Source organism: Falco rusticolus, chromosome 2, assembly GCF_015220075.1.
Source record: "Falco rusticolus isolate bFalRus1 chromosome 2, bFalRus1.pri, whole genome shotgun sequence".
NCBI classification, from domain to species: domain Eukaryota; kingdom Metazoa; phylum Chordata; class Aves; order Falconiformes; family Falconidae; genus Falco; species Falco rusticolus.
The window spans coordinates 51,143,884-51,288,062 of NC_051188.1; positions in this window are offsets into that span (position 1 = coordinate 51,143,884).

Here is a 144,179-nt window from a genome sequence, read left to right on the forward strand (position 1 = left end):
AAATTACAAAATGACAAAATGACCTGCCACTGTTATAGATAAGATTGTTTTAAGATAAGGTGTTGTGATTGTTTTAAGATAAGGTGTTGTAAGACAACTTTTGACAACATTTAATCAAAGAGGTAAGTGATACTAAAGATGATTAGAGAGACATCCAGCAGAGAAAAACTCCTAATTGTTTCTGGGAAACCTTTTATTGAGGCTAAGAAAGTCATAGAAGTGATGGCTGTAGATACACACAAATGTTTTAACAGTAGTTGAGCTTCATTTTTATCTTCATTGTTCCATCAGGATGGTATAATAACTGACAAACAGTCACATTCATATTCTTAATTTCAGCTTTTACATTGCAACTGTCCCAAATACCTAATGGACAGTGCCTTGCATGACATTTTCATGGTCATTAAAAAATAAAATAAAATAATCTGTAGATCCATTTTGCAATGGATCTCCAAAAGCCCACTAGTCCTACCTCCTCAAAGAAGTTCTAATCAGATGAGGTTGTTCAGGAACTTGTTTGAGTCCTGAATACCTCTGAGGATGGAGATCTTACAGCCTCTTTGAGTAGCTTGTTCCAGTGTTTGACTTCCTCATGTTTTTAGGGGTTTGTTTTTATTTTTTTTTTTTCATCTAAATAGTCCACTTAGTTTAGAATTCCATGGATGCATCTACCATTAGATGAGGTTCATAAGAAAGAAAGTTACCCTGAAGTGTGAGCATCTTCCATTTCTTGGGATTTATTTCTTGTTTGATTCAGATCAGAAATAATGTACATAAACCAACCACAAAATTTCACACAGCATAAACCCTAATTTTCAGACAACTTTACAGAGAATATATCACAGGAAGGACACTTATTATTGTTCAGTAAAATACAATATATTTTTGTATGATAAGAATTTTATGATAATTTTCCTTTTTTTTTTTTTTGTGTCAGGAAATCACACTTCAGAAAACTTTTATCATTCTTACTGGTAAATATGCTAATTCATATACAGAAAGTGAAAGATAGTATCTTGTACTTAATAATCTGTGAAAGATAGTATCTTGTACCTAATAATCTAGGTATTTATGACTGCACAAAGAAAGGAACTAAAAGTAATAATTTAGGATTACCTGGTTTGAATCTGATCAACCTTTTTGTCTGTTTCAGTGCCTACCCTGTGGATTAACATGGCAGTTATGTTTTAATGCTCTTGCCAACCACAAAATTTTTTAAGCAATGACAAACATCCTCTGTAATACTGTACAGATGATTCTGCCACAGGCAGCGTTATTGCACAATTCTTTGTATAAACTAATTAACCCTGTATGAAAACTGGCTGTTTCTGGCCCCAGTTAACACAACTGAAAGGCTGAAGCAGGACTGCACTTCAGTGAGTGTTACACCTCAGAGCTTTCATCTACATTTGAAATTGCAGTGGGTGCAGGTGTGCAAGTGGGCTGCAGATGTGGCCCCTGTGATGAGAGACCAGGGCTGCCCCACGTTCAGACACCAGCAACCACAGGGCCACTCATCATCTGGGCCTACCTCTACTACTCCCACTACACATGGGGACCCAGGTGACCTGGGGACCCTGGAATATGGGAGACCCACAGCACTCCCATGACCTATGGGGATCCAGGCATCCAAGTGTCAAGCCTATTTTTCCCGTGATGGCAATCGGTAAGTGATGTCTCTGTATTTGTCTCGATCCATGAGCTTTTCCACCTTATTTTGCCCCTCCTCTTCCTGTTGGGGAGGAAGAGTGAAGGAGCTGTTAGGTGGGCATCTGGCTGAAGTCAACTCACCATAGTCCTTTGTGGCTGGCTATTTCTTGTCCCACTTAACACAACTGAAAGGTAAATGCAAGACGTTACTGGTGTTTACCTTACTAATGTATTTATGGACAGCAGTCTTACCCAGTCTTTGTTTTGTTAGACTGAACATATAAAACTCCTAGAAAACAAGGAGTAGTAGAAATGTGCACACAATTTAAAAGGGTAATACAATAAAAGAACAAACATTTTGGATGTAGTCTTCTAATAGAAGAACAAAAGATACTCCAACCATACTAAAATATGCATGTAAGCAAACAGAAATCAGCTGCTTGCAACACCAAAACCCACCTTCAAAATAAGCAGGTAGTTTAAGTGCATATTGGCTGTCTCTTTATTTACATTCGTTTGAATGTGGGCATTTCACTCCTACAAATAAATTTTATTCATGTCAAGTTTCTTTTATTCCCAAGATAAGTAAATTATATACACTGGAACCATAAATTAAGTTTTTAGGACTTTGGCTTTTAAAATATATTGAATTTACTCTACAATTTTGCTTCCTTCCTGGTTTTGTGTAAATCTATTATTGTGTTCTAACTTTTATGAAAGTATTTTTGTATAATTATATGATCTTTTATAAAAATTAAATGTTGGAGGAAAGAAAGATTTTTAAGCAGGCTTCACAGAAAGCAAATCAAGATCAAAATTTGTCAGGACCCTAAGCCCACTCCCGTCTTTCACAAGTTTGTTGGCTGACTCTAAACTTTGTTGTTTTGGTGAGAAAAGATTTTATTAAGAAATTCAGAAGCTGCCTGAGTAACAGCTGTTCCTTCTTTGGGGAATTGCTTTTAAGCCAGGGATCTTCCCTTTGATACCCACCTGAGCTGCAGTGTCACAGCAATGCTTATGTCTGGCCACGGACCCTGTTGGTCTGGACATGGACCCTGGCAGAGACCTCTGAGCCAATGCCCCAACCCATCCTTGGTGTGTCCTCTGGGAGGGCTGGGACGATGGGACAGGCCTTGGCCACACAGCCCTGCCATTATGGCCCCAATGGGGAATCCCCACTGCTTCTGGCCTTCAACCCCAGGGAGCTGCTGACAGTTGCAGAGCCCTGATAAAAATTTACTGTTTGCTTCATCAGAAAACTAGACTGATATTCTATAGAGAAGTGGATCATCAAAGAAATAATAACAGACTAGCTGACTATATTGACACAGGGTAGAAAGAGTATGAATTGCAGAAGTTCCTAAGATTTTATGTTTTGATTTCATTCTAATGTGCTGTTAACCTTTGGGTTTTTACTATTATTTCCACCTTCTTTAATTTGTAAATTATCCCTTAATTCTCCCTCTCTCCAGAAATAAACTCAGTGTTTGATGTTCTTTTTGAGTTGTGTGAGTTTTGTGCTTTGTTTTGCTTTAAATTTTTATTTTTATTTTAGCTTTTGTCTTTAGTTTATTAGTTGTTGGTTGTTCTAAAACGCAGATCTGAATATTGTGTCAAATATAAGGGAAAAGGCAATGCTTCATTTTTTACAGCTACCCATTTACAGCATTCCACTGTGAGTCAGGAGCAGTAATAATTCTGATAATAGCATGTCTAAAGTCATGTAAAACTCAAATGTGACAGTGAGATACCCACAGGAAAATTAATCTTTCAGTCCTTAGCTTCTCACTTAAGACTCCCTCCTTCCTCCTGTAAAACTACTCTGACACAAATCCCAAGATGAATGTCTAGCTGTAAGTACATGTTGTCTTGAAGAAGTGAGCAAAGGGAAAGGCAAGAAGTGATTTAGTAGGTTGTCTTCATGCCAGTACTATGACCTCTGTCATGAAGCTGGTTTAAAAGAAAAATTGCAGCTTGGCTTTCCCCTTGCTCACTTCTCCATGAGAGCATGCAGTCAGTCATAAGCAACACTCATTCTTGAAGTACTCACCCTAGTGCTCTCTTAATACTCAGTACAAGAATAAATTAAGTCAAGAAACCTGATAAAATATAGAACATTTACCAGGTTTTAATATTAGAGGGTTAAGAGGAATGCTATCAATTAATTTAGTAGCTAAGGAGTTATTTTAGAAAAAAATAGACAAACAATGAAAGTAGAAGAGCTTTGTCAAAAGAAATGCAGTAGCAGAACCACCTTCATATGTAATGGGACAAAGACTGTTTATTTATACTGTACAATTTTGACTAATACAATATGTACTATAAATTCAAATGTTTTATCTATAAATGTATAAATAAAATTTGCTAAAGACTTAATGTGCATTTTCTAAATGTCCATAACAAAAAAAGCTCCTAGTAAACAGTCATACTAGACCATACAAAATCTAAACAGAGGGAGTAAACAAGTCAAGTCATATGTATCAGGAGAATGCATTCAGCAATTTTTTCAGAAAGTTTAAATATACCGTGAAAAAATGCTTCATTTAACACAATAAGTTACCATGAAAATGTAATAGATATTCCTTATAGATAACATAATAATGAATATATTGCCCTATACAGTAAATCCATAGCTTAAATAACATTAACATTTAACCTGTAATAGGGATGTATTACTATTTGCTTAAAATTTTGTGGAATAAGCATGTCTTTAAGATTTTGTGTAAATGGGACTTTGCTGAACTGCAATCTATGACATGATTTTTCATGCTGGTTTGTTTTTAATAAGGAAAATAAGCAAAATGAAACACGTTAAATTAAATCTAATTAATGTTGCAGAAAATCCAGAATCTTTGTTGTCTTAGTTCTGACTACTCAATTTTGTTGCGTTAATACTGAACTGCGGCATCTATGTTGATATAAGTAATGTAAACCTGCAGGTCCCTCTGTGTGTTTATATCTACTACATGACATACTACTAATACATTTGCTGGAGTGTTCCACAAAATGAGCTCCTGATCCTTTTATACATATTGATATTAACTACTCAGGACAAAAGTTTTCTAGGATCATTGTGGGGAAAAAAGCTCCTAATACAGAATTTTAATTTATGGCCTACAAGGATTTGAAAACTGGTCTGGAAAGTTAAAAAGTGACTAGCACACCTTCTTTCCCTGGCCAGTTTAGGTTTTAAATGTCTTTAACATAGGTTCTTTGATTGAGCAACTTGAATCAGAAAGCTCAAACTTGGGTGTATGGGTGGTACCAACTGGCAGTGGTAGGTGCCTGCAAAGAGTACTTCTGGCTATCCAGAAGTCCTAGGTGCCCAGTAGTGCAATTCAGTGCCCTTGCAAGAGTAATGTAGGAAGTAGGAGACTGAAAACCACAAGCATATGCAGTGGGAGGATGGATCTGGAGAGCAGGTGTTTCCGTCTCCAATTCAGGACAATGGGCAGTCTCCAGAGGGCAGAGACAAATGCTGTACTTTAAATAGTATCTCTTACTTAGTGTACTCCTTCAAGCAGCAGAGACTTGTCTTCAAGCCTTCTTCAGCTTGGAGGGGAATTGCACATGAACTTATTTTCCAGAAAAGGACCATAATCAGAAAGCTCTAGCATAAAGCCAGATTCCCTCCTTCTTATAGCAGCTCTTCAAAGTAACTGCAAAGGAGTTTAACTTAACAGGAGATTTAAGTGAAAAGCATTTTCATTTTATGGTTTCACATTGAGATTTGAAATGTTTATTGCAAGGATTATGCACATATCCATAATCGGAGTATATTGAACAGAATATAAACAAATTATGTTTTTGAAATGTGGTATCATATTTAGACATAGAAAAAGATGCCAGCCACTGTAATGAAGACTACATGAATTAACAAAACAACAAAGCATGCCAGCTATGCTTATGAAGGAGAGCCACCTGATCCTGTGTTCATTCCTTGAGAGTTTACCGGTTCTTTAAACTATATTCATATAAAATTGAAAGGAAAATCATGCTGCGTTGATGTCATTACTAGAAGTCTGAATTAACTCAGTGGGCCTCAGAGTTGCCCCTCAGGTACTATTCTAGTAGAAAAAGTATCTACTATAACTGTGGCTGGTTACTAACCTGTGTTACTAAGATTAATAAAGCTTGAAAACATACTTTTATCTACCTGAGATTCAAACGCTTACCTGATTTGTAATACAATAGTCCTTTTTAATATTCAAGGAGCTGTTTGGTTTTCATATAGCGTATTTATAGTTAAATAATGTATATAGTTTTTAAAAATATTTATATTTCAGAATAGTATTTGCAACTGTGGTATGATTCTAACTTCAAGAAGAATCTTTGATAACTTCTTGCATTTTAATAGAGCAGGTATTTCCTAATTACTACAGTTGCAAAATGTGTTGAGATATAAATAAAATTCAATTAATCTTTGGAACTACTGGATTATTTTTCTGCATAAAAAGCAGCATTTCATTATGGAAAAAACAATTGGATTCTTTAAAGATCTGTATTCCCCTGAGATTAATGCTTAATTTTTGTGGTGTATATGTTTATGTACGTCAATTTATCCCACAAAAATATTGAAATTATTTACATGAAGCTTTTCCTATTACCAGTAAACCATTTTTAAAGGCTTTTTTGTTTTTCTTTTCTGTAATTGCACAGCATTTTTAGTTTAAACCCTGCCCAAAAGACGAACATGGAGAGAATGCTTCTGATGATTGATTTTTCAAAGCTTTGCCACATGCATCAGACAGAAAGTAAGGAAAATGTTTTCTTAAATAAGGCAGTTTTATTTTTTTTTTCTCTCTAATCATCCTGAAATGACATGTAGACATCAAATTTTAATCAGTCCCTAATGAAAAGTGTCTTCCTCAGCAAAACAGCATCATTAGAGATAATTCATCTGTTTGAGTCTCAGTTCAGCAAATACATATATTCTTTCTTCATTTTAGTTATTCAGAATTCTAAGATTAAGAAGTATCCTGTATGCTTGAGAAATAGGAGTATTGGTTGAATTACTGAAATCTCTCAGAATGTCTTAGAAGTAGCTCAGAAAATGATACCATTTTCATTCTCTGTGATCTTCTAGTCACCTGTGGGACAATCAATGTCATTCTCCCTCTTGATAGTTTGGAGTTTCTTGGTTTCCTTATGTTGTGGTTTAACCCTGGCCGGCAACCAAGCACCGTGCAGCCGCTTGCTCACTCTGCCTCACCCCGAGGGATGGGGAGGAGGATCAGAAAGGAATGTAAAACTCAAGGGTTGAGATAAGAACAATTTAATAGGTAAAGCAAAAGCCACACACACAAGAAAAGCAAAGCAAGGAATTCATTCACCACTTCCCATCAGCAAGAAGGTGTTCATCCATCCCCAGCGAAGCAGGGCTGCATCATGTGTTATGGTTACTTTAGGAAGATAAATGCCATAATGCCAGATGTCCCCACCTTCCTTCTTCCCTCAGTTTATATACTCAGCATGACATCATATGGTATGAAATATCCTTTTGGCTAGTTGGGGTCATCTGTCCTGGCTGTGTCCCCTCCCAGTTTCCCATGCTCCTCCAGCCCTCTTGCTGGCAGGGCCCAAGAAACCAAAAAGTCTTTGACTTAGTGTAAACATTACCCAGCAAAAAAATAAAAATGTCAGTGTCCTATCAACATTGTTGTCACACCAAATCCAAAACACAGCACTGTACTAACTACAAAGAAGAAAACTTACTCTATCCCAGTGGAAACCAGGACAGCTTATTCTTTAAAATTCTCTGATTCCTTCTTCTGTGCTGTTAAGAGGGTTATGCACGTTTCTTCTCTATGTTCTGTGTTTCTTTTCATCAGTCAGTTGTCTCACTTCTCAAACTTCACTTGCAAGTAATCGAACAAGGACAGCTTCAGTGTCAAGCTAACAATACTTGAGTCCTAAACCTTGTAGATAACTTCAGCTATAACCACATTCTCATTTTAAAGCATTTCATAAAAGTAATTTCTGTAAATTACTTTAGCATTCATAAGCATTTCCTAAATGATTATGTTTTAAAGACTCAAAATAAAGGCTTCTATTAAGAAACTGACATTTGGGGAAATTTATTTTTCCTTTCCCACCATTTTGAACATTTTGTACCATAGATGGCAAGCAATAGGCATTAGAAAATTCCACATTGAGGATGAATATCCTCCTTGGTTGCATTTGGACTGTGTGTTTTATATAGATATTACAGACAGGTTTGGAAGACATATATCTGTTTGTATAGACACATGTCTATGTCTATAGACATGTTTGGAAGGTAGTCAACAGAACTTTCAGAGAAAATGTATTAAATGCTATCGTAGTAACCTCTGGGAACCATAACTTTCTTGGTCTTTTTGGTGAACCACTGGTTTTAAAATAAGGAAAAAATGGCTTATTCTTACTTTCCTTACTGACTAACCAAAATTTAGTGTTGTCATTTAAGATAATTTATTCCTGTACCCTTCTAGGTAGCAATCTACAATTGACATGTTCGTGACATGTACAAATGTTATTACTTCTACTACCAGCTCTCTGTTTTATAGATTAACAAATAAAGGTGTTTCAGCATATTTTTCATTCATTTTCATTGTACTTCCCTAGTTTATAAAGTCTCCTTGACAGGTAGCACCAGTCTAAGTACCACTCCCATTGCAACCTTTCTAATACAATGTAGAGAGAAAGCATTATTGTGTGTACCTTCATGTTCTACATTTTGGCCTAATTAATGTTAAATATTCTCTATGTCACTTGGTAAGAATTTTCAGAACAAAAAAGGGAAGTTTCTTAAGCTGTCCTTACGTACAGGTCTGTGCTGTGATTAAAACTGGCTTAAATATCTAGAGATGAAGACCAGAAAAAAACAAAATGCTTGGAATTCAATTGATCTAGCTAAATTTGAAGCTTTCCAAACAGCAATTAAAGCAGTTTTGTGGCACAAGTATCAGAAGTAAGATTTAATGTTTTAAACATGACAATAAGATGCAGCTAGTTCTGAATTGTATAATAAAATAAAAAGGAATCACTATTGTGTAAAAAGGAAGTACAAAATCATAGCCTAAGGAGAGAGGTTGATCTCTGATTGTGGTTTGACAAGAAACAGGTAACAACTCTGATGCTCGCCAAACTGCCTGAGCTAATGAAAACCTATGCAAAAGTTTTGGTAAAAAACTGAGGTTTGCATCTCTGATTGATGATCCCATCAGTCACAAAAATGTTGCAAAAAGAGCCAACATAACTACTGGAGTATTACTGCTGACTTTTTGCAAGAGTATGGTACTACGTTACTCATGTGTCCGTGCGCTAACTGTAACACAGAGATCCTTTTCTAAAAGCAGCTGGCTAGTGTACTGTTCCTCATTCTTTATCTGCATATCTCATTATTTCTAAACGTAGTGCTTATTTGTCATATGATAATTTTTTAAAAAGTCAATTAACTTCTGTCCATTTTATTTTCCACAATTTTAAAAAATTACAGGTAAAAAGAAAGGCCTGTTGCACCCATAAAGTTGAAACAATAATGATATTTAATATTTTATTGTTTTGAATCAAAAAATAGCCATACTAATATAACTACATGAGCATTTTTGTATTCGCTAGTCTAGTAAGATAGTATTAACTTTTTATAGTAACCAGCCACAGCCCTTTTGCTAACTGCACCTTATATGTCTTTTATACACTCCCATCAAAGTGATCTCTAACTTCCTAACTGGTGTGCGTTCAGCTGCAAAAACCAAAATGGATGAAACATAAAGGCTAGAAAACCTTGAAGAGGTTTTCATGATTACTTCACTAAAGGCAATGGGTATAGGACTCAAGGAACCAAAGAACTCAATTCATGCACACAACTTCTACATAATATTCAGTGTCCTATTCTCTTCTTCTAAATCACTTCCTTTAGTCATCCAGTCTTTTATGCAGGAAAACAGACTATTTGTTGTCTTATAATTTGTCTTGTTATAAGAAACAAGGAGAGAAACTGGTGAGTCTATGAAGGTCTAATATTCCTTATTTATAATGATATTGTCCTTTAGTCACCCCATCCCCCAAGGCCAAATAGCTCTTAAGTTATAAAGCTAGCAGGAAAATAACAAAAGACAGCATCAAAAGACAACTCTACTTTATGGGCTGTTCACAGAATAACAAAATAAGCAAAGTGGAAAGAATTGCAAGAAAGGCTAAAGGGAAATTTGAATCTTGTTCCACCATCTGGGAAAGATACTTAAGTGGAGTTGACTAAAACCATAGTCTATATTAAATGTCAAAACTTTACATTTATGTTTCATGAAGTTTTTATCCCACCAAATGTCTATTGCAAAATGGCTAAATATCTGTTGAGTGTATAAAGAACTTAAATTTGTTTATAATTGTCATTTTTTTTTTTTTTTTTAACTAGACATTTTTGTGCAATTCTGATGGACCTTCAGGAATCTGTCTCTTAGCAACTGGTCATTATTTTGCTACAGTATAAAATCTAAATGAAATCAAAGCCTTAAAGCAAAAGTTAAAGTAGAATATCACAAAAAAATTAGCAAAAGCAAAATTAGGTTTTTCTTCTGTGGGAAAATTACTTTGCGGGGGAATGAAAGAAAACTGGGATCTAACAGAGGCAAAGTATTACAGAAAGCTTTTTAGGGTAAAATATCTATCTATTGCTTTCAGGACAGTTGGCATGCAGGGAATCTACTTTACCATGGCTCGCTAAGCAACATATTCTGCCATCTCAACACATGTAGGAGTAATGGAGCGTGGAGCAGAGTGGAGACACTGCAGCCAGGCTGTGTTGTTCTCCCTGCAGGAATAGGAACTTTATGGTATTACACAGTTGATAAGCTGCATAGCAGTTGTCAAATGAATCTATGAGGAGACCTCTGCTGCTGAGCCAATCATTGTGGTGATATTACTCTCCTCAGATGAAATAATGTCATTGTAATATTAATGCACACCTCCATCCCAAAGTTACTTGCCTCTAAGGTACTACTACACTTCACTGGGCACGTGATACCAGTCACTAACAACCACATGTATGACTACAGTCACTCAAGCTTCACCTAAATGTAAGGAAAATGGACTGGTCCTGGACTGAAATAGGTCCAAAGGTGGGGGGGGATTATGAAATTAACGAATTACCACACTCTGATTCAGTGTTTAACAATGTTAAAACTTGTGCACAAAATTAGTGTAAGCTCCACTCTCTAAAGCTGTTATGAATGGAAGACTTCTAATCAAGAGAGTCAGCCTCATGAAGGATGAGAAACAAACAACAGAGAGCAAAAAGAACACCGTTAAGTTACACAGAAAGAAACCTTTGAGTAAAATTCTGACTGTAAGAGGAGACAGGCTGATAGAGTGTTGCAGTTCACTGACATCAACAGAAAATTAGTTGAAAATAGGACAAAGATAATTGTGGCAGTGGGAGATAGTGACCTCCCACTCAAATAGCCCCCCTGAAAGAGGGCAAAACCCTGCTTGAGGAGCACGCATAGTAAAGAACTTCAGTACCCCTATTTGAGGATGTGTACTAATTTGCAATAGAAGCAAGCAACTTGTAACAAATCCTGTGTATGATAATGAATGAGAAGTTAGGGGAGACTTCATAGTAACTTCTGAGATCAATTGATGAGCTGAACCTGTCTTCTCCCCTACATGGACGCCTACCAGGTAAGAACTTTATTCTACAGCTAGCTCATGCTAGCTGTTATTTAGTGTATTGTTTTAAGCTTGTTTTGCAGTCAGTGTATTATCACTGGCAATCTTCAAACCTGATCCTGTCACAAACTTACATTTTGTATAATAAACATTTTCAGCTGAAGTTAATTTTGTGTAAGTCTCTGGAGATTTGAGTAGTTGTTTTAAGGGTTTAGACTGAGTCATGCTGCCAGCAGAGGTCCCTGAATAGGCCAGTGAAATCACCCTCCAATACAGTGAGCCGTCAGAACACAGGTAGCGGGCAGGCTGGTCAGATGGAAGGGTCTTGTCTTTCTTGGGAAACTGACAGGCTGATCAAATGTAAAGGGCTTGAAGAAACCCCCCTTATTAATGTGACAGCTCTCCATCTTATCAATTCTTTTGATCATTTAGTTTTACTGTAAAATAATAGGGAGAAGGGAAGGACACAGTGTTCAGAAAATTATTCAAATGAAACCAAACACTTCTTTTATCATTATTGATTAAACCTACAGCCAAATGGAAGGTATTTTATTACATTCATATATAAAATACAGGTATGTCTATATGGACATATGGAACACAGTTAAGAAGATAAAAATTAAATCTGCAAAGCCAAAATTGCAGCATTAATTTCGGTGGTGTGAGAGGGATCTTCCAAACATAATAGCTTCATATGCTACAGAAATGCAGGCTTCACAATTCCTTGGGGCAATAAGGTAGCCCTTGGGTCACTGAGGAGCTATGTGTCATACTCCCAACAAACATTCCATATCTCAGATAACTAGCACCCTCTGAAAGTTTTGGTACTTACAATTTATTTAAATGAACCAGATAATCTGCTGTAGAAGCTGGAGTAATCAGAGACAGGAGAATTGCTAAGATAAAGGGGAATGGATGTGGCAGATCAGCACTGCAGGAGATACTGTGAAGAATACTACATTCCTGTTATTTCCCACATCCCATAGTAACCTTCTTTTCTACTTTCTATTCTTCTACATGCTTACAGGTAGTCCACAGACAGGACTGAACATTAAATATTTTGGGAGCTCCATATCAGAGGGATTCATATTTTGGTTATTTAGAAATCTCATTTTTTTTTCCCCAGAACATTAATTTATAGTTTTAAACAATAATTAAAAGAAAATTCAAAGTGAGGAAAAAAGGGAAGAAATATAAAATTGAGCAACTCTATACTGAGGAAAAAAAACACCAAACCAAAACACTAAAAAACCCAATGAAAACCCTTTATAAAATTCACCCACACCACAGACAACCATGAAGAAAATAATTGTGGGAGCTATATGTATAATTTCATTTGCCTGTACCATGTCTAATATGGATAAATAACAGCAAAGCAAAAAAATTCACGACATATGCCTGACAGATTTGTGTGTCTTGAGCATCGGTTGTCTTGTTGTTATGACTTCACATGCTCTAAATTAATCTAACTGTCAGATTTGGGGTCAAGAAAGAATTATGACTTCTGGGCAGATTGGCAGGGACTGTTAGGTTTTAGGTTTGTTTTGATTTTATTATTTTAATTCACAATATAGAAGTAATAGATGTCTAAGAAAATATTGGCATTTTCATGCAATTTCCAGGACCAGTAATACTATCAGTCTTTGTTCTTTCGTACTTCATTGCTGGGGCATATTATTAAGGGTTTTTTTGTTGGATTCTTTTTCAATTGCATTTTTTGGTGCCTTTTTTTTTTTTCTTTCTTTTAATATAAATCTTCAGTTTATTAAAGGCAATTTAGGAAAAAAAAATCATTGCTTAAGAAGTATAATAACATTTAGATGTTTTATAGACTTTTTTGAAAGAGATCCTTATTATATTAACTTACTGCAAGGGACTTCAGCGTGTCTCTGTCTTGGCAGAGTTAGAAAACAGACCAAAAATCATTTGTCCAATACAGAACACTGTGAAGAACACTAGAAAAGGTAAATGTTAACCTCTTGAAAGACATGTAAGAAGAAACAAAAAAAGTAAAATATATTGGCTAATTATGGATTCTTCTCTAATAGTAACATTCCCTTGCAAAAAGAAAACTAAATACATGATAATTATCTCTTATTTTCAAATATTTCATATGTTACTAGAACAAATATCTGTTTTTATCAGAAACCCGGGACCCCATGAATAACAGTTGTTTTGTCCTAGAAAGACTCAGCTCCCATGAGTATTTTTATTTCTCTGCAGGCTTTCTTTCAACAGTTATTTCTACAGAACATTACTGTAGACCAAATCAGTCATTTGCCACTTATCACCTATAACTAAATATGTTGACCGTGTTGGAGACAGTAAGATGAGGCATCTGATCTTGGATCAGTAATAGGACCTTTAGTTGCTGTTACTAGAGTTTGAAAGAAACCCAAATCTCCAGCCATTCTAGAGCTCTGTTACTGATACGTTACACTGTCACACTAAATTTAATTGGAATTGGAGAATACAAAATCCTTTCTGAACTAAATCTTTTATACTTACTTTCTCTGTAAGCAGAATACCAAGATTTGTCATCAGGCAGAATAAGCTCCCTACTGAGTCTAAGTCAGAACAGTAATTTTAGTTTTCTTTAGAAAAAAAATCAGTTTTGCTTTTCAGGATGGGTGTAAAGTTAACCAGGTCTAGAGGCTGCCAGGACCATGGATGAGTCTACATCCATCTTATCTGACAGTTCTATTATTTACTAAGTAATCCTCTGTTTACATCCTTATCCATCTACCTAAAATATAATCATACATTTGGGTAAATAAAAGATCAAATACAAATAAAAAATCACAATATAGAATTACTTTAACTAGGCCACACTAAAAATATGATCTTAATGCTGAAACCAGTCTAAGTTAATTAAGGTAAAATTGAAAGAAAAGAAAAAAAAAAAATATTGAAGTGTCTGGTCCATTCCCTCCAGACATTTCCCGTTGATACTAAGGAAACATCCCAGGTCTCTGTCACTAGGACACCCAATCTGTCACCTCACAGTGTTCCTTCCCCCAGTATGAAGTAGAGCACCTCAGCTCGTCTGACTGTAAAAGTCAGGCTCATGTATGGTCAGAAAAAAAAGGTTTATTGCCCTGTTGTGCTGTTTTGATCAGACTGCTCAACAGGTGACTCCCAGATCACATGATCTGCTAGCACTCATACATTTTTTTGCTGCTAGTTCTGCTAAATCAGACTTAGCTCCTCCAAATGTCAGTCCAAGTCTGTTTTCTAAGGATGTGAATTTTGTAAAGGAATAAAAAAATATTATTTTTTTTAGTTTATGGCTCATTGAATTGCAAAATTATTTACGTATTTTTTTGAAGACAGTATTTAATGTGAGCTTGCACTTGCAATTTATATTGCTATTGAGCCATATTTGTGGAACCAGAAAAGATTTGACCATTACATAAACCTTGTTGCTACGGGCCCAATTGTGCATACAATTTTACAAGTTAAGGAAATGCACCATGCTTAGTTTCTGCTGTTTTATAATATATTTAACTGAGTGTTTGATTAACAGTGCAATGCTTTAATACAGGAAACAGATGTATGTTATATATAGATTAAAAATATTTTGGTATCTCAAAATATGTATTTGAAGTCTTCATCCTCTGGGACTGCAGAACACTTACACAGTCCATCCCACTTCTATAGATACAAAGTGTGCTGTGCTGGCTAGGTGATAGACTGGCATGTGAAATATGTTTGGGCAGGTCTGACATTCCTGACAAAACAGGAGGGTGACAGCGTTAAAAGCCTATACAATGGAAATAACTTTCAAGCGTGATGCAGAAACATGTTTCCTTAAGATCCGCAGCTTTGCCAAATGTTTATGAAGAAAAGTCCTTGCTTCTAGCTAGTTAGATTAATTATTTCAGACTGGAGCCATTTTTGAAGAATGTGTCTCTGAAGACATACACAATTTATTTGCAATTTATCTGGCTCCTTTCTGTAAAGAAGTCTGTTGTTAAACTACGTGTTTCAACTTTTTGTTTTTGTTATAGTAGTCAGTAGTTGAAATTTGTCATCAACAAAAGAGAAGTTGTTAAAAAAAAGGGATAAAACAGTTGAATTATAATACAAAGTCTGTTTGAATGTAAAAAATATAGAGAGCAGGTTAAAAGTGACAGCTTTTACTCTGAGGATAATCTGAAGGCAAAACTTTCAATTTTTATCTTTATGAGCTGTGTGTTTCTGAAGAAAAAAATCCTATTCTTCCCCACTAGCTATGCCTTAGTTCAGACCACAGTGTGATCCTGGAGTACATTAATTAGATTCCTTTCAGATGAAACCAAGGCAGAAGACATGCTGGAATGGAGCCTTCAGGGCACTCCAACCACTTCAGCTCCCAAAACCCGATGCCAGCCTCAGCAGAACATGTATTGTGACAATGTCATTTCCCCTGCGCTGACTGCTTTACATTCCACATCTACTCCTCCTGCGCTATCTGTCAATGTAGACAGTGTGGGTGAATAGTATTTTAGCACAGCTACAGTGATATGTTCTTGTGCATGTTACACTTGAAATATACCATAATTAATTTTATTTCATTGTAACTTTATGTTTTGTATTGGGAGTTGCCATATTAGTATGCAAGTATCAGATTCAACATAATGTATAAATACTTTTAACTCGGTAGCTTCAAAGCTATATGAAGAATTTAGGGGAGGAGTATCTAAGCAAAACTTCATGTAAAACTTTACCTCAAAAATACTGGATTACCTTGCAGAGAGAGAAGTCTGAGTGCTCTTCTGTATTTTTTTATAAACAAGTTTTATATACAAGTTTTCTCTTGTATATCAGTACTTTTAATTTTAGTGACTCTAGCACCTTGTTAGAAGGTGCTATATTATTATAAGTCATATAATTGCTTGAGTTACAGCTTGATTTTCAAACCAAAATGATCCAAAAAGTTCAAACAAATATTTTTTTTTTTTTAAGGATTGCAAAAGTTTGGTGTCTAATAGCCAAACTAGGAAACACAAGAAGCCTAGCTGACAGGGTCTGTCAGCAATGACAAGCCATGGTTTATTTTGCAGATTGTCATCAGTTTTGTTAAATGAAATAGTGAGGGGTCTCTCAAAGGCACAATACCTTGGAGAAGGGCTTTAGATGGGTCAGATGTAATTGAGTAAATAATTATGTTAGAAATTTAGGGTGAATTTTTGTAGCACTGCTACAGACAAAAGTACAGTCATAGGCTATTTATCAGTCGTGAACTCTCTGAAGGGTACTGAAATTGGCTGCCCATGTGCAATTCCCAGATTTTATTACTGCCATGAGAACAAAGTAAATGTAGTATATGCTTGGGTTTGTTATTTTCTAGTAGAGACTTAATCAGGAAAGTCAGCAAACTGTCCCTACATAAAATTTATGGAATATTTACAGCACAGCTTCACATATACTTCCTGTCTGATATGTACTTTTCCAACAAGGAAGCCAATTTTATAACTATTTGAAATGTTTTGGGTTTTTTTTTGTTGGTTTTTTTGTTGTTGTTGGGTTCTTTTGTTTTGTTTTTTTTTGTTGTTGTTGTGGTTTTTTTTTTAATTGAAAAAGAAAGTTTTAAATTAATGATGTGCACTGATCCCCAGATTCAAGTCATAAAATCTGATACTTAAGAGTCGTTACGAAGTTGTCTCCTTTAGACATCACAGGAGAGTAGATCAAATCTTTGGTGGATTGAATCATTATGCAGAATTCTTCCTCACTCCCCATTAACTGTGTGGGATGTGTATAGAAATGTTGTTCCTCCTTTTACAGAAAATGAAGAAATGTATGAAAAATGTAGAGGGAGTAGATCCCCAAATTTTTCCAACTGGCTTTCACAATAAAAAGTATATACACTGAGAAAAAGTAATTAATAAATGTTTCTCTATAAATTCTAAACCTCATAAATGTCATTGAATTGTGCTAGAATGGCCATATGGCAATTTCAGTATTTTATTTTCCAGACTTCTCCATTTTAACAATCATGATATATCATAATGGGTTTTTTACATTTTTAAATTAACATCATAAGCCATTTCAGAAATGATGTTATGCATAAAAAATCAGCGATTTCCAGAAACATCATATAAGCCTTTTAAGTGAAGAGACTCCACTGATATTTCTTAACAGGTTATGAATTATATTTTCAATTCCAAAACAAACAGAAATCCACCACATTTTTTTTTTTAAAGTAAAATTTCAAGCATTTACTTAAATGATGATTTTTTTAAAGACACAATGGAAAATAAAGTGTGTTATTTTATTCTTATACATGAAAAACAATGACTGGTTTCAGAATGTCTGTATTTTTTATGTAAGCAAAATATTTAGGTTTTTTGTTCGTTTGTATTTGGGGTTTTTTTTAAAGTATGGTATAAATAACTTCAAAAAATTAAGCTGAGACTGTTTGTGGAACTTACTGTATGGGTAGACTTATTGTTATAAACTCCACACCTACACTCCATTTCCAGGCAGATACATAACTAATGTTTTTAGGATTAATTTCTAATATGCTTTAATATACAGTTAAAAAGAAAGATATTAGGGGAAAAGAAGTCTAGTGATAAGTAAAATTCTTAATAAGTTGCATATTATTCTGAAATACAAATGAGTTTAGATTTAAATAATTCATTAAACACCTGGAATTAAGATATACCCATGCAAGATATCAGTGACAGCGCAATTTACAGTGAATAATCCAGACCTTTCATGTATATAACATGGACACTGTAATTTAGCATTATACAGCACAATTTATCATTGAAAAACAAAGCTTTTATTCATAACAAACTGAAATAAGAATGGATTAATAGGAATATGTTTCCAATTCATGAAACAAAGAAAAGTGAGTAGGTGAAACAATACAATTCACAGTTAAAAGTGTTACTTTTTCTTTTTAAATTGGTTTACTACATTTTCGTATAATGCAAAAAAGTGCTGTGCAATGCCAAACTTCTAATTCAATAGGCAGATGACTTAAAAAAAACCCTCTGAAAATTGTTTTTTTGGTGCATTTCTTGCTATATGTTTTGATATTTTCCTGTTGGCATTTGCTTGTATAAACATATTATTTTTATATCTAACTTTATTAAAATAAATACACAAAACACAACGACCACTTTCTTCATAAACTCACATGACAGAAGTGCTTTGAGTCACAAAGACAATGGTGGATCTTGTAGCATTCCAACATCAATTCATCTGAAACGCAAAAACAAAACAGTCTAAATTAGAATTAAATTTAATGACTGTTATTGTTTTATGGAAAAATAAATCATGGTGGTAAGAATGTATGTCAGCTTGTTGATAACTTAGCTTCAAATTCAACCTCTTTAAAGTTGACTGTTAAAAAGCGAGCCAGTGTGTGAGGCCGCACCACACGCTGCCTGCCGCAGCACTCGCTCCCCCGGCCCTAGCCGTGTGGCCGCCCCCGGCAGCGGTGCCCAGCCCTGGGCAAACAGCCACCCGCCACCAGGCACTGCACAGGGGATGCGCCCAGGCACCCAAGGCCGCCTCGGCCTGCTGAGGCAGGGCGCATGCGCGGGCAGGTGGTAGGCACCATCGCCCGGGAAACAGGCTCCCTCCATGTGGTCAGGCCGTGGGGGGCATGATCTGGAACCCCCTGGCACCGACAGGCAGGGGAACCCTGGGGCCGTGGGACACTGCTGGGCCCGCGGTGGTGACTGTCCCTCCCAACTCTATCCTGACTGCTCCCCAGTTTGCTTTCTTTTCTATCCCTTCTTGCATTTCCTATCTCTGTTTTCTTATGAACAGGCTGTTCTAATAAACTTTCCTGACTGGAGGCATTTGACCTTGTTTGCATCTGCATCTCACTCTGGGTGTAACATCAAATCTCCCCGGCTCAGGCTCTCCCAGACCAGAACAGCCTGAAAACTCTTAACGTTACCTGGCCCCGATGTTCAAGTGAATGTGCATCTGGAGATGCTGGGCTGTCCAGCCAGCTCTTGTGCTTCAAAGTTTTGTCAAAGAATTTTTATCTCCCAATCTATCAGGTATGCCAAAAGCTGGAGATTTAATCCAAGATATCCAGTCTTAAAAGACTAGTGTCACCCCACCCAACCATATTTTATTTCCATTCCAAGAAGGTTTATACTACTGGATGACCAGTACTTTTACAAAAATAACATAATTTTTGTCTGGACACATAAAAACTGAGATACTGTTAATATTATGTCCAAAACAATCAGTACAGATTTGATGTTTTCGTCTGTGCACATGATTTTTATATTTAAGTAAGACAATGTCATGTGACAGATTTATATAATGGATATCAGAATACAATAGATTTCATTCCTGATGAATACAAAAATATAAAAAAATAGTTTTAAAACCCTATATATTTTATATATAAACAAATAGGGGTGTGTGTGTGTGGGGGTATAAATAAAAAGATGTCTCTTTGCTTTAACTAAAGGAAGCAGAGAGGGGGAAATTCTGATATACTCTTATAGCACAATTTGTAGCTTCATTGTAAAGCAAGTTAGTGTGTCACAGTAGACTGCACAATATATTCTACCTTGATATGGCAACATTATATTCCTAAATGATGTTGTGAAGCTGCCTGTCTAAAAGCCTATGGTCATGCCAAATTATTCCAAATGACAATCCTTCCACCCTCAGATGCCAAAAGGTCAACCACAAAGCAGAGAGAAAAAAACCAATAAGAATATATAAGATGTTAAGTAAAAAAATATATTAAGCAGCTCCTTTGCTGGTAAAAAAAAGTATTTTAAATGGGAAAAATGGATATCTGATAATGTCTCTCATTCTGTAACACCTTGAAAATTCCCTTATAGGGGTATAAAGGAAAAACCTTTGCACAACATAATGCACACAAGAGTTAGGTGATGTCTTTAAAGAATCTTGATTCACCCTAGTCACTTCTCCAAGATGTTGTCAATTACTTGGTCACGTCTATTGTAATTTTAGTGGAAAAAACCCCCATTGTCTTGGGATTCTGAAAAATCATTCTCAAATAGAAGCATTGTCAAGAAGCTATAGCACTATGAACAAAAAGAATTTTTATTACACATATGTTGATATTAATTCACTGTATTTTGTCCCATAGATCTGGGTTTATAAAGTCAAAAAATAAAGAGAAGACATGATAACGTAACAGAATGGGATGAGAATAATGTGGCAAAAACAGAAAACAAAAGGCAGAAAAATCTTAAATTACATTGAAAGTAAATATTTGCATTGAAGTAAAAAAAAAAATAATGGCTAGTTAGAAACGATTGTGTAAACATTAAGTAATAAAAGCTGTGACAGTCCTTGTGTCTCTGTTGATTAAAAAGTGTAAAAGTAGGATTCAGCTCCAGATTCAGGCTAGAAATGTTGGTGTCAGTTACAGCACTAGATGTCTAGGCTCCCTTTAAAGCCAGGTGAGGTCTTGTAAATGTAGTTACTGAGGCCTGGACAGCTGTTTAGAGCATTGTGAAAGAAATCCTTAATTTAGACAGCTAGGTCACTCTTTAAGGTTTGATGACTGTATTGAATAGAGCATAACTCAGTTGCCCATTCATAAATGTCTATTTGAGGAGCCATACAGCACTGGAGACATCTGCATGAGGTTGCAGGTATGAGACCAAACCTGTGAGAAACCTAATCCCTCTTGGGCTGACTTCTGGAGGCCATGGAGGAAATGTGGCACCTCAGGCAGCACCCAGTACTTAATTCTGCACACCCTAACCCAGAGGTCCTGAAACTATGGCCTGTGGGCCGGATACGGCCCCCCAGGGTCCTCAATCCAGCCCCGGTATTTACAGGACCCCCACCCCCCCACCCCCCCACCCCCTGCTGGGTGTTGGGGGGGGGAAATCAAGCAGCTGCAGATGACTGCCTGCCACTTAATCCACGCACCGGCCCCCTGTTTAAAAAGTTTGAGGACCCCTGCCCTAACCAAATCCTGTCTCTTTTCACTCAGAGGGGAATTTAAACAGCTAAGCAAACAATTGCACCACTGAAATACACCTAGAAATCTTTGTCTTGATTAAAGGTAAATGTAAAAAAGTTTTCCACTGCTTGTATTGTTTCCTTAGCAAATTAGCCCTCAAATGGGGAATGAAAGTCTTAAAACAACACTCTTACTGCTCTTTCATTACATCCCCAGTCAGTTCAAACTGTTGCTGGAGGGATACAGTTTGTAATGCATTTCTCTTATGGCTCTAAACTGTTATGCAGTCAGCTGCTTCAGTAACATTTCCTGATCATCAATCACATCATCAGTATGGCCTGAAATCTTAGAATATCCATACTCGTCATGGCCATGTCTGCACAATATACACTGTTGTGTCACTGAACCTTCAGGATATAAAAACAGAAGCCTGAACCTATTCCTTTGTCAGAATTACTGATAAAGAGAATGGAGGAGACAGGGATGAAAGATAAATTGTGGAACTTGCTGAAAAAAAAAAATATCTCAGAACTGTAACCAGAGCAATTAAATTACTATTCTTTCTTCATCTGCGCTTTAGGTTTCACATTAGGGACTGGATTTGCATGACTAAATGTATATGCTTAGTTCAGTTGCCCACTCCCAAGGGTCTAGTATCATTGCAATATTATAAGATACCCCACGTGACTTCTAGCTGCCACTTTGGGAGGTCTTGCGTGTCTTTTAACTCCTGCATCCTATATATTATCCCCACCTGGATCTCTTAGATGTTTTATAACATCTCAGATAAAACCTATGTGGGAAAATTAAGCAAATCTTACATGTTCACATCCAAGTCTAGGAAGACTAGGTTTCTTTCTAGTCAGAAAGAGAGCACCCCATTTGGGGTACAATTTATGTCATGTCATCACAGAGTAAATTTCCTAAGTTGGCCAGATCAGTTGTGTACTATAGCTGCTTATCTTCACTTTATTGTCTGTAAAGGAAATTACTGCATTTAGGTCCCTTGAAAATTGAAGTATGGGAATTTTTCTAAAGCATTCATAGGTGATATGCTTGAAAATGCTGGATGCTTTCTCAAGTAACAGAGTATTTGTAATTTGATTTAAACAGAAGAATATTGTATATAAATAATTTTGCTCTGTCTAGCAGGAAAAGGCTTGACACCAAGAAAATTAAGCAATGGCAGTAACAAAATGTTTGAAATCTCTGTCCTATCACACCGACACCCACAGACACACACCACCTTGAAATGGTCAAGCTGTAAGTTTCTTTCCTTGAACAGAAAAGGATACCTTGGGAAAAATAATTGGATTCAACTAACCAAGCAAAACAAAGCAAGATGAAAGCATGAATAGATTGAATCAGGTGAAAACTTAAAACTTACAAATAAATTTCAATTGACATCTCAGAAATACTCTCTCTTGAATTGTGTAAAAACAATAAAGCTGAGACATTTTCAAATTCATTTTATCCTCTAGATAAGGTAATATCAATAAAAATGATCATGTTGATAAAAAAGGCAGATAGCAGGAAGCAAATATGAAGCAGAGACAACTGCAAGTGTTAGAAGCACTATTATGTAAGTAAATATGAAGTGCTTAAGAAGTACAGCAAATCATTTGAATGTCTTGATGATATAAGGGAAGAAAATAAACATGAATGAATCTGATAACAAATCATTGTGAGAAAGTGAAGTTTGATGGTACTAAATGAAGGAGTTTCAAAGAAAGAATATAATCAGAAGACTTACAGCGACCTGTTATTAAATTAAGAACAAATGAGCTGGTAAGTTTAATTTTCCTTTATACACAGCCTCCTCAGGGGTGATAGAGACAGACAGCTGCAATACCATGACTCACTCTTCCTTACCATCTCTTTCAGTGAAAACTGAGGGCTGATATTGTCATTATTGCTGCTATCAAAGGAATTATAAAGTGTAAAAGATTAATATGACTACTCCATCTTTGGAAGAATACTGAAAAAAACTTCTACAATTTCTTTACAACAAAAGGTGTATTAATATCATTGTCCATGTTTAGATGTCATTTAGCATCATAACAAATTAGTATCTTATATCAGGATGGTATTTATACTGCTAAGACCCTAAGGCTCTTAAGCTTCTTTGGTGAATTTAATATATTTTAGGATGTAAAAACACTGGTTTTTTTAATATCTTCTGGAAAATACAATATGATGAGGTTTGGAAAATTAGTATCTTCTTGTAGGTAATGCATGTTGCTGCACGGAGGATCTTGAGACAGTTTCACATTCACAAAGATCTATTAGTGGGGTGCGTAGCTGGTGGCATACATGCGATTCTAGTGATTTCTTAATTAAATTTAATTGGGAAAAAGTGAAAAACAAAAAAAAGAAGGCACGAGGGGGAGATGAAGAGAGTGAGGAGGGAGAAAGGAAGCAAAAAGGGAAAGGGAAAGGGAAAATTCTTTCTAGTAACCAGCCTGAAAGAGTAAAGATGGGTCCCAGGTGGGTCTCTCAGCATTCTCCTCTGGAGGGTCTCTACAGTGCAACAGTGGTGAGGAAGAAGATTATATCTTCTAATATGTCTGTATTAGAATATATTTCAGAAGGAGGCCCTAAGTTGTTAGTCACAATAAGACAAAAATCTTTCAGCGTAGACATGCCTAGAGTATGCTATTGTATTGAATGCAGAGGACTCTGAGTGAATTCTGGGCTGTGGGAACAAGTCTATACAATACAACACAGCAAAAGACATCTGCATGGCAGTTGTATGTATTTATCAGCTTGGGCACAATGCCACACTTGTATAACTAAACCGAGGATGCCCCAACAGCAAGTTATCCTCAGTTTTATCTCAGCCACCTCTAGTATTTAGACATCAGCATCACAGAGCTCTTTCATGTTTCCCAGACAATACAGTTTTCAACATTTATTGTAGATAGTTTGTGTGTAAACTGGTGCACGAACTAACCTCTTTTACAAACATTCTCCTTATTACTGTAAAATTCTTCTAAAAAATAATCAGTATCTGTTACACTGAATGTTACATCTGTTAAACTTGATGTTGAAACTTTTAATATAACAAACTTCACCAAGAGTACATTAATTCTTGAGGTATTGGCTCAAGTAAATTCTGTTCAGGATGACTGATTTTGATGGGATTACTTTGCATATACACAGACATAGCTGACATCCAAATTTTCTCGTTGCAATGAAATTCTGTGTTTTTTTACAGAAAAGAAATTAACTGTTTTAAAAGTCTATTGAACCTTACTGTGAGACCAGCTAGCCCTTGGGAAGCCTTATGCAAGTGACCTATAATTGTATTATGGATTTTTCTTTATTAACTAGAATTTCAAAAGGCACAGACATGTCAACTGAATTATAAAAATTTTGATTTTACTCTCAAGGGTTATTGTTAACTTGTGATGGGTTATTTTAAACTGTGATGCTTATTTAATTTTTTTTTTTTTTTTAATTAAGAAGTACCTTGTCCTCATTTTTGCTGTTGTGGTCTAATGGACCCTTAAGGTTTATTAAGCTTTTGAATGAAAAGATTATATTTTATACAATATGTCTGATAATATGTGTTTACATTTTTAGCATAAGCACTTTGGGCAATATGAAAAGTGTATACACATTTCTTGTTTGCTCACATTATGTATACCTCTTTTTCTTTTCCTTTCTTTCTTTTTTCTAAAATGCTTGCTCTTCTGGAATTTCCCATACCTCCTTCTTGTGGGTCATTCCCCCTGCCCCTACTGTATAGTTATCCTCTTTTTCTATGTGGTTCTAAAATTGATTTATCTTGTCTGACCTGGTCTATGGCAGACTTCAGCATCATAATATTCCACTTTCTTAAGTCTTAATAAAACACAATTAATTCAGTTCTAGAGAGAGAGGAACAGAGTAACATGCAGTGCCACAGCAGTGAAGAAAAATGCTTTGTGTGCATGTATATGACTACTTAAATGTTTTTATACTGAGAAGTGAAAAGCAATAAAGTCAGTGAGATCCATAAATTTGGTAGGAAAATAAGTATAAAAATTTAGGGCCAAGACAACAGATCCTAATATTGTATGAGACTGCTCCTTTAAGGATTTGATTTCTTCCCTAGTAGCCATTTAAAGAATTTACATATACAGAACAGAAATCCCTAATCACACTCCAGACTCACACCCACGCACCATATCAGAGTAGAATTCATATAAAGTGTAACTGTCAATAATTTATATAAAGTGGCCATTATTCTATAAGCATATATTTAAATTAAATCCAAACATGACAAAAAAAAAAGAAATTACATTAAGCATATCTAAACAAATGTGAATTTATTCTGTAGTCATTTTATGAAGAAAGAAAGGAAATGGGAATATATATTAACCTTATTTGATTTTAAAAATCAGGGTAGTCTAATTTTTAGCAGTACATTATGCATTTGAATAGGCTAGACTTGACTGATGCGTAGTCATGGATGTCATATTTATCACATATTTTGCATTCCAGAATCTGTTTTTTCCTAACAATGTTTTTCTTTTCTGTAGGTCTCAGGAGTGCTAAATTAATTTTGAAAATTCAGTGCAGTGCAATGGATGGATCTTGCTGAACCTCCTTCAGTAGATATTGGACAAACGCAGAAGATAACTGCTTAAGTATCAGCACTGTTAACTTTCATATCACTAAAAGAACGAAGAAAGGAAAGGGATTTATTCAAATAATTGTACAGGCAATGTGTTTGTGACTGCTTACCTTCATTCAGAAGTGTCTTGCATATGTGCCATTTTCTATGCAGAGTGTGCACTTAGGACGTGCTGAGCTAGCACTCAAAACAAGAGTCCTCACACTTTATGCATTATCCAGAATTAAGTTGTTCATAGGGTTATCTCTGATCATATTATGTAGACATTAATGTCAGACAAGCAACATCTGCTTTGTCCCATTTCTCATAGTTAAAGTGTTTTAGATGGTGCTTTTTCCTGTATTTTCTCCATTCTTTGAAGTGCGTGATCCACGTAGGCATTGGCAAACATGCTTACAAACAGTGCAGCCATGTAACAACTGAATCCATGTCAACTTTTTTTTTTTTCAGGATTTTGAATTCTGATGTGTTATTATGTACTCAATCTGTCCTCTCCTTTTTTTACAAAATTAACATGACAAATTCATAGGTGTTTAGAAAGAGCAGTGGAGAAGAAAGTGAATTGTTAATACTAACGCTACTCACCATTGGGAACCTATGCTGAACTGTTTTGGAAGAGCAGATTAAGAAAAACCTTGTAGAAAAAGGAACAAAAAAGCTGTATAATGCCATATGAGCTGTGTAACAAGGAATGAAAATATGAGAAGATCCAGCACATATTTGGTTATCATGGTTTAACCCAGCCAGAAGCTAAGTACCACACAGCCACTCACTCACTATCCGTCTGCCCCACCCCAGAAGGATGGGGAGGAGAATTGGAAGGGAATGTAAAATTTGAGGGCTGGGGTAAGAACAATGTAATAATTAAAATAGGAGGGAAAAATCCCCTGAGCAATGATAATAACAACAACAACAATAATAAAACCACAACAATTATAATGAAAAGGAAGGATAAAGGGAGAGAAATAAAATCCAAAGGGAAGGGACAAAAAACAAGTGATGCACAATACAATTGTTCACCACCCACTGTCGGATGCCCAGCCAGTCCTTGAGCAGTGATCAACCGGCCCCAGACACCTCCCCCAGTTTATAGACTCAGCACGACGTTCTTCATTATGGAATATCCCTTTAGCAAGTTTGGATCAGCTGTCCTGGCTGTGTCCCCTCCCAGTTTCTTGTGCCTCTCCAACCTTTTCACAGGCAAAACCTGAGAAACTGGAAAGTCCTTGACTCAGTATAAACATCACCCAGCAACAATTAGAAACATCAGTGTGCTATCAACATTGTTCCACAGCACTGCAACAGCTACTAAGAATCATGTGCAGAGCACTTCACACTCCCCACCTAAGCTTTGAGGTGACAATAATTAAATAGAAGGCTACTGCTGAGCTGAGGCTTTAGGATCATTATTGGCTCCTTGGCTGGAAGGTTGCAGGATGGGTTAGGTTGGTGCATAGCTGCCTGCAAATGAACTTATGGTGATATCCATATTATTCTCATTGTTTTGTTTGTTGACCTTCTCCTTACTTCAAACATCTGCTGAAAACTTCGCACTTGCAAAATATTTATTTCAATGAGAGCAGCTGCCTTTAGGTATTACCACAGAACACTGGATACAAAACCAAAAATTTAACAAGGAAAAAAATAAAAGCTTTTGAGGCTAACCTCTACAGCAGCCTGTGAGTCTGTGTGGGAAGCGAGCAGCTAGCGAGTGTTTTGGTTTTGTTTAGTAGGGGTTTTATGCAAACCTTCTTTATACAAATGATCTTTTGATCCCTGCCATCTCACATGCTTGAAGACAAAGAAGAGGTAATAGTCATCTAGGTAGCTGTTCTGAAGATGAATTTTTGCATATGTAGTGACATTATTTGATCACAGAAAAAGACATTGGAATGGGCCACTGGTTTTGGTGGTGAATAAAATTTGATGTTGCATAGAAATAATATTTAGGTGTTCCATAAAGTTAAGGAACACATCCTTTTCCTGTGAAGCTTTCAATTCTAGTCACATAAGCAGTCAGTAAAAATGTCCTCTATTTTCCAGCCAGTAAGGTTGTTGCTAGAAATGACAGGCTTGTAACTCCCTCTCCTTTGTCTGTCTCCCCTACCGCTATATTAGTGTGGGTGGGTGGGTGGACTGCAAACTGACTGCAAAACCTTACATTGATCTTTCTTTTCTTGCAAATTTGTATTTCATTAATTGCTATACTTCGGAGCCTTATCCTTGTTACATTACTGGTCTAGTTTCAGCAAAGACAGACTTACTGTTTATTTAATACATACAGGATCAAAACAAAGTAATGCATTGCAAAATATTTCAAACTACTTAAACACTTCTGTTCTTATTTAATTGAACTTTCAGTGTGTGTTCTGAGGTACTATGCACCAGGCTGGCAAATACTGTGTATCACAAAGACTTAATCAAGGCAACTAGAAGTAAAGGAGACTGTGTAAGGACAACAGGATGACAACTTTAAGTAGGAACAGATTTGAGCAGCTTCGAGCAGCAATTAGGGAAGGAAGAAAAGGTTGTTCATAGCTGAGATCAAAATTTTATGGTTTGTTTGTTTGTTTGGGTGGGTGGGTGTGGGTTTTTTTTTGTTTTGTTTTGTTTTGGTTTGGTTTGGTTTGTTTGTTTGTTTGTTTTTTTAATACAGGAAGCAGATATACCTGGCCAGACCAAAGAGCAAATGGAAATCTAGTATAAAGGGTCCAGCTTCATGTATTGATATTGTTTTTGTATTCAGGCTACCTACAAATGTCATCTGCCTCTGCCCTGTGAAGCACCACTGATAGTCTAGAAGGAGAATCTTGCAGAGGGGGACTTCAGTTCCATCTGTCTACAGTGGAGGTGATTTAACCTGACACTTTATCCTTGTATGCACTGCATAGCTGCAATAGAGATCCCATTTGTTATCCTTCAGATATCTGGATGGAAACACTGCAAGATTAAGGCACTTTCCCAGTGGCTCAAAAATCCTTATAGGTCAGGGATTACTGGTTGTAATTAGTTGTATTAAATATCATTTAATGTAAGACAGATGAAGGTAAAATGGAAATAATGATATAACCTCCTAGTCCTCAATATATACATACACTAAAGATATATCAGAAGGTATCCTCCCTCGTCCAGTTGGTTTTCTGCTATTTATTCAACAAATAGGATTTTAGGCTTTGACCATGACTGTTCAATGGGCTGCATGTTCTGAGACCTTGCTTTTAGGGACATATCTGCAGCATTTTCCAACAGTGGCTTCCAACAGTGAATACCTCCAGAAGGATGCAATAGAGTGCTACTCCAGAGACATTACCATTTCAGAACACACTGGCAAAACATGCTAATCACATAGTAATATTTTTTCTTTCTGGGCCTTTTAATGCTTTTTGTTGTTTTAGTTAGGTTTTCATCTTACTAAACTCCATTAATTAATAGCAGAGTTTAAGAAAGAGTATCAAAAAGGTAGGACATATTTGGTTTTTAAGCAATGATTTACAAAAAACAGTGTCTTTCATCTTTTTGATCAAAACTGCTAAAATCATTCCTTTAATAAGAAAGCCCTTAGTACCACAAGGGGTATCACAGTCCTAGTGAAAACCTTTTGTTTGTTTGTTTGTTTGTTTTTGGGGTTTATTTGTTTGTTTGTTTTAAGAATATTCTATTTTGTAAAATTCTGAAAACTCAAGGGCTTTTTGATTTTGGGGCAAGATTTTTTTTTTCTAGAAAACTTGATTTTATTCTCTAGTTTAATAAACCATAGTGGTGCTGTAGAATTATTCTAGCTGCAGAGACTGCTGGTTCATTTTTTCATCCATACACATGTGAAAAGAACTGGATGCTCAAAATATTAATTAAGTTTCTACTTGAATCTAAGCTAGCTACATCCAGATATCCTAGGGGACAGCAAAAACAGTCACAGCGGGGGAACTTAGTTCTCAAGCACTTGTAGCTGAAGGGCTTCGCCTCCTGTTATACAACAGAGGCGTTGAGGGTTTATTAGATAAAAGCAACAACATCATGCTGCTAACAGTAGGAGTAAGCAGTTGACAAGTGAACAAATTACAGGCTTTCTTGCATTTAGATCTTCTTTTCTTTTTCTTTCTTTTTTTTTTTTTTTTTTAATCCTTCTTTTCTTTTGCTGTACAATCACAGTAAGAACATCTCAACATGTTAAAATGTTTCCCTTGTATAATACATAGTTCTCTCCTTAAAATAAGTAAGCTGAAGTTCTATTGGTTCCAGGAACTTGTGCTTTCCAATTAGAAGACTGCTTCCATTATCAGTTTAGACTTCTGAATTCAATATTATTTCCATAACTGAAAATAAGACTGTTTTTCAATATATGGGCAACTGCTAAGAGCATGAATAGCATTTCTGTGCAGGAAAAGGTATGTCAAGGGCCTCACAACATTATCGGTTGGCAGTCAAAAAAATAGACCCTTTTGAAGGTTTTATTTTTTGAAGATAAATATCAGCTGATTAGTCAGCATTTTAGGGTGCTAATTTATACCATGGAATAGCGTAAGTGTCTGAAAGAAAAGGAAGACGATAGTTGAGATGGTGGCCACAAGAAAATATTCTTATGGAAAATATTTGAAATCCTCTCATATTTAATAAAATTGCAAGTCACATGCAGTACAGATTAGTAATTATAATTAATTTCTGTAACAGCAGCACAGCTGAAATTTACTGTTAATTTAAGATACTTAACTCTTCCAAATTGTAGGTACTCTTAGCATATTGAATTTCACATAACATTGAAATAAGTAATAGCTTTCCTTTCAATGAAGTGACATAAAGTAATAAATTAAATGAACATACTAATTGAGTAATTGAATGAGGAAATTAAGTTGGGCTATTGTTATAAATAAGCTAATGCTAAGTTTATCAATGTTGTGAAAAATACCTGATGGCAAGAAAATGTGAACTTGCATCAACATAGTTAAACAACAGCTGTCAAATAAGGGTATGTTTCATTTATCTGTAATGCAAATATTATGAAGAAAAAAGGTTTCAGTGCATTGGTGTGTTCTTCAGTCTGGCCTTTTGTGACTAGGCCTTCTGTTAATTAAAATGACATTAGGTTTCTCTATTGTGTATTTTCTATATAGCTAAAACTAATCAGGGAAAGATCAGTTCCTTAATAGCTTCAGAAAAATGAGGTCGAATGAACACTATAATACATAGTCTCAATCTGCAACAACTCTACGTTAGCAAAGAGCTTCCTGAGCTAATTTGTGAGGGGTTGTTCTCTTTGGTCATTATCTTAACATCTATATACCTTTAGACCTCTTTGAATGAATACTCCCTAGCACTTATGCAAATATGTGGCACTTGATTTTCTTTTGATTTAGTGAATCTTAGGCTAATACAACTGTTGAACTTTATTTCTCTGCAATATTAACTCATAAGATTTGGTTAGTTCTCCATAAACAACAGTAATTGGTTTTACTTTCACTTTTCTTTTGACAGCACCATCTCTACTGTTCTTTCATCATGACAGAGAACATTTCCATGATTACTGCTCCATGCTGACTGATTTTGTTACTTGACTTGATTATAGCAACAGATACAACATTATTGCCTTCATTGTTCTGTTCCTTCTGGAAGATATTTTATGTCTTCTCAACCTACTTCTGTTTATTCAGATGGCCAGATATATTCATTAACTGCAAGCAAAGACTTTTTTTTCCCAGTTATTTTGTTCATTTTTCCTTGTATGCTGATGTCCATTTTATATTCATTGACCCAAACATCAATCTACTACTTTTTAGTATCCAGGTTCCAAATTATGAGTCATCACATGATCCACTAGTAAATGGAAACAAAATAAAACCAGAACTGTAGGGATATTATTTTTTTTTCTTCTTTTGCAATTAAGGGATTAGACCGGGACACTATAAGAGCTGCTGAACAAGTCAAAATACAAACATCAAGGTACAGCAGAAGGTACTACTTATATGGCTAAACAGCTAAGAAAATATATTGTCAGTTTCATAAGAAACAAATATTTGAAAAGTAGATTAGTTCTTTTATTTAAGTATTATTATTCATAGCTGTTGCTACAGAAAATATTTCTGCACTTGGGAGAGCATTTTTAAGACAAGGCAGCAAACAGTGGGCAAGTATGTATTTTGGAGGTGAGGTGGGGTAAGAGTTTTGTGGGACTGAAGGTGTGAGTTGAACGAATAATGAAAGTCACAGTGACTGGCGTATCATCTACCAGGGAGAAGATTAATTCCTGAAATTCAGATCTTTAATTGCTTGTCAATTTTTTTATTTGATTGTTCTTCTATTTGGTTACTGTGTATTTTGACATATTGATCAATTGGGAACTCCACCAAACAGTAATTCCTTATAATATTACACAAATTTATTTTCAATGTTATTAGTTTACTGGTTCATGTGTAGCCCTAAAGAAAAGTTACTGGAAGAAGCAGATAGACATTATTGATACGTGTATGGCTAGCAAAGGTTGGTAACCTCTATCTACAGTGGAAGTGAGCCTACAAAAAGGGAAAGAGAAGAAACCATAAAAAGATCTCTCTCTATGTGACTTGTATTACTCTATGGATGATATTTTTTTTTTTTGCTAGAGTTGGCTAAGATTTGTAGTCTTGTTAAAAAAGAATCTGGGGGAACATAGGTCACCAAAATATTTGTGTCTTCCCAATATGCTATCTTTAGCAAGAATTATTTCAGAGAAAATAATCATTCCTCTGAGCAGTCATATATTAAAGATATTTTTATTTGCTTTCATTTTTTTCCTTCCCTGTAATTATTATGGTAAGTTATTCAAATTAAATCAAGGTCACCACTTTTTTCAGAGTCATCTAATGATTTGTATTGGTAAGATGATTTAATTTTTATTCTGGACTACTTTTTTTTGCTTGTATTGTTCCGTTATTGATCCATTCATTAACAACTTTTCTGGAAAAAAGAAGTAACTGCAGCCCTCTAGGAATCACCTGTCAAGCACCTTTTGCTAGAAACATATCCAGCTTTTAATATCCGATGTCAACTCCCTGCCTCTAGTTAATTTACAAGGGAGATTGGAGAAGATTATGGTTAATGTTGCTGTGTACATCCACTCTACATAGTTTCCCTTGACTTTATTCAGTCATTACAAGATTAATATTGCAAATGGAATTGAAAGATAAATGCACTTCCTTGCTAGCAAAAATTTTGGCAAAGGAACAAACGAGAGGGAAATTTTGATTTAAATAAAACAAATGTTGAGTGATTCTTGCCAGTTATAATATTAGGGTAGTTTACCGAAAGGCCAAATGATGAAGACTGGAAATCAAATACATACATAAATATATACAGAAAGATATAAAACAGTTCTATTCTCTATAAATTAGTATTTATAGTAATTTAAAACATACATGAAAAAACATACATGAAAAAAGCTTCATGAGTATTGTTATCATTATTAACATTATGATCAGTGCTACTAGTTTTCTGATTAGAAAATTTACTAGTACAAGGAAGAAAGTTGGCAGGACAGAAGCAACCAACCTGCAGGTAGAGAACAGGCTTATATTCCTTGCCTAATCAAAAGCCAAACCCACAGGAGAAATGTCAGTAATATTGAAACAGTATGTCAAGGTGATGTGGTTGGATAGCTTACATGACTGCAGCGCTGTGATGGGTGGATGGATACAGGCTCATTAGGAAGAGCTGGCAGCATGGCAAAGAGCTTATGGGTCAGGATTAACAGGAAGACCAACATGGGTGACATTGTAGCAGCAGTCTGCTTAGACTGCAGGAACAAGCAGATGAAACTCTCATTGGGTAACTGGAAGAATCCTCACATTCACAGGTCCTCATCCTTACGGGGGCTTGAGTCACCCCAATGTCTCCATGAAAGGGCAACAAACCAGGGCACAAACAACCCATGAGACTTGTGCAGTGCACCCTCAGCAAGTTTACAGACAATATAAAACTGGGATGAGTAGCTAATACACCAGATTGGTGTTCTGCCATTCAGAAGCACTGATTATTGACTAGAGAAATGGGTCAACAGGAATCTCATTAAATTCAGCAAGGGGAAATGCAAAATCCTGCCCTTGGAGAAGAATAACCCCATGCCCTATGACAGGCTGGGGGTCAACCAGTTGCAGAGCAGCCTGTCAGGAAAGGACATGGAGGTTGTGGTGGACAACACATTGAAAATGAGCCTTCAATGCAGGAAAGAAGGCCAACAGCACCCTGGGCAACATTAGGAAAAGTGCTTCCAGCAGGCTGATAGGGGTGATCCTTCCTTTCTACTCACCACTAGTGAAATGACATCTGGAGTACTGGGCCCAGTTCTGGGGTCCCCAATAGAAGACAGAAACGGAGATGCTGGAGAGAAGGCTACAAAGCAGATTAAGGGATTAGGAAAGGCTGAGCGACCTGGGTTTGTTCAGCCTGGAGAAAAGAATGCTCAGGATGATCATACCAATATATATATTGACACCTGCTGGGCAGGGCGGAAAGGGAAGAAGCTAGAGTGAGATTCTTCTTGGTGGTGCCCAGTGAGGATCCAAGAGGCATTGGCACAAACTAAAACATAGGAAATAACATTTAAACATAGTATTTTTTAAAAAAATATTATTTTATTTTATTTTTATGTGAGTGACTGATCACTGGAACAAGTTGACAAGTGCAGTTGTGAAGAATCCATGCTTGGAAATATTGAAAATCTGACTGGACATGTTCCTGGGAAATCTAAGCAAGCTGAACCAGATGTCCCCAAAGCTGCAATTCTGTGTAGGAGTCCAGGAGTCCAGTTGTCATGGTTTAACCCTGGCCAACAACTAAGCATCACACAGCCACTCGCTCACTCCCCCTACATCAGGATCTCAAGTTATGTAATAAGTAAATCTCTCTCACACAGGTAAGTTGAAAAGAGACACAGATTCATTCAGCATTTCCCAGGTTGTGTGTGTTCATTTATATGTGCTAGCTGTTTTTACTTCCAGACAACAAAATTCTTTTAAAATAAAAATGGAAATAAAAAGGGGTTAATTCCCATTTACACCAATTATCTATTAAACTGTTTTGACAATACTGAGGGGGCAGGATGTGGGTGTAGATGGCAATTCTATTACTGTTATATTTATGTAAACTTAAAGATGCCTTCATGCTGCCAAGGCAAGTTAATGAGTCCTTAGCGTAAAAGGGAATTGGCCCATTAGATATATTCCACCTACATAATTGCTATTATCCCATATTATAGAGACAAGAATACATTTATGCTGGACAGGTAGGATGATGATACTTCACAATGGAAGAAAATATAGCCCCTGAAAGAACTTTGTATTGTGTTTAATAAACTTTGCATTAATATTTGATTAATCCATTTTAAATTCTTAAATGAAGACTCAGTTCAAGTGAACTTCATTTAAAATTGCTTTATTCATTCTCATGATGAATGCTATTTATGTGAAAATTTAAAGTCTCTCCTGAGGAGTTTTATCATCAGATAGAATTAGACCTGAAATATGCATTTGAAAAATCTAGATTTAATAACATAAAGTTAGTTTTTAAGGTGTACGTGCCCACAGACAGACTTCAGGGACACTTTAGGAGCAACAACTTTTTTCTGCTTCCACAGCTATACAAGATTGAGTAGAGTCATTAACAAAATAGTGGCCTACGGAAAACTACAGAAGACTGAAGTTCTATGACTATTCTTAAATTGCAAATAAACAAGAAAAATGACCTAAACAACGTGGAAGGGAGAGAGAGAAAAGAGGAAAAAAAGGGTCACAGTCACTGGCATAGTGTCTTCAGATATTCCCTTCTTGAGATACAGACTGTGTCTGGGAGGATGCTTGTCAAATCCAGACCAGTAAATTTGAAAGCTCATGTAGAACTTTAGCCAATTTAATTCATTAATGGATAAATTTTCAGTGTAATTAAAAACTAAATACTAAAAGGCCAAAGCATTTAAACACTTTTACACACAGAGAATTTGAAAACAGGCTTTTCATGCTTGTGGGTTGTTTACACATATATCTCTTCCTGCAAAATGCAGGCTGTATTTAATACTGAGTTAATTCAACTGATATTCTGTCTATGTGGAAAGCTTCAGGAAGACCTTATAGTCTTAATGAACATTATGAATTCAATGTTTTAAATGTTGTAAGACAAACCAGATTAGAACTCAATAGTAAACCACATTGATATTTTTGGTACTCTGATTCTATAGACAGTGCATGATATAGTGTTACATACATATGAGTGCTGCTTTTATTTTTCCAAAAAAATACAGATTCACAAAATTTTCCATTTTATGTGAGATTTTACCTTTTTTTTCCACCTTAGGCTGGTCCAACTTTTTTTGATTTCAGAAACTCTTCCAGTTCTTGCTCTGCTTACATGTACCTCAAATGTTGCAGATATGGGACTGGAATAAGTGATGAAGCTTTTGCATAAAACATGGGAACAGGGCAGTTTGAGATTGTGAAATAAGTGTATTTTATTGATGACCTGGGAATAAGAACATTAACAGTTTTATTTTCAAGTAGTCTTTCTGCCAGAATTATTAGATTGTGCCTTTCCCTGCTCCAGATAAAGGAAACCAGTTTTAGTATCACTGGTTCATGAAGTAACATGTTTAGATACCTTGAACTTGCATAACATAACTGAGAGTGCTTGTTGATCTACACATTAACACTGTTGCAGGAAAAATTGCATATCACCATACATACAGTGGTGAGTTTTGCATGTGGGATGTATTTTAAAAAAATAGCCCTCAATACTTAGTTAAAAAACTTGCTCATGCCACACTGCACAGGAATAGTTTATCAATTACACCTGTATAAAAAAAGATAGCACAAATCATCATGCATATTTTATTATGTATTTTATATTTATATGTATACATATATATGTATCTATGTCCTGGTTTCAGCTGGGATAGAGTTAATTTTCTTCCTAGCAGCTGGTACAGTGCTGTGTTTTGGATTTTGTATAAGAATATTGTTGATAACAGTGATGTTTAGTTTTTGCTGAGTAGTCCTTACCCTAAGTCAAGGATTTTTCAGTTTCCCATGTTTCTCCCAACTTGAACCACCCAAAGGGATATTCCATACCACAGAATGTCATGCTCAGTATATAATCAGGGGAATTGGCCAGGAGGTGCCAATTGCTGCTTAGGGACTGGCTGGGCATCAGTCAGCAGATGATGAGCAATTGTGCATCACTTGTTTTTCTTAGGTTATATTCTTCTCTCTCTTTTTGCTATCATGTCCCTTTTCATCACCATTATTACTATTAGTATTATGTAATATATTTAACCTTATTTAAGTTATTAAACTGTTCTTATCTCAGCCTGTGGTTTTTACCTTTTTCTGATTTTTCTCTCAACCCACTGGAGCTGGGGAGAGTGAATGTGCAGCTGCATGGTACTTTAGTTGCCAGATGGGGTTAAACCATGACAACGTATATTATCACATTTATGCATCACTTCAATCCTATATTGTTTTGTGCTTTGAATTGAAAAAAAAACAAAACCAAAACCCACCACAAAACTGAAATGTAACATAACTGAATTTGAGTTTTGGCATTTTAATATTTCCTTTTAAATTTTAGTTTGATAGTTCCTCGTTCTATCCCCCCACTCCCACGAACAGGGCAGTACAATCACAAAAACTGTCTCCTTTCCTGATTAATATAAGTCAATGCTCCAGTGAATAGAAAACTAGACTGAGTTTTAGGATGTCCAGATTGTGCTTCCAGAGTTCTCAGCCTCCACCCTGGGGAGACTGGTTACACCCACAGCACTTGGCAGAAATGTTCTGCACCATGCCCTGCAACTCTGCTATCGGGTCAAACAGCACTGGGAAATATGGTCCCCTTCTCCTTGTGTGTCTAGGAATCTTGAAGGAAACCAGAACATCTGTGGGGATGCTGAATACTCAGATGCTGACATTCTGACAATCAGTGTTTTGACAATATGCTCCTCCAGAGACGTGCAGCCAAATGTTCTTATCTCAAATTGTGGAAAAGTCCATTGAGGACAACCTTTACTGCTATTTCTGATTTGTTTGTGGAAACAAACCCACTCAAAGGTTTGTTTCAAGATAGAAAAAAAATGATGAATTCAGAGGGGCAAACTTTAGGGAAATACTGTTTAGGTACAATGATTTGATTGAAATGCTCTAAGATTTAAATATGGACAAAACAGGAATTATTTTAAGTCAAATATGAAAAAACCCACTGGGATCAGCTGTCCTGGCTGTGTGCCCTCCCATCCTCTTGGGCACCCTTAGCCTACTCATTGTTGGGGTGGTGGAGAAACAGAAAAGGCCCTGGCTCTGTGTAAGCACTGTTTCAGCAATAACAAAAACGTCCATGTATTATCAACACTGTTTCCAGCACAAATCCAAAACATAGCCCCATATTAGCTGCGATGAAGAAAACTAACTCTATCACAGGCAAAACTGACATATTCTCCACTCCTTATTCTATACTGATTACGTCACACTCAGGTCCCACACTGTCCAATACATCCTTCTTAATGCTTCCCCCCACTTCCCATCCTTTGATATAATAATATACAGGTATCATTCTCTTAGTCTACGAGCCAGCCCTGTGAAGTGTCCATAAAATGTCCACTGAATGCATTTAGTCCATGACTTTGGGCATCATCTGTTATGGTGGTCACTGAGTACAGGAGAGGTTGTGTGTGGCATGGGGTTATTGGGCATAAAAGACAGCTCAGGCTGGGTCACTGCTTGTAAGGCTTGTCCTGCAATGGTTCAGGTGGTTGCTGCTATAGACGTTCCTATAACATGTAACTCAAATTATGGGTTAAAACAATGTAAAGGTTTTTCCATTACAGTCTCCACCCCTAGTCCCTTTGGTCCAGACTGTAGGGTTTAAAATTGCAATGAACTCCTCCCCTTACTCCTAGCCTGGATAGCAAAAAGGGATTCCTGTTGCAGTAATTCCCACAAGACGCAACTCAAATCCTGGGTTACAACAATTGAAAGGTATTTCCCTTACAATTTCCACCCCTGGCCCCTTTGGGCCAGACTCTAGGGTTTAACACTGCCATGAACTTCTTCCCTTGCCCCTGCTCTGGCTTGGACTTATCCACAGACTGCAGCACCTTAGGGGTGTTCCTGCTCCAAGTGGAGCCTCACCTATGAGCCACAGTCTTTCCAGGGGTGTACCTGCTGCAGCACAGTCACTGTGACATGCACCTATTCCAGCATGGCCTTCTCCATGGGCCACAACGCCTTCAGAGATATATCTGCTCCAATATGGCCTTACCCACAGCCACAGTCCCTTCAGGAGTGACCCTGCTCCAACATGACCTTACTCTAGGTCTGTACCTGCTCTGTTATGGGCTTATCCACAGCCACAGCCACTTCAAGATGTACCTGCTTCAGTGTGGACTTATCCACAGACACTTTGGGGTGTCCCACTCCCACGTGGACTCATCCACAGGTCACAGTCCCTTTGACTGTTCACACTGGCGTTCCAGCCTGTCCAGTACAGCAGCATAAAAAACAGAAGCGATGCCCTGGCCATCTGCCAGCCCAGGCGCATCACCATGGCTGTTATCAGAATTTTCCCAGGCACAGCACAGTAAAATGATAAAGTATTCAAAATTTTAAGTCTAGATTAAAATGCACTTGTCTAGATTTAAAATATATATAGTTTTAAAATGCACTGATAGCTTTTCTGATGGAAGTTCAGTTTAATCAATAAAATGTATCATATATGAGGTGCACAAAAAATGTAAATCTTTCATTGCAGGGAAACTGGCACCTTCAGTTAATCTCCACCCAAAGTAATGAAATAATAGGCAATTGAATTTCAAGCCTGTTAGAAGTTCAGACTTCAAATTAATTGTCAGTTGGGGTGACAATGATGAATAAAGAATAGTGAACATTGTATGTATATTCAGGAAATGGGAAAAAGAGCTGGCTAAATAGCTCAGTAGTTTAAGTCAATAGCCTACAGTGTAGTAATAGATTTAGAAGAAAAGACTAGCCAAGGGTAGGGTAGCAATATGAGTATAATGATTTTTATTGAAAGAGGAGCCATAAGGACTAAGAGACTGTTCTAATCCTGGGAAGTATTTTAATGTGGTAGGCTTGAAGCTTTAGGAAATGTCTTTATGGAATTTTGAGGTGACATGACAGTTTGGAGTACTGACAGTATTGAGAAGACATAGATTATCATAGATAAAGAATTAACTGACACTGAGAAGACTTTGTCTATTTCTGATCTAAAATAAAAAAAAGAAAACAAAAATCAAAAAGAAAAAAAAAGGAATTTCATGTCAGATGAATGCCAAGGGTGGCTACCAATAAAGCCAGAGGAAGAGATTATGTATTTTTTTGAGGGTAGATTAAAGAGTTTTACTGATTTATCCATGAAAAAAAAAAAAAAATGATTGGGAGAGGGAATATTATTATGCTTAGGATGAAGTTACAGTTAACTTGAAGAATTTTTTCACCTGGTTTTTTTTCGGTCAGTGCTTTGAAAGTTATGTTATTAAATGCATGAAGTATCCAGAGATGAATCCTAGAAGAGATGAAATAGAAACTTCTATGATCAGTACTTATGAGTGCTTCCCTGCACAAGGTTATACAGAATTAGGGCTTCCCTTTGCTATTATTTATTTGCAAGTGTTGCCAGTTATACTTCCCAGATTGTTTGGCAGGATTTCTGGCCTATTTGCTGTTGCTCTTTTTTATATTATTCTTTGTCCTTATGCTTGAATTTTCTGTTACCCAGGTCAATGTTTACATGTTGTCTGTTGCCTGCTAAATGCAACTGTAATCTTCACACCTTTTGTTGCCACACTACTCACACACTTACATATAAAGCTCATTCATTGTGTTTGGTTATACAATCACAGTGTGGTAAGATACATATTGTTGTTGGCAACACTATTTTAGGTCACCTGTGTTTGATTTTGAGGCAAGCTCATGTTGATCACGTTCTGTTTGTTACACTTAATATTTATAGGCAATAAGAGCCTCTACTTTAATAATACTGTGAAGACTTGCATTGGTAGCAATGGACTACTGACATCTTGACTCTAGAACTAATTTCACTTTAAAAAGGTATGCATTAACTATCCTGTTCTACTGTAGGTTTGCAATGTGGTATGGAGCAAATCTGATGACCACTATTTGAACTACTATTTTTTCTTCTATAAAATAGGTTAACTTCTTACTTCTGCAATAGAAGATGAGAAATCATGATATAATTTATGCTTGAAAGGAACCTTAGAGCTCTTCTAATTCAACCCTTTGCTCAAAGCAGGGATAATTTCTGAGTTAGAGTAGGTTGCTCAGAGCCTTGTCTAGTCATTTTGAATATCATGTCTCCAAGAACACAAGTTTGGCAGCCTCTCTGGACGTTTCATTTCAGTAGAGAGCCACTGTTTAAAAATTGGGGTTTTACTTGCATTCAGACAAAAATTCTCTAGCAGCAACTCTTGTCAGAAGCTTTTTGTCCTTTTGTTGGGCACCTCTGAGAAGATGATGCTCATTTTCTGTATAACCATGCCATTTGGTAGTTGAAGACAGCACTTAGATCTCCCCTTAGTGTTCTTTCTACAGGTAAGACAAATTCAACTTCCATGGACTTTCCTCAGTGGCACATGCCTGAGACCACTAAACACCTTAAAAGATCTTCTGTTAACTCGTCACTAGATAAAGGAGCCCTTAAGCACCTACATAGATCTTTCCCAACTTTTGTGTCAAACTATTTGAGGTAGATATGGACAGATATTCATAGGATCACCAACTGCCATGTCTTCAGCAACTAGCTCTCCTGGTTGCAGCTTAATTTTGGCCTTTAAGTTCCCTTAAAAATGCACCCTATGGTCAGCTAAAATAAAAATAAAAAAATCAATCAGTCAATCAATCAATCAAACCAACTGCCAGAGCTGCCATCACTTGGCTACTTAACTTTAAAAACAGTGCCTGTGGTCCCCAGAAGACATCCTCTTATTTGAAAGTGTTCCCCCAGTTTCACAAAAGATGTAAGGTTGGTTAGTTGGTTGGTTTGTAATGCAGAGGTGGCTAAGAAAATTTCTGGAATGAAAACTTTTGATTCATTAAAGTGAAAACTAATATGGCCTCAAAAATGTTTCTGTTGGAAAATGTTAATTACATACAGGAGAGGGCTAGAGAGAAAAAAAAAGGGTTGAAAAAACAACAGTTAATTTTTCAGTTTCTACAAAACTCAAACTTGGAAACTGTCAAACAAGAATCTCAACAGGAAATGCCAAACCTATTTAATTTGCTGAGAACTATAAATTAGTATTGAAGGCATTTCAGTTCATACTGAATCAGTAGAGTTTTGCTGAGTTTTCTTTTATGTCCATAGAGGAAATAATTACACACAAGTAGCAGTCTAATATCAGTACAGAAGTATGTAACAGACTGTGTCAATGAGAACCACCATCGCCACAGCAAATATTTATCTTGATGTTGTTATGGCAGGAAGCAAATTGTTGTTGGGCAAATAAAGTTCCTTGGCTCTTGACTCCGTTTGAGTCTTAATTCTGTTCCCAAGAATACAAGCAGAACCTCGCTCTAGTCTTGGACTGGCATGTGACAAAGTAGAACTCCTGTTTGATTTCTTTAAACACATTATACCTACGTCTGAGTTAATTTCTGAAATTTGTAGTATTGTGTATAATTAGAAAAGATTAAGAACTGATTACTATCATGAAGTGTTCTGTCAATTTACTAAAATATCACTTCAAATTTAACACTGGACTGATTTACACTCCTATCTCAGTAATCTTTAATTTCCTGATACCGAATTGATATTCAATATGTACACATTCAGTTCTAACACTAGTGAAGATCACTTACAACACTTAACAGCAAAACACATAATTAACATACCAATGTATGATGTTATATATTCATGCATGACACATTGATATTTTTTTCTTGTAAACTTCAAGATTCACAGTCTAAATCTCACAAGGTCTTACTTGTTGGAGTTACCAGTTTTCAGGGCAAAACCACAGACTAGAATAAGTAATTTAATTTTGAATTAACAGGGAAGTATGATGTTTCAAAATAAGATTCACAGCATACAATGTTACTGAGGAGCCACCAAAACTACATAGTAGTAAATATTACTATGCTCTGATGTAGGCCAATTATCTTCTATTATTTATATGCCTGATTCTGACCTCTGGAATGTTATCACCCCTTTTCCCTCTACTTGAATTTTAGTTAAACCTGTTCTTTTTTTTTGTCAACAATTGACAAAATTAGCCTGGAAAACCAAAACTGTAATAGCTTTGTGGCTAGAGCATTCCCCAGGCAATGAAAAGCCCAGCTACAGGTGTTGCTTCTGACGGGAAATCTGAAACCTTTATTTCCACCAAAAAAAATTACTTAAATCCTTAATACAAAACCACCCACTATCAGAGGAATACTCTAATGAGAGACTCTGAAGTTCACTCTAAAAAGGAAAAAAAAAAAAATATTCATTCAGAAGAGGGTGTGAAATTTCCTAGGTACAACTACATTGCCAAATGGAAAGAAAATTCTTTCAAAAAGGTAAGACACAACTTTTAGTGTTGGAATGTCACCCTTACAACCAAAGATCTTAACTCTTTCATAATTATTACAGTATCTTAGGTTCAACTTAGCTGTTCGGTGTGCAACAGTCACTTACTTCATTGGTATCCTTCCCAAGGAGTGCCCATACTTGACATACTAAGGATGGGGAACATTCACCCAGGAAAAATGTAGTATGTGGCATCAGAGCCAGGTGGCCTGATTTTCTATGTTTCATTTCTATTTTACAAGTGTTAGTTTATCAGCTATAAAGCTATTTAGGCCTTCACCTTTCAGAGAAAGTTATTGTTCCAGACTTGTAATTATTGTGTAGAAGTTTGGGCATAAGAAAAACACTCTTCCTGGACCCTGGCAGTTTTTGGTATGAATAGGAACAAATATGTAGACTTTGAGGATTTTACTGGAAGAAATTGAAGTATCTTATCTACCTCCAGGGTTAGGCAGCAGGTGAACAGTTTTCCACAGTTACATTGTGAATTAAGTTCTTAGTGCCAGGTACATAACAGTACATGGTTACCTAACCTCTAAATGGTTATACAAGACACAAAGTCAGTGATCCTCTGCTGTGGATGTAGCCTTAAGACCTCAGAATAAGAACTAATAGTAATAAGATAAAACATTTTTCTTCAGACACTTTTCCTTTAGCTGCTACTTTTATTAACATCCTAAGTGTAATTTGCCTTCTGCTTCTTCCAAGTATTTTTTCAAATTATGAAAAGAAGGAAGTCAATGTCTAAGACAGTTATGTTACATTTAGTCTTTATTTTTACCTGATTTTTTTTAAAATGTAATGACAAAATGAATGTTCCAGTCTTCATATTTGGTAATATAATATATGCACATAACTGCACTTGGAAACTCTAAGGTTTTGTTCTGCTAAATTTGTATGTGAGCAATAACACTAGTCATGCTGAGTGGTATTTATGTACAATGGAAAGGAATAAAACTTTTTTAGGGCAAGTTTATTTTATGTGTGATTCAACAATCTGGACATGGCCATTTTAGGAACTGTGAGATATCCCATACAGTCTCCAGCTCCATTCCAGACTGTGTATCTCAGAGGTCCCTTTTCATATCTACCAGTCTCATCCAGATACCTTGCCTGCCTAAAGCTGTCTGAAATGACACTAGAATCTGTTTAGGTGACAGAATTATCAAATTCTACTTACTACTCTCTATTGACTCTACAAGAAGCTGAGAGAACTAAGTATGATGTACATACTGACACTCTAAATGCTTGAATTGGGTGAAATTAATTTTACCATGTAGAGACCGTCAAATACGTGTTTCCTACAGACTGCAAGAAAAAACCAATACACATATTTTATCCTGGATGTAGTCAAAATATTCTAAGTAAGAATATGTAGCCTAACTCAGAACTAGATGGGTGTCACAGATGACATAAGGACTAGTAAAAATCATAGATACCTTCATTTTGTGAATCAAATTCCATCCTAAATTCTAGATCTGAGCTACTAAGTCTGAAACCCTCTTGTTTCCAAATGAAAGAGGCATAACACATGTGTAATTCACCTGTTAAGGGTTATTATAAAACAAAGCAGAACTGCGCTATCAAAGTATGTATATCTGTGAAGTCATTCTAAGAAAGCTAGCTCAGGCTTAGACATCTAGGATGTAATTATATGAAAATTCTTTCCAAATCCACTGTTTTCACAGCTATAATTGTGTTATTTTGATATAAAACATAATAATTATAGTAAAAGTAATAAACCTGAATAAGCTGAAATATAACTTGTGTGACTTTTCTGTCTTAAGAGACAATTATCTTACATGTGAAAAGGCTTTAGAACCTTATCTGATAAGAACATTATGTTTTCTCATGTACAAAATCCCCAAATTATTTCTCTATGACCTGACAGGCAGTTCATCAGTGAATGCTATTGAGTGATTCATTGTAAGTTTAATTGGTGATTACTGTTGTTTTTTTGTTCTGTGTTGTTTTTGTGGTTTGTTTTTTTTTCCTAGGGAGTCTAAATGGCCTTGTTTTGGACTTGTGCAAAGCATTTGACCCTGCCCACATGACATCCTTGTCTCTAAATTGAGGACACATGGATGTGATGACTAGAACACTCAGTGGATAAGGAATTGGCTGGATGATTGCACTCAAAGAGTTGCAGTCAACAGCTCAATGTCCAAGTGGAAACCAGTGATGAGTGGCATTCCTCAGGGGTCAGTACTGGGACTGGTGCTCTTTAATGTCTTTGTCAGCAACATGGACAGTTGGCACCCTCAGTAAGTTTTTGGATGACACCAAGTTGTGTGATGCAGTTAACATGCTGGAGGGAAGTGACGCCATCCAGTGAGACCTTGACCGTCTTGAGACGTGGGCCCATGCAAACCTTCAACAAAGCCAAGTGCAAGGTTCTTCATATAGGACAGTGCAATGCCAAGCATAGATACCGGCTGGGCAGAGAATGGATTGAGAGCATCCTTGAGAAGAAAGACTTGGGTGTGTTAGTGGAGAAGCAGCTCAACATGACCCAGCGATGTGCACTTGTAGCCCAGAAAGCCAATCATATCTTGGCTGCATCAAAAGAAGTGTGACCAGCAGGTCAAAGGAGGTCATTATCTCCCTCTGCTCCACTCTTGTGAAACCCCTGTGTTCATCTCTGGGGTCCCCAACATAAGAAGGACATAGACATGTTGGAGTGAGTCCAGAGGAGGGCCACAAAGATGATCAGAGGGCTGGAGCACCTCTCCTATGAAGTCAGGCTGAGAGAGTTGGGGTTGTTCAGCCTGGAGAAGGGAAGGCTCCAGGGAGACCTTACAGCAGACTTCCAGACTCTAAAGGGGGCCTACAAGAAAGCTGGAGAGGGACTTGTTACAAGGGCCGGTAGTGATAGGACAGGGGATAATGGATTAAGCTAAAAGAGGGTAGATTTGAATTAGATATTAGGAAGAAATAATTTACTGTGAGAATGGTGAGACACTGGAACAGGTTGCCTAGAGAAGCTGTGGATACTCCATTCCTGGGAGAGTTGAACGCCAGGTTGGATGGGGCTTTGAGCAACCTGGTCTAGTGGAAGGTGTACTTACCCATGGGAGGGGAGGTTGGAATTAAAATATCTTTAAAGCACCATCCTATAATTCTATGATTCTATGTTTTATTTTAAACAAGTGAATTCTTCCAGCTGTGAATTTGCCACAGAACTTACCATGAGTTTTGTCTCTCATTAGAGATTATTAGGCTCTTGAGAGATGCTAACATCTCACAGAGTGTAAACAATCCCTTTTCAAACTTGATTGCAGCTTTTGTATTCCCTGATTAGTTTGTGCACTGAGATAGATTAAGAATACAAAAAAGGAGTAAAACATTTGAAAAACGTGGTCTTGATCAACAAATTCTTTCTGAATGTCTTGTGGATATCAATGAGCAAAAAATCTTTCTTTCTTTCTTTTCAGTTAAAAGTAAGTAAATCTCTGAACAACCCTCACTGACAGATAACACGAAAAAGTTAACTTTTAAAAAATAACATTTTGTAATAAAATTTGTACACAAGGTTGAAATATGCTAGCATAGAACTTTAGCTCCAAACATGGTATACATTTTGAACTGGCAGGGGATCCTGAACATTTCTTTGACATTCATAATTTTTATGTTACTCATCTTACTCCATTGAAGGGGTTTAGCTTGGATCAGTTTTCTGCCTCTACCAGAACAAAACACCATCATTCTTTCAATATAACAGAAGAACTGGAGATTACATAAACAAGACAAACTCTCTAATGGTCCTACTGTGTTATAGCTGTAGGGAACATTTCAACATATTGCTGGATGGTAGATGGTCTCTGGAGACAAGAGCTTCAGCTTAAAAGATAATCACATTTATGAAGGCACCAAGCTGGAGTACTATACTCATTGTAACAGTAGGGTATACTTTTTCCAAAGCATGACAAAAAGATTCTGATGGCTTCATTGAATGTTGAAAAATGTGTGTTGTGTTTGTGTTACTGTGCCCTCAGGTAATGTAAAGGGATTTGCCAACCCATCTGCACAGCCTGAAGCTGGCCTCCAGCATAAGCTGTTAGAACTGTGACCTCTGTATGGCAGGCTATCCCACAGGCAAAATCGGTGAGTGAAGGCAAGAGAAAGGGGAGCAGGTGGAGTAAAGCTAATATTACAGATTATTTTAAAATATTCTGCTTAAGTATGTAAACAGACCATATTATGGAAAAGACATGAACTAGCTAAGACCTCAGTGAAAGAAATAGGCTTTTAAACTGACTGCCAAGGTGAAAGTAATTAATACTCATGAGGAAAGATAGCACAGAAAAAGATGAGTTGTAATTGTCAAAGATATAAATCTAGTTTTCATCACAATACAGCAGAGGGTGAGTGGGCTAGAAACAAAGAGAGGGAGGAATTCTAAAATGTAGTAAAAAATTCCTAATGACTAGACAGAATGTTTTGGACATTAGAATACTTTGAGACAGAAATGTATCAGAGCAGATAAAAATATTTCTTGAATTCTCTAAAAATATAGACTTCTACTACACATTATGAAACAGAAAAAAAAAATGTGCTTTTTAATTTCCTAAAAATATAGTTCCCTGTTTTAGAAATCACCTGATATCGTATCCTTAGTGCTTTTTCCAATCCATCAAACCTTTGCCTCACCTGGTGCTGAACTTTCAGCTGTTGCTTTTCATCCAGATACCTATTCCCTGCAGACAGCATAGGAGTTGCATTTGCTAGGTAAGCATAAAGAGCTGAAGAATTATATTAAGCTTATATCAGCAATCGTATCTGTACATTGAATATAATAGGATATCTGTGAGAGGATTGTTTCTGTAGTACCCCAAACGGATGCTGTGAGGATGTTATCCACTCACAATCTTCCTTTGTGATCTCACTAAGAGAAAAATAAGGCAATTGAGTAGCATATCTCTGCACTCTCCCCATGCAAAATATGATGAGATGGATGGTAGATGGTGACAACAGCTTTCAACAGGTCTCACAAAACTAATATAGACAACTGGAGACAGAATGTTGCCTAGCATACATTACCATTCCTCCACTGCAGTCTATTGACCACTGACATTTACACAATTTGAGGTTTTGCTCATTCAGTCTTAAGCTGAATGTGTGCTCCTGTTTATATCTTTAATAATAAATTAACCTTAATATAATACATTTTATCTGAAATGCGAATTAGATTTCAAATGTTTATTACTCATTACCATCAATTTAACTACCTTATGCTTTATTGACCATAAACATTAAAAACACTTAATATACAGACTATTTTTTTCTTTCATTTATCATTCTTTGTCCTCTCTGTTGATTTTCTAAATCTTTTTTGTGGAGAAATTTCTTTAGAAATGCAGCACAGTGAGGTGCCATATCCAATTAGCTTGAAAAAGAAAATCTGTGTAAAATCCCCTTATTTAGAAAAACACAATAAAAAATTTGATTTTTGAATTAAATATCACATTCTCACTATCTATTTTAAAGTAACAGAAGTGTTATACAATCATAGAATCATTCTGGTTGGAAAAGACCTTTAAGATCATAGAGCCCAACCATAAAACTAACACTGCCAAGTCCAGCACTAAACCTTGTCCCTAAGTGCCACATCTACATGTCTTTTAATTACCTCCAGGGATGGTGACTTCCCTGGGCAATGAATGCATCAGAAAGACAGCTTCTAGCATGTTCTCACTGCACAGTTCATATCACTACTGATCCAGACACTCCCTGAGCTAGGCTAATCACCAATTTGTTTCAGAAATGTTTTATGTCTGTTGTATATCATTTACTAACAAGGGAAGGATGATGCAAAAAACCTAAAGCCAACAGAGACTGGACAGACAACAGTGCAAAAAGAAATAAATGTGATGATATTTGTCACAGTACATCACAATTTTCATGGTAATGATCAGAACTAAGTCAGTTCTACAGCAAAATTGTTCTCTGCTTCTGCTTTCTTTACTTAAAACATCTGATGTCTCACAGAAACCTTTGGAAAGCCACTCAGCTTTTCAGCTATCATGCTTCTTCCATCTTCCACTCTCCTCCCTTTTTTCAGGGAGGAAAATTAGAGCTTTTCTATCTGGGGATAGCTTAACCAGATCATACAACTTATTTAAGTTTTATTCTTTTCCCTTGCCTTCACACCCAGCTGACTAGCAACTAGATATCTCACCAGTGAGACAAGCTGAGCAACAACTGAAAAGTGGTAGCAAACTGTAGGGAGAGTAACAGGGCAGGGCTAGGAAAGCCACTGTGCCCTGGGCTCAAGGAGGGCTCAAAGGGGACCCCAAAATTATCATAGAATCATTTAGGGTGGAAAAGAACTTTGAGATCATCAAGGCCAACCGTTAACCATGTTTGTCACTAAACCATGTTCCTAAACGCCACATCTATGTGTTTTTTAAACACTCCAGGGATGGTGTTTCTACCACCTCCCTGGGCAGCTTGTTCCAGTGCTTGAAATATGTCTTCATATTGTGTTCCTTTGCAGTTATAAAATGAACAATTGAGATCCGAGTACTCATTTTATTTCATGAGGTTTGCCATAGAAAATATAACATGTTAATACCATTTAAAAGTGAATAGAGAAGTAATTACATATCTGAAAATCACAGCTGCAGTATTCTAATCTTTCCTAAAAATAGTAAAGACATAAAGAACCAGTCTCAGTCCTCAATGATTATCCTTCCATTGTTTCATTTATGGATATTTGCCCAAAATTTTACATGTTTCAGAAAGCTACCATATACGATATGTTTATGATTCATAAGCTTGGCTTTGATCAGCTAATTTAGGAGTTTAACTTAGTCTGAATTAGCTAATTTAGGAGCTAATTTAGCTTAAATACATTTCAGTGTTAATGGAAAGACAGACACCTCTAGACAGTGACTCAGAACTGCAGCATTACTTCAGCTCTAAATTACCTGTCTCTTATCAATGATTGCATTCATAGCTTAGCTCCCATTTTCTACTTCCTACTCCTTAGTTTAGGCATTTCAGGTAATGTCTAGTCAGAGACATTAGTGGTATAGTTTATAACTGTTGTGCCCTTTAATGCATCTGGGTTTCCTATGGAATTTTCCTATGGAAATCAAAATACGGGATGCAACTGAGACTGGGAAGTCTCACTTAATATGGAGGTAGGACCTATTCCGTCCCTGAAACTGGAGTGTTTCTGAGAAATGTTTGAATATCAGTAATATTAGCAACTTAATTTCTGGGGCTTCGAATGTTCCTAAATGTGCTTACGAATATTCATAAAGAATTGAAAATATGACCATCATATATATCATCATGGTATATATAGACAGCTACAAACTTTTACATTAGAAATATATCTTGGTCTACCTCCAACAGCAAGTATTTTTAAGATTATGACAGTTGTCCAGTACTGTTTTATGAAATTTATAGAAACATTGAGCTCCAAGTAATACTGTAGGGAAAGAATCAGGCAGTATACTAAAATCTCTAAGGACAAAATAATTGCTTCCCAAAGGAAAGAACGGACTGTTAGGAGGTTCTTTAAGGATCTCTCTGTCCTTTTCTGTTAGAATACAATAAAACTGAAAAGGACTATTGATCTTTAGTTTGAAGAGGAAAGACCTCTGGTTTTTTGAGCAAGCAGTGCAGAGGGAAGAAGAGCCATGGATTATTAACAACAACAACAAACCCCCCCCCCCCCCCAACCCAAAAAAGAGGGTGCATACACTCAAGGCAATTAAAACAGGATTTTAAATGCATGGTTCTGAATTAATGGGTCAGTTCCACTTAAACAGGCTTAGTATTTTAGTGTGTATAATGCCATTCTGTAATTTAGGGCCATTTAATACAGATTTTCTTTTAAGCAAGACAGATTCTTAAAATATGTGAATGGATTATATTTTGCAGTTGCATTTAATTGGAAGCTGAGAAAAAGATATTACTGCCTTGAACAGCAACTGAAATGTTCATATACCTTCTTCCATATTATCACACTACAGAATAACAATAGCCAAAAAATTTGCAATTATCAATCTATTTTATTATATTTTGGGAATAGAAGTATGAAAGATCCTTTTCTTGTCAAATATGGTCTGAAATCAAATAATTTAGTTTTCTGGCTGCAAAATAAGTCCAGAAAAGAAAATCGGCATATTGGCAATGTTGTTTAGTCAGTATTCTACAGAATATAATTATTTATGACCAACTTTTAGCCAACAAGACTAATAATTTAATTTTTGAGTGTATCTCTGTATTTCACACTGCTATTACACCTTTGGAAGCTGCCAGATATATTCAACCAAATTTGTCTATGGGGAAGATATCTTAAGACAGAAAAGCTGTGATAAACTGCAAATGTATCTCTAATTTCATCTTGATTTTACTTACTGTTGTCATATTGGAATATTCCTGGATTCTTTCTGCCCTGTTGTATTGCAAACTACCAGTGCATAGATAGGCTACAGTCTTACAGGCAATGTGGAGTGCCTGGCAACTTATGTACAGCATCACAAGTTCACTCACCATTCTCCAAAAGTATCCTGTTGTACCCACAGACTTTATGCTTCCTCAGGCCACATATCAGCACCTATCTGATTTTTTTTTATTTTATTTTTTCCTGTGACAAGTAACACTTAACACGGCTGGAAATTAACTTTTTAGCTCTGAAGTCCCCATGCTGGTTTATTTCGTGACAACGGGGTGCTATAGAAAAAGTCAGAAGACAGAGAAAACTACTCTGAACAGAACAGAGATTATTTGAACAGGTACAAAACATCTGTGGTGAGAGGAAAACTGGGCAAAAAAGTGCAAAATAAAAGTATAAACCTGTTGCACTGTAAGGTTTCTCTGTGTTTGTAAATTACTTGCCTATTTCAGTTTAACCCCCTGAACAATGAGAGAGCTGGCAGAATTGCTCACCAAGCCACTTTCAAAAACGTATCAGCAGTCCTGGCTAACAGGAGAGGTCCCAGTTGACTCAAGGTTAGCAAATGTGATGCTTATCTGCAAGAAGGGCAAGGAAGATCCAGAAAACTATAATTCTGTAAGTCTGACCTTGGTGGCAGGGAAGATTATGGAGCGGATCATGCTCAGCGCCATCATGTGGCATGTGCAGGGCAACCAGGGATCAGGCCTGGCCAGCATGGTTTATGAAAGGCAGGTCCTGCTTGATGAACCTGATCTCTTTCTATGACAAGATGACACACACGCGCGCACACACACACCCAGTGGATGAGGGATAGGCTGTGGATGTTGTCTTCCTGGACCTTAGTAAAGCCTTTGACACTATCTCTCACAGCATTCTCCTGGACAAACTGGCTATTCATGGTTTAGATGGGTGTACTTTTTGCTGGGTGAAAAATTGTCTGGACAGCCAAGCCCAAAGAGCGGTGGTGAATGGAGTTGCATCCAGCTGGCACCAGTCACAAGTGGTGTTCCCCAGGGCTCAGTATTGGATCAAGTTCTATTTAAGATCTCTATTAATGATACGGAGGAGAGGATTGGGTGCACCCTCAGTAAGTTTGAAGCTGACACCAAATTGGAAGGGGAGTGTTGATCTGCTTGAGGGTAGGAAGGCTCTGCAGAGGCATCTGGACAGGCTGGATTGATGAACTGAGGCCAGTTGTATGAGGTTCAAGAAGAAGTGCCAGGTCCTGCACTTGGCTCACAACAAGCCCATGCAACTTGGGGCAGTGTCTGGAAAGCTACCTGGTGGAAGAGGACCTGGGGATGTTGGCTGACAGCCAGCTAGGCATGAGGTAGCAGTGAGTCCAGGTGGCCAAGAAGACCAATAGCATCCTGGCTTGTATCAGAAACAGTGTATCCAGCAGGACAAGAGAAGTGATTGTCCCCCTGCACTTGGCAGTGATGAGGCTGCACCTTGAATATTGTGTTCAGTTTTGGGCCTCTTGCTACAAGAAAGACATTGAATTGCTGAGGCATGTCCAGAGAAGGACAATGAAGCTGGTGAAGGGTCCCAGCTGGCCCCATAGACCTGTGTGTGTCTAAGTGGAGCAGAAGGTCACTAACCATTTCCTCCTCAGCTATGGGGACTTCATTCAGCTCCTCATCCCTGTCTTCCAGCTTAGGGGGCTGAATACGTGGACAACAACTGGTCTTATTATTAAAGACTGAGGCAAAGGTGACACTAAGTACCTTTTCCCCATCCATTGTGGCAAAGTTCGCCCCCTGCATCCAATGAAGATTGGAGATTCTCATTAGCTCTCCTTTTGTTGTTAATGTATTTATAGGAACATTCTTTACTGTCTTTTGAGGCAGTAGCCAGATTAAGTTCTAGTTGGGCTTTGGCCCTTGTAATTTTCTCCCTGTGTGACCTCATGACATCATTGCAGTCCTCCTGAGTCTGCCTGCCCTTTGTTCCAAAGATTATAAACTCACCTTTTTTCCCTGAGTTCCAGCCGAAAAAATACTCTCTGTTCAGCCAAGCTGTTTGTCTTCCTTGCCAGCTCTCCTTTCAGCCTGAGAGAGCCTGCTCCTATACCTTTAAGAGTTCCTTCTTGAAGAATGTCCAGCCTTCCTGAACCCCTTGGCCCTTCAGGACTGTCTCCCGAGGGACTTTACTACAATTTCCTGCCACAACACACCCCTCAGCAGAGTACCCATGTCTGTGGACTAGGGAACATTGGGGATATGTAAGTATTTAGTTGTCTGGGTGTTTTTTTTGTTGTTGTTGTTGGTTGTTTGTTTTACTTTGCTTTGCTTTTTATTATCTGGATTTAAAATACCTCTTTACTATTTCTTTGACTTATTCTAATGCACTTGCCAGGAAAAGATGTCTGAAATAATGGTGAGATTTTATGCTAAAAACCTCAGTTCAAACCTATGATTTTTTGTATACCCAGTATTAAAGTGACCATATGAATTATGATTTTAAACTTTGTACAATTTCCATCCAATACAACTTGGTAATTCCTAAATTAGAGTAAGAAGTAACCTCTTCTTGCATGGCACTGCTACTGTTATATGTGGCTGTGCTGGAACATACAGTCCTTGCCTCTGCAAAACAGAAACGTGAAAAATGTATTTGAAAGTGTGAAGCAGCTGTAGATCCACTGATGAGTAAAAGAACAGGATCTTGCTTTATTTTAATGCTTGGAATTTTTAATGATATCATTGATGTACCAGAAATCTCTGATAAATCAGTCTGATATATCTGAAATGTATTTGTAAGGCATGGACCAACATGATGCTTCATCCCCCTGGGACCTTTAAAATGCTAGGTTACATTTAAGAAAAGCTCGCTACAGTCTTTATTGCTTCAAATTTTATTTACTTTTACTGTAAGAGTGTGATTTTATTAATAGTTTAAATTTTTCCTGCTTCAGCTTCTAGCCATTGAATCTTGCTGTATCTTGCTGTTTAGAGTGTAGAATCTCCTACAGTTTTGGTTCCTTTAGTAAGTATTTATACATGATAACCAAATTCTGTAAATATTCTGAAAAATACAGAAACTGAAGTTCTGGAGTCTTTAGGATATTTTCCCAAATGTTTTCATTATATTAATAGCTGTTCCGTAAATATTTTTCCATTTCTTCAACATCCTAAAGTGCAGACAACAGTTAATTACATAGGCATATTTTCTTCATTAAAGACTATCACATTATGACATAAATAGGGAAATACATTAAATTTGCATACTGGACAAGGTTGTAATATGTGGGACAATCTCTCTAAAGAAGAAGGAGTATGTTAAAGGCTTGTATGGCCTGAGGCAGGGATCTGTAGGAGCAGACAGAAATGTCTCCTGAGTTACCCTAAATAGAGCTGCCCTGAAGAATGCTAATTCTACTTTTGCTTCCTCCAGGCTGCAAGAAAAATATCACACATGAAAAAAAAAAGTCAAAGTTTATGCCATATATTTTGGATTATCAACTTGATTATGATCTGTGGTCTGGTCTTGTGGTCTGATTTGCAGAAATGCTGGATTCTTGTACCATCAGTTGATGCTGTCTAAGTTCTATCCTCTTTCTCCCTAGATCCTGCCTAAATGCCTAAATACATGCTGCTGTCCTTGTCTTTGCTTTTATCATTTTTCCTTCTTTCAAGAGATTTTGGCCTTTGTTTTACCTGTGCCCTACTTTCACTCCTGATTTTCTGTTTCCATTCCCTGTTTTCCCCATCCTCACTTTCTCAATGCCAGTTCTTGGCCTCCATAGGTTTTTTCTTTACTCTGTGTTAGAACTTTCCACAGCCTTTCTCTCTCCACCTTTCAGGAACATTTTACTCTCCATTTGCCTGGGAAATAGCAAGAAAATAGTGATAATCATTACACTGTCTTACTCAGTGGAGTAGTTATTTCAAAGTAAACCTTATGGACCATTGTCAGAACTGAAATTAAACCTATTCCAATAATTTAAATATTTATTTTTGTGGGAGTTACCACTGAGCCCTTAAAAATATTTACAGATCATCTAATTCACAGCCTCAGGAAGACAAATCATACGGGTAGCAATCTGACAGGCATAAGAAAAAATTGTTTGAGAATCCAGATTGCCATAGTGCATGAGATAATCAGTGATTTGAAGTATTCTAAAAATATGAGTCATCAATTCTTTCCTGTCTATTTTCCTTATAGTGTTTAAGTAGAACGAAACTACATCTATTCTTGTCACTATGAAAGTCACTGCAGTCCACTATACCCTATTGTCTAAATAGAAATATTTGGGAACTGGAAACTCAGTTATGATGCTATCGTAAGTATAAAGAAATATCATTCCACTTCTAAATTTTTTTCAATATTTCTGAAAAGAAAAAACCCCACATTTATTCTGTGTTTTAGGGGTAGCCTTGATATTTCCCCACAAATAATGCAAATATATTTTCAAAGAGTACTTCACCATAAAGTGAAATTGCCAGAGGAAAAAAAAAAACCACAAAACAATGTTTCATCAGTCTACTGAGAGGTTATTTTGGTATCAACTTATTTTTCAACAAAGGGGAAAAAAACCCAAAATCCAAGGTTAAGAACATTCTCTTTTACTGAATACACTGAATTTCAAAGAATGTCTAACATTCACCCCCAATTTTACTTGAAAAGTTTAATGCTTACCTTCTGCTTTTTAACAGGTATTCCACCACCCAATGGAACTGTAGACACATAAGCATAAACAGGTACACAAAGAAAGCCTGCCTCTCACTCCACATCCCAGTATCTGTTTTAAATATAAATTTTGAATAAGATTCAATTAACCTATGTTAAATTCAAATGCCATGTTTGCAACATTTCTAAAAGAGAAAAAATCCAGATTGTTTTACAATAAATGTGCAAAAGTACCACTGATGTCCACTGAGTTCTTTCTTTCCCCTTTTGTCTTATTTGTCATTCTTTTAACCCTTATCTCTTTTCCAAACCTTTCAATATTGTTTTTGCATTCTGTAGTTTTTATTGTTAGCAATATGAAATACCCAATGGTTCACTTAGACACCTTATTCATCACAAATTTTCAGCTCAGAGAGTGATGGCTCTTGGCTTCTTTATAACATGCACTCAAGTGCCTTTTTTATTGTCTCCATCCATTCACGAAAGAGAAAATTCTCTTCTCACTTCTTCATTAGCAATAATTTGCAGCAGGCAAGCAGAATTATTAGGAAAGAGATAAATGCACACATGGACATATGGAGGTTCCTCAGAATACAATTTCATATGCCAAGACTATAGAGCTCATTACATAGAACCCAAAGCTCCCTTTCCCCTCCCTCTTCCCCAAAATAAGAATATTGTTAACAAAGAAACAGACCCATTACCTTTACTTTTTTATTTCTCTTCTGGTTATGTAGTCTGAAGGGTTTCACAGTTCACACTGCAGTTTAAGTGCAAGATATTTGTAGATGAGCTAATCTTCCTAAGATTCTCAAGGAAACTCCAGAAACTGGGGATTTAGACAAAGGACAAAATATCATGAACTCGGCTCCAATAATCTCTTCACATGTCATATTTTAAAACTCTGCATCATACTAAACCTGATCACCTATGAAAAGCAAATAATTTTAACAATCTGTCTATGTTAACTCATTGTTGAATAATTCCCTTTTCTTTCAGGTTCCCTTGCCTTGCCTTGCCTTGCCTTGCCTTGCCTTGCCTTGCCTTGCCTTGCCTTCCCTTCTCTTCCTTTCTTTTTAAATGTTGTATGTGCACTTCCAAGCCATGCCCAAAGCTGTCTACCCAAATGTGAAGCAGAATCTATATACATTTGAATTTTTTCCCTAAACCCAGACCTAAATGACTCTAAAAGTCCAAATTAATTCAAAATTATGGACATTAGATCACCCCTGTGGGATTCTGATTTCAACAGCTTCTTAGACACTGGTGCTAAGATTGAAGCTGGGTTACTGCTTCATAGTACCTGTCCAACAGGAAATTACTGTACTTGTAATGTTATATTTATTCAGTCTGTTTTAAGAAAACAAACAAAAAAAATTGAAGCCCTTATTTAGTATCTGGTATAAACAAAAACTAACATGTGTGAGTTTTGGCTTCTCTGTTTGTTAATCATGCTGGTCTATTAATAATTAAGTGCTGATTTTATAATATATCTTTCTATACCAAGACTTTATTCAACTTATATTTTAGCATCCATATTCACTGTGTCATTCTGAAACAGTCGAAGAAAAAAGTCAGTCATTATAGTGTAGTTTTTTTATTAATCTGACAAACATAGATGAATTCCTTAACGTTCTCAAATACAATCATATGAAGTTCTTTGCAAACTATAATTACATAGGGTGCATATAATTTGATCTAGTAGAAAGTTTGCTAGTGAAGTTTTATTTTATGATTTTTTAGCATAGAATTTAACGGTGAAAACCTTTGTACCTTCTTTTCTATTTATGGTGCCATTTTGCTTTTCTCTTTCTTGTGTGTCTGTGTTGCTTTAACAGCTTAATTCATGCTTTTGTTTGATATTTCTCTTTTGCATATGGTATTGAAATTCTAACAGTATGTCAGGAATAGAGACTGGGCTTGAATTTGCATAATTATATGTTTTACCTTGAATACGACAAATTTTAGAAGAAACCAAAATTATCAGTGCTATATTTTTCTTCAATTCAACAACTTCATCTCCATTTCAGCAATAATTTCAGTATTTGTCTCAAGTATATATACTTCTAAATAGTTTTTAAAGTGCAAAGAGAAATCTAGACCCATAGTAAAGTCAACAGAAATTCAAAAGACCTCAAGATTTCATCTCAGACCATCAGGGACGTCAGTTCCCAACCTTTGTTTTGAAGATGGTACCCAAAGGGCAAAAACATTTAAGTGCTAAGAAATAAAGCGTATTGGCATAGGCTCCATGACACACTAATGGGGCTGCATAAGTTTCTGGTTGATTTGGAACACGGGCAAAGGAATTCTGCATCTGGTCTGAGCACATCAGGATGCAGCATGTTAATATATGCTTAGAAATAGAAGCTGCAAGAAACAAATCCTTAAAGATCCAAGGCAGAAATATATTGAATAAGCTGTAAATTAGTTATTAATTATACCCTTTAAATATCTTTGTTTTCTTCCAGTATTACTTTTTCTTTCTTTGTGTGCCTGGCAGAATGTACATGTATGCAGGCCTATATATATCTGTGTAACATGGAAAGATAAAGGTGAAAGGTGGGATTTGGCTCTCCTAGTTTATACATCAGGGAGTTAGACTTAAATCAGAATTAGCCTGGACTTCTTTGTGGTTGATAGAAATGAACATCTCCAGAGGACGATTTATCAAGAATCCTAGATACTTATTTAAGAATTTCTTCAGTAATTCAAAATTTATTAAATGGTTCTTTGTACCCCACAACATGTGAAGATAAATCACAATTAAACAAAACATTTTCTTTATATTATTCTAATATTCTGTAAAGCTGTATACACTATCAATGAAAAGAAATATATATATGTGTGTGTGTGTGTGTGTATATGTCCTTATACACTTTTTCTGGTTTGGTGTTTGGAGACCAAACATCTTGCTCTACCTGTGTAAAAGCAGTTATATCATGGTGAAGTAATCAGCACAATTGGAGCTTTGAATTTTTGGGTGTAGAGAGCTAAGGGAACTTAAAAAAAGTGTCTGTACTTCAGTACAACGTAGATGCAGTAGCCATTAAAAAAGGACACTATTCTAGTTTGAAATTAAATTAATTTAAATAAATGAAAATAAGATATCTCTCTGTTGGAACATTGTCACCTCAGAGACATAGCTGCTGAAGTCCTGACAGGATCAGAAATTTTAAGCAATTCAGAATTGTAGCTAAGCAGTCATGAAAGAGCTGGAGTTAAATCTGGAAATGGGTTTCATTCTGGAAAAACATGGCACAGCTGTCATTCTTCACAGGGAAGTAGTTTACCCTATCTAGGTGAAAACACTCTAAGTTTGCTCCTGCACGTGTAGATGACCATTATTTGCACTGCTCAGCTCAGTGAAGAGTGCATCCCTCCGCATTCAAAAAAGCAGGAGAGAAATCTGGCATGAGAAGGAAGGAGAAGAAGCAAAAGGTGATTGAGTAGAAAGCTGAAATAGACTTGAATGCAGGCTACTTAGTGATCCTGAACCATGAAATGCATGATTGATCCTGGTCCAAGAACTTTATCCATAACATATCTCAACATCTTTATAAATACCAACATTAATAAAAAACACTGGAAAATCCTTTGTGCATCCTATCTGCTGCTCCTTTTGAATTATTTGGGAACTTTGGAGCCATTTATTCAATAGGTTTTCCAGAAAACCTTTAAATTCATCCCCAGGAACATCCTTCTTATCCCAGGACATGCCCAGATGAGAAGAGGACTCACTATCATGTTCACAAACTCTGGTGTGACCTTGGGTTTGGAGACACAGTTGTTCTTATTCCTACTCAGCATGCCAGGAGATTTATTCCAGGCAAAGGGATCAGCTATGGCTTTTTTTTTTTTTTTTTTTTTGTGTTGGCAAGCTGAAAGTTTAACAGTAATGTGAAAATGATATAATTTTTGGACTTTGGAGAGGTAGAAATGTGCCATTACTATTCTTTGTTGGTGGGGCTAGACTGTCCTGTTAGTGCATTCTTTGTCTACCTCTTCCAAATATACTAATAATCACTTTTCCTGTCTGTTCAGGGGTCTACAGGACTGACGAGGGATAGATGTGATTCTTTTCTGTCTCCTAGTTGCTTACAGCTTGGTGGCTAGTGAGGGTCTCTAGCAACAGTTCAGTGGTGGAGTCAGAAAATGCTAAGAGAAGTAAGACTGTCTTAAAACAACATCAAGCAAATCACAGTTACATCAGCTGGGGATGAAACCCCAACATGCCTCACTCTCGCTCTCCTCAGTTATGTTTGTCCAAGGAGAAGAAAGTCCAAGATTATTTATTTTTTTAATAGGAAATTTTGTAATTAATAACTAAAGTTGAACTCAAATTAACAATTTCTTAAGTTTCTGATAAACCACATATCATTCCAGGAGTATGATACATTTGCCTTCCTAGCATATGAGATTCAAAAAGATGTAAAAGGAAAAAAAAACAAAAAACAACCATACCAGAAAATAACACGTAAGCAATTTTGGATTAGAAAATATTTCAGCATCTTTCACAGTTTTGGAAAGATGATCTGTGATCTGTAATGGTTAATTAGTACCCAAGTTTTTCCAGTACAATAGACTTGTTTTATTTTTATTGTAACTCAGTGAGTTGTTTCAGAACCAAACAAATATAAATTTATTATTAAATTCTGTATAATCAGCATAAGACAAAGCCTTGATTTTGCCTGGGGTGATACATAGATAGAATACTAGTTTCATACATTACTGTCAGCGAAGATCTTGCAGGTATTAAAAAAAAAAAAAAAAAAAAAAAAAAAGGCTTTAAAAATTTCAGCCAGGTCTGGTGCCAAATTTTCATGGATAATACAAAATCAAGCAGCATATGAAATAGGGTCTGATTCCCTGTTATAAACACCTTTGATCTCAAGTCTTTCTATTCCAAATTTTATAAGGGCTACTATAATTTTTACTATTTTATTTCATCTTTTTTTGTTGTTTATTTATGTATTGCTTGTCTTATTAGCTGCAAGAACAGATTATTGTAACTCCGTTACAGTCTGCTGAGTAGTTATCTCCAGATTACAGCATGTGCAAAACTCAGCTCGTCTTTTAGCCTTCAGTGTTAAAGAGACAGCCTATTAGTACCATCTTCAAAGATTTATAGTGGCTTTCTGTTTCAACTAGCATTATCTGCAAAATATTAATTCTGTTTGTTGAGTCATTAAATGAACTTAAATTCTCATCTCTGAGCTTCGGGCAAGCATATACCATGCTGGGATCATTACTCCTCTGATCAATGTCCTGCGAACTATATGTCTTTCAAATGGAAAGTCTATGACTAGAATTTGCTCATCTCTTTTTCGTTTTTCTCTGTTATATTACAGGTGGTTTTTTTTTGGGGGGTGTGTGATGTTTTTTGTGTGGGTTTTTTTTGTTGTTGTTTTTGTTTGGGGTTTTTTTTACATTTGTCTGTCTTCTATCTAGAATTCAGATGTACTGGATAAACTTAAGACAGCTTCATATTTTCCTTTTTATTTACATTTTCTGGTCTTTTTATATTAAAAAGTAAAATAAATGGACAGAAAAGATGAAGCTGTGAGCCGCATTACTTATAGAGTTTCCATTAAAATACTATGCCAGACCAAAATATCCCACTGTGTTCAGAAATGTCTTAATTCTTACTTCTCTTTACTAGTTTTCAAAGATCTTTGAGATTTTATGTACATACCTGAAAGGGACACCAGACTCTCCTCGTTGCATATTATCCACCAAACAACTATTCAATGATTTTTTATTTTTTTTCTGATTTGAAACTAATAAATTCCTCTTTAAACTGATGTTAAAATAACTCTCTTCTGAAGTGAATGGAGAATGCTGCTTGAAAATTTAGGCCACAATGTAATACATGAATTTATTTAAATATATTAATGCTATTGTATTTTGCATAATGCCATAAACTTCAGAAGAATTTGATTGAATGAACTTTTTTATTAACTTAACTAAGAAATAGAGTTTATAGAAGCTTAGGCTCAAAACAGCTCTGAATAGTTTAATAGTCAGTTTACTAAATGTATAGATGGACAATAGAAAAAAACCTTGATTTGCCCAATGTAATTTAAGCAGCTTGTTTTTGCTAAGGAAAAAAATAAACCAGAGTTTCAGAGTTCCTTACATATTGTTTATTGAGTCAAATATTTTAAGTCTGTCTAAATGAATTAGGAGGGAGGATAGTACTTACTATTTTTGGAATATTAGTACATTGTCTGATTAGCTAAATCACTATTTCTTTACACTCTTAGCACTTCTATACTAGTAACATTAACAGGATCACAAAGACCTTAAATATACTCCATCAACTTCCTTTACTGCTCCAGTAATTTTCCTAATTTCTTAGTTTATCTTTGGTGTTAAAGCAGTCTACTCTCAAAATTTTCTTGTCAAGTAATAGTATAACATATTTATGCATCACAAGACTTTTATTACCTGCTATACTTCTGTGTCAAATACAAATCACTTCCACTTCTGCTTTGCCATTCCACATAATTTCCAGTCAGCTAGGCCTGTCAAAAGTCTTATTCCTTCAAACTTTCACCACTATGAGCACTAAAAAAACTTTTTCATGGTTTCATGGAATATGTTGAGTGCCATTTAACTATGCGATGCACACTTTTTCATTGGGTTTTAAATTTGTTTTCCATATTAATCTAACTAATCAAAGCCCAGTATACTAGATTTTAAACATTTTATATTACATTATTTTTGGGCTTTTCTTTTCAGATTATCTCAGCCACTTTCCCTGTCCTAGCCTTACAGAAACCAAACATGACTGTAGAAGAGATTAAGCTTTCTGTAAATGTTTTACTATACTGTACTTTAACCATAGCTGCTTCTTTAGTCTTTGAAGATATGACTGCTTTAAATCAATTTTATGCTTTTCCTCTGAACTGGAAGTACTATTGAATTCATTAGGATTTCAGGTTTGATGATACACTTGCCAATGACTTCATCAATAGTTCCACTGGTTGAGAATGATTAAATCCCTGTTTTCACTTTACACTCAATTTATCTGTCATTAAACCTTAATGGCTTAATGTATATCTATTGCTTGCAGTATAGTTTCCACAGGAAATCAGTGACAGGAGGAACCTTCTGGTTAGGTTATTACTATGCCCTGGATAGACTATTCACAGCTTCCATGAATGTGGCAAAACCAAAGCCAGGTATGAAGGAGCTTTCTACGTATCTCTGTTCCCAATACATTTTTGCAACTACTATAGTCCTCTATATCATGTTCAATGAGGTCTCACAGCAAAGTTTGTATAAAAGATCTCTAACAGTATTTGTCTATGGAAAGCTGGAGTCAATCAGGGGAGGCTACTGCTGAAAAATCACAAGACAATTTACAGAACTTCAATCTTTAAGGAGAGGAGGGGAAGAAAGGAAAGATAGAGAATTTTTAATATTTTAACCAATTCTAATTTTAAAGAACATTTATAATTCCACATGATCACAAGATAATGAAATTAATGAGCATTAGAAATTCAGTAATGTTATAATAATTTTCTCAATGGCAGAAGGAACTGTACAGCTGAAGACAGATGAATCAGTTGTCTACAGCCAGATAGGAAAATCACAAACTTCACAGGACAGGTGGTTGAAAAAGTAATTGCAAAGGTTGCAGGTGGAATTTGGTTTAGCTTTTAGCATATTCACCATTTTTTATTTTGATTTATAATTTAGTTGGCAAGCAAAAATCAATTAACACGGAATCCCGGCCCCTTACTTGGACAGCTTACCTGTTGTTTGGTTTTTTTGTTTGGTTGTTTTGTTTTGTTTTGTTTTGTTTTGTTTTTTTCAGAAAAGAAAGATTGAGTTTGACTGAAGAAAGCATGTAAGTTTTCAGCAGAATGAGCAGAGAAAAATGAAGTCTGCAAAGAGTGAGCCATTCTGCCCAGGTCAGACACTACACTATCCATTAGCTGTATAAGAAGCCCAGGCTGCATTTCCCCCTTCCAGCTTCCACATCTGCATTTATTCCTGCTGGAAGTCAAACCTCAGGAGGAAATGAGAAAAGGGAAGAGGAAGGGAAGGGGAGCTAGTCAAGTGATGCTGGTGAACATTTAATTCTCATCTAGGAGCTTGCAAGGCATGTTACCAGACCTAGGAAATGCCATTCAGTTCTGACATTTCAATAAAACTGAATGCAATCTGCAAGGAATTGTCTAGTCCGTATCTCTTTGTGGAGAGTATAAGACATCTTTACTATCCTCATTCTCTCATGATACAGTCAAATTTGCCATCAGTAATGTCTCAGCTTCAACAAAAGAGAGAGATCATAGGATATAAATTTGCTGATTTGTCAGGATGCTCACCAAAGAGACAAGCTCAGCTTTTAAACGATAGAGTGGAATGTAAAGTGTAGACTTCTATTTCTTGGTTTAATTTCCATTTTCGATTGAAAACATAGGAATTATCAGCACTGCCACAGTGATGATTCAGGATTAATATCATGAACAAATCAAATATTTTCACTTCTTGGGTGATTTAAGTGCATTCACCACCATCTCCAGAGAACTTTATGCAATCATCAGTTTCCCAGAACATTTCTACTATCCGGACAGAAGAAGCTGAATGGCCAGGAAATTCACAGTCTACAGCAAATACTTCCCATAGTTAGACAATTCTGCACAGCAACCAACCGAGCAGATGGATTTTAAGGTAAATGTTCTCCCTTAGTGAGATTTATGTGTAATGCAACTAACCTCAAAATATTAAAGCAGAAAAAATTATAAATGGAGTAAAATAGTAAAGGCAAATAAGCAGAAGAAGAGAGGAAAATCCTGATTCATTATACATCATACCAAGTCCATTTTACTGTCACTCTAGGTGGTCAATACATTTTATGGAAATTTATAAAATTATCTGTTCAAGTGAGATTATAGAAACTAAAAACCACATCCAGTCCTTGCTGATTTGAAGAAGTTGATTTCCATTTGTCCTATGGCAGACAATTTTGAACTTAGCATTAAATACCTCTTTTGATAGAAAAAGGCTTATGTGCATTCAGACTGAGACTGAAATAATATATACTACATCATTGTCAAGGAATTAACATCTGTTTCTTTTTAATATTATTTTAATTATTTTAATATTATTCAAATTAAGGAAAATTATTAGTTCTGTATAATGATATACTGGTTGTACAATTATTAGATAATTGTAACCATCACTACACAAGAACAGATTGGTAATATTGCTTTATATTAAAATATAACAAATCAAGAAGCTAATAATTTAATTAATACAAACACATCAATTAAGAAATAAAATTCTGCCAGTACTCTGTACTACACAGTAGGTCAGTCGCTATTAAGGTGATCTGTAAAAGTAAAATTCTGTTTCAGGAAGCATGTGCAGATTTTGTAATTTATTGTCACACACATGCAAATGAAACTGGACTCTCAAAATGTAACACAGAATGTCTAGCACTGTTAGGTCCATTTTAAACAAATATTCTGTCCAGTGGTCTGTTAAGCCATAGTTTATTAATCTAATTTAATTTATGTAATATTTTATTGCTTTCCCTTGTAGGTATTAGAAAAGAGTAAGTACCTCTCAGGACCTTATTATGATTTTTTGACTAGAGAGGAGCCTAGAATGAAAAGATAGATTTAGACATACAAATTTGAAGCTGTGAAACAAGGATGAAGGAATTCCACTCATCAACTTGTAATTTTAATTAATTAAATACAAGAGAAAATATACACATTATGTCCAAATTGCTAAAGCGCACAGCTCTGGTCTCTATCTGCAGCACTGGACATGCTGATCTGAACCCTTGCTCAAACAGGATGTCACAGAGACCTGATAATACACCTTTATCATCTGAAATGACTATTGACTGTTCCAGAGGGCTGTTTTTTCCTTCCATCTCTTCAAGTAAATAAATACATAAATCCTGTGTGTAAACAACATATTTTTCAAAAACAAATCCCTCCCAAACTGAACAGTCAGGCAGAGGTTTTAGTAGCCAGCACTGGCGGAACTGGGCAAGCTGTTCTTTACACTATTTCAATATCCTTTCTAATGCAACTTGCAAGAACTGTACTAAATCACATTCTGACATTAGGTGCTTCTGACTTTAGGTGCTTGAAATAAACTGAAAAGAGGACATTTGAATTAACATGACTTAATTAATCAATTAACTCATTAAAAAAGAACAGTTACTCCCAACCTTCACTTAGGCTGAATTTGGTCATTCTTTTTTTTCACACAGTGGGTCATTTCTCTCCAGCCATAGTATTTGCTCTAAAAATACATTAGCACTCTCTATAAACACCTTTTCAAAATACAGCTTCACTTAGTTAACAACAAAAAAGTACATAGAAAGCAAGAAACAAATGAAAATCAGAATATAAAAATTCTCTTTCTTTCATGTTTATCTAGTCCTTTCAATAGTGACATTTTAGGAAAAGATACCCTGAGTTTTGTCTGTTTTCCATTGCCTCTTAAACATTTCCTAGACTTGTAAGGCTTGTCCTTCATTTTTTCAGCTGGTTCCTGCTATAGTAATTCTTATAACTTGCAACTCAAATCCCAGGTTCCAACAATTTAAAGGCATTTCCAACAATTTAAAGTTAAATCTCCACCCCGGTCTCTTTGGGCCAGCCTCTGGGGTTTAACATTGCCAGGAACTCCTCTCCTTGCCCCTGCTCTGGCTTGGATTTATCCACAGACTGCAGCGCCTTAGGGGTGTTCCTGCTCCAAGTGGAGCCTCACCTATGAGCCATAGTCTCTCCAGGGGTGTACCTGCTGCAGCAGAGGCTTACACACAGCTTTGAGATGCACCTGTTCCAGCATGGCCTTCTCCATAGGCTGCAATGCCTTCAGAGATATATCTGCTCCAGTGTGGCTTTACCCACAGCCACAGTCCCTTCAGGAGTGACCCTGAGCCAGCGTGGCCTTACCATGGCTGCAGTCCCTCCAGGGCTGTACCTGCTCTGTTATGGGCTTATCCACGGCCACATCCTTTGAGGTGCTCCATCATGACCTCATGCACAGCCTCTGATACTTCAACGTGTGCCTGCTACAGCATGGACTTACCCACAGCCACATATGCTTCAAGGTGTGCATTCTCCAGCACGGACAAATCCTTGGGCTACAATCCCTTCAGAGGTATACCTGCTGTGGCACAGACTTAACCACAGCCAGATGCTTCCAGATGTACATACTCCAGCATGGGCTTATCTGCAGCCACAGACACTTTGGGGTGTCCCATTCCTACATGGACTCATCCACAGGTCACAGTCCCTTCCATTCGAGTTCACACTGGAGTTCCAGCCTGTCCAGTACAGCAGCACAGAAACAGCAGTGATGCCCTGGCCATCTGCCAGCCCAGGCGCATTGCCATTGCTGTTACCAGAATGTTCCCAAGCACAGCACAGTGAGATGATGAACAGTACAGCAAGCAGTGAAAGCAAAAAGCAGCAACAAACTAGCACGATTCTAATACGCAATAAGGCAGGCAAACAGCATGGCAACCACAGGAGGTTGCCAATTCATAACTAAACAGCAATAACATTTATAAATCAGATCTAGCACATACCGATCAAATCCTTTGAGCTCCACGTTGGGCACTAAAAAGGTCTGTAATGATTTAGGCTTGGTCAGCAATTAGCACCACACAGCTGCTCCCTCACTTCACCTTGCTGGGTTGCAGGGGACAATTGGAAGAGTAAAAGTGAGAAAACTTGTGGATTGAGATAAACACAGTTTCAGAAGTAAATCAAAAGCCACACATGCAAGCAAAGCAAAGCAAGGAATTCATTCACCACTTCCCATGGGCAGGCAGGTGTTCAGCCATGTCCAGGAAAGCAGGGCTCCAGCACGCCTAACAGTTACTTGGGAAGACAAATGCCATAATGGCAAATGTCCCCCCGTTCCTTCTTTTTCCCCCAGCCTTCTGTTGCTGAGCATGATGTCATATGGTATGGAATATGCCTTTGTCCAGTTGGGGCCAGCTGTCCCAGCTGTATCCCCTTCCAACCTCTTGTGCACCACCAGCTTGCTCACTGGCGAGGTGGTGTGAGAAGCAGAAAAGACCTTGATTTTGTAAGCACTGCTCAGCAGTAACAAAAATGTGCCTCTACTATCACATCACAAATCCAAAACATAGTCCCATGGAAACTTCTATGGAAAAAAATAACTGTATCCCAGTCAAAACCAGCACTTCACACCACAGAAACATAAATAACTCTGATAGCTGCTTAGCATGCCTTTATTCTTTTAGAACAAACAACTATCACATTTAGTTTGTACAGCTTCTTCCAGACAGTACAGATAATATGTGGCAGAATGACCAGTGTTAGGGCTTAGGTACAGGGCATTGAGCACTAAAAAATAAAAGTCAAAAAGATTCCAAGATTTTCTAAGCTCAACATATTTTTTTCTGGTTTGAATTATTTCCTGTGAAATCGCCTGCAATCAGATAATATAGGTCTTAAACTCATGTTAAAACACAAAAACAAATAGTTCAAAATATTAGTTCAAAGTATTTTTTTTTTCTAATTTTCTAGAGAAAACCATTTTCAAACCAGCTTCCATTTTCATTTGTTTAATCCGTCTTTTCTCTCCCCCTGCTGTTCCCTTCTGTGGAAACAGTTCATAAAAAATATTAATCTGTGCAACTTTACTTATCAGCTTAGTAGTGATTTATATATACTGGTATGGTTAATGAAAAGTATATTTATTAAATTAATCTGATTTTATTAATTTCTAAAACCAGGTCTTCAATACTATTTCAGTAAGCACTGAAACCTAAACTGTATAAAGATAACACCCCTTCATAAGGACACTGGGCAGTTAAGGAATAGGAGCAGGATGGGAACTGAATTCTTTAACTTAAGGTTTGTTCAAATATACATGTAACCTTTATTCAATAGTAAAAGAGTCAATATTAAAAGTTGCCACTCCAGTAATAGAAGTTAAAAAGAAATTAATTTTTTCCTTTGTTTTTTTTTTTTTTTTACTTGTTCTCACTTCTGTTCCAGATTGAATTGAGAACTGTGTGTTCTTCAAAACCTGATACTTCCATGACTTCATGCGTTACTCCAGAACTCTCAGAGCTTACAGTTACCATCCTTACTCCAGTGAAGACGTAACATGTAATAAGAGATTTCTATAGGAAGTTGCTGCTTATGCTTAATTGTAACTGCTTAAGACAGAAGTTTGCTGGTGCTTGTTCATATCCTGTGGTGACAAAAGTTATAATTTGTTTTTTGCAAGTGTAAGATACTTTGTATATTTTAATGAATAGTATGAGATACTAGTTACCATTAATGGCAGGAAATATTCTTGTCAAATACATTATTTATACTTCACTGAATCCACAAGAAAAAGGGGGAAAAAACCCCCAAAACTTGTCATGTTACATAAAATGCTGCCTTTATTAATCTACAGATAAAAGTATGATTGACAGCCAGCAAAAAGGAATTCACTGACTATTCAAATATGAAAAAAGAAAATCAACTTGGATACTCAAGTGATAAGTAATAAGTTCCATGGAGGCTGGAAATTCATGCAAATTAATTGACAAGCATACAGAAAAGAGACAAATTGCCTTTCACTGAATGACAGAAACTGAACCTTGATTCCAGGTTCCATCATTGCAGCAGGCCATAAAATAAAGGACCAGAATGTGAATATTATGAATTATGAACATTATGCCCTATGAAATTACTGCATTTGTAAAGGTATCTTGGATCTTAGGGTTTCTTGAGCTGTCTGAGAATACAATACTATATAATTCAAATACAAACTATTTTACCTGTAAGTTCAGCTTGTTCCAATTGCTGTAGAAAATGAATTTTTTCTTTCTCAAGTGCAGGCATGACATTACAAAATAGACATAACAGAAAACGTGGGAAATTTTAGAAATATAGTTAACATTGACTGAAAGCAAACAGACAAAACCCCCCAAACATATAATTGTACTCCATCTCTGTACAACAATAACCTGATAACGTTTTACTTCTTATCTGGTAATATACTAGAAAATGAAATGTCACTTACCTGGAAAATTATATGGACTATTCCTATAGCTTTCTTCTTAAGCTGTTTAAATCTCTCCTGGTTTTATTGTTTTGCAAATATCAATTTTATCTTGAGAAAAGTATCAAAATATGCTGTGGTTAATATTTCAAAGCTCCAGTGTTTCAGCAAAGAGCTGGTGCAATTCTGAGTCCTTATTTTATGTCATCCAAAAGTCTTTCTAACAAAATGAGGAAGATGACTAATACACTACAGTGGAAATCAAAGTGGATAAAATTCTGTAAGAAAACTTTGGTACCAAAATGGGAAAAAAACCAGGATCCTCTGAAGAAGCTTTGAAAAACACACATAATTTTTAAATTTTGGATTTTAATGTGATCAAAAAATAAAGATTTTTGTTCACAAGGAAGTTCAATGCAGAAAACCAGGTTTATAATTAGCAACGTATTAACTCCTCTTGCAGTGACAGCTGAATTTATACTGATTACATTGGGAAGTAAATATAGAAGCCTGATGTGTTGGTTTACTCTTTACAAACTGTGTTTATGCCCATCAAAGACAGAAAACTGAAGATTGTTAGACCCCCTAAATCTTATATTTTTCAACCATACAGAAAGATATACAGAAAATTACTTCAGTAACTTAAGAGGGAATCTAGAGCAGCAAAAGGGCTCCAAACTCAGCCATCAGTTAAGGTCCAAGGATGGATATGATGTAGCCATAGCAAAATTGTTGGGAAAAAGAAATATTAAAGTCAGCATTACTAATATTGTTGTAAATATACCCACATATTCTATTTATACACTTATTTTTTCCCCCATATAAACATATGCATACAGATTTTTCCGTGGAGTGTATGGGAGATTACAAGAATTAGTCTCTTACAGATTAATAATTGTTCTCTATATTGCATGTTTTGTGCAGTTGTTAAATCAAACATCTGGGAACTGTTTCCAAATGGACAAATTCAGCTAGGCTATTTTCTTCTGTTGCCTCTACACATTTTTCTTCTAATATTAGTAGGTTATGAACAAACCCAGAAATTTCCTATGTCTAATATTTACTTTTAATCTATGAAATGGTGAATGTGAAACACCCAACGACTACTGTGAGCAGCACAGTGTTATGAGGAGTAGCATAGTTAAGACACCATTTACTGGCAGTTTCACTTGCCATGACCCCTTAGATAATACATCTTGGTTGGAAATATTTGCAAGCATCTTGCCACAGTGATTTAAAGAAGATGAATATAAAGTGATTAAGACAGGATTGTATAAAAAGCCGCTGCCTTTGACTTTTAGTATTACTTGCATAAAATGGCCTATCAGTGGAAAAGCTTACAGGGCCTATTCCTATTCAAAATGAAATAAATGAGAGCAGGAATTAGGTTTCAGAAACTTGCCAAATGGTATTGTTTTTTCATGTCCAACATCGCAAGAGTATATCACGTGATTAATTACACTTCCATACAGATGTGTGTGTGTGTCCCCAGTTTTAACAGTTAATCCAATGTTTTGCTACCTTTACACATACATAAAGGAAGCCAATCTTCCATGTTTGCTAGATTTAGGAAGCAAATTTATTTTTATTATAAATGATACAGGTAGAAAATGTTATATAAGAATAAAATGCTATAGAACAGGAGAAAATATGTGAAATGTTCCACCTTTTACAGACATTGTCATTGAATGAAACTTAAAATTAATATTAGCTTTTTAAATTTGATCACAATTACAATAAATGCCACAGCTATTCGTGGTACACTACAGAAGTCTGAAACAAGAATAAGAACATTTGCATACAGGTTTTCATTATAAACAAGAGTTTTAAGTCTTGTCCTAGAATGGAATGGTAAAAATCTTCACAAAAGGAAGAGCAAAATGTGGTGACTCTAAACCTTTAAGCCAGGTAGAGATTGTAGAAGTAAAAGGGGAAAGGGCATTTTTAAGTGATTTATTGTGTAATGCCAACATCCTTACAATCTTTCCTGAACTCTACAAATACTTAGAGTCATTTGGGATTTTCTAGGCTAACAATATAAAAGCATCTCTTCTCCACCTTTTCAGTAATGAATGTATTTTCTGCTCCATTACCCTCCATTAACTAGGTACCATCAGCAGCATTATACAGTATTTCTGTCATTCAGTCAGGCTGATATGAGCACAAGCCAGCGTGTTTTCTTGGTAATAGCAGACATAACAAGGGAGGAAATGTATCACTTTACCTTTAACTTGACTGAAATCTTTCCTGAGGTGAGGACAAAACCTTGAGGCATTTCCCCAAGCCATATCTCCCTTATCTAATGTACAAAATTATCAGCCTTCTGTGTTGAAACAAGATTTGAAAACTGTTTACTTATTCAAGTGTTTTCCTTTCAATATCCTTGAAAGGAGGGGTCAGAAAGAAATTAGAAAAAAAGCATTATATATACTTTTTTTCAAAGATTATTAAGTGCTTTCAAGTTATTTCACTTCATTAACCACTGACTGCTTGGAAAGAATACTAAGGCATTAAAATGCTAATCAAATCTGGACATCATAAGTTGAAAATTGTACAGCATTTTCAGACTGCTTTCAGTTCCACTTTTTCTTCAGACTTGCATTCAAAAAAAACCTAGCAAACAATTTTTGCCCCTTAATAAACAAAACCAGAATGAACGGCAAATAATTTTCAATATACTGAGAAGATCTCCAGTGTACCCAACACTATTAACTGATATTTAATTACAGTGTAGTATAAAACCTGTATTTAAAAACAGGTATGGGATTGTTAGTAGCAAAATATAAAGAGAAAGACATCATAATTTGGAATATACAGTAATGTTATTTCTAAAGCTCCCCAATTACTGGGAATTTAGTTTGATTTAGGTTGACTCATACAGAATTTTGAGATAATGTCACTTGACATTCTCATAACCATTAAGAAATATGAAATTAGGCAATTACTGTGGAGGTACAAAACTAAACAAAAGGAACAGAAATGCTCAAAGAAATACTGAAAGAATGGTTATTGAATTATTTGTTGTCAGTTTGGGAAGACACAAGTAGTCTGGCAAGAGTACAGAAAGACAGAAATCTAAAACTTTTGTATGGGCTGACTGAAAATATCTTTCCTTCTGATGTTACCTGAAACATTTGTGAAGACCAGTCTGTGTTAAGGGATGTTATAAGCAGATATTCTCAGCCTCCAAATACCCTTACAGTCTGTCATTCTTCAGGCTGGACAGGGGAAGACAGGACCAGACCAAAGTGTTTGACTCTGAACTGGATAGTCATCCTTCAGACTTTGGCTACATATACACTGATATAACAAACACTTCCAGTCATGTGTCTAGGCACTTAACCCTCATCATTTGTATTCTTTCATTGTCAGATTTGGTCTCCTGCATGTTTTTTCTTGAGCTATCTATTAATGTCCCAAAACTGCTTTTTGTTACAGTCTCTGATCAGGTCCAATGCTATCTCAGAAGACTGCACTTTAGTAGAAATACAACTTAAGGATATGTGTAATGTAAGAACACCTGACTTACTAGGATATTTCTTTAAGGATAAGAAAAACAATAAACCAAACACACAAACCCTCATGAACAGGAAAACAGACAATAACAAGGGCCATAGCTCTCAGGCTCTCAAAGGGCCATTAAACAACCACTCAAGCGTAAGCTTGGGTTTGTTCAGCCAGAACTTCACAACTGATAAGATTATCATGGGTCTCACAGAAAGAAGAAACTCTATGAGACATTTGAGGGGGATTGAGAGACTGCGTAAAACTTTGAGATGTTCAAGATGATTGTGGAGGGATATAAATATTACCACGGGATGTTTAGAGGAAGGGTCAAAAGATGGATCAATGCAGATCACATCAGAATAAGCACAGTAAATTAGAGAGAACGGAAGATAAAATGACCAGTAACATTTAGGTGAGGAGCTGGGAAGTACGTATCTGGCTGAGCCCTGCACTTGATCTCCACAGTTTGTTCCATCTTTGCTTTAAACTGCTTCCCTAACTGTTTTTTTGTGTGTGTGCTCTCTGTATCAAGACAGTAGTGAACTTTAAGCTGAACCTACCAGCAAATAGCACAGGAAAGGGCCAGCTGCTAGGGAGACCATAAGACTGAATCTGTTATCAGAGAGACTTGTATGAGCGTGGATGTGTGTGTACTGAGATTGATCTGCCAGCAAGCTTTGAGAGTAAATAGGTGGTTAAAATAGATCAGGCCTTTTGGTTTGCTCATGTGTATGTGAGCACCCCCTGTGTGTACATGGTGCTCATAAAGGCTCAGCTCTCCTGTTTGTCTCTATTACCCTGCTGGTGGTTGGCCATGTTTGCAAAAGGAGTATGTAGGGGCTGCGGATTTGTGATCAGTCTCATTGCAGGTTGGACCCAGCGAAGACGAATAGCAGCCACCTCACATCCAGCACACCAAGAAGAAGGAAGCAGCTCTGCCTCTCCAACTTGAGCTCCAGCACTTCCCTCCTAGTACCACATTAGCACACCTAATTCTGATGAGGGTCAGAGACTCTTCAGAGATCTGAAATTAGTCATTTGGTAAATGCTTGTTAAGCCCTTCAGTACCTCCCAGGCCAACTGAATGATTGATCAATTGATTGAATAGATTTTGGTTTGTTTATGTGAGGTTTTTTTAGCTGATCTGCCTCCTCCATTTTTTTCAACATACAGTTTATTTTTTAATAAAACTTAAGAGCTGTAATTGTGTAAATACCAAGGTTGTTGACATAGAGAATGGAGGACATTTAAGAGCCTAGCTAGTAATGGAAAGAGTACAGAAGCAAGGTTGTGCTGGCAGCACAGGTGTGAGAAACTGCGCCGATGAGACCCACCATCTCCACAACAGATGTATTGTTTCAACATTGCTATGGCAGGAAACTCATGCCATCACCACAGTGAATGACTACTGCCAAGAAGAGATTTAAGGCAGGAAGATAACACCGCTGCCACCGCAGAGATTTATCTATACATTGTTAAAGGAGGAAACCCACTGATGCCATGGAGCAACAGCGGGAGGCTGATCCTGCAAAACTTAACCAAACCCCTGTGCATGTGCCCAGACTTGGGGTCAGGGGGGTCAAAGTGCCTGGAGGCCCCTTGATGTTGGGCTCATACACCATTGTTGGGTGGAAGGTGTGGTTAAGCAGAACAGCTTGTACCAACTCTATAAAAAATGGAACCAACTAACATCGGATGGAACGTTCCCCCACTGGACTTGAAAAAAATTTGGACTGTCAGGACGCTGCAGCTCCAGAGTGGTAGCTATTGCTTTGAACTCTTTCCTTTTCTTTCCTTCTTTCTTACCTTCTTTTCTCTCTCTTTATCTCTCGCTCGCTCTCTCCCTTTGCATTCGCAGATTTATTGTTGGGCAAATAAAGTTCCTTGGATCTTGACTCCGTTTTGAGTCTTAATTCTGTTCCCGAGAATACAAACAGAACCACGCTCCGGTCTCAGACCGGCATGTGACAACAGCAGACAGAACTAACCAAAAGTTGTAGTGGTGACAGTAGGCATGTGTGTGATCTGTAAGTGGGAGAGTGTTAAACCATGTTCTGAGCTTGACTTGGCTTATGATGTATAGAGTGTCTTTGTGCCTGTTGACCAGCCATGAGTGAGGTAGGTGAAGTGAGGCCTTGGCAAGTGGTGCTCGAGAAGCATTGCAGGATGTGATCCATGGCAGGGTGAGTGTCAGTTGACACTCACTTGGGACAAAGCCATTGTTTTGCATATGCTCTATTATCATGATAGATACTTCTGTCAAGCTGGGCCACTTGACTTTAGAGTCATAGAGCATGCCCTGACCTATTTACTTATTAACACAGATGTTGCCCTCAGAGTAAACACCAGAATTAGGAAAGCTTATGTTAATCATAGATTAGTTAGTAATGTAGGTTTTTTTAACGGTAAAATACAAAATGCAAATTAATATTATATAAATTAAATAATTTCATCATAGCACAAAAATATAAAACATATTTTTCTTTACAGTCAACACATACATTCTCAAGTAGGTTAGTCTCTTTAAATAACCTAATTTACAGAGAAGGCAAAGAAAGCGTATGTGACTGGAAAAAAGCTAGAATATAATAGCAACATATGTAGCAAGCGTAATTGTGTTCTTTCTGGAAAATTTTTTAAAAAAATTCTTCTTAACAAATTCACAGTAACTGAAACATTTTATTCCTGTCTGAAACACATGAAAGTACCTTTAGTTCTTTTTAACAAACAGTGTTTCCACAGAAATGTTTTTCAAGAATTAATTTGCAAGAAAATATCTGATTGACACACTGTTCTTTAAAATTAAAGCAGTAATTTCATTATTTATTTATTTTTTTTACCATCTATACATACCAATGCAACTGCAATGGAACATAAAGGTTTTTAAGCACCACTCAGCAGCATAAAACTAGACAGCTGAAAAATAAAAAGTTCTGAAACAGATGATTAGAGCACCCTGGTGAATGCCTAAAGACTGGCTTGTTAGAAGAGACATTAGAACAGTCGCTTTTATGTGTTTGGTATTTTTAGAAGGCTAGGTACATAGTAGTGTATCCAAAACATACATCAGAGTGGCAAGTAAAGCTCTGTAAGATTCTAGTTACCGAAGAAAAAAGAAAGTTAAATCAGAATTTATGTCCTATCATGGGGCTGAGGAGAAACCCTGGCAAAACTTTAAAAAGTTTTATCAGCCATACTGCTCTTCTCAAAGTCATACATTCTTGACAGCATAATTCACAAATGGGAAAATTCAGTCTTTGGAATCTGTTTGCCTATAAAGATCAGCATTCAGTAAGTTTTATGTGCAGAGTCTTTGAATCCCTGTAACTTCTCAGGTAACATTTACAATTTCATTTTCTAAATGAGTACGAAACTCTACATCTGGAAACAATCTTCTTCAGTTCCTTGGAATACTTTCTCAAGAAGACTCGACATGTCCCCAGTACAACTGTGTGTGGACTTCCTTTATTGTTTATGGGTACCATGTCATGTATAATTTATCTGAGATTTCCTTCCATGTCTTGCTATCTCCTCCCTATATATGGCAGCACATAAAAATGGGGAAGATTTTATTGTGATCAATATGAAGAATTAATTTCCCTTCCTTTTAGCCTTTCTCAGTAGTCTATTTTTTACAAAAAAGTTTTGTGGTTCTGTTTTGCTTTGGATTGTTTGAGTTACTTAGTTGGGGGGCTGGGAGGTTTGGGGTTTTGTTGGTTGGGGTTTTTTGGGTTTTTTTGTTTGTTTGTTTTTCGTTTCTTTGTTTAGTTTGGCTTTAGTGGGGGTTTTTTTTTGGGTGGTGGTGGTTGTTTTTTGTTTTGTTTTGGGTTTTTTGGGGGGTTTTTTTTGGTTTTTTTACTCAAAAACATGTACTAATCAATTCATATCTTCAGTAGAAAGCCTCTAAAGATTTGGAAATTTTCTGAATTTCACATGTACCTCTTTACCATAACTAAACCAAAACATTTTGCTTTTTCAACTATCTCCTTCCATTTGTATTTTACTTTTTCTTTTGCCATGTTTGGAAAAAAAGATTTGCAAGATGTTAAGTCTCTCTAGAAAGCACGAACAGTAGATACAAGTGAGATCTTTGACAGCATCAGAGTGTATGGGCAAAATATAGGAACAGTGAGGTACTCATACATTTGTGAAGATAGGATATGAAAGCAGCTTGAGAACTACTTGCAAACACAAAGAAGAAGATTATGTAGGTCTTGAGCAAAGTATACATGGAAAAAAGGTAGAAGCCATAGGAAAACTTCAGAACAGGATTAAAAGGCAAAAAGTCGAAAATATATTTTAAAATTAAGACAGTGATGTGGTAGGTTTAATCTGAAAATTGATTAAAATTATCAGTGCAGTTAGGATAGCAAAAATGGAAAGCAATACTGTTCAGGAAATAAGACTAGAAAAGAAAAATAATTAATTTAAAAAAAAAAAAAAAGACAGAGGAGTGGGCAGTCTTTGTCTTTTTGCTATTAGTTATCATAGATAGCCAAACAGTTTTTTTCTGGTTTTCAGTATGTTCTTTGCTGAAGGTGGTAACGGAAGACAAAGCTAGTCACACTGAAACAGAATGGGAAGCTGTGTGTGCTTGAAGTTGTGCAGTCAGTGGCACAGCTTATGGCATTGACATTAGCAGCTGTTCCAGTTTCACTTGTCTTACTGTTAGTCTCTGTGTAGAGCTCTGGTCAACTCTCCATACAGAGGAACAGCTAGGAGAGTTTACAAGAGAATGAGCTCAAGAAAGAAACAGAAAATGTTGTGAGCAACTTCATGAAACTGACATCACTTTTGAAATCTAAGTTTCCATAGATATAAAATGGAATAATATTATTTATCTTTGTATAAACATGTTTTAAGGTGCATTCTTTTGATATCAATATAAATCAGTCTTTAAAATATTATTAATCCAGTATTTCCATTAAAAAATTGTGCCTTAACTAGAGATCAAAAATTCAGAATTTCAGTCAGTGAGCATACTTTTATACTGCATTTTAAAATGGAGAAAGTAAAAATAATTAATTCATTATTTAGAAAAGGTTTTAATTTAATTTTCAATAGTGATGATGACAATAAACCAAACAATTCTAGTTTTATCTGGCAACTACTTCACACAAATAAAGTAGCCTGCCTTTACATTTTAATTTGTCTGCAAAAATGTGTATCGGCTTGTACAAGTTTCATCAGCTAAAAAGGAAAAAAAAAACCCTCTTCTGACTGTGATTGCTAACCATTGTATTGTCCTTTAGAACTGTGAGGTTCATTTTTGTTGAGATATCCTGCAAAATCTTTTAATTTATGAGTCTACACATCATGTTGACAGAGAACAACCCCCCCCCCTTTGACATTTTCATTTTTTATATTTAAAATATTCTGAGTTTTGACTCAGTTTTATGTCTCCACAATGTATAAAAAATAGGGAAAGCAACAATATTTTGACAGATTTTATTAGCAATAAAATTTTTAAAACTACATATTTCACCTTGGTCGAATCATGAGATCACACGCTCAATTCATATGCTAGTTTCTATCAATGCTCTTGATCCAGGACCACTCCAAGGCAGTTGTGGTAAGGACAATTCTGTGAGCAATGACTTCAGTGTTTCAGAAAAATCAATTCTTATGTACTGAAGATAATCATCTACCACAGCTTGTGGCAGTAAGGTAAGTCTGCTATGAATAAATACTCTCTTGCTGTCAAACTATCCTCCTTTGTGCAACACACACCTTCAGTAAAGTAGTGGTGGTGAATGTAATTTCAAAAAGGTTGTCAGATCAACCTACCATTACTTTGTTCCATACATGAGTAAATTTATGTTTATGAGCTCCATGAATCATAGGTTTGAATCACCGGGCAAAATATGCAAAAAAAAATCAAGAAGATATACTTTTATTGATGTCTATGGCATCTAGACCACAGGCACCCTGTGAGGAAGTGGTTCATAACTTAGTTTTATAAGCTGTGATATTACTTATAATTTACCATAATGTGCCTAGCAGTAGAAGGAAGAACTGTCACACTAATATACTCCAGTGATTCTTCTCCATTAGTCTTGCTAGGACAGAGCTGTTGTCAGGCAGCATGGAAGATGCACAGCTGAACATTATGTAGATTATATTGTTTTCCATGTCAGTTATGAACCGTAATTAGACATTAAACAAAATTTACAGTGACAAGCGTAATGAAGGCTGTGGATACTGCTTAGGGAAGTTATGGATTATCCCATACAAGAGAAATTTGCAAACAGAATGTGTAAATATCTGCTAGTAATTACTCAAGTGAGATTATTTGCAGGGAGACACAATTCCTGTTATTCAGCTGCAACAATAGGTGTATCTCCAAACTGACAATGCTTGTTTAGATCTGAAATAGAAAAAAAAATCAGACTCAGTAAACTTAGAACAATTTATGAATACTGTAGTTGCTACTGCTTTAAGTCAGGGAATATTCTAAATGGTCTCTTGAGGCCCTGGTTTTCTATTTTGCAAGTATTTTAATTTTTCCTGTGCTAATTATGACTACATTAACTTGCAAAGGATTTTCTGTACTCATTGCCCACTGGTTTCTTGGCAGGATTTGGCTACATAGCTTCAGAAGAGGTTTATTCATTTAGGCTGATGGAAGAATAACCAGATTCAGTCAGGAGTCCAGATCACCAGAGAGAGTATGAAGTACTGAGACAGATCTGAGGTCAAGCTGGGAAACAGTTGGCAGATCAGGGTGAGGATCAGTGAGGTACATGGCCAGGCACAGAAGTACTTACAATGTAGTTCAGGCAGGGACCAGCACTAAGATCTAGAGCTTAGATGCAGCTCCTGAGTGCATGGGAGTAGCCCGTTGGTGAGGCTTATTTCACCTGCTTTCACATCCTCTTTCCCAGCAGTCAGATCCAAGGTTGCAAGGCTGCACTGTATCAGTGGGTGCAGGCAGCCAAACTCCTTGGGGATTTTTCCTGTGGTGGCAAGAGGTTGCATTCATGGACTCTTGCTGTTAAACAGTTTGAGAGGCTCTTTATGTGTGCGTTATGTGTGCAATATAATCAAATACCCAAAAGAGCTATTCACTTTTCCATATACATTTGCAAAACCCCCATAATTATTGGAAAAATCTCCTTCCAGAGTAATTTTATTCACTGATTTAGTAAAACTCTATTCTAGATGTTGAGAGAATTGTAAAGTAATTTGTATACACTTTCTGAATCTGTTTCCCTCCATATTACTCGGTTGCTCAGAAAACAAGCATCTTGGGTCGGAGATGTACCTGCAGTCCAAGGAAACATTTGCCAACCCTTTATGGCCACAAAAACTTAGATGTTTGTTATGCTCAGTTATGCATCTGCTGTAATGTTTCAGGTACTTTACAAATGCCTAACCATACTCGAGTTAATATTTGTCCAGTGTGAAGTGCTGGGATCTCTGGCAAAAACCCCCCAACTCTTAGCAGGTAGAATGAACTAACTGATGCTGATCCATTATTTGCAGGATTTTTTTTTTAAGTTGTTCTGTAGTCGTTCAGCAGAACTACATCACTTTATTTTGTTTCTTAATAAAAAGGTGATAAATTTGCAGAGTAATCTGTGAGAAAATTTATCTACAATTCTTGAAATTCAAATAATTTAGGTCTGCTCTTCTTAGCACTCAGGGTGTTTAGATGACCTCCTATAGATGACCCCAAGCAGCATTATGGAAAGCACCGAGCCCAGCACTTTCCTGACTGCACAGAGCCACCAGGTATAAGTTTTGGTGGAGAAAAAATGCCAAAATAAATTTATTCTCTAGCTCCAGTCTGACATGATGAAGCACAGAGATCCTCCACAGGTATCCTAAACAGCCCCTCTCACTGATTTACTTAATCTTTTATTTCCTTTTTCCCTTCTCAAGTTCTTCTCCTTTACAGCTCCCATTCCCTATCACATAAACAACTTCTGCTTACCCTTTTCCTAGTGGTCATGGTTTACCACACTTTATAACCTTATCTGGTGTCTATGATTTGATTGCCCTGGTAATTTCTACCTTGTTCAGCAATTCTGCTAAGCTACTACTTTCCTTAGTTACCTAGCTGCCTGCTGTATCTTATATTGTTGCCTTGTAAATGGTACTATGTGTCAAAGCTAGACCTCTGTGTATACGTTTGTCCTACTTCATTATCCGTAGCAGCCTGTTATTCCTAATATTGCTATTTTCTAGAGGTGCCACATGTCAGGATTTACCTATCTCATCATTTGAATGTCTATATACTTCTGTGATACTCTTGTTATCTGGTTATATAGATGTGCAGTGGTGGCAAAATAGTAAATAAACATTTTATTTTTTTCCCATCAGTTTTCACAGTTGCCATTTTAGAAGTAGTGCTCAGTGAGGGTGTTGAGCAACAGCATTGTAAACACTGTCTGACACATGATGTGGCACCCTGTCCACTTAAAAGAAGTATTTTCTTTGTGCAGCTTTTTTACTAGGAAGATAAAAACTAAGTGCATCTTAGGTAGTGAAATTGGATAGACTGGATCCTATCCATAGAGCTTAAAAAGGAACAGTGAACACCGCAATAAAGTTTTCAACCTAATAATTTAAATGGTTAAGGTTATTTTACTTCTAGTTATCTCTTGATGTCAATAGATTAATTTCTTTGTATTTTGTCAATGATAATTTTGTCCTGATGTAGAACTGATTAAACTTGAAAAATTGCACGTCTTTCAATAGAAAAAGAGTTGTACATTTAATAATTAATTATAACTTCAGTTTGTAAAATAGGTACAATGACTCATAAAGGGAAAAAATATGGCCAATTAAAATATATGGATTGGATATAGGGTAAAAGTGTGTTGAACACCAAAAGTGAAAAAGGCCCAATTAACAGACTGCTGATAAATTAAAGGTGTCTCATTTTTTCCTTAACATTTACGATATTTGTGTAGGGAGCTTTAAAAAGTTAGTGTTCTGCCTAGCAGCTAATTCAGTACTTGAGATGCAGGACGTAACAGAACTGAAATTCTCAAAGTATGGCTAAAATACTTCTATTACTCTTCCATTGTTAATAAATCTTGTCTTACAAGATCCAGCAGAAAAGTTTGATGACTGAGACACCTTTAAACCATTTGTGCAAATCTGTTATGTCTTGCAAGGAAAGGTCTTCAGTAGCAACCAAAAGAACACTGCCAACTAATGTTTCTTTGGAAGGGAAATGAAAGAAACAATACAGTTATGTTAGGGAACAACTTGTTTTTTCCCTTGTTATGACTTCAGGAAGTTATACTTGTATATGTTTTTCCAGTGCTTGACCACGTTTATGGGAAATGGGATAAAACTTTTCTTCAGTTGTCACAGTTACCAGACCAAATCTAAAGTTGATATAGGGATTGATCCTACAGGCCTTTCTTATGTAATTGTAAAGATGATTTCTCAGCTTAATCTTGTTCCATCTGTTCTTACTAATTTCTTCCTCAGGAAAGACCCCTTTCGGTTTCGTTTGCCTTCACTGATATTTAATGAAGGGTAAATAAGAGTTCTGGGCACTGGGCTCTTGTTTTCCAGAATTTCTGAGCACTGAAACATTTTGGAGTACAGCATTGCTCAGACTGAATGATAACTGTGGTCTATGTAATCAGAAATTCAATGGTAAGCAGATATTTATATAAATGGTCTTACAAAACAAAGCCTGTATATCAAAATAAGACAGCCTGGGAGTGAGATGAAGCACTGGACCCTTGACTATCCACACTTCTTAATGGTGAATTCATTCCATGGTTTTATTTGAGTATACCTCAACTAATTCTCTTGTGTGGCCTTAGCTAAGTACAAACAGTATTGCTTTACCAGTATAAAACTGCATATATCAAACTGTGTAGAAAGGAACTTAAGGTTGCATTATTAGTCTTACTGAAATATTCTTCTTCCATGCTTAAGAGCATTTACAGTGAACCCATTGTCATCTTGTTCCATGGGAATATCCTACATAAACCTTAAAACTGCACTTCATATCTTTGCAGGGCTTTTTTTGTTCTGTCTTCTTAAAACTCACCCTTAAATTCCAGCAGCACTAGAACTGACTAGCTATAGCTAAAAGACGGCTTGCTTCCCTTATGTGTTCTAGTTAGCACCTCTTTCAGTTCCATTTTTCACATGTAGGAGAAAGCTTATTTGGAAAAGGAACTGTGAGAAAGGATTATATATTTGGTCTCTCAGATTTTTATTTCCCCTAACTCCAGGTTTGTACGTGTTTGCCTATTGCTTGTCTATGTTGATTTTGTTTGTGTTGTTCTTTCAGCTAATTTATTTTATTTTTGTTGTGTTTAGGTTTATTTTTGTTTGGTTTTGTGGGGGTTTTTGTGGTTTATTTTTGAATAAAAGGGATTATATTATTTACTTTCCCCTAACAAAAAGGATAAGGAGTTTTAAAGACTTTCTTTGAGTCTAATGGTTGTGTATACTTATCTTTCAAACATTATCCTCATTTTCAGGCAGATTAAATTGCCAATTTCTAATTTGTCTCAAATACCTATGAAAGTAAAAATTCAATTTAAATCAGATGTTCCAGCACCCAATATTAAAACTCTATTTTTAGCAAAGCAATTGCCTGTCAACTGCCTCTATCCAGTGACTGTGAAAGCTAATTCTTTTTATAAAATAACAAGCTAAGTTAGAAACACTTACCTTCTATAGAATAGCTTGTAGAATGCTGGTGACAAACTTCTATCTGTACTTGCTTAGGATGCCGAAAGCCATATGCATTTTAATGATAAAAAATAGTTGGTAGTATACCCTTTGTAACTCTCAATGAAATTTCATCAGTACAAATCTAAGCAAAATTCCTAGAGAAAAAAGCAAATTTATTCAGTTGTCTGGCTCTTTACATATGCATATGATGTTCCCTGAAATTAGGTTGCCTAGTAGCAGAAGAGTATATGCATCGTTCACTAAACACTTGCTTGATAAAAAATCCCCACAAAACACTTGGAAAAATTACCTTTGGCCTGAAAAGAATACCATCCTTTCAGATAAGGGTGAAATTGGACTTGCAGATCTCATTCTCTGAATGAGATCAGTATTTTCTGGTAATCATCTGTTCCTTTACTTTCTTCTAGAAGTGCTATAAAAGGGACCATATGACAACTTCTGTATTTGAGGAAAGAAATATACTGGGGAGATTCCCCCAAAGCACTGTGCTTAGCATGTTACTAGCTACCTAAACATGCAGTTTTAGATCTGGTTCTACCCTTTCGCATCTCCTAACATTGTCTACAGACTGCTTCAGAAGTTAAGACAGGTACTGAAGTCAGTCACTTTGAATGATGGCTTGGGCTCAAGTGCTTAATTTTTAAATAATTACATTCAATGTACCTCATTCTGGGGTGAGTGCCACAGTCTTGCTATCCTTCCTTTTCTGTTCAGCAAAGCAGTGTGTGTGCAGTTAACTGAGTTATCCATCTAACATATGCAGCCGTTTGTGCAGAAAGGCACAAAGAAGGAAGGAGCCAGCAGCTCTGTGCCAACTAGCATACATGTACCTAGCTGTGGTGGTGACATGCCACAGGTGACAGGACACAGTTCCCAGCTGCTGTTAGAGCTACTGTCCCTGCAACATCCAAGGCTTTACAGACAAATATTCAGGAGGATTCAGTTCTACAAATCTCAAGCTGCAGGGAATGCCTGGGACTTCTTAGGCCAGACGGTCTCACAGCTTGTAGCAGCTGTGCAGTTGTCAAGAAGCTGTGACACCAAATGACAGAGAAAGACCTGCAGAAGTCAGCAGACTGGGAAGCATCAAAGATGAAAAGAAAGCAATTGAATGGCTCTCATCTGAAAAGATTGCAGACTCAGGAGCTCAAACCTCCAACTGTAGCAGAGGGGCAGGCAGGGTCTGTCCCTGCCAGGGTGGCAAGTAGAAACCCCTATGATGGGAAAGGCTGGAAGATGGCACCAGGAAGATGGCTTCTGCTACTCCTGAGGACTTGCACCTGCATAATAGGTTCACTGTCCTCATAGTTAATGAGAAACTGGGAGCATTGTAAAAAGAAACCTCTGAGCCAGTTGTGTCTGAGCAACACAGGAGCACCAGGAGGATCAGGAGAGTGTTAGTGGGAGACACCCTAATGCAGGCAATGGGGTTCCCCATCTGCCAACCTGACCTGTGATCTAGGGAGGCTTTCTGGTTGCTGGAGGTTAGCATTTGAGTTGTTGTAGACAGGCTAATGAGACTCATCCAATCTTCAAACTATTACCTGCTACTGCTTTTCTACATGGACACCAATTGTACTTTCAGGAATGACCTGGAAAGTATCAAATATGGCTCTGGGAATAATGATCAAAGGTGGGGGAGCTCAGGTGGTTTTCTTCTCCATCCTGCCAGTGCAGGGTGAAGGGCTTGAGGAGTGGCTGGATCCTGTAGGACAAGAATTAGTTGTGGAACTGGTGTTAGAAACATGCTTTTGATTTCTATGACAACTACATGGAAGAGATGCAATCTAACAGACTAAGTAAGCAAAAATATCTTTGGCAACAAACTGTCCAGAATACCTTTAAAGTAGGAACAACAGGGAAGGGAGAGAATGATTAACAATCATGTGAGAAAGTGACGGATAGAGTTGGCGAGCAGACTATGTGGGTGATACGAAAAGAGGAAATTCACAATCAACAGAACAGGGCTGAAGTGGGGTCACTCCAAGTGTATGCACATAAATAAGGAACTGCCTATGGGACAACATGATGGGGAATACTCCCATGCTGTTTCTGGGAAATCAGCATGTTTAGGTGCCTTTATGAATTGCCTTTACACTGATGCATGCTGCATGGGGAAAACCAGGAGGAATTAGAAGTCCCTGTTCAGTTGGAGGGCTATGGTCTCATTTGGGTCACAGATGTGGTGGGATAGTTCACATGACTGGACTGTTGCTATGGATGGATACAAGCTCTTTAGGGAGGACAGACTGTGACAGTAAAAGCAGGGAATTATTCTTTATGTGAGAGAGCAGCAGGAATGTGTGGAGCTTTCTCTGGTTGTGGGTGAGAAACCACCTGAGAATTTATGGGTCAGGATTAGCAAGCAGACCAGCATGAGTGAAGAAGCAGCTGAAGCCTCTTTTAGACAACTGGAAGAAGCCTTACACTCACAGGTCCTGGTCCTCATGGGGAACTTTAATCACTCTGACAGCTGCTGGAGGTACGGAACAGCCGGACATAAGAAACGCCAGGGTTTTCTGCAGTGTGCTGATGAAAAATTCCTAATGTAGGTGATCAGCAAGCCAATGGGGAGACCTCACAGTTACAAATGAGGAACAACTGTTTGGGAATTTGAGGCTCAGGGACAGTCTAGGCTGCAGTGACCATGAGATGGTTGAGTTCAGGACCCTAAAATGACAGAACAGGGCAAAAAACCATAACAATAGGCCTGCATGGATAAAAGGAATCATAAAGGAAGTCAAACCAGCAACAAGTGACCCATGAGGAAAATCAAGGCACTATCTGAACATGCATGAATGTGTAAGGAAAACCAAAACCTGTCTGGAGTTGAATTGAGTGAGGGATGCGAACGGTAGCAAGAAAGGCTTCTACAAGTACACATGCAGCAAAAGGAGGGCTGGAAAAAATGTGGATGCATTGCTGAGTGGAGCAGGGGCCCTGGTAGCAAAGGACATGGAAAGGGGCAAAGTACTCAATGCCTTTTTCATTTCAGTCTTTACTGGTAAGTCCAGCCTTCAGGAGTTCCAGACCCCTGAGAGCACAGGGAAAGTGGAGCAAGGAAGACTTGCCCTCACTGGAGATGGACCAGGTTAGGGAACATTTAAACAAACTGGACATAAGGAAGTCCATGAGGCCAGAGAGCATACACCCACAAGTGCTAAGGCAGCTGGCTGATGTCACTTGCAAGCCCACTCTCAACTGTCTTTGAAAGGTTGTGATGACCTTGGGAGATTCCTCAGGTTTGGAAGAAAATCCTATCTTCAAGAAAAGCAAGAAGGAAGATCCAGGGAGCTTACAGGCTGGTCATCCTCATCTTGATTCCTGCAAAGGTGACGAGACAACTAATACTGGATACTATTTTAAGACACGCGAAGGACAAGAAAGTGCTTGGGAGTGGTCTGCACAGATTTATGAAGGGGAAGTCATGCTTAACTTGCCTTGTATCTTTTTGCAACGAGATGACTGACCTTGTGGATGGGCATAGAAGAGTAATTGTTGTTTATCTCAACTTATTAATGTTGATATAGCATCCTTATTGCCAAACTGATGAATCACAGACTAGATACTTTGACTGTAAACTGGATTTAAAAGATACTGGGCTCAAAGCTGTTCAACATCCCCCCTTAACAACCTGGATGATGAGACATAGTGTATCCTCAGCAAGTTTATGGATGATATAAAATTAGGAAGACCGGTGCATACACCAGATGGTTCAGACAACATTCAGAGGGATCTTGACAGGCTGGAGAAATGAGCAGAGAGCAAACTCATAAATTCCAACAAGGACAAATGCAAGATTCTTAATTTGGGGAGGAATAACTGGCTAGAAAGCAGGTTGGCAGAAAAGGACCTGAGGGACCTGGTAGACAACATATTGAGCATGAACCACAATGTGCCTCTGCAGCAAAGATTAAAAGCCTCTTGGACTGCATTACTAAGACTATCTCCAGTAGGCTGAGGGAGCTGACCTTCCCTCTACTCAGCACTGGTGAGACCACAACTATGGCACTGGGTCCAGTTCTGGACTCCCCAGTACCAAAAACATATAGACACATTGGAGCAAGTGGTGTCCAGTGAAAGGACAAGAAGCAATAGGCACAAACTGAAATACAGAAAATTTTATTTAAACATAAGGTGAAAAAAAATACCTGTGAGGATGGTCAAATAATGGAAAAAATTAGCCAGAGATGTTGCACAGTCTCTGTCCTTGAAGATTTTCAAAACCCAACTGGGTATGGTCCTGAGAAACTTGCTCTATCTGACCCTTCTCTAAGCAGGGACTTGGACTTGATGACCTCCAGAGGAACTTTATTCTGCCCTTTTAGGTCCACTGCTATGCACATAATGCTTCAATAAAAGAGAAGCAGCAAAGTGCCCCTTTCTGGAATGTCCTTCAGGCTGACAGGTGAAGTATTTTCTCACAATGTGTTATTGGACAGGGGAAAGTCTAGATATCTGACTTCCTAAGTGACTAATTAGCTGCTAATGAATTAAGCTAAAAGGACATGTTTCTACCAAAGATCAACAAGTTTTGAAGATTTTTTTTTATTCTTAAAAAAAATCACAGTATTTTGAGTGGAGAGGAACATCAGACAGGATTCATCCAACCAGATGCAAATGTAGGGAAGATACCTACATCAGAGCTCATCATCCTAGGCTTCTTGTATAGCTGATGAAGATAATTCAAAATATAAAGTAGACATCTGAAATATGTAAGATGAATCCTTACCCTACTGAACAGCTTTAATTCCATGAAAGTAAGAGTTCAGACATTATCTGTGTGCCTAGGATTTCTTAGTACTTGTCTCAATTAGCGTGGCACCTCTGACTTCTCTTTGGACTTGAATGCAATCCCTCTGTGCTATCTACTTTTAGTATCTATTGGCTTATTGTCTCACTCTGATCTGGAGTTTCTTGCTTCTCTGGCAGACTAACTATGGGCTGGAGGGAACAGGGGAGACAAAGATACACCCTCAGGTACTGTCCTTACAGCACATATCAATACAAACAGTAACTCTTGTCTCAAGTTCACTTCTGCACAGTCCTTTAGAAATTATCTAAGAGTCTTCCTACCTTTGGACCTTAGGCATACCTTCATTTCTTACTCCATTACCGAGCTATGTCATGTTATTTATGAGAATTTTGGCGCTGTTAAGCCTGGAGAAGAGAATGTCTCCCCAAAGACATTATTGCAGCCTTTCAATGTAAAGCAGGCTCATAAGAAAGATGGAGAAAGACTTTTTATTGTGACCTGTAGTGACAGGACAAGGGACAAGGGTTTTACACTAAAGAGGGTAGGTTTACATAGGACATAAGGAAGAAATCTTTTATGATGAGGGTAGTGAGACACTAGAACAGGTTGGCCAAAGACATTATGGGTGGCCCATCACTGGAAATGTTCAAAATCAGGTTGGATGGGGATTTAAGCAATATGATGAACTGAAAGATGACCTTGCCCACTGGAAGGGGATTGGACTAGATGATCTTTGGAAGTCCATTCCAACTTAAAGAAATCTGTGATTCTATATTTCTATGATTCTGATTCTATTATTTATGTTTGAGTGTCCCTTCATAGATTATATACGATGTATTACTAAGTCTACTTTAGGAAGATTTTAGTGTTCAGGATGAAGTTATGACAAACAGGCCTGAAAAATTTGGGATCAAAATGTATTCCCTATATCTTGCTGTATAGTAGATAGATAATTTGATGATCATCGGTACTGGAAAACACTTCCACTCTTTGTGCATGCTGTGGTAGATCTTCCCCATCCAAGATATTTTATTGTAACTTACTCTGGTTTTATTTGGCTATTCTAGAAAATCAAGAGTGGTAATGATCCATTTTATATTGTTACAGTACATTTTATATAAGCCCTATCACCAGATTAGAAATGTTGTCCAGCTACACTGAAGACATTTATGTCTTGTTAAGGTAAAATAATCAAAATCCAGAGTAGACTACACAGTTACGACAGTTATTAGACATATGTGAAGTAACAAAAAAGAAAATAGACTTAATCTACTTCCATTAAAATTTAATCAATTTGCATTAAGATTTAATCAGAAAGGTTTTTTACTCTTTTTCTCCAGCTGAATTGCTATAGATTTTTCCTGTGAACCATCAATGGGAAAGTCTTTCTGTATAAAATGTACTTGAGGTTGTATTTATGAAAAATAACCCCTTATTTACCTATTATGTTTTATACATAATGATGATTAACTGAATTTCTGAAGTTGTTCAGGAGATGTAAAAACATTTAGTTAGGAGTATCAAGAAGCATCACAGAGCCCTGGGAGTGGTAGTAAGGGACACTGGGTAACAGGTAAATTTTTCATCAATCCTCCTGGTCAAAGGGAAGGGGTTTGAAAGGGCCGGTCAAATCTGGCAGATTGACAAATGGTTATGAGACTGGTGCCACAGCCAGGGGTTCAGCTGCTTAGACCATGAGACTCTGAGAAGTCTGGTCTACTTCTGGGGCTGATAGGGTCCACCTGACAGAGAAGGGGAAAGGCATCTTTAGTCATAGGCTTGCCAAGCTGGTGAAGAGGGCTTTAAACTAAAGTTTTTGTTGGGGTAGGGGGAACCTCAGTCCATCCCACTTCTACAAGTTTGATGCCAGTGCCAGCAGTAGATGCCCGGAGCCTGGAAGGGGGTTGCAGGTCAGCAGGAGAGCACCTGAAAATAAGCAGAAAGGAATTCCAACCACTCCTGCTAGCAAGACAGCTTCATAGGGGGCCCAACTTAAATGCCTGCACGCGAATGCACGCAACATGGGGAAAAAACAAGAGAAGTTAAGAGATGTACACACACCTGCAGGACTATGATCTTATTGACATCATGTAGACATGGTAGGATGGCTCGTACAACTGGAGTGTTGGAATAGAATCATACAGGTTCTTTATGAAGGATAGGCAGGGGAGATGAGGAAGGGGTGTCTCCCTTTATGTGAATGACCAGCTGGAGTTCATGGAGCTCTGCCTGGGGAAAGATGAGGAGCCAACCAAGAGCTTATGGGTCAGGAATTAAGGGAGGGCAGGAGAGGTGACGTTATAGTGGGGGTCTGCTACAGGCTGCCCAACCAAGAAGACTAAGTGGATGAGGGCCTCTATAGACAAATAGGAGCAGCCTTACATTCACAAGCCCTCGTTCTCATGGGGGACTTCAACAACTGTGCTCTTTTTTGGAGGGGCAACACGGCAGGGCATAGGCAGTCCAGAAGGTTCCTGGAATGTGATAAATTCCTTCTCCATATGATAGAGGAGCCAATTAGGAGAGGTGTCATGCTGGCCCTTTTTCTCACCAACAAAGAGTGGCTTGTGGGGAATGTGAAGCTCAAAGGCAGCCTCAGATGCAGGGACCATTAAATGATGGAATTCAATACCCTTAGGACAGTGAGGAGGGTGTGCAGCAAGCTCACTACCCTGGACTTCAGGAGGGCTGACTTTGGCCTCTTCAGGGATCTGCTTGGTAGAATACCATGGGGTAGAGCCCTGGATGGAAAAGGCGTTCAAGAAAGCTGGTAAATCTGCAGTGATCACCTCCTCCATGCTCAGGAGTGATGTGCCACAAAAAAAGGAAATGGTGCAAAACCACCAGGAGGCCTGCATGGCTGAACAAGTAGATCCTGGACAAACTCAAACACAAAAAGGAAGCCTACAGAGGGTGGAAGCAAGGACAGGTAGCCTGGGGCAAATACAGAGAAATTGTCTGAGCAGGGACTAGGTAGAAAAGCTAAAGCTCTGACAGAATTCCATCTCACCAGGGACATCAAGGAATACAAAAAAATCTTCTATAGATATGTCAGAGATAAAAGGAAGATTAGGGAAAATGTGGGCTCCCTCCAGAAGGAACTGGGAGACCTGGTTGGGCAGAGGTACTCAATTATTTTTTAGGCTCAGTCTTCACCAGAAATTGCTCCAGCTACACCACCCAAGTTGCAGAAGGCAAAGGCAGGGACTGGGAGAATGAAGAACTGCCCACTGTAGAAGATCACATTCGAGAACATCTAAGGAACATGAAGGTGCACAAGTCCATGGAACTGGATGAGATGCATCTGCAGGTCCTGAGGGAACTGGTAGGTGAAGTAGCTAAGCCACTGTCCATCATATTTGAGAAAGCATTGCAGTCCACTGAAATTCCCACTGAAGAGAAAGGGGGAAACATAACTCCCATTTAAAAAAAAGGGAAATAAGGAAGAACTACAGGTTGGTCAGTCTCATCTTTGAGCCTAGCAAGATCATGAAGCAGATATTTCTGGAAACTATGTTAAGGCACATGGAAAACAGAGAGGTCATTGGTGACAGCCAACATGTCTTCACTAAGGGCAAATCATGCCTGACAAATTTGGTGGCATTCTACAACAGGGTTACAGCACTGATGGATGAGGGAACAGCAATTGACATCATCTACCTGGAGTTGCATAAAGCATTTGACACTGTCCTGCATGACATTCTGTCTTTAAACTGGAGAGACATGGATTGAAAGGGGGGGACCACTTGGTGGATAAGGAATTGTCTGGATGATCACACTCAAAGGGTTGCAGTCAACGGTTCGATATCCAAGTGGAGACCAGTGATGACTGGTGTTCCTCAGGGGTCCATACTGGAACTGGTGTTGTTTAACATCTTTGTCAGTGACACAGACAGTGGGATTTAGTGCATCCTCATCAAGTTTGCCAATGACACCAAGCTGTGTGGAGCTGAAGGTAAGTGATGCCATCCATAGAGACCTTGACTGGCTTGAGAGGCAGGCCAGTGCAAACCTCATGAAGTTTAACAAGGCTAAGTATAAGGTCCTGCGTGTGGGTTGGGGAAATGCCAAGCACAAATACAGGATGGGCAAAGAATGGATTGAGAGCAGCCCTGAGGAGAAGGACTTGGGGGTGCTGCTGGATGAAAGCTCAACATGGCCCAACAATGTGTGCTTGCTTCCCAGAAAGCCAACTGTGTCCTGGGCTGCGTCAAAAGAAATGTGACCAAGCAGGTTAAGGGAGGTGATTCTTCTCCTCTACTCTGCTCTGGTGATACCCCACCTGGAGTACTGCATCCAGCTCTGGAGTCCTCAGTACAAGAAAGCCATGGACCTGTTGGAGAGAGGCCAGAGGAGGGCCATGAAGATGATGAGAGGGGTGGAGAACCTCTCCTATGAAGACAGGCTGAGAGAGTTGGGGTTGTTCAGCCTGGAGAAGGAAAGGCTTCAGGGAGACCTTACAGCAGCCTTCCAGTACCTAAAGGGGGCCTACAGGAAAGATGGAGAGGGACTTTTTATAAGGGCATGTAGTGATAGGACAAGAGGGAAAGGCTTTAAACTGAGAGAGGGGTAGATTTAGATTAGATATTAGGAAGAAAATCTTTCATCCCTTGGAGTGTTCAAGGTCAGGTTGGATGGGGTTTAAGCCACCTGTTCTAGTGGAAGATGTGCCTGAGCATGGCAGGAAGGTTGGAACCAGATTATCTTTAAAGTCCCTTCCGACCCAAGCCATTCTATGATTCTATGATATATATGCTATATAGAAGCACAAACCTAGCCATGTATATAACTGTATACATTAAAAGGGTATACAATGTGTATAAATACATTTATATATAAATATAAAGGTCAACTTTTGATAATTATGTCTATAAATATTAGAAAAATAATATAAACTAGCGTACATATTTATTAATTTTTAATGTATTAGATATAAACTCTTATTTAAGTTGAAAGAATGAAATAAATTAAGTTTAAATGTGAATAAGAAAATAAAATTTAAAGACATCTTGGGGTCACTACTTTAGGGGCGGGCAGCATGTCCTGAAGAGGGTGGATGGACATGAAGAAAGCTGAACATGTCTGCGGGGTAAGGGATCATTCCTGTGAAGCCAACCATAAAACAACTGCTGAACCCCTGTGCCATACAAAGATGAGCCAGTTGTGGGAGTCTGATCAAGAGGTCCTTGTCCCTCAGCCCCAGACTTCCAGGGTGAACATAGAGCATTTGGGGGAAACCTCTGGCATTTGTGCTGTGTTGCAAGATACAGTCATCCTTGTCTACTATCATGGAAAGCCAGAACAAAAAAGATAACATCACATAAGCTTGTACAGGAAAATCCTCAAGGGTATTCTGAAAAAAATTACATTCTTCAGAAAAAAATTATGGATGGGCCAGGGATTTGGGAACAGAAGACTGAGATAAGTGCCACATGGAGATGGTGGGTGGTAGCAGACGCACACTTTGACCACAGCTGTGAGTGAACTTTCTGCTTGTAATGCCATTATGTGGTACAGAATTTGCTATATCAAAGACTTCTCAAATACCCAACTTTACCCTCACTATCAAATGCTTCAGGGGAAGTGGAGGCAGTGCAGTATGTGGTTTAGAGAATGTGCAGCAGTGGCAGTGGCCAAACTAGAGGTTCAAGGCTAGGTAATACACAGAAGGATGCAGATTTGTTAATTTGGACTGGGTATTTCTACATGAAGCTTCTGAAATGTTTGTATGTAGAGCAGATGAATTCTGTTTTTAGGATTTACACCAGCTGTTTGAACCTGGTGTTTGTGTTGAACTTTGTCTTGAAGCCATCAGCATGCATGACTCTCTATATTCTCTATGTATACATTTAAGCAGTGTGAAAACAGGAAAATTTTTAGACTACATCAGTAGTCTACAAAATAAAAGGGAGATTTTTCTCAATCAAATTTTCCACGTGTCTGCCTGTAAAAACAGTTGGAGGTTTGATACACAGAAGCCTAGATCTATTCCTCATTCTAAAATAATGTATGTAACAAGGCCAATAAACTCTGCTTTGCTGGAAGTCTTGCAGTGCCGAGGGATCTAACACGCAGGACTATTAAGGTGCAAAAGTGCTGTATGACAAACCAGGGTGGTCAGTGCACAAGAAGATTCTATTGTTCGAGGTTTGCTTTATGTTAATATACATGCTGTTATCCTAACTGAGCTCAAAAATAGACTGGGTGATGTGTTAACCAAATGACAATGTTTTCCATTTTGAACTTTAATATATTGTTAAAGCTATGTGGGGGGAAAAAAATGTGAGGTTTGTCAGACATTGTACAACTGCTTTCACAAATGTAAATACTACTGCTGTGCTTTCCTGTTGCCATACTGTGCAGACTACAAACTGCCGTGCAGGTTTGGGGAATGTTTACAGTGGGACAAGGTCCTGGTAATTAAAAAAAAATCGAATAGATTGTCTAAGATTTTATGTGTGACTTGCAAAACTTACGTGGAAAACCTTCATAAATACAAATGCTGTAAAAAATGGTGTATCCTATGAACAGATCTTAAATACTAACCAGCCCAAATATTTCATGTCCGTCATAAAAAGTCCAGAAACAGAGAAGGGCCATAATTTCTGTGACCTTTAATACATGCATAAACCGGGGTATATGTTTTAATTAAATTTTTACTTTGACTTAGCAACAGAACCATGATGGTATGAAGAGATGAAAAGGAAAACTGAAGGAAGATGAGGGTTTAAAGGGGACACACATCTTGTGGACTTTATTTGGCTGTTTATGGATGCAAAGTTTAGGCATTACAGTTTCATAACCATGTAACACCAAAGGCTACGTTGACTAGTTTTTAGTTAGCCAGCTTTTCAAAGAAAAAATGGATACGCAGCCAAGAAGGCAAGATGATGAATTCATGTGTGTGGAAGTCCCCACCCCTGAGTATACGTTTCACAGGCTCTAAATTTTTAACCTATAAAACTTAAGCAGCTTTTCCTAAGCACTGAGATTTGAGGGGTGGAAAGGTTATTTTCCCAATGCCTTCAGTACTTCTGAATATCAAAACTCTGCAGGCCCTCATCCACAACCAGAATATTATGGACTGGACAGCATTATACTTGGGGAGGGAAAGCAATTTTTTTGCATGGTTCACAGCTAATAAAAAGTTTTTCGACTTGCAAAAAGAACCGAGTTACTACTGTCAACAGGAAGTGAAAACTTTGAGCGAGAACTGTAGTTTATACAGGTATGAGGTTATGATGCTGATTTGTAATATATTCTATGAGAAAGAAGGTGATGGAAACATGCAGCTAGATCAGTCTACAGATCCCTTTTAGTATCCCATGCTGGTATCTGCTTGTATGGTCATGTACTATGTTCTGTAAACACTGTAGCACTCCTGCCCCTCCAGATGGCTATCTCTGAGGAGGATTGTGAGAAACAGCCTTGCAGACACTAAGGTCAGTGAAGAAGGAGGTGGAGGATGTGCTTCAGGCACATGAGCAGAGATTCCCCTGCCATCAGTGATGAAGAACATGATGGAGCAGTTCTGGAAGGACTGTAGGAGGGACCCCATCTGGAGTAGGGGAAAAGTGTGAGGAGGAAGGAGCAGCAGAGTCAAACTGTGATAAACTGACTGCACGTTTCCCATTCTCCATTCACCTGCGCCACTCATTAAGGAGGATGTAGGTAGTCACCAACAGTTTTCAATGAATTGAAAAGTGGTTTTGTCACAGTTGTACCAAATGTTACCCTGGACCACATTAGCTTATGTAAAAAGTGTAAGCTTTAACATTACACCTGTGCAGGAGCATGAATGGACCACTATAACAAAATCAGATGTGCAGTTTGAAGAGTTTTTAGAAACAAAATGCCTACATTGTTGAATTCTAGTGATGCTTTTTTTAGTGGCAAACCAAAAAGTAGTCTGCTTGTATTAAAAAACACGCCCTGATGAAAAGATAATTACTAGAACTTTACTAGCCTCTAGTCCTTCAGCAGCAAAATAAAACAATACTCTCCTGGGCACCCTGAAGTTATACCTGACAATTTTGACATCACAACTGCCTATTTTGGTACATTCAAAGTAAAAGTGTATCCAATTCACAGGCTTTCGCCCCGTGGTTTCTGTCAGGGTAAATGGCAAGCTATTCTTGTACTGCACCTGTGCAGAAACCCTTCAAATATACTGTATCTACAGACATAATACAGGAAATCATAAAGTACTGTTGGAACTAAACAGGGCTCTTGAGGAGGCATACAAGGTTTGTGAAATCTACGATGTTTTGCATTTTGAATAGAGTCAAAACAGTTTGTTTTTTGAGGGGTTGAGTGTTTGGTGTTTTGGTTGGTTTGTTTTTTTTTTTTGTTTTTGTTTTTGTGTGTGTGTGTGTTTGTTTTTAGATTATATAAACCTCTAACTCTATCAGAAGCAGAAAGTTTCAAGTTACCCAGCCGGGCACACAGATGCTGACAAAAAAGCCCAATACATCAATGGTCACAGGCAGAGAGGCGGCTTTGCGTTGCAGCCTGAGTTTATAAGGAAGACCTCTACAAAACACAGAATTGCCCAAGTGTTTTAAAAGTCTCTGGGGGATTTTTTTCAGGGATCCAATCCCCCCAGCAGCATCTTTATAATAAAAACAGGCGATCTATATGGTTACCTGTTTTATTTGGTTTATGATGCAACCTCCTGAGATTTTGTGGATGAGAATATGACCACTGTCTTGTGGAAGCATAGTAAAGGATATGTGACCCTGGAATGCAAAACTAACAATTTTATAGCATGCTTCACCATTGTGTGTGCACACCTAGAGCTTTATGATTTCATGGATACCCTTCAAAAACTTAACCTTTATCATGACCTGATATTTGCAAGTTAGAAAAATGACTGTTGTTTAAAAGTTAAATGGATCTCTGTAAACAAAAAGAAGATTTTAAAGAAGGGTCTTATGTTGAATGGAAATGTTAATAGCATTCCCTTACAGCTTTTGATAATAGGCAGGTATGGTTACAGATAGGACTAGGGAACACTAATCTTCTACTCTTTTGTTTGGTCTGACAAGGCTATGTGCAATTCAAATGTTGCTGGCAACTGCTCTATCACCTCTACAAATATCCTTTTATCAAATCTGGGGAGGAATTATCGAAGCGTTTTAGTGGTAATCAGCTTGTTTACTCTTAATAAAATAAACATGGTGTGGTCAATGATTTGATGAACTGTCTGTATAAGAGTGGTAAAACTGAAAAAAACTTACTAAGCATGTGCATCACCAGAAGCTTAGTACCCTGTATGCTTTTTTAAGGGTTAATAAGAGTCATGACTTCAATGAAATGCAAACCGCATGGAATTATTTATGAACCAGGTTGTGTCCTTAACAGGACACATGAAATGTTCATAAGACTGGGTTCTTTCAAGAATCATTTCAAGATGTCAGTAAGTCTCCATATGGGTATCTGTCCATGTAAATTTTTCTAGCCATGTAAAAGCTCTTAGGCAAAGAAATGACCTTTTTTCTCACACGTTTTTGTAAGACACAACTGGCAGGGGATGGGTGTGTGTGAGAGGAATCACTCAGAAATATGAAGAGATGAGTTGGACAAACCTGATTGCACGAATAGTAAAAGCTCCTGAACAATTTCTGCTCTCAGGTTCCCTATTTTAGTTAGGAAGCAATGATCAATACATTCTTGGTCTAGAGATCAGTCAAAGGCAGAGTACAGCCCACAGGCAAATGCCTCCCAGAAAACCATCAGAAAATGGTATTTCATATGGCTGTCAGTCATCTCTAAGAGCTTTATGTATTCCCTCATATAGCAGCTGTTTTCAAAATCAGGTGCTATCTGACCTATTTTTTCACAAACGCTGAGAGAAAGGTAATAACATCCTTGCTTCTGGGGAGTTCATCAAACAAGAGTTGGTTTTGATAAGCTTAAATTTTACATCTATGCTAATCAACAAAACCTTTTCTTGGAAAAACAGAAAGATGTTCAAGCCTACTACTCTGGGCCTTCAGAGCCAAGTGTTGCCTAAATCTGATTAAAGATGTCAGACTTTAAGAAAGATGATCAATTCCTGCTGCCTGGCTGTATCTTTATAAAACAAGCCTATGCAAAAGTGTGTGCACATCATGTCTTGGCTGCAACTGAGAATCAACCTAAGAAATGCGTAGTGTGAGTAAGAATTATTGCTTTGGCTTATAAGCCAGTTCTCCAGTGTGGCATCCACCTGGATGAAAATAGTTGCCAACAGATAGTTGACCAGACCCATGAGCACCTATCATTCAGGTTGGACTCATCAGCTTCACCAGTTTTACAGCAAACATACAGCAGACTGTTGTGCCTGTATAATCCTGTCCATTCATAACTAATTACAAGCCGAGGGTTGCAGCCTGTGACAGCTGAAAGTAGGATTATCTCAGCCTACAGGCTTTCCTGATGTTGGTCTGCATCAGGTTCACTTCAAACAAATCAGCTTGAATTTAACATATTCTTCCAAGTAATTTGGAATGAAATCTATCCCTGTTAAAAAGTGTCACCTTTTCTAGTAGCAGAAGAGGGCCTCTTTCTCTGTGTTTCCCACTTACTTTGTGCCTTCGATCAACGTTTGTTGCTCCTTTTCTTCCTTTCCTCATGAGAATGCTTCTTCATGTCAGCTGAACTTCATCTTCTAATGGATTCAGGCTGGCTTCCCCTCTATGAGTATGTTGTGTTTCTCTCACTTTCAAATCTTTTTATTTTCCATGACTTTTCCTCATTGTCCCTTTAAAGGCATGCTCCTGTGACATTGCCATTTTGTTTTGGCTTTTCATTACAGTAGGCAACAATTTTATATTTTTATTAATTTCATTATTTCTTTTAAAATATTTTATACATCATATACATATTAATAAATGTTTATATATTTATATAAGTTAAATAAAATTATGACTAATTGCACAGCTAGCTACTTTTATATATAGAAATATTTAAATGTGGCTATATATAAACATAAGATGGATGGATGGATGGATGGATGGATGGATGGATGGATGGATGGATGGATGGATGGATGGGGGGGGCTTCCTATAGAAGTGGCCAAGAAGTCACTAGGTAACCTTATAGCACATGGAATACAGATGTGACATAATGGCAGCTATGACAAAACGGCACACCTTGTTGGGCTACAGTAGGATCTTCTGTGGTAAACTAGAAGGTGGGGTGTCATCTGCCATCCAGCCACTGGGCATGCTGGGATCACATGGTATATGGCAGTGTCAGAAGTGGCAGCTGCTGGGGAGCAAAAGGAGACAGGGTAATCCTGTCACATGGCTGGTAAAGGTGAGGCACTTCTAGGCCCAAGGGATCCAGAAATGTGAGTGCCATGGTATCGTTGCTTTCTTATCCTGCATGAAAGCTGTCCTTTACTTACTGGGTACATTGGATATCCCCTAATTCCTACCTCTCATTTGTGTGCACAAATGCTGCACTCAAACTTTGTTTGTGTTAACTCTGACTGACAAATGAAATGCTTTTCAGTCTAAAGAAAATTAAAACCAGCATATACATAAATAAATAAATAAATAACTCCAAACCAAAAACTCTGCAATTTTATATAATATGTAGTTGTGCAGAGACTAAATTAATTGCATGAAGAAATAATAACAATCCTAGATAAAGAAAATAAAATGAGATCAATATCATTCTCATTTTAGGTGTGGTGGGTTTTTTGTTTGGTTTTTTTGTTTTTTTGGTGGGGTTTTTTGTTTGTTTTTTGTTGTTGGTTTGTTGTTTGTTTTTTTTTTTTTACCAAGCAGTTCACAGTATTTTGTCTTGTTGCATTATAAAACAGTTTTTATTTGAACAAAATGGAGAGTACTGACTTCTTCTCTTTTCCATCCTACTAAATTAAGTTTCCCCAAATTAACTTGAATGTAAATAGGGACTGCAGTGCCCAACTTTCAGATGTTTCGAAGCTGAGAGATACACAGCTTCATTGCCTTTGAGGAACGCTGTCCTGCTGTTCTACTCCTGTGCCCTAATGTGGAATTGTGGTTTTATATTAGTTGTAAAGAAAACCTTTTAATATTTCTAAAAGTTACCCTGCTTACTCTGCATCTTTTAGGTTGTATTAGACTTTCTTAATCACAGAGATTTTGTGATATTTTGCTTCCTTTCAAGTGCCACTAAACACCACATCAACATGTCTTTTAAATACCTCCAGGGATGGTGATTCAACCACTTCCCTGGGTAGCTTGTTTAGTGCTTAATAACCCCTTTAATAAAGAAGAAATTTTTCCTAATACCCAATCTAAACCTCTCCTGGTGCAACTTGGGCCATTTCTTCTTGTCCTATTGCTTGTTATCTGGAAGAAGAGACCAACACCCACCTGTCTGCAACCTCCTTTCAGGTAGCTGTAGAGAGCAATAAGATCCCCCCTGAGTCTCCTCATCTCCAGACTAAACAACCCGTTCCCTCAGCTGCTTCTCATAAGGCTTGTGCTCCAGACCCTTCACCAGCTTCGCTGATATTCTTTTGACACATTCCAGCACCTCAATGTCTTTCTTGAAGTGAGTGGCCCAAAACTGAACACAGTATTCAAGGTGCAGCATCACCAGTGCTGAGTAGAGGGGCATGATCCTTCCCTAATTCTGCTGGCGACACGTTTTCTGATACAAGCCAGGATGCTGTTGGCCTTCTTGGCCACCTGAACAGACTGCTGCCTTATGTTCAGCCAGATGTTGACCAAAACCCCCAGGTCCTTTTCCACTGGGCAACTTTCTAGCCACTCTTCCCCAAGATTGTAGAGTTACATTGGGTTGTTGTTCCCAGGTGCCGGACCTGGCAGTTAGCCTTGCTGAACCTTGTATGATTGGCCTTGGTCCATCTATTCAGCCTGTCCACATGTCTCTCTAGAGCCTTCCTATCCTCAAGCAGATCAACACTCCTGCCCACCTTGGTGTCATCTGCAAACTTAGTTAGGGTGCACTCAATCCCCTTGTTCAGAGCATTGATTAAGTTATTAAACAGGACAGGCCCCAGTACTGAGCCATGGGTAATACCACTTGTGACTGGCCACCAGTTCAGTGTAAGTCCATCCATTCACCATCACTCTCTGGGTCCAGCCACCCAGCCAGTGTTTTACCCAGCAGAGAGTACACTCACCCAAGGCATGAGCATCCAGTTTCTCAAGGAGAATGCTGTGGGAAACAGCATCAAAGGCTTTACTAAATTATAGGTAGACAAGATCCGTAGCCTTTCCTTCATCTGCTAGGTTGGTCATCTTGTCATACAGGATCAAGTCAGTCACGAAGGACTTGCCTTTTAAAAAACAATGCTGACTGGGCCTGATCAGCTGTTTGTCCTGTACATGCCACATGTTCCCTGGTTTGAGAACCCCACTGTACATTGTGCTAGAGTGCTCCACTGTGCATCGTGCCAGCACTGGAGCTGCTTGCCTTGGCAATTTAGTATGCTTATAATCAATAATGAGAACACAGTTATAACTCTTCTGACATTCTAAGTATTCACAAGGTATTAAAATAAAGTTTGTGATATTGACATGTGATATAAACATTGGCATATTTACACAATTTTGAGTTATGAAATTACACTTTCAATCTTAGAAACTAAAAGCACTTGACATATATATAAATAATAAAACTAATTGACCTCTACACAAAATTTTTGTAATATAAAGTATAACCCCAAAATAGTGTTATGTTACTGGTGCACAAATTTATTATGGTTAGTGACATTTTAAAATTATTTATTATTTTGTTGCCAATTTGTATAGTAAAAGCAAGATTAGCAGTACTCATGTTAGACTCAGCTATTTGAATCATAAAGGAAACATCATGAATTTGTCATGTATTCCTATTTAATTGTTTCCATTTTCGAGTAATTGTTGACATTTTAAATTCATGATGGAACAATCAAAGGCAACAAACTAGAATTGTGTGATCCTGTAGACCACTTTCCAGTGGCTTAGAAAAAAAAAGCAAAGTCACTGAAATGAGATTATAGACATGAGCTCAAAATCTTTTATTAAAGGATGTTAGATACTCAGCTCCATTCCTACTGTTGTTTCATTTTCCTTACAGGAAGAACTCCACTGTTCTTCCATACTTACTTACAAAAATATTCATCATCCCCCCACCCTAACAGAAACAATAGCCTTTCCAGAATATCTTGAGTTTAACATGGCCACCATAATAATTCTGTGACAACACTTCATTTTTTGACAGAGACAAACTTCTCTAACTGTATAAACATTACATAATCAAGACCCTACTTTCTTACATCTATATGTAAAACTTGTAGAAAGAAAAGGCATAACGTTGATTATGTTAGATTTCTCATTTCACAGTTAATGTTTATATCTTTTTTTTTGGTTTAGTAGCTATCTTATAGCTTCTACCAGACATGTTATATTTTCAACTAACATTTATGCCTTTCTGTGTAGATTCTGTTTCTGGCTATTGTTCTATAACTATCTAAAAAGTGTTCTTTATTCCACTCCCCTTGCCCCCCCCCCCCCCCCATTTCTTCTGGTCCATTATGAATTTAAAACCTTTAACCGTAACAGATATGCCAAAATCAATCATGTTGTCTCATTGTTTTTTTGGGTTTGCACATCTGTTTGTCTATGACCATCTGTTATCTCATGCCATACATCTACGAATTTAAATTCTCTCAGGCTACAAATATCTTTATTCTGTGTCTCTACGTTGCCTAGTGTAACAAAATCTGTTTCATCATTTCATCAAGAATCTATTATTAGTCTAATTCATATCTTAACAGTATAATTAAAACTTCATTTGTAAAACAAGTAAAGTTTATCTCAGTCTAAAGGAACCCCAGAAAAGTCCTGTGAACCTGCTTTGTTAAGACAATGAAGAGTTTAAGTCCTTTTATCAGTAACATAAAAAATATTACTTGCTGGGCTATACTCTGATTACATAAAAATAATTCTGGAAGGGAGAATAAATGATTAAGAATTACCCTATGACTAATCTGCTGAAATGGTACATAGGTTATCACAGAATCACAGAATACTGGAAGGGACCTGAAGGATCATCTGGTCCAACCTTTTTCGGTAAAAGCACAGTCCAGTCAAGATGGCCCAGCACCCGTCCAGCTGAAGCTTAAAAGTGTCCAGTGTTGGGGAATCCACCACTTCCCTGGGGAGATTATTCCAACGGCTGATTGGTCTCATTGTGAAAAATGTTCCTCTTGTGTCCAGTCCGAATCTCCCCAGGAGTAACTTGTACCCGTAACCCCTCATCTTTTCCATGTAACTCCTTGTAAAAAGGGACTCTCCAACTTCTTTGCAGCCACGCTTTAAATGCTGGAACATGGTGATAAGGCCTTCACTAAGTCTTCTTTTCTCAAGGCTGAAGAAGCCCAGTTCTCTCAGCCTTTCCTCGGGTTGCAGGCTTCTCAATGCTTTGATCATCTTTGTGGCCCTTCACTGGACCCTCCCCAGCCTGTCCACAACTTCTTTGCATAGTAGGGACCAAAACTGAAAACAGTGTTCCAGGTGTGGCCTGGCAAGCACTGAGTAGAGTGGGATAATGACTTCTTTATCTCTGCTGGTAGTGATGTGCTGACACAACCCAGCACCCTGTTGGCTTGCTTTGCCGCAGCACCACACTGTTCACTCATATTGAGCTTGTTGTCCATCAAGGTGCCCAGGTCCCTTTCCAGAGAGCTGCTTCCCAGCCAGGTAGATCCCAGCCTGTGCTGCGCTCCTGGATTATGTTCTCCCAAGTGCAAGGTCTTACACTTGTCATTGTTGAACTTCATAAGGTTCTTTTTAGCCCACTCTTCCAACCTATCCAGGTCTTTCTGCAGGGTGGGTCTCCCTTCTAAAGTTTCTATTTCCCAACTCAGTTTGGTATCATGTTTTGAATTATTTTAGAAAATCGTTAATTTGCCTAAATCAATTCCTAACTTTTAGCATGTATCTGAGGTATTTGCAGCTGTGCAATTTTCCTTGGTTATAACTTTGTTAGACCAGTGTAAGTACCTACGGCTCATATCAGTACACAGTTTATTTATTCTTTAAATAAATTTATTTATTCTTTAAATAAACGATGCCCAACTGGTAAGAAGTCTGGAAAATGTATGTAATATGGATGTAACAGTAGTTATGAACACTGTAATTTACTTGACATGCTAGAATGGTATTCATGAAAAGTGAAGGTCTACATCTGAACCAATCACTTACGCTTCACTTACAATCAATAAGAAGAATTGGCATATTTAAAGTTATTCAGTTTTCTAAATAAGGACATCTACTTTAAAACACGATAGAGTGCTTTTGGAAAGCCCATTTCTTTGAATTGGCTGTAAGAAGGATTTTAGATTACTACCTTACAGAAGTGTTCACATTGCAGATACCTCAGAGAAATCACACTCTAAAACCATTTGACAGCTCCAAGGTGTGATATTTTCAGCCACACATCAGAGCTATATCAAAATCTTTGCTTAAATCTTTTCTTATGTCTATCTCTTTTGTATTTCTGAGTGTGTGAGTGCACTCACCTCCAGAGTGCTGCTGCCCTATAGTAGGGCCCTCAGTCCTTTTTACTGAACTACATGACACAAGTGTGCCTCTGTAATTGGGAGGAATATTTTGCTGCTAGTGTTGTTAATATTTAAGTATGTTAAGGTAAACTTTTATTACATGAAGAACTAGATCCCAAAATTTCTACTTTCCAAACCAGGAGGCTCAAAACTCTTGTTTCCTTAGCTTATTCTCCACTCTTTCCGGTTCAGTGATAACCTAATGACTTCACTTGAAATGAACTACTATCCCATTACCCTTCTTCCAGTAATACATTTTTTTGATGCCAGTTCAATAAAGGTCCTCTGACTATATCCCATATATCAGAAAAAGAAATATAATTTTTGTCCCTGCTAGGATTGTGGTTGAACTAAGCTTCTACCTTTCATTAAATCCAGACTGAGTGTTCTCTGAATGTGTTAAGAAACAGGTATTCAGGCTTTTGGCTTAGAACCTCACAAAAATTTAGCTTCCTAAAAGTTTGACTAGCAGCAAGTTTCCTCTAAGGTAATAGAGGGAAATACTTGGAAGTACTTGCAGAACAAGTACCATTAAGTATTAGGAATTTAAATTCTCTGGATTGCCCTGTGCACTTTTATATATATACAATAAACATTTTATAATTCTAGTTTAGAACTGCATTTTCCTAACTCTTAGGCATCTAAAGCTGGAGAGGAAGAGTCTGTAGAAAGATCATAGTGAGTAATGATTGGCCTATATGACTCTTGTTTTATAGTGACAAATACTAGATTATTACTTCCCCCACATCACTGGGTTGATAACCAGGATAAGCAACAAGTAACCTAGTGTTATTTAGAAGTTGATTTTGTTTTTGTTTTTTTCACTAAATTGTTCTATCATACTGAAAATCATGTAAATATTTTTTTTTTAGGATTTTAAGCTGAAATATGTAGATAGAAATCTAGATGAATGGAAGTTTCAAGGAGAATAACATATTTTTATTGTATATATGGAAATGCAAAGGAAACACAATTTTAAAGATTGATTGATTTATTTATTTTACTTTTCACATTCATAGAAACAACTGACCTAAATTTAGACATCTGTGATGAAAACATCTGTATGAGCTGGCTAGGTCTTTATCGACAGTGGATGGATGGACACTTTATGACAGAGTTCATGATGTTTTCAGATGTCTACTTCAGATTACACAAACTATGTCTTAAAACTGAGTATTTCTGTTCATTTCTCTGTAGAGGATAATTGGTGATTATCTCAGAACAACATACCTGCTCCACAGAACTTAGTTTCATACCACCTACTTTCCCCTGAGTAAATGTATACAAACTGCTCAATAGCAAACAAGAAAGAATTTAATATTTTTTTTTAATAGTGGGAAAGCACCCTCAGAAGAATACAATACTGTTTTCTCAACATTAGACATTTCACACTGTTGAGAGAAGTCTTAGAAAAGAGGAATGTTTGCTGAAGCTGTAAAAGACAACATAACTGAGACAAATCTAAAGGGGCCTCACCTCAGCCACTGAACAATGCTGAAATCAAGTCATGGTGGTAAAAAGACAGAGCTTCAGAGGAGCACTAGCTTCCTTAAGTATGCTCAAGGAATTTGGGCTACATTTCTTATATCAAACTATGCAATGTCTTTAAAAGATACAGACAAAATATCTCTGAGGCTACTAGAAGAAGCTTACCAATTTGATGAGCATGTGGGTGGATGAATAATTGATGGCTTATTGCTAAATTTATTGTAATCATGGATGAGATTGACCTTCCCTAATGCAAGTGCCTAAGGTGTGACATGTAAATCTAAAATAAGCATGTGCCATCAACTCTGGTGTTAGGTATAATATTTTCTCTTCCTTATATGGTTTCATACATAGGGTGAGGTTTTTTTCCTTCCTGACCTTTCCAGAGGAAGACCGAATGTTAAATGTATCCATCTGAATTTGAATGAAATGAATGAAACATATTAATTGATCTGAATATGATGATATCCCTGTCCTTATAGCTCCACACAATGGAGGGAAACATATCACTTCTAAGATACATTTACTTTTATGTCCGCTTAAGCACTGTGAAAAAATCAGGTGACTCATACTTTAAGAGAGTTTCTCCTTCTCCTTCCCTGTCTCCCTAAATATTTTCATTCACTGACTGTAAAGGAAGACTAGTGTGACCAACTACAGTGAACATGTCCATGCTTTGTTATTTGAATATCATCCTCCTTATTGGCAAAGCTTTGGAGTCCTACAACTAAGCGAAATGAATGCCAATCCTTGCTTTGAAAAAAAGCAAATTTATTTTGACCAGCTGGCTCCACAGTTCTATTTTCTGGAACTATTTAAACCCTGATCTGATTTCTTAACCTACACACACACAACACCCCTACACCCCCCCTGAAATATTTAAAACACTGCTTTAAAAGCTCTCAAAATGTAATTTTTTTTTTTTAATGAAATCACTATATTTTCATCTGTGCATGTTACACAGTTATGTAATATTTATGTGTTTATAGGTGTATATATTCAATACAGATTTAGTTCATTAAAACTGAAGTATCATTTCTGAGTGATAAATATTCATTTTATGTATGTCTTTCTATTTGTCTTAAGAAACAAAATATTTTTTAAAATCTTTGAAATTCAGCTAGTTTAAAATGAATGTTAATAGAATAGAGTGATTATGTTTGACACAAGTATGAAGCCTGACCTAGTGCATTTTATTTTACACTTCCAGCAGTATGTATCCTTTGTTTCCTCCTAGAATTTTTTTTTTTTTTTACACAAACATTAAAGGTTTTATGTGTATATTAAAGTACTTGATGGTCTAGTATACTATGAAGGGAAAATCCTGCTTCAACCTAGCAATCAGAACTAGGTACTTTTAATACTTGTATATTTTGAAGGTGTTGTCTGTATTTGCTCTGGCACTGAAGTAATTTGAGTGTAACAGCAGAGTGCTAATTGGCTTGAATCTGAAAATTATTGCTCCCTGAGGAGCATTGTCACTGGAATCCAAAGGACCTTTTCAGTTCCTTAACACAGAATATGTTTTTTTCACAAGAAGTTGTAGTTGGACAAGTTAGTCAATAGTCCCAGCTCCACTAGGGGACCTGAAGCTGCAACAGCCAGCAACATCTAAAATTTACTCTAAGAGCTCTAATATAATTAACAACGCTGATTGATCATTCAGAACAACTAATGCTTGGGGCACTGTGATGTTTAACCCAGACAACAGGAAACACCATGAACAGCTGTTTTCTTGCATTGCTCTCTAGACTTTTATCTCCTGTTGCAACTAAATGATACTTTAACCTCCTAAGTGCTTTATTAGACCTAGACCACGGTACAAAACAGTAAAAAAAATATATGTATTAGATTAAGATGAGTAAGTAATTTTAATTTAAAAGCTTATAAAACCAGGATGTTAAACAAGGAAGGTTCATTGCCTGTAACCCAAGATCCAAGTTTGTACAGAAATATCAAATAGAAAATTCTTACTTATTTGTTATACTTCAGTTTTCTCTATTTTTCCAACATTATGCTTTGTTTTTATACAGAGTTATGAAACAGGTTAAATCATTAAATGACAAAGAGTGACTTATTTTTAATATGCCATCATTATCTAGAATTAAATTCAAAACTAACTTTGTAAAAGCAAAAACCCTAGATCTTGGGTGTGTTTTGGTTTTGTTTTGGTTTTTTTCCTTCTGGTTTTTTTTTTTTTTTTTTCTTTTCTTTTTCTTGTAAAGTACACCAAAAGTAGAACTAGGCTTAGGAAAAAGGAGGGGAATCAGATCTGTGAACAAGAAGTTTCAATTGTATTGAATAACAAATTCTGTCATATGTTAAATCTGTATTTATGTGTTAATTTGAAATAACAAAAAGAAAGAAGAAAGATGTAGTAACGATCAGATAAATGTTTTAGAACATCCATTAATTCCTCCAGAAATTACTATAGTTATTCTAATGTTAGACAAGCAAATGCTCAAATTTGATCAGAATTCTTTTTTCTTGAAATCATTATGGAAGTTTCTGTGTAGTATGTCTACATTGCTAAAGATAAAGAAACAGCAATTTTTTAGAAGTCAGCTTATGCTTTTGTATGACTAGGGAAAATTTTGATGGAAATATCTAACCAAGGTTCAACTCCTTAACATGGGGGAAAGAAAAATAATCCTGGAAAAAAGCCTCTTTCCTTTCAATTACTTGAAATTGCCTCTACTGATGTATTTCAGAACCAATCAGTTAAGTCACAGCACTTTTAAACAATGTGATCCAGAGTAGTGAAGGAAATAAACAAACCTTCACAGGAAGAAGCGAATATGAGTAGAAAATTGTAGGAAGCTCTATCTCATCTTCTGTGGAAGTTCTATATTTAATTTATTCAGCAAACAAAAATTAGAAGTATAATATCCCCATCACCCATGTGATTTTCTGTTTTGACTTCGCATATCCTTTAATGATATTTAAGTCAGAAAATAAACAGTCTTCATACACATGCTCTTATCAGTAATTACAGCCCCTACTATGCCATGAAGTCTATTCTTTCCTCTAATGTACAATATGTTTCTAGGACTTGGTATGTCACTCTAAGTGAAAATAATGTATTGCTATTACAGACGAAAGACTGTTCTTAAGCTTAAATTTGTTTTCATTGTATTGCATTTATTTTCTCTGCATTAACTATGCAAACTAAGTATTTTTGTAAGGCTGTTGAGTTCTTCTGAATCCATAAAATCAATTATCTGTGCAAATTTGAAAGCACAGAAGATGTTGAAGAGTGATAAAGGTAGCTACAACATAAATTGAATGAAATTTATCCTGGTGGTAAATTGTCCCTTGGAGCTTTTACTGGGTTTTTATACATCCTTGACCAATGACATCAACACCAGTTTACCACTGTACATTATAACATAAAATATAGGTCCCAGCTTTCCTCAGTGCTAAGTTACACAAAGACAACACTTCCCAATCATAATATAGCAAAAGAATAAATGAGACCCCATTCTGGAAAAAAGTTTGTTAGAAAAATCACAGCATCAAAATTAATTGGGGGATACCTGAATGCCATGGTTGTACAGTAAGGGAAGGATGGGCAATTGCTCCAGCTTTGGACCGGAAGATTTCTGATATGCTCAATGCTACTTGTTTTACACTCCTCTGTTGCTACCCGTCAATCTCTGTTGACCTTACTTATTTCTTAGAAACAGAGAGGAGCAACTCTACTTTTTAACTTCCACCTGTCAGGTGTGACAAACTGCATAGATGCAATAAAGAACTAGTCCTCTGAGTTTACCAATCCTCTAGTTTAAGTGCAACAATTTATAACGAATTACCATTCTCAAAATGTGTCCATAATAACATTTTCAAGATGGGAAATTTTTTAAAACCTTGAAAATGAATCTTCTAATGTCAAATTTGATAAAGTTGGTGCTACTACCTTACAATCATAGAAGATAATTAATTGTACTATCTGAACTAATTAATTCAAGTTCCCTCTCTTATTATATATAAAACATTCAGAACATGCTTTAAAATGAAATAAAATAGTTAAGGCTCAGCCTAATTTCCTATATTATATACTGTATTTTGCTGTTGTTTTTATCATAAATAAATTTATAGCAATTTAAATAATATGTATTCCTTCCAAGGTTAGATGTGTGAACTCAATAGTATCCAAGTGTTACTCCTGATTGTGTCCTATATTTCTAAATTATCTATGGATAAATAAACAAAAGGTTTCTTCTTAAAAAAACCCACCACCAGGTGGTCTGAATATTTCTGAATACATTCCATATAAAACCCACTCTCTTATATTATGTGCATGAGAAAAAGTTTGGCCAAATGTAAGTGGGTTTTTTTGCATTTGTTGCTTTACACAGTTATATGTTTTAGTGTGGCATCCACATTATAAGTGGATGCCAGCAACACAGAGTTAGGAAATAAATCCTTTAAGAAAGCTTTTCTATTATTATCCAGCTTACTGGTTTTCAGTCTACCTTCTGTGAATTTACAAGGGTCAAATGAACTAGTTTGTGAAAGAGAACTAAGTGAAAAAGACAGTGTTATGAGCAAAGCAGTATGAGACTATTTAAAGGTACCATATTCCAAAATAGAAATAGGGTTTCTGTGATCAAGAAGCCTCTTAAATGATGAGAAAAATCAATTAATCAACCAAAAAGCAGTATGTTTAAATACTAGATCAGAGTACATGATTTAAAATAAATAAATATTAGTAGCTGAACTCTTGAATACTTATTAAAACTTTTTAGGCTAGCTTAATAATATATTGGACAATTTGAGAAGAACCTAAAGATTTTGAATACATGTGGAATTTCTGTAAATATCTGTACCTCAAATATGACTTCTTAATGATATGCTTAAGGGAGTTGTCACTGCAAATATAAAACAGAAACTTTTTTCTATGCATGCTCTCTATACAAGATTGACAATCTTTTTTTCTGTCATGAAAAAGCTTTCATGCTACATTTCAACCAATTGTTCTCTATGTTTGTTTACAGTTTCAGAAATTAGTGTTTCAAAAATAGAATATATCAATTCTCTGAATACAGTTTAAGCGTCAATGTATTTGGATTAAAAAAAAAGTTGTATCCCAGTTTTCACTCCTATCATGCCTCCCACATATTTGCTGGAGAGAAATTAATCATCATGTTACAATGGGCTATTATAAGTAAAATATTATCAGTAAATGACCAAAAAGTATTATTAAAAAATAAATTCCTTATTTTTCAAAATCACCTGCATTCTCGAGGAGTGTAATTGGATGAAAAACAATTTTGCAAAATTTATTATCCCATTTTCACTGAGAAAATATTCTTCCTCTCAAAATGCTGTAGTTTGCTAGAGAAGCAGTTTGTAGCCTATTAACAAAGAAAGTCTATCAAAGGAAGGAAGCAAGGAAAGAAAGAAAGAGAGAGAAAAAGAAAGAAGGAAAAAAGCTTAACACAGAATTATATGCAAATCTAGGAAACAACAAGATATGGTTAACTTTACCTACATTTCTTCCCCACTTACCTTCCATATACTGGTTGGACTGCAAATTTTGGACTGTAAAAGTCAGAAAGAATGCCTATGCTTCACAGAGCAGTACAAAGGGACTGAAATTCCCTTGGTCCTACTGAGGTAATACATCTGCAGAGTTCAGAGGAAAGCCTTAGTCAAACAGGAGGTCAGGTTCTGGCACAGAACTACAGGCACATTTCTGTTTGTTGCCCTAGCTAACTTGCTCAGACCAAATAGCATATACTCTGTCAGTATAATGTAAGGATATCACAGTTCTTACTTATTTTGGTTCTATAGTTAGATTATTTCAGAAACAACTGAACCTCTTTGTGGAGCACTATACTGGCATAGACATATAATAAGCTATAAGGCAGAATTACAGTTACATCTAAGAGTACAATGGACCTGATTCATATGCTACATCCATGTGAGGGAGAAAGCAAAAGAAAACTTATGTAGGTTCTAATAAACCAAAGACTCACAGTGAGTTTCCAGGCATCAGAATGTTACTATTTGTTTGATTATATTACTGGAAAAGATCCCTAGAACATATTTAGCTTATGCCAACAAACAGTCTCTCAAACATCCATCTGGGAACAGTCCAGGATTTAACAGAGGATGGGGACTACTGTTAAAGGATTGCTGCCATGTGGCTATATTGTTTTGTAGAGTACGAGAGTTTAATAATGAGCTGTTTGGGTAATTTGACCTCAGGGCTAAGAAGTGGCAGGAAATTATTTTTATAGATTAAACTAGACGACTGATTTCTTTACAAGAAACCCTACTGGAGATGATTGTTTTCCCCAAGTTTAGGGTCATGAAATGTAGGGGTGGTTCATGTAAGCAGTTGCCTCTAGCAAGTTTTGCTCACGTTGCTTTTGCTGCCTCTTTACCCCATTCAGGTCTGCTTCTCCCCCTTCTGTATGCCTTCTGTCTCTGAAGTTAAGTGTTATGACTTTGTCACAATTCTTTTAAGAAGCCTCTCCCTTTTGATAGTTGAAGCAAAACCAAATGGGGACGCATAGTTGACACAGTGCAGTATTAGTGTGCTCCATGCTAGTTCAAAACCAATGGTGCAAAAACAAGGGCAAGTTTCCCACTGTTTATTTCAGACTTAATCTGTCTTATAGGATCTGAAATGGCCATATGGTTCCCTTCATCCAGTTGCAGTGGAAAGGAGATGATACTGGAATTCATAAAGCCCATGTAATTAACAGTAAAAATCACATTAAGTACGTACACTTAAAATGTCAGAGTGGTGCTGGCTGAGTGTATTCTCTGGATTTCAGTATATGATTGCTCTCCCACTTACAATACTGAATCTCCAAGGTGATGGTGTACGTGCATACAATTGCAGTTGTATTACATTTTCCTTGCATCTAATGTGAAGAAAAGCAAACAATCTGTAAAGAAAAACACTTATTTATTTTTTCATATGTGGAAGTAAGCAAACTGGAACATCATGTTCTCTTGCTCAAATCTATGTAAATGGAAGTTAAATGCTTTTGGAACAGCTAAAAAAGTAAATTTTAAAAAGGGAGAAGGAACAAGAAGCAAAACCCACTTCTTTGGCTCTGTTTTGAATCACGCTTGGCATTCAGAGAAGATGCTGGGGCAGCTGCTACGGGAAATCAGGCTGGTACAGTTAAACTATTGTATAAAAAGAAAAAAATGAATGCTAGTTAAAAAATGCAAAGGCATTTCCTTTGGTAATATACATGGAAATGTGCTTGGCAGTAACTGCAGAACCAGGGACAGAATGCAGACAGCTAAATGGCAGTGTTAGCAGCATCTTCTCCCTCTATGCTCTCTAGGGCAAACCACATTTTTCCACATTCATGCCTTGTACCCATATTGTCCAGGGAGTTCCTGTTCTGAGATTGCCAGTGTACCCTGAATTGGACAGTAATGCTGTTTTTTATGATAATATGAACTATGTAAATAACACACAAAAATAATATCTAATTAATAAATGGACATGAAATATGTATTATTTTTATAGTTCATAACTATGCATAAAAAAAAGGATATGAGTTCTTGTCATTAACTATTCAGGAGAGCTGAAGGTGAGAAATTCAGACAGACATCTGCAATTTATGTAGATAGTGCTCAAGCAAAATATTGTGAAGTCATTAACTAAACAAACAAATATATCCTCTTTTCAGGTGTATCCACACAGGAGGATATGTTGCAAACAGTAAACATTTACACTAAAAGTGACTGTCTCTTAATGTGCTCTGGAAAATATTGAAATCGCACAACTTGGTGCTTTGACACAATGTTTAATATTGAAGTCTTAAATAACTCCACGAGGTATGTGTAATTCTTTCAAACAAAAAGTGAAATCAGTTGTCCCAGATCCCAATTGATATAAATTAATGCATCAATTGAAACCTATTTAATAATAAATTATTTTTAAATTTTTAAAGAGAGCAGGAAGGAACCATCTTCACCACAATCTTGCAGTAAGAAAACAGGCATAATGCAAACTTGTCTACCACATTGTGTAATCAAACAGTGTAACATTCAGCAAAATATAAAGGATTGAAGACTGTAAGAATCCCAAAAGAAGCATTAGGTGCACTGTAGGATTTCGACTGAAGTCAGGCATCTAAAATTCCTCAAAATCTTCCTTCAACTCTCTTGAGAGTGCATAACAGTAGACACTTCTAAAGGCATATCACTGTTATACCTTAAAATTCCCTCAAGCATTTATGGCAGGATTCATACCACTTGACTTTAATTGTCTGCAAATTAAGCACCTAGATTAAGTGAGAGTGTTTCCTTACCTGATTGATAAAGACACATAGCAACCTTCAGACAATCATTCATTCCTTCCTAAAATGACATTCAGTGTTAGACAGCAAATACTATGTGCGTCATGTGGAATCATTTTTTTATCATTTTTCTGATATTGCCCAAGCGGTTAAGCAAAGCTTACCTGTATCATCTCCATCATGTGATCAAGTTATTGGTTGCAAAAATTAAAATAGCTTGTTGTCTTCTTGTGTGCCATAATCCAAAAAAAAAAAAAAAAAAAAAAAAAAAATTGGATGCTTTCTGTTCACTTTATCATTATAAACAGACACCGGTAAAATGACACATAGCCATTCACATACAAGTCAGTTACTCATTCTTAGTTGCAGAGTTGCAGCAGTAATTGGGAGTCCAGTCCAAATTCTATGATTAGAAGTAGAAGCTGTATGAGTACATCAGTTGCTTCTAAGTGCTGAAAGCTCTTTCACAAGGTTTTGTTTCTGTTCATCTTGCATACAATTCTGAAGCCTTTGTTCACTCAAACGAGAAGTTTTCTCCTACCTCCCTGCCCTTTAGATATGATCTGAGTTACAGGATTCTTAATATACTACACCTTTTTGCTTCTCCTTTTACCTTGATTTGTGGATACAGCACTTCATCAGCATGCCAGTTACTGATATCCTTGGGAAATACCAGCCCTCTGGGTCTTCACCTTATTAGTCAGCCAGTCCTTGGAAAGCTTTAACATAAAATTTTTACAATTCAGTGTTAAGTTTCATGGCACATTTATCACTTTTCTGTTTTTCACCCTTTTATTCTGGCAATGATTTCTCATACCAAAGGAACACATTAATCCCCCTAAGTTTTTTGGGTTTTTTATGACACATCATTTATATGATACTTGTAAATATATTTTCTATTACATCACAAAAAGAAAGGTACCATCTAGCACATGATTGTCTCTGTCTTCATCATCTGAATACATATAAACATATCCCCTAGGTGTGTCAGTCCCTGCAGATTCAGCCACTTATGTTTCAGCCAGGATATCAGCATTTTGATTGAGAAGAAGAGGCAGTAATGTACTCAGGAAAATAATATGATATTTTTGATAATTTCTATATGCAATGTGTATATACTTCACAAAGAAATGAGAATAGTCACAAAAATTATCTAATTGTTCTATTCCTTATCTCATATCCAAATATGCCAAATGTGCCATAGTGAAAAGACATATTTGTGGGAATTCAGGGTTTGGATTTTCATAAGGATATAAAGTATTGAAACTCAGTCTTTCATTTCTTTTGTTGAAGAAAGGAACAAATGATAAACAAATGAGAGAATATTCTAGTGATCTTCTGATTAAGGCACCATTCTTAAGAGAAAATCTGTGGTTTATTTTCTTTTTTTTCAGAGGACAGAGCAGAAGGGTTGGCATAGTATAGTCTCAGAACGAAAGTTTATCACAACACAGGACTAGTGAGAAGGAAGAAACAAAAAAAGACTTGACCAAAGACAATGGGACCATTTTCTCCCTTTTTCCATCATTTTTTCTAATGAATTTTCTACACTTGTTACATTATTTTCTTCCATAAGAATAACTGTAAGAAAATATTCTGACACACTGTCAGCTATATATATACTTACACATATATATACATTTATGTTTTGCCTCCTTTCTATTGCTCATTTTTAGTTTTACATCTTCATTTTGCACTCCTGTATATCTATCCATATAAACTTGCAAAAGTGTCTTATCATACTGAAAAAGTATATTTTCTTACATTCCTACCAATCTAAGAGAAGGATATGTTCAAATAGAATTCTTCATTTATTTTCCTTAACTATTCTAACTTAGCAAGGAGTGTGAAGCAGACACAGTATCTGGATAGACCCAGAGGGTGGTGATCAGTGGCACAAAAAACATTTGGAGGCTAGCAATGACTGGTGTACTCCAGGGGTCAATACTTGCTCCAATCCTGTTCAGTATCTTCCTTAATGACCTGGATGATGAAACAGGGTGTACCCTCAACATGTTTGCTTATGACATAAAACTGAGAGGAGTGGCTGGTACACCAGCGGTTTGTGCTGCTATTCAGAGGGGCCTTGACAGCCTGGAGAATGGGTTCACAGGTTCCTCATGAAGTTCAGCAAAGGAAATGGCAAAGTCCTGCACCTGGGGGAAAATAACTCCATGCACTAGTACATGCTGGGACCTACCAAGCTAGAAAGTAGCTTTGCAGTAAAGGACTTGGGGTCCTGGTGGTCATCAAGTTGAGTGGGAGCCAAGCTCTCTTCAGCGGTGCCCAATGACAGGACCAGAGGCAATGGGCACAAGCTGAAATGAAGAAGGGTCCCTCTGATTATCAGAAAACAATTTTATACCGTGAGGGTGAGTGAGCACTGACACAGAGATCCCAGGAAGGTTGTGGAGTCTCCCTCCTTGAAGATATTCAAAAGCTGTCTGGACATGGTCCTGGGCAACTGGCTATTGGTGAACCTGCCTGAGCAGAGGGGTGAACCAGGTGACTTCCAGAGGTCCCTTGCAATCTCAGCCATTCTGTGATTCTGCAATTTGGTGACTCTGTGTATGCATATATGCGTACACAAACACGTAGTATGGAAGTACATGAGTGTACAGTGAGTACTAGGCCCAGTTGCTTCCCTTTCAAACTCATTGACCAATGAGGAAAATCGGGGGGGTGTGGGGGGTGTGGGGTGTGTGTGTGAAAAGAAAATTATAATATGACTGTAATTTCCACACAGAGTTATAAAAAAAACCCCAAACCCAAACCAACCAACTTTGGGACGGGGTATTTCAAGCAACAGATAGACAATTGATATAATGATTTTTTGTTTGTTTGTTTGTTTGTTTGTTTGTTTGTTTGTTTGTTTGTTATAATGCAAAGATCTTTGCAGCTCACAGAAATCTGTGTTGAGAAATGACTGAAGATTTTCATACAGGAATAAATTTTATAGATACATGCACTTACATATACATGCACACATACACACATGTAGACATATAAACAGAAAGGATATGGAACTCAGCAAAAATGTCAAATGTGAGTCAAGCCTGTGGCCAGCAGCTGAGTACACACTGTAGAAATTACAAAATATTAATAATGTAATTTTTTTTAAAAAAGAGCCAGCCTGAGGTTTTGACACATAAATACTCTTTAATCAATACTCTGTCATTTACACATAGATAGAAGAATATCTAAATGCTTGTCATTCAAAGTTTTCCTGTACCTAAAGTTAAAATCCATCTATTAATAGGCTTGGGAAGATAATACACCATCTAGATGACATCTGATTTGTGTCCCTCCTATCAAGATAATTTCTATACGAACTGTGAAGAAATGTGAGTTTAGGTGCAGTGGATTGCACAGTTATTGGCAAAAGAGCAACACTGAAGCAATCTGCAGAATGGCTAAATCAGTTATCAACACCTCAGTATTACTTGGTATGTGCAGCTTTACACAAACTGCACATAATATGTAGATGCTCTGATTCAAATTGGAATAGATATTGGGCTGACGTATCTGACAGATCAAATCTTTTCCTCAGTTAGCTAAAGAACATCCTGTTTGATTACTTATGGTTTGAGGACATGATCCATTTTCTTTAGAAATGCAGAATTGTGTAGTGTATTAAGTGCTAAATGTATGAAATAAGAAAATGGTGAGACTGAACCTAAGAAGAAAGGTCAGCCTGCACAAATGTTTACTGTTCTTTAAAATACTGTAAGCTACTTGAGAGATTATAAGAGAGCTGGTGAACGTGAAACACTTTAAAACAGGCAAGTGGAGAGCTGGTTATAGGATGTGTCAACTGGCACCAGAAACTTACTCTTAGTGAATTGAGTTATGCCATAGTAATTTCTTGAGTACCTTTTCATTGACCATAATGTCAATGAATATCATGTTAGACATCTGGCATTAGGTGTTTGGCTCATATGTGGATACCTTTCACGTGTGCATGTTTGGCTGTAGAAGATTTTGCCAAAGTGTCTATGAGTAAACGGCTACCAGAAGTCTTATCAGCTTCTTCTATAACTACATTGTGAAGTACAAGTTGAAACTGTTTTGGAAAAAGAAGTGGCACCCATGGACACAATGGAAAAGGGATTTTTTTTTTATTTTATTTTTTTTTTTAATGTGTGGCTGTGAAGAGTTATGTTAGACCTTGTGGTCAGTGAAACAATCTTGGGAACTTTCAGACAAAATTATCCTCACAGACTGATACACATTCAACCTTTGTTCCTGAACTGTTGTTTACTTCCCTTAAAGCTCAACAATAGTCATTAGAAGTCTTGAGTCTTCATAAGGACATCAATATATAATGCATTTAGTAGAGCCTGTGGCAACAGGACAAGGCGTAATGGGTTTAAACTAGAAGAGAATAGGCTTAGATATTAGGAAGAAATTCTTTACCATCAGGGTGGTGAGACACTGGAACAGGTTGCCCAAGAGAAGCTGCAGATGCCCCATTCCTAAAAGTGTTCAAGGTGAGGTCAGATGTGGTTCTGAGCAACCTCTTCTAGTAGAAAGTGTGGCACAGCACAACCCCCCATGCCAGGGTGTTGGAACTAGACGATCTTTAATGACTCTTCCAACCCAAATCATTCTATGATTCTATGCATTCCATGCAGTGGGTCCCAGGGTGTTCTCAATTCAATGTTAGGGAGAGATTAGGATGAATTGTCTGAGACCCCTATTACCATGTGTACCTGCAACATCACTTTTGAGTTAGTTTTAAAGCAGAGTGAAGTGTCTTTAAAAATAATGCCCTCAGCATAATGAACTTGGCTGAGTTTTAATTGCCAGGGCATATTTTAGGAAGATATTCCAGTTTATCACCTGCAGCTGGCTCATATAAATGGGACTCAGCCCATGAGCAGCATATGTATGCATACTAGCTCCACTTAGGACATCTGTCACCTGTGGCAGGGCATTCATCATGTGGTTGCCTGTGGTTCTGTCTGTACCATATGTATGCAAGGGTTGATATGCGCAAGTTCACCCCGAGGAATATAGCTTATATCAGGCTGTTTGGAAATTTTGTTGTAAATTTTTGATGTCGGATTCTATTTCTTTAACAGATGGTACTAGGGTGTAACACAGCTGAAGTTGTATATGGGATTAGCAAAATCCTGCAATATCTCCTGTTGCTTCTTGAAGCTCTTAACTTGTCAGGCCTCTGTAATTGCTTTCTCAAGCAACTGACACATGTGTGTCAAGGTACAGACTTTGTGATATGCAATGATCTGTGATGACATATAATATATGACCCTACATCATCTTGTCCTGAAATCTGCAAATGAAGGTGCCAAGCTTTGCTGGAATTTAAAGCATGTGACAAATTTTTCCACTTATTCCCACTCTATATAAATCAGTCATATGTGTAAAGAAACAAAAGAAGGAATTAAAGGAATTAAGAAATTTTAGAAGGGGATAAAATAATAATAATAATAAACCAAAATAAAACCTCACCAAAGACAGCAACATATGTTTTATATATATATATAAATTTGAAACATCTTGATGAAAAAATAACTTGATGGTTTTAGTCTGTGATTCTACCAGGCACAGAAAGGAATCAATTTGTTTTTTTTCTGGTTTGCTTCTGGCTTTCCTAAAATAGTCAGTTCTCAGACCTGTCATTCTCAACTTTGTAATTAAATTGCCTTGAAAAGAGTCTCTCTGTTAAAAAGTTGTTTGTAGCCATAGCTTTCCATAGAGCTTTCATCACAAATCATAGTAAACTTGTACAGAGTGTTTTCAGGGTTTCCATGATCCCACTTTGCCACAGAATTTAGGATGGTTATATTACTCGAGCAAAAGCTAAAGTACAGCTCTGATCTGCAGTGCGCTTTTATTCTTTCTCAGCAAACCAGCCATATTGAGACAAACATTTCCTGAAAAAAATAAAGGAAAGCATTTCAACTTCTTAACAACCCATGTATTTACACTCCAATAATAGTCTGCATAAATTGTGTTACATCACAAGCCCCAAGTATTACAGATTTGTGCCACTTCATTTCCTTTCTCACCACTGATAAATGCAGAAGTATTGGCTAAGGAAGTCAAGCAACAGCTGATTTTCTAATAATGATTTTACTTTACAATAAAAAAATAGTACATTTTTTGTACTACTAAAATAAACTGTAAATAAAGAATGCACATTCAATTCGTGTAATAAGAACCTTACAATCTTTAGTCTTTCAAGCAATGTATTTATCTCTATACCCAGTGGAAGTCATATTCCTGGCTTCCCCCTTCCCCCCCACCCTCCACCCCTTTCTCAAGAGGCAGTTGATCATGCAGAAGCAGAGCAAAGAAGGTAAGTAATCCTCTCATCTTCATAGCCAATCAGCTAGGAAGAGAAACACGGAAGTGTAACCCTTCTTTTTTCCATAAACCTTCCTATAGGCTGCCCTGCATGAATGTTTAGCTCCCTGTGGATTTTAGCTTTTCTGATTAACACTTTTCAGCAGGTATAATGAAACATGTTTAGACTGGTTTCCAGAGATCCCTAAAACAGAGATCTTGTCAAAGTTTCTGGTCTTTTTGATAGTACTAGTGACAACTGTAAAAGACTTTCAGAAAGATGGAAGTGATGAATGAATGCTTTTGCTGTTTCTTCCCAACAAAGAATTGAGAAAGACATTTCGAATTAATGTGTCTCAGATAAAATCTGCTAAAGACCATCTGAATTTGAGTCTTTTGACTTAGAATCAATTTGAAATTAACATGGCAAAGAAGTAAACTCCACAGAATGTCAGTTGTTTAACAGGCCTTAGTCAGCTGAAACCTAAAACTCAGCAGTCTCCTTCTGCAAGCTGGAAGTAGAGATTACCCTTATGTCCATAAACATGGAAGAAATGAAGTAACAAAGGACACACATGAATAAAATCTGTGCATACAAGGTGGATTTAATTTTGCCTATATGTAGAGGCTCTGTTCTTACCAAAACATAGTTGTCCGGTGTCATTTGAGATATACTGGGCAACCTGCCTGGTTTCCTGAAGTGAGTCCAAACAGATGTATATTTCCCATATTTCCTTGTCCTGCAACTACTAGCTCTTTTGTGGATGTATCATGTACCCCATGGTATCTGAAATCATAAAAATGCCTTTTTTAAACCTTTTTTGTTGTCTAAGTTCATATTATAGTCAACACATTCAGTTCAGTCTAATTGGTATCTCAAGGTTCAGTTGCTTAAAATAGGCATCCATTGACATTTCAGGCAACTTACATTTTCTAAAAGGCTGGAAACCTTTCATTATTTAGGACAGACATGATGCTGTGTTGAGCTTTGCAAGAAGTGAAACATGAAAGGTGAAAAATGGGAATCTGTATGTTCTGTATGTAGAAGCCATAAAATGTGAAAAAGTGCCCTCTATGTTTTCAATCCAGAATGAAAGTATTTATTATAAAAATTTAATGTGAATACATTTTTTTTACATCAATCTTCGGATTTTTGCCAGGCTTCTAAAACACCTACTTTTAAAAGGACTAAGATCCTTTGAATTGATTATTTCTGAAACTACATGTTGTTTCACTGCCTAAAGCCATTTAGGCTTCATTGCACTAGGAAGACAGAGGCAAATTAATTTTTAGACAATTGTGAAAGCAGAGGTTTAAGGGAATTTTGTGAGAAAGCATACCCTTAATCTGGAGTTAGATGTGTTTGTGGGATTTACTACATTTCAAAACATGAAGTAATACAGATATTACTAGGGAAGAGTTTTAAAAAACAATAGCAGTTCAGCAACATGTGGGTATAATAAAGGAAGTAATTTTTTTTTGTGGCTGTTCACAAGACATGGCTTGCAGAAGATGTGTTACTGTATGATCTAAAATTATTCCTACCGTCTTAGAGTTTAGGTGTATAGCTGTGAAACCTATTGTAACTGTAACTATGAAAAATGTAAGTATGAAAGATCCAGTGACTCCTTCTTATTTACCTCACATTCATTTCTTAAAAAAAACAACAGCAAAAAAACCTTCACGAGTTAAATGCAAAAGAAAAAAAATCAATAAAATAATAAGAACTCATACAGTTCCAGTGAAACATGGTATATGTTATATCTTTCTTTTTTTATATTTCATATTTGACCCCTTATTTTTCAAAATATTAAATACATCTATGTGTCATTTGTTTTTTTAGCGATCAATGTCCAATTTCTAATATTATATGTGAATTGACAAAGACAAAAACACTTGGAATTAAATGGATTTGTGAATATTGATATGTGTTTCAAATAAATAGTATCATGTACTCTTAAGTCACTGAATGTCAAATTTTGTAAAAGTAAAATTGAAAATCATATATGGATTATTTTATTTTAAATATAGATCAAATGGCCAGGGAAAGACTAATATTCTTGAAATTCCAGGAGAATTTTCAAATAGAAAATTGAGATTATTCCATTTTGGTGTAATAAATAGTTATGACTGTTACAGAAGAGTTCATGATCTATAAAAGTAAGTCACTAAATGAAAGCACTTCTTGACAAGCAATAGAATGAATGATTGAACAGAAATCTGCGAATGAACGAATGAATGCATGAATGAACGGAAGTGTGTAAGTTGTACTTTCATGTGATTACACATACACAAGTATTTCATTGGAACTGAACAGAAACTAGAACAAATCTTACCTGGTTTTCTCTTATATGATAAATTTTTCTCCCACCCTCCTAGCCCCCACCCTGAAAAATCCCTGTAACACTGGTACCTGAACATTGGCAAATATACTAAATATACTATTGCTGTGATTTTGAAATGAGAAAACATCTTTTCATTTATCCTAGTTATTATAACTAGAAAAATATTAAAGTGAAAGTTTTCCTAATATAAATTACATAGCAGGGTATAATGATAACAAAGTAGAGAAGATGTTGCACTCAATATTCTTCAGAGATTCTGCAGCTTCCAGGAGTAAACCCTGTAGATCTGTGTCAATCATGACTGAGAGAAGCTGCAATCACACTGATGAGCATTATATGCATAGAATAAGACAAATCTTGCTACAATTTCTTTTTAAGCACACTTAGGTCTTACTGCATCTCAGGGTAAAGCATCTCCAATGCACACACCTACCTATGGGTATTTGACTGAAACCATAAATCTCAACTGCCTACATGTAGCTTTTTAGCACTGCTTCAAGCTCCATGAGAAAATAGGCCCCATCCTCCTCAGAAGAAGAGGCAATAGTTACTGTAATGATCTAGAATGCTTAGAAGCATCTCGCTTCAAGGCAATGTAGTGTTTGTTTCCTGAGGCAGCAAAAAGGATTTTTTTTTTTTTTTAATGGGCAGAAAGAACATGATTTGTACCTGTTTGGTCAACAACAGCCAAAATTACATCATTTTCCATTACTAAACAAACCACCACATACAGGAGAAAGAAGGTAGCTGAAAGTCATAGGTGTCAGCAAGGTGAAGGACAAGAGATTTCAATTATAAGGCCATCCTAACTGACCTGAATTCCTATTAGAGATATTTTGTGTGTTACATGATCCAGTCAACCTGTGCTGTTTAATTGCAAACCACAAATTAAAGAATGAGCTTTTAGAGTGGAGACCAAAAAATGAACCTGTAAAATTTTAAGCTTGCCCTTGTTTTTTCAAATAATTGCTTCCTGTCTTCTTTTCCTTATTGTTTGCATGTATATGACACACACACACACACCCCGCCCCCCAATAATATCCTAATGGTAACCACTGAATATTAAGTGAAGTTTTTTTTTATGTAGTTGTTCCTAACTGATACAGTTTATGAACCATCCCTTCATAAGTGAAGAAAATGAAAGCAAGATATAAGAAAGATGTGGTAAAACCATAGCTTCAGCATGAGTTGAAAGAGTACAATTATTTTGTTTGTTGATGAACAATATGTGCTAGAAGGGAAACAATTTTTTCTTTCTAAATGTGGCAGGTTGTCTTTGTGTAGCTGTCGGCAGCCCACCAAGTTGCTCTATCACTCCCCTTCCTCAACAGAACAATGGTAGAAAATATGATGAAAGGCTCATGGATTGAGACAAGGCCAGGGAGATCAATTAGCAATTATCATCACAGGCAAAACAGACTTGACTTAGACATTTATTCACTTTATTACCAATTAACGCTAGAGTAGGATAATAAATAAGACCAAAGCCTGAAACACTTTTCCCCCACCCCTCCCTTGTTCTCAGGCTTAATTTTACTCCCAAATTCTCTACCTCCTCTCCCTGAGAAGCACAGGGGGATAGGGAATGGGGGCTGCAGTCAGTTCATCACACATTGTCTCTGTCGCTTCTTCCTCTTCACGCTGTTCCCCTGCTCCAGCGTGGGGCCCCACCCACAGCAGACAATCCTCCATGAACTTCTCTAACACAAGTCCTTCCAAAGATCTGCAGTTCATGAACTGCTCCAGTGTGGGTCCTTTTCATGGGGTGCAGCCCTTCAGGAACAGACTGCTCCAGTGTGGGTCTCCCATGAGGTCACAAGTCCTGCCAGCAAACCTGCTGCAGCCTGGGTTCCTCTCCACAGGGTCAGGTCCTGCCAGGAGCCTGCTCCAGCACTGGCTTCCCACAGGATCGCAGCCTCCCTTGGCTGCATCTACCTGCTCTGGTGTGGGGTGCCTCACAGGCTGAAGGTGGCTATCCACTTCACTGTGGACCTCTATGGATTGCAGAGGAAAAACCCGCTTCACCATGCTCTTCACCATGGGCTGCAGGGGAATCTCTTCTCCAGCACCTGGAGCACCTCTTTCTCTTCCTTCTTCACTGACCTTGGTGTTGTCTGCATAGTCTTTTTCTCTCACATAGTCTGACTCCTCTCTCCCAGATGCTGTATTACAGCAGTTTTTACTTCTTTCTAAATATGTTATCACAGGGGCAGTACCAATGTCACCGATGGGCTCAGCTTTGGCCAGTGGTGGGTTCATCTTGGAGCCAGCTGGAACTGTTGGACAAGGGGGAAGCTTCTGGTGTCTTGTCACAGTACTCACCCATGCAACTCCCCTACCCTGCTACCAAAATCTTGCTACATTAACCAAATAAAGTAAAAAATAGCGTGCATCAGGCCCTGAAATCAGAAATAGAGAAAATATTTCTGTTCTATATGTTTAGCCACTTTAGCAAGTTATTGTGGTAAAAAGTATTTATGTATTTTTTACTGACAAAAAATCAGGGAACTAAGACAAATTTGAAATGTGTTCCAGCAGTTTTCACTGGAAACTTGAAACTGCTATTATATTTTATAATAAAATATTTTACTTTAAATTAAACCTTTACAACTTTCTGAAACTAGCTAAGTTTTGGTCTAAAACTACACAAAAGTTATAACATATGCAATGAATTACAGTAAAACAGGATCTCTGGGTATAGTTTGGTTTATAGTTGGTAAATAATAGAATCTGAGATAATATTGTTTGCATCAGCAAAAATCAGGAACTGATTTGTTAAAAATAACAGCATTGCACTGATTAAAATTTGCAAGCTGAAAGCTGTTCCCCTGAATTGAGGAAGAGGCACATTAGTCATTGGTGACAATATTACTAGTCTTTTAGTCTGAGGGTTTCTCAGTTCTTTTTCAAATGTTTTATGTTTTGAATGAAGTGTTCTGCTGATGATTTCAATGTAATTTTCTTGAGCTCATGGACCTTTGCTAAATATTTATAGTTTTTAGTTATAATAAGCAACAAAATACCAGGTGATAGAAATTTTGCAGCTGGGACATTCTTGCATTATGGAGGCTAACTAGCTGCCATAACAGGCTAAAAAATGGTAGACTGAGCAGTTGCAGATGACTACAATACTTTTAGAACAGCTGCTGCTGAAAGACTAAAATAACTATGTATGTTTTCATATTACTTTTTTCTAAAAAACACTGCTTCTCAGATATCTAAAATGCTAACACTTCTAATAAAATCATTTCTTCTCAGGTATAAGTAAATAAATATTTTTGGTTTTCTTAATTTTTAGGAGCTTGATGTACTACTGTGAAGACAATTTGTGGAAAAAGGACCATAGTTTAGAAAGGTGAAAATAAAATCGTATTTCAAGACAGCTGCATGTCTGATGACTCCTGGAGGAATATGTATTAAGTCCTCAAGAAATCAAGAACTTGAATTATCAGTAAATGTCAACAGATTCCATTCAGAAAACGTTGCTCAGAAACTACTACCTAGGCAGAATTTTATTTCTCAAAATATTATAATGTTAGCAGTTTCTCAAATTATTCTGAATAATTCCTTCTTTTTTCTTATTTTTCCAGCCAAAAGCATTCTGATCAATTCTTACGATTAATTTTTCTTGATTAAAAGAAGACTCAGCAATGTCTATATTACAAAACCAGAGACTATAATTGTAATTTGTGTTAACAAAGCATTTTTTGGGACTACAAGGTCATAGAATATCATAAATTCCAGTGGCTGGCTAAACTATAGAGAAATATGCAACAGGCTTATCTCATTGCAATAGGCATTTTTGATAAAATTCCGTCTGGCATATGGTCCCAGCAATTCCCAGCTGGTGCATGGTCTGTTGCACAGTCTACAGCAACCCCTGGTGGGTTTACACTGGGCAGCAAATCAAAAAGCTGCTTCTGGCTTTCTAACACATATTCAACTGCTGAAATTCAATGCATCAAAAGCTGTATGAGTAAGACTCAAAAAATTCAGTGGTCATAAGGAAGAAAAATCAGTTAAGTCAAAAGCACAAAACAAAATCATGCTAACTGGGAAATTACCCTTTAAGATTAGAAACAAGATCAATTCCTGAGTAAGTATTAAGGGTAGTACTGAAGAGTTGTACAGTGACTTAGTGACATAAACGCTAACTTCATCTTTTACCACATCCTTCTCCTTAATACCTCAGCAAAGTGAATAAATGAGGGAAGGCAAGGAGGCAGAGATGTAGAGACCAAAGCTTAACTTAATTGATTGGATAAAGACTGTCCACCCATCCATATCAGTGTCTATATTCTTCATGCACTTAATGTGTAGTAATACTGAGGGATTTTTTACGTTACAGATGATCTACATGATATGGAAGACATAAGAACCTCTTTCAAAATTTTGTGAGTAGTCTTTTGTAGACAAAATGAAGACATAAAATCCCAAATTTGAAGATGCAAATGAGTGTATTGATGTAGTTCATGTCGCTTTCAAATTTGAAGGAAAATACATCTCTTTGTGAGTACAGGCACCTGCTGCAGTGAGATTTTTAATTTATTCATACATGGTTTTGTGTGATGACAAAGCATCTCTCACTTCAGTTTCATCTGAAAAATAAAATTGAGGCCTTTCACCTGACAGAATACCCTTTTTATAGATTTCTGAAAAAATGTTATAGTCAAAAGGGGAAAAATAAGTTCTTTGTCTCTGCCTCAATTAAAAATTGTGTGTCTGTAGTGTAAGCGTGCATTCCTGGACCATTGAAATTATTGTTTGTTTTCCTTACTGTAATTACTAACTTCAGAATAGATGTCTATTCATCAACATTTCTTTTTTTCCTATGAAAAACACTAAGACTTCATTAAAGCCTGAGAAAACTGTATTTCCTAGAAAGCAAATAACTATTTGATAATCTTTATAGTTGACAAACTTTACAATGAAACAAACTATTAAATTATACTCATTGTTCATTAATATCCATTCCACCTGTTACTGTTACATGAATTATTACTCTCTGATAGCCTTAACTCAAGGAATTCTCTGGATGCATAAGACAAAGTTAATTTTACATTATAAGAAGGTATATTTACTGTCAGTTTGTGGCTGTACAACACTGCAAGTAACTGGGTATACATGATGTTCCACATTAAAAATAATTGATCTGAAGGCAAAATAAGAATGAAATAAAAATTATCCACAAAATACCAACAATAACACTTCCAGCTTCTCCTTGATAATGCATATTTTTATTAGGCACTTCATAATTCAGCATAGCAAAGGGAATCAATCTTTTTCTGGTTTTGTAACAGTTGGAGTAGCAAAGGCAAAAATTAAAGATGTTTATTAGAAAGATTCTCCAACAGAAAGTGAGTTGCTGATTGTTGGTGATATTTTAATTAATTTTTAAGTCATATGGGCAATAACCCTCTTAATCATTTGTGTAGATTAGGTGTCTCGTTTTCTGTTCAGTTGCACACAGTTCTAAAGGTGTTTTAAAGGTGTAAAAAAGAATGAATTTTATTTCAGTTACTGCTAAATAGTCATAGAAATTCCCAGTCCAAATGCATTATGTACAGTTCTGTCCTTTACCTCCATGAAGTACACTACTCATACCCCTCACCTTGCCATGCTGTCTCCCCACTTTTGTTCAGCCATTTACAAGCAAGCAATATTTTTCATCTATTAAACAGTGCAAACCAAATGTTACATTAGCAAATAATAATAATAATAAAAAAATACATCTTCAGAGGTGTTCTCCAAAGTGTGTTACTTACGATTTTAAACCCAGCATGTGGCTGATTAGCCCACCACATTTAAACCTAAGGAAGGAAACTAGGAAAACCAAGGATTATCCCTACTCTGGCTTCACAAACAGCTGAGTAAGACAGATCTACACCAGGAACACAGACTTACTCAGATCTCTGTGAGTGGGTGTTTCAAGAACTCTTTTTCCCCCTTCACTCCAAGTAAATGTATACATAATCCACTTGCTTAAAAACATTTCCAGAAGTTGCTTAGTTGTGGTGGGTAGTTGCTGTTATTTTTTGAAGTAAACTCAAATTTAATTTATTTACACACAAAAACATCACAATGTTCATTTCACTATTGGATATTATTGATAGTATCATGGTAATATTATTGTAGAAGAGTAAACTTGTGAAATCTGAAGCCACATGAAGCCTCCAGAAGCAATCTGGCACTACCTCTCCACCTCTGCAGGGGAAAAAAAAGGATTCTCCTTTTGTTACTATGCATTTCAAACTTCTTGTTCTGCCTTAGAACAGCTTGTTTTCTTCTAAACTACAATCTTGGTTTTGTTCCTGCTGTGAGAATGAGCCCACATGCAGTGCACAGGGCGTCTCAGCCCAAGTGTGTTGAAGTTAGTGAGAATAAGCAGTGCATTTGATGAGCACAAGGTGGGTCAGGAGGTTGCTTGAAGTGTGAGCTGGAGGGTGCTAGCAGCCATGGCAAGGCATGGCATGCATCACCTGTACCAGGGCTCCTCTGCACACATCTCTGCACTGAGGCTGGGGAAGCAAGGTTTCTCTCATGTGGCCGTTGCATTACTCACACTGTTTTAACTCCTGGAAAACCGGAACTTTAAATAACTGATTGAATAAAATCTAGAATGTCCTCAAGTCATTAGGGTTATAGTCTTGATTTCAGCCTAGCTATGATTAGGAGATGAAAGCCCAATAAATCTACCATTTACTTAGCATTATAATATATAATACTCTCTTGCTTATGTGCCTTGATTCTACTGAACCTATGCATCTTGCTCACCAGAAAATGCAGCATAATAAAGGACAAAATTAGAACTGTGATGAGACACCCAATTTTCTTTCCCAAGTGCTTAGCTGAGACAAAATGGGAATACATTTCTCTATCTAGTAAAACAACCTTTTATTGCTTTAAACAAATTAACATAACATGATAAATTGTGTAACTTGTAACTAAAACTACCTTTGATATTTGGCTGGAATTAATTTCATATAACAAGAGCATGGCCAATTACATGTTTATTCTGACCTAATTCTTGACAAAGATGAGGTCAATATATCTAAGTGTCGTCCTTTTTTATTTAAGAAACTTTACCAAATTATAATAATAATAAATTCTCCTCTGTATTAGCTCCTATGTGCTCATTAATATATATTTAAAAAAACAGTCAGCAGGAGTTACTGAAGTTTTATGAAATTCAACTGATGTTATAACACTGATATTTTAATCCTTATTTTAAATATTCTAGCTACCACATACGATTAATACTGAATGAGAAAGAAAAAATTACTACTTGGATAGGAAATTATTGTCACATTTCCACTTAGCAGATCAGAAGTCTTTGTATAAAATAAAATCTATTTTTGCTGAGTTTCTTATGGTAGTAACTTGTGCAGCTGCAGAAAGGAATTTAATTTCTTCTTAGCCCCATCCAACATGCAATTTTAAGGGTTTCTGTTTATGTCAGCAGGTCTTGAAAACAAATTGTTTTGTCTTGGATTTTCTTGCACTGCCTTTAGAGCCTGCACATACTCCCTGAAAGTAGCTTCACTGTGGGCGTATGTGATATTGCATTTTTAACCAATACCATTCCCACTGGAAAACATTATACTTTTCTATATCTGAGGGCCAGTTTGTAACCCTTATAGCGTTCTTAGACTTATGATTGTGTAGTTTGTTTTTCGGTAGTTTAGCTATGTCTGGCTATCTTTTCCAAAAAGCTCACATAATACCTTTTCTCTGAACCTAGTACTTAAGTACAGAGTGAAATTTCTTTTCAAATGCCACTGCTGGTTTTGGACAGTTTCAAATTATTTGTCCACATAAATCACTCTTATTGCTAGATTATATCACTGTCAAGTTGCATTTAGTAAGCTAATCCTACCTCTTCATGATCATTTTCAAAATACTTAGATTATTTGATGAAAAAGTGCTTATGTCTGTACTCCAGAGGTAACCATTTGTTTTCAACAAAAATCGTGGTCAGTGAAACTCTTATGTAGAGTATTGATGAAATCCAGTTGCTTAAAACCCGACAGAAGTATTACTTATTATGTACTACAGATTTAGGACAGCAGCAATTATATGCTGTAGCCCTGTTATCATCCTTTTTAAAAATACCTAACACTACTACCCTTCACATGTTTACTAATTCAGAAATATGATCATTTATATGCAAAGACTATTAGTGTGCTTTAATTATCCATCTAAGTGAATAAAACTAGGCAGATATTTTCCAGTTTATATATTGGAATTCTGGATTAAAGGTACTTTATTGGAATACAGAAAAGCGATTCAAGCACTTGGTATAACAGTCAGGGCTGATTTATTAATCACAGCACTTTGATACATAAGTCTTTTTTTTACATTTAGAAACCAAACTTCAAGACCTAAGCAAGTAAATTTTAGCCAAAGTGAAACAAAAAGCTGTAATAGAAAATGCTTACTGTCTGTTTATATAAACATTTATCTTCAATAATTCATCAAATGACAGCAAAATCTGAGTATATTAGCTCTTTATAATTAGTCCAAGTTATACTGAAAGGTAAGCATTTTTTTTTATTTTTCTCATTCTATTCCATGACAATAAATGTAGATGGAGGGAAAATTAGTAGCTTCCCTCAAAAAGGACGATCAGTCTAAACCAAATAGGACAGATGTAACTAAATCAAACTGCTCATTTCAGACCAATTATTTCATTATTTTAGTTTTAATTTCTGTTCATGAATCAGTTATTTTCTGTCCATGTATTGGTTATATGTTATTTATAGTGAACACAACTCATCACTGTAAGTGGGGACTTAATGAATGAAAAACACTGAACCACAAATAAATAAGATGGACTTTTTTTCCCAAAATATGACATTTGCATACCAAATATTTATCTGTATAAAGAATAATTGCTGTCAACTTAAATAAATTACAGAATTGAAGATGATGAGAGAGCTGGAGCACCTCTCGTATGAAGACAGGCTGAGAGATTTGGGGTTTTCCAGCCTGGAGAAGGGAAGGCTCCAGGGAGACCTTAAAAGGGGGCCTACAAGAAAGCTGGAGAGGGACTTTTTACAAGGGCATGTAGTGATAGGACAAGGGATAATGGTTTTAAACTGAAAGAGGGTAGATTTAGATTAGATATTAGGAAGAAATTCTTTACTGTGAGGATGGTGAGACACTGGAACACATCAGCCAGAGAAGCTGTGGATGCCCCATCCCTGGAAGTGTTCAAGGCTAGGTTGGATGTGGCTATGAGCAACCTGTTCTAGTGGAAGGTGTCCCTGCCCATGACAGGGGTGTTGGAACTAGATGATCTTTAAGGTTCCTTCCAACCCAAATCATTCTATGTTTCTATTATTTGATTCTATTTCTAGTTATGAAGTTGTTGGTTTACAACCAAATGAGGCACCAAGTGCAGAATACAAGTATTTGCAAATACGTGATTTTTATTGTTTCGCTGAGCAGATTACTGAATGCTGTTTTCATGCATATAAATTATTTTGCTTCATAAGATATTGAATTGTTATCAGTTACAGCAATAATTTGTGGAAGACAGCTTTCGCTAGATGAAAAGTGATGGTTTCTGGCAAAGGTACCTTCCAGGTATTCTATGTTGAAAACATGTCACTGTATGAAAGTTCCTCTTCCATCACTGTAAATTTTCATGATATATGAAATATATCATCACATACTCCCCTTATGTCAGATGTTCCAAGCCCTTAATAATCTACAAGGTCCCTTGCTGGTCTCACTCCAATATGCCCATGTCTTCTTATCTGGGGGAGTTCAGACCTGCACAATGTCCTCCAGATCAGGCCTCACCAGTGCTGAGTAAAGGGGAAGAATTACCTCCCTCAGTCTGCTGCCAATCCTCCTTCCAGTGCAGCCCAGCATGGTTTTGCACTTCTTTGCCATAATGATCATTGCTGGCTCATCTTCAATTTTTTGTCCTCCAGGACCCCTAGGTCCTTCTCTTCAGAGTTACTTTCCAGAGTTACTGGGATTGTACCCCAGCATGTACTGGTGCCAGTGACTTTTATGCACCAGATGCAGGACTCTGCAGTTTCCTTTTTTGAAATTCAAGAGATTCTTGTCTGAGTGTAGCTCCTTCTGGTGTATTAGCCACTCCTCCTAGTTTTGTAATGTCTGAAAACTTGCTGAGGATGCACTCTGACATATCATCCAGGTCATTAACGACGAGGTTACACAGTATTGGCTCTAGTTCTGACCCCTGGGGAACCCCATAGTTACTGGCCTCCAGCTGGACTTTTGAATGTTGATCACAATGCTCTGAGTCCAGCTATTCATCCAGTTTTCAGCCCACCTCCCTTTCCACTTAACTCATATTTATCAGCTTGTGTATGAGGAGGTTACAGAAAATAATGTCAAAAGCCTTGCTAAAATCGTTACAGACAATGAGCACTGCTCTGCCCTTGTCCACCAAGCCAGTCATCTCATTATAGAAGGCTACCAGGTTGGTTAGGCATTCCTCCTTCGCAAACCCATGCTGACTACTTTGGATTACCTTCTTGTCTTTCATCCTCTTGGCCTGCAGCTTCTTGGAGTTATCTTCTTGTCCCTCCTAAAGAAAGAAATGGAATTTTATTTGTTTCAGTCCTCAAGAACCTCCCTCAGTCACTATGAACTTTCAAAGATAATCAAGAGAAGATTCACAGACATCAGCCAGTTCCCCCAGCACCCATGGGTACATCCCATCAGGTTCCATAGACTCACATATGTCTAGTTTGTTTAAATGTTCCCAAACCTGCCTCTCCAGTGGCAGCAAGTCTCCCTTTCTCCAGACTTTTCCTCTGGTCCCAGAGGTCTGGGATTCCTGAAGATCAGTCTTACAAGTAAAGACTGAGATAGAGAAGGCGTTGCGTACTTCAGCTTTCCCCATGACCTTTGTAATGGAAGGAGAAAGGAAGAAGAAGGGGAGGGTGAATAGTTCACATCATGTTATCTTAAAATGCAATAGTAAGCAAGCTCCTTTTGGATTTCCAAGAACTAGATAGTCCATCTCAGATAGATTGATCTTATAACAGGAGGTGGTTTCTTTTCTGGGAGATGAAAACCGTACTTAACTCATACAAGAGGGTAATGTTTATCAGATACAAGCCTGGAGTGAAGTTTTCAAGGTATGTTCATAACTTCAATACAGAACAGGCTGCTGCACACAGAAATGTATCTCATAAATGGAATGTACCTGAGATGCTGGATCTTATGTTCTTACTTAACGTTAGGAAGATCCAGTGCACACACACACACACACAAGCACGTGTTGTAATGGACATCTACAGGTCACCCAATCCAGAGTGCTGCTCAAAGCAGGTCCAAAAAGATTATGTTTCTTATGGCTTGTGCACAGTCTTGAAAATTCCAAGGAAAGAAGTCCCACGACATCTCTGGATAGCCTGTTCAAGTATTTAATCACTTTCATGATGAAAAATACAGCACACAAACCCCCCCCCCCCCCAAACACATTAGATTGTATCTAAGCAAAATTTCTCGTGTTCCAATTTCTATCAATTGCTTCCTGTTCTATTACTGCGTATCTCTGAGGAAAGTCTGACTCCTACTTCTCTGTAACTTCCCATTAGATACCTGAAAATCAGTTGTTGTACCTTTAGTTTAATTTTTAGACGAAAGAAGTCAAGGCCGTTGACAGGAACGTCTTTCAGAGTGTCCAGACTGGCACAGGAGGGATCCAGTAAGTTATGCAATGGTGGGCCACTATGGGTACCTTGGAGAGAAAACTTATAACTATTTAACAATAAAAGTGACATTGAACCAAAAGTACAAGAGAAACTGTCAGTGTGATACCCAGCAATGGAATGGAAAACATTTCAAAGATGTTTTAAATTTGGAAGCAGAGTATAAGACTTGCATTTTTAAACCTTGTTTATACATTAAGATATGAAAGTTTGAGAAGACTCCGTGTTTTAAAATGCAAATTATGATCATAATAGGAAAAGGCTGTGAAAATGTTAGTCAACAGTGTCTTACTGGAAATAAATCACAAGACTTCCAACATGGTGCATAAGGTTGTGCTCAAGGTTGAACTGCTATGTGTGAAAGCCAGACCACCAGCCAGGTTTCAGATGTGGTGACAACTGGAATGAGTTTCCTGTTTTCTCTGAGTCTCTGGTGCTGGCCACAGTTGGACTAAAGGGTCAGGCACCCTGCCTGATTTGAGTGCACATTCTTTACAGAAGGTATCTATGTGCCATAAAATAGAAATCTCAGAATATAAACTGGAGCAAGACTTTAAGGTAATTTGGAAAAAAAAATAATCAAAGGAACAAGACTGTACTGCATTTGGCTGACTTCACATTGTTTTGGAATATTTTTGACAGGCATTGCCTCCCCTCAGCATCTTTCACCTCCTGATGCCACAGATGCATATTGGCATGTGACACATACAATAGGCTGTATGCCCTACTTTAAGCCCTATACTAGTAGCCACCAGGGAAAAAAAAAAAAAAAAAAAAAAAAAAATCAAGAAAAAGATCTGGCAATTTGAAATAAGAAAGAACAAAACAGAAGGAAAAATATTAATCCTGTTATTCATTACCAAACAGAGGCATCATAACAAGTAACACTGCCGTTGTGAACAATTCTGTGAAAGTAAAAAATACCCCTCACAGCTGTGCTTTTTTTATGAGGGAGGCTTAAAGAGAAGAATTGTGTCTAAGGGCTATAGGAGCACTTATGGAGCCCAGAAATGATCCAGGATCCAGAATTACATAGTATGGATAGTGTCAGTCTGCCCTAGAACGTGTTATGCTTGCTGGGGTAATACAAATGGGGTTTACAGACATGCCACTTCATGTCACTTGCCCTCAGACTCTAAGATCATCCTTACTCATCCTTCGTGTAACACCACAAACACTTTCAGCATCCTTCTGCCCAATGGGTTATACCATTGCCTTCTATCTACATAATTTGATAATTGGAAGAAATGCTTGGCATTCATAGGTAGCTGGAATTTCTGTGTTTGAAAGAATAGCAAAGACTGGTGGGATTGAAGTTTTCCAAGCCTAAGATAATCAACAATGTTATCTTTATCATGTAATTTTTTTTATTTTTTTTTTTTTACTTTGGCTTCTACAGAGAGAGTTCATGCTTTGCAGTTCAGAGATTAGAGGATAAAAGAAGCCCTGCTGTTATAGATGAAGGTAACAATTGCTCTGTAGAAGATGATGGCATATGTTTGTTTTTAACATTTTTGTGGAAAATTATCTCATACCAAAAATTCTTTGGTGAAACTATTCTTATTAGGTTTGGAAGAGCTGTTACTTACATTCTTCTACCGAGGTTATCTTCATAGTAAACATACAGGTAATAATTTATGGCATGAAGTGAGCAGGTTTTCAAGCTCTTGTATCACCTTCTGAAGCCCCACAGAAGGAAGGAATATTTTCTTATGAATGATTCAGACATTACTAAATCACAGGACAAAACTTACTGACATGTCATCAAGGAATATCTGTGCCATTTTCATTTACAAGTACAGTGATATCTTTCAAAAATTGCAGATAGAAGATTCTCAACCCTAACATCAGCACAAGAACTCTTCAATGCTTCTGAGGAAGACTACCTAGCTTTCCACTGCATGATCAGCAGCTGCTTTAGGATTTGAGAGTAATGCTAAAAATGTCACTCTGTGAGTGCTTCTATATCCTGCTACAGGTGCAATATGCCATACTTCCCCAGGGTACACAGGTACAGAGGGTACATTTACTCTACAGAAATTTTATCCTGCTTGCCTTTAACATCTTCACACTGATATCCCTCTGAAGCTTTTATTTTCTTGCTCCTGAGCCTTCCTGATGCTGTGACAGGTACATCTCATAAGACCACTACACTTGAGGTATGATGATATATATAAAAAAAATCACAATAGACTAATGGTAGATTTGCAGAGAGGAAAAAAATGCTAATAATTCTCTGAAGTTATCTTTCCAGTCATGGTGAAACAAAAAATATTGTATTTGATGAAAAATTTTCTGATAAACACCTCTAGCCCTTCTGCCAATAGGACATTTTTTGGTTAATATGAGCCTTTTCCTGCCATTTGATAATAGCAGCATCTGCCAAGAAGTGCTATGACAGCTCAGTGGATATAAAAAGTCAAACCAAGTTCCAAGGCATTGTTGAATTTACTAATGCTTCTTTGTTACAGTTCAGTGAAGAAAGGGAAAGTGAATACTTCAAAAGACCAGGGATTTTCCTCAGGTATTTGTTGCTATAGACAGCAACAACTTCTGTACTAGTACTTGCAGAGTGGCAGGAAGACTGTCCTATCAAAGAAAAGAAGCTAAAACATTCCTGAAAAATCAAGAGTCTCCCATATGAGGTGTTAGGGCAGGTTTCTCAAAAAAGAGTACAAGAATTATATGCATGAACAGCGTGTTGCATACTATTTTCAGTACTTTGTCATATTGTTAAGGGCTGGTTTACCTTATAGGATGAAAGCTTCAAATAACCTGCACTTTTGTTGATGCAAATATTCTTAGTTATTCATCAGAAAATGGAGGCGTCCTAACAAATGATACTGTGGCAGTGATCAATTTTGTGAAAGTACCAAAAGAAACCAAAACTTCTTGAATGAATGAAAATTTTTATGGAAGCTTATATTTAAGTATATATTTTAAAAGCAGAACTCTCAATAGTATAATAAGTTGTCTAAGGATTTTCAGCAAAACAGCACTAAATGTGCATAATATTTTTTGTACAGCTTTTCATATTTATTCTATTGCTAATTCAAGCTTTACTTCTAATTCATTCTACAGTATTCATCAGAATTAATTATTGATATGTGGGAAAAATATTCACTAAATTGCTTAGAAATGAAATGTGAATTATTCTCAAGGCTTTATGTCTGTAGATGAAGCAGGCACCTGCAGTAGATATTGTAAATTTATGCAGAAATGTCAATTTCTTAATTGAATATTTGCTATTCCATCATTCAAGAGTAGTTTTCCACCTAAAACTAACAAAACCCCCAAAATAATAAAATATTTACATATTTAGTAATAATTTCTAATGCTGTTTTGAAGTAGCCATGACTGTAGAAATTTAATCAAAACTGTTTTTTAATGAAACATTGTGATGTTATAAAGTCTGATGAGTATGTGGTGGTGTGTGCGCCTCCCACCCTTTTCTGCTTAAGCAATAGCCACCAATGGTCGTTGTGATGGCTGCATCTGGCTTAAGCTGGAATTTGGGAGACAGATAGCAACACAATAGCTAAGGGCCATAAATCTTGCTCAACCGTGGAGGGCTAGTTGAACATGTGCCAACCAACATACAGCTGGTATGCAGATATGACTATAAGTCAATCACCATCTTCCATAAAGAGCGGACAGCCCAGGGCCTATTAAGTTCTCCTGCATGGCATTGGGCTGCATGCCAGGATCTCCCCTTGAGTAGGGACACCTCCCAAGGTTAATCCTCAGGGCTGAGAGATTTCTAGCGTTTGGTAAGCAATTAATAGCATGCTAAACTTTGAAATCTTAGCTAAGTGATATAAAGGATTGATTGCACATATATAAGCCTTTAGACATAAACAGTTGACTGAGTCTGGGACCAGGACTGGATCCAGATGTACCTAGACTCCTCTCTGAGAAGGAGTTTAGAAAGCAAGGGGATCCTCTTTGATCCTCATGACTCAATAGGAGGGTCTCCCTGACAGTTTTGTCTGATCCTGTACTCTATGCAGTAAATAATCAAATCTGCTTTGCCATTGATTCTTGTTAAACCACTTTCATATTTACTAACAAACTTTGCTAAATTGGTGTTTTATATCAATAAATATATTGCTATTTATCTCTTATTAGTGAAATGCATCACTCATTTCCATGACAGAGTATCGTTAACATATTTGTTGATCTTGTTTTATTGGTTTCTGCACTTTTGTTTTGAATGAAGTATTTTACGTAAGTAGTGTCCCCTAGCTAATACGTGATCAAGTAATAAAACTGAAAAGAGCCTGAAACTCTACAAAAGTTTTTGACAAGAACACAAGCATTTACTGTGAAGAGGAAAGCAGTATATAGAGCAATACTATAAATTTTGTTCTACAGTATTTCCACACACTCCACAAATAATGGGGTTTGAAATGAAAAATCAAACATCTGAGCAGAAATACTAAACTACAGCATTTTCCCATACACTATGTGAACCAAAGAATTGAACTTCATGTATGTCCAGTTGACTGTATATCCACATTCTAAGAGTGTAATCAGATCGGTATTTGGAGAGAGCTTCTTCTATTTCCTTTATCAATATATTTGAAAAATACAAATCATTTAGTCACATCCACAATCACTCCCTGCATCCTATATTTAACTTCTGGGTGATAAACCAACTCTAGAAACATATATAGTCAGAGTAACATCAGATATACAGCAAATGTATGGTGAGACATTTAATGTTTTCTGCCAAGGGTAGCAATTTGGAGAGACAATGCCGTCTGCAGCAACAAGGAAGTATAAAGAATGCAGTCCATTTTGCTATTGCCTACCTGCTAACACATGTTATTGAAAATTAAAAGAGCTTATAACCATCAGAATGAGGTACAAAACACTCTTCAAAAGGAGGCTATACAAACCAGTTAGGGCTAAGACTGAGCCTGTGATAAAATGGTGTGTTGCAGTTCAGTTTATTCATTCATCTGCAACAAGGTCTACATTGAGTGCACACTCAGTGACTGATGATATCCGACATTACTAAATATACTCCCTTGCCTCTAAGTTAATAAAGGACAAACAAAACCCCCCTATTTCTTAATATTAATATATTTTTATATATTTGCTGATTCAATTTTGCACAACCAGCTGCTCATACCAGTTATCTGCTCATTTCATAGAAGTATGTGGAAACTGCTAGAAGGTAAACACCAGAGGAAATGAAGAATATATGGTGAGATGAAGCTCACAGAATTCTAATGAGTCTAGTAAATTTATTCTATCTGATAAGAGTTCTAGCAACATTTGAGTTACCCTGTGAATTAACATTGGAAATCTATGGGTGGGCAACTGAATGGATCCTAGAATAAATTGCTCAAATGTAGGGACTGGATTCACCAATATATGAGTAGATATTCAATGCCATTTAAAACACTTTTGAATATCCTGCTTAGCCTTCACTTATCACTCCTGCTCCAGAGTGCTTTGGCTATACTTTCTGCACTGCGCCATCTCTGCTAGAACTGTGTAGATGTCTTGGATACTCGAAGACATCTCATAAGGCACTAGAATATTAAAAATTTACTCACATATAAACATCTACATTTTGACCAGTTTAGTTCTGAACAGAATCCTACCCCTAAAATTTTGGCAGTAGACTCTATACAGGGAAAAAAGACATATGACAGGGGCTTAAAATAATTTCTGATTTTATGGTGGGCAAAGGAGGGATACTTAAAGAAAATCACAGCTCCAGCTTTCTTCTGGAGCTGCCCCTAATAAGTCAAAGCCCAAAGCAGATGTTTGTCTATTCACACCTGTTAGTGTTAGGATCAAGTTGAACTTTTAAGGCAGGGGCCCTCAAACTTTTTAAACAGGGGACTGGCGCACGGATGAAGTGGCAGGCAGTCATCTGTGGCTGCTTGGTTTCCCCCCCAACCCCCGGCGGGGGGGGTGGGGGGAGGGGGGGCTGGGGGGGTCTGTAAATACCGGGGGCCAGATGAAGGACCCTGGGGGGCCATATCTGGCCCACAGGCCGTAGTTTGAGGACCCCTGTTTTAAGGCTTTAGCAATGTCTCGATTCACACCAGTTAGTGAAAGGATCAAGTTTAAATTTAAGGCTTTAGCAATGTGGGGAAAACAAAAATATCATTCACAATATATAAAAAAAATAATATCACTATCCAATTGTTCAAAAAGAAGTGAAAATTCAATCTTTTATAGCTTTGTTTCCTAGAAAATCTGGAAACACTGGGATTTAAGAAAATTCTTCATGAAATTGGTAAACAGAATGATACCGACAGACATTTTGAGGCAAATTTTTATCTATTAAGCATGTAGAGAAGATCTGGAAACTTTATTGTGTTGTGAGATCTTTCAGCGGCAAGCTCAAATGGTTCAAAACCCGTTTTATTTCCCGAGATGAATGCTTATAATGTTTTCTATGCATGAAATTATCCTTCTCCTCATTTAAAAGTGGGAAAAAACTCCACACAAAACCAACCCTAACAAAAGTCAACCCACAATACACAGAATTTTCATATTAATTGTAATGAGTGTGGAATTTCTGTCTATATACTTCCCTGACTGGCTGCAAAATTTTCACTTTCAGTCAATATTCATGCAAAGAAGATGTCAGAGTAATTTCATGCTCATTTTTTGCAACCATGTCAAATACTTTCTAAGTACTAAAATGTGATATACTTCTGTGGCTATAGTAGTAATATAAAGCCTTTGGGACAGTGCTAAAGTAATCTAACTTTCAACATATACAATGAAATTAAATGTATAAGCAGCTATTTGCCACTTATGGTAACTGGATCATAAGGGTGGAATTCATATGCCTAAACATAGGCATCTCATCTCATTTTATGTGCTGCAGTTTAAGGACCTCCTACATGATCTCTGACAAATACAAACACTTAGGTGAAAACAACACATCATGACAGTATTATAGTGAAGGATGGCTAACTAAACTCTGCAGGTGTGAAAATGGTAATAGCATACAGGGAATGAATTTGTAACATAATTTAAAATGGAATACAGCACATCTTCTTGTCTTTCTATTCTTCATTCTTTGTCTCAAGTACCTCATAGTGATATGTTAAATATTTCAGTACATTTGAGGTAACTGCAGGAGGCTGAATATTGTGACAGAGGAGACATGCAAACTTCCAGACTGACAGCTGGATGCCTAGGAGTATAACCACTGAAATATCAAGCAGCACCAAATAGCTAGCTTTAGGTAACAGAATTAAGACCTAATTTTTGAACAAATTAAGTTCTAGATTCTGACTTCCAAAGGAAAGATTTAATCCAAATCCCCTAATCCATGTTTAGCTCCGTTGTAGGTAATTTACACAAACATACTCCTCAGTGAGTAGAACTACTAATAGTGAGATGCAGGTGCCTAACATATTAAGAGAAGACAATGAGAAGCCAGATGTGATAAACTATAGCACATAAACTGTAGTAAGTCATCTGTGCTTAAAAAAACTTAACTTCAAATATTTCCACATTTTTCAAAGTTCAACTCTTTAACAGCTTAATCATTAAAAAGCTAAAAGTTCAATTAATTTGCTTTGAAATAGATGCTCTGTTAAAGTATGACTACTAATATAAGTGTAAACAGTCATACTTCAACTTCCTTGTTGTTTCTCAGCTATGAATAACAAAATGTGCAAAATCAATTGGTCCAGAGGCATTAAACAAAAGAAAACATGACTCTTTAGCCTAATGATTCTGACATTCTCCTGATAAAAGAAGTCATTGATCTTGCTCTTTCCTTCTTTAATTGGGGTGGGGTGGGGTGTTAATCGTAGGAAAAAACCACATAAGCGGTCTTTAGACCAGAGCCTAGAATTCTCATCTTCATAGCCAAGTGAATTATAATGACTTCCACTTCATGAAGTTCACATTTTTGTCTGATTAGTAGCCTAATTTGAATACAGAAAACTAAAAGCACTCCAACTCTAATGATTTTATTTTCTTCCTAGTACTAATTTTGCATTTATACTAAGCAGTCAGTAAATAACATTGTAGGAAAACAGTCTTTATAGAAGTATTTATGCACATATGCTAAGCAGTGGATATGGAACACTCTAGAAAACAGTTCCCTATTTCATTAGTTTGGAATCACAT